The sequence below is a fragment of the Vanessa atalanta genome, chromosome 19 (genome assembly GCF_905147765.1).
Source record: "Vanessa atalanta chromosome 19, ilVanAtal1.2, whole genome shotgun sequence".
NCBI lineage: Eukaryota > Metazoa > Arthropoda > Insecta > Lepidoptera > Nymphalidae > Vanessa > Vanessa atalanta.
The window spans coordinates 5,605,171-5,749,349 of NC_061889.1; the positions used below are offsets into that span (position 1 = coordinate 5,605,171).

Sequence of the window (144,179 nt, forward strand, 5' to 3'; positions counted from 1 at the left end):
ACATATTATGAATGCTGTGTCGACCCCCCGAGCTAACGGGCAGGTTGAGAGATACAACCGCACTATAACAGAATCATTAGCAGTTGAAAATAACAATTGTCCTGAAAATCGTTGGGATGATCATGTAACTAAAATTCAGTGGTCTTTAAATAATACATTCAACACAGGAATTGGACGTACACCGGCTGAAGTACTGTTTGGTTTTAAAATGGTTAGCATGTCAGATAGTCGTATTAACGGTACAATCAATGATGATCTAGAGCGCGTAGTAGGAAGCAGAGATTCTATCCGCAACGAAGTAATAAATCATATATCTAAAAACCAAAAATATCAAAAAGAACAATTTGATAAACACAGAAAGCCACCACGTACATATCAAATTGGCGATCTCGTTCGTATTTCACGTAATCAACCTTCGACGGGTCAAAGTAAAAAGCTCCTATCTAAATTTCAGGGCCCATATAAAATAACAAAAATATTTGACAACGATAGGTATGAAATCGAAGATACACCGATAACAAAAAAAAAAGTAAAGGTAGCTATAAAGCGGTTGCTGCTGTTGATAAAATTCAGCCATGGGTAATGTTCGATCGTCTTTCAGAGGATAGCGATAGCAATGAAAATGATAAGTCAAACGAGTCTAATAGTTCAAGTGACTCTAAATCTGATTGTGATGTTGAATCTAGTTAATAATGAATAACGAATAAATATGTATAAATGTTTATGTAAAAATATAATTAAGGAATTGTATGAAAATTAATGTAAGTTAAGGTTAAGAACTGAATTATATATAAATAATAATTAACTTGTTTATGGTTATGAATTATAAAAAAAGCGAATGTGTAATTTATAATTGATTAAGGATTTAAGATTATATTGAGTCATGTTTATTTAATCAGTAAGTAGATTCGGTGGGCAGATTGCCCTAGTAGTAGGGCAGATTGCCCTAGTAGCCGGGCAGATTGCCCTAGTAGGCGGGCAGATTGCCCTAGTAGCCGGGCAGATTGCCCTAGTAGCCGGGCAGATTGCCCTAGTAGCCGGGCAGATTGCCCTAGTAGCCGGGCAGATTGCCCTAGTAGCCGGGCAGATTGCCCTAGTAGCCGGGCAGATTGCCCTAGAAGCCGGGCAGATTGCCCTAGTAGCCGGGCAGATTGCCCTAGTAGCCGGGCAGATTGCCCTAGAAGCCGGGCAGATTGCCCTAGTAGCCGGGCAGATTGCCCTAGTAGCCGGGCAGATTGCCCTAGTAGCCGGGCAGATTGCCCTAGAAGCCGGGCAGATTGCCCTAGTAGCCGGGCAGATTGCCCTAGTAGCCGGGCAGATTGCCCTAGTAGCCGGGCAGATTGCCCTAGTAGCCGGGCAGATTGCCCTAGTAGCCGGGCAGATTGCCCTAGTAGCCGGGCAGATTGCCCTATATGTATAATAGTTGTAGTAATTATATATTAATAATTTTAGTTATGTATGTTATGTCTTGCTGTTATTTTTTTTTTTTTCTTTTTTTTCTTTTCTTTCTTTTTTGGAAACACGAGGTCGTGTTTCGGTGCAGGACGGCCGAACTGTAAGAAATTTATATGTACCCACAAATTTTTACTAAAATATTGTTATGTTAAGTGTATAAAAAGAGCGGTCAAATCATTGTTAGGCAGTCGGTCGTTATGCTGCTTGTCGTAAGGTTCGATCCGTGATAACCGTATATGTAAAAACGCGAATATAAAGTTGTTAAAAATTGTAGTTGTGAAGCGTAAGAGTGGAAACTATGTCCAATTTGTGAATTGTGTAAAACTACGTATTGTGTAATATTGTGTATTGTGGAAGTTTATTGTATTCAGTGAGTGATAATTTATGGAGAATGATTAAAAAGTGTTAAAGTGCAGTTGGTGTTTTTATTATAACCGCTACCCTTCTGAGATTATTTATCACTATATCCGCCAAATTTCAAGTTTATAGGTGTTATAGTTCCTGAGATTTGGTAATTAATCGGTGAGTGGTATTTATATATATAGATAAAGCCACGAAGTCTAGTTTATGTATTTTTATAATGAATAAAAAACAGCATTGATAAACATCGCAAGTAATTTATCACGTCATATTTTCGGGGAAATATTCGCGCGTTCGCGTAATGGTGCCATTAGTACCCTAGAGCATAACGGATACAATATCGGAGCGAAGACTTAACGACTCCTATTATGATGACCTTTAACATAAAAGTAACAACTTTAGTCTGACGTTCAATTTATGGTATTAAACGCATATACGTTTCGAGCACTTGAGCACTTTAGTGTGTATCGTTCTATTATATTATAGTTATTTAAGTTATTTAAGAAGGTCGAGCCAGGGCCAGCATATGGCTTTTTGGGCTTCAGCCCCGGGCCCTGGATTCAAGGGGGCTCCAGCTAAGTCAAGTCAAAGTCAAAAATAGACGATAGTGCGAAAGAATACATAAATTTATTAAATTAAACAGACCGTATGGTTTACAGTTCTGCGGGTCCTGCAAATCAAGTCTACGTTCACATATGTCGTAGGTGGGCCCCTAAGTAGTGTTAGCCTAAGCCCCCATAAACTTACGGTCCGACCCTGGGTCGAGGCTTAAAATTCGGGCAGGCATTGGCGACACATGATAAATAAGTTGTACATGTACTAATGCGAGTATGTTTACAATTAAATTTGTGCTCGGCGTCGAAAAAAATCATCGTGAGAAAATCTGCTTCAGTCGGATTAAATGTTGCCACATTAATATCTGCCAACGACAGCGATAACGATGCAGCGTGTCGGAATAAGCTCAAATGCTTCTCTTTTTCTAGACATAATTCACGGGTTAAACAGCCTTTACTTTTATTGTTTCAATATAAATTAACATTCGAACTGAAAACAGTTGGTAAAAACCAATTACCACTGTTTTGCGAAACTTCCTCTTCAGAATTACATGGCTCAAAATACGAAAGTACAACAATTTGTCTGCCATACGGTTTTTTAGAATGATTGATGTGGGGTGAATTTTTCAAAGACTCACTGAGGCGTGACTCTTGTTTAGGTGGCGTTACTCAATCTTTGCCATCCCATCAATCATGGTTCATTTAAAAGAAACATTCGAGTTTGGGGTAAAATTATATGTGTATGTCATAAAAAAAAGTTAAATAGGATATTCATCATGTGAGTTTATCCAGTTTAATAAGACTGAATTAATAAATAAGTCTTATTATTAATTTATTTTTTCATTTATCAAAGAGTACTTTTTAGAAAAAAACGCCTGGATTTAGGCTCGGGTTCCATCACAGGATACTAATTATTGTAAAAAAACAGCATTGTAACTCTGTTTATTTGAAAAGAGCAACTATGCGAGTTTCTTGCCGTTTCTTCTCGCTGGAGGCTGCTTTCTGAAACGGTGGAAGTATTTTAATATTGACGATTCAAAAATGCTTCGTTGTGAAGTTTACTTGTATAAGCTCTCAAAATGTGGCCAATTTTTTGATTTTACGAAATAGACAATACAATTCTTAAGTATGTGTGTTTCATATATGTTTAGATTATCTCTATCTCTATGATTCGTTTGATTATTATAAAATCAATAAAAGGTACAACAATGTATGTATCTCATGATTAATTTATAATAAAATATACCTCTTTAAAAACCTTTATAAATAAAACGAACACAATAAAGGCTTAATTTATTTACGTGGATCCAAGTGAACTTCTTATTCTAATAGTTACAATAAATTACGTCTAAGGTACAAAATAAGGCTGTATCGTGAAATGTGAAGACGCTTAGTTTAAGGCAGTTCTTGTTTACCGTGTCGTGTAACCGAGGGCTTATAATGTAACTTATAAATTATAAGTTACAATAAAATACCTCTATTTTTACACTAATTATTATATACACCAATAATTATACTATGAAGCTCCTAAATACCTAATGTCAAATTGGTCAAATTGCACAAGTTAAGGGTAAAGCGATTATTTTTATATGCAAGCGATTTGTTTTTCATTAATCTATATCTTACGTTAGTTCAACTAGTTTCATTTAGTGCATAAAACACTTTTTAATAGTATGTAAGTCCTACTAACTCGTGTCCTATTATAGCTAGTATTAAGTTAATTTATATTGAATAATTAAAAAAATAAAATTCATAAAGTAATACATTAATCATATTATGTACAATCAAATAAAAAAAAAACACAAATTTTCACAAAGCAAATTTAAATAAAGAACTGCATATTTTCTTTTCTAATTTCATTCTTTCTTTTCTAATCAAAAATGTGGCAACACCGATAAAAAAGAAAATTAACTAAATAAATATTCGATGATTAACAGGTAATATCAGTTTATTTTTGCTTATTATGTCAGTTGCCAAATTAACTATTTTTTATATCAGTTGTGCATTCAAGTATTTTTCACATTAAATAAATTGTCCTAAGTGTATTTAATTTAATCTTACTAATAGTATTTTATAATTAGTCTTATAATTTATATATTAATTTTAATTATTATCTGTAAAAATTGACTATACAATGACCGAGTGTCTATTAGTCTTCTTGTCAGGAGCATAAGGTTCTAATTTCGCTGGCTCGGTGTTTAAAGCGCTGTAGTCTACAGGGAATGGGGGCTGTGGCAGGGAATCCTTCGGTGGAACGAGCACCCACTGCCCTGGACCGTTCGGATTCTTCCCCATCAACCAGTTAGTGAAGCAGTGAACGTAGGTACCATAATCGAGGATCAGGTAGCTATTCTGGAAGGACAGTTAAGAATAATTAGAGAATGTAGAAAAAATGGTTTATACACCTCCTGATGGGAAGTGGTCATCACCGCGCAACCATTATTACTAACAGATATTAATTGTCCCGAACAACCTATGAGCAATCTTAAGATTTCAAATCTTATGTCCCTTGTACCTATAATTTTACTAGCTCACTATATCTTCAAAACAGAACGCAACAATACCCTACTAAGTATTGCTGATTGGCGGTAGAATACAGATAAGTGGGTGGTATCTACTCACAGGGGCTGACAAAAAACTCTTCCATCAAATAAAGGTAGATAGAGGGTCGAGATAGCCTCGTGGATTGTACTTAAGTTATGTTCAATTCCAAAACCACAACGTGTTTATGGTACAATCCATGTCAATGTTTATAAATAATCTAATAGTCGATGGGAGACGATGGTAGAAGTTGTTATATATTTTATAGTTTTGCTGTGCTTATCTCCTGTGCTTTGGATATCACCTAAATCTATTAATCCTTGCATATGTATTGAAACAGCACCTGTATTAGTACATATAATTGTACACATAAATATTTCCAGGATAGTTTAACAAAAATACAAAATAGATATAAAGTATATTTACACTGGTCATTCTGTCGTAAGCGGTATCAATAATTTCTTCAACCCTGTTAGCTGGCAGTCCGATCACGGAGCGATAAAACGCGGCGAGCGCCGGCTTTGTTATTTCTCCTGCACCTAGTAAGCAAAACGATAATTTAATTTTAACAGTCATTAGTGTTAAGAGTATTATATAAATTTAGCAAAAAAAATGTAAAATTGTCTATGCCTAAATCTCATTATCTTTGATTAGTATTTATAATATTTGAAGGTACGAAGGTACAGTTGCCTATGAAAAGGATCTCTGTCGGAGAACGCTCTAGTAATAATTAATAATATATACGGTTAAATAAAACAAGAAATGAATAGTGAAATTAATAAGAAACATGTCATATACTTTAATAACATCCGCTTTCAAAAAATTGTCTTCCTTACGTATCAATATAATTTCAGATTTTTGAGAATCTAAAGGAATGATTAATTATGTACACAAATATATAAGATATAATAAGATCAGAAAAGGTACTAGGACTAAAATGAAATTAAATTAAAGGAATAATTGATTACGCGCTGTATCCATTTTAATACGTTAAAATTACAAATTAGTATAATATATATACTTATGTTTTAAGTATATTAGGACTTTTTAAATTAGGTTATCAATAGAGCTATTTTAAAACTTTACATTTTATTTTCTATTTACAAGGATAGTTCAATCTTTAAATACTTGAAATTTTCTAGGATAAAACGATTTAAAGAAAGTTAACTACGAGAGTTTCAGAAGTTCCAGTGAATAGTTCCCTCAACAGTTTAAATCTTTTAGAACATAGATAAATAATCTATTAGAGCAAAATTAAAAGCGTTCGTTGTTAATTTTAATTCCCTTACAAATAAGTTTTTTTTTAAATGAAATGTATCAAATTTATGACCTCATTATATAAATGGTCTGCCTCTAATCCTATGTACGAGTATAGCTAATTAGTCAACCATTGAATCAGCTGTATAAATTATACATTGCCAGTTTTACAAACATTTTTTTTCTTTCGCAGCGAGAAAAGTAGGGTACATACTCGTTCGTGTTCAGATGGAATTAGCTTGTTCTATTTATTTCGTTGGAGCCGTCAATTAAAAGGTCTTACTGTTGTATAATGAAATCCGTATATCAAACAAGTTACCAAAGACTTTTCCTTATAATTAGTATTGGGATTTTCTGATGTAGCCGGAATGAGGTTCATAATACATTTTGTGTTCTGATTTTATATTAATTGGATTTGGCCTAAGTTTGTATTGTTTCTACGGTATATTACTATATATGTATTTATTTTAAATCACGTGATATTATGTTAGAAATTAAAGTACTTATTCTATGTACCGTAAATATTTAACCATTTGCTGGTCGACTATACATATATATCTACTTATTTTTATATTGAAATACTCACTTTCTCGATCTACAACGTGAAAAAATATCTTGCAGAGGTATTGTAGGTAAAGCGGCAGATCGACGAAACGACGCATTTCACTGAGATGTAAAGCCCACCGCGCCAACCAACCTTCGAGCGTCGTTCTGCCTGGCATGCCGCCGGCTTCGGGTCCGCAAACTCGTCTGTAGTATGGTAATTCTGCCCACCTGTTAATTAATAAATATACAATATAATTCTCTGTCTTGTCTGTTTTTTTATTTTCTTTATATTTACGTGTTTTGTTGTATAAATATTATTATTTGTTAGTAGCAACAATATACGGCGTAAAATAAAACCATTCGAAATAAATATATACAGTATATGTATAAGAAAATATTATATTTATATATTTAACACATAAAAGTTAATGAGAAATTAAACTAGTAATACAAAAATGTGTCAATTTGAACAAGTCTTAAATAAGAAGTACTATTCTATAATTTTTACAGAATAGCTCTACAGTTGGCAAGGATACCATTGTCGCACTGCATTGCATTGAGAATAAAAGGCAAAAAAATAGTCAGAATTTGGAATTGTACGATTAACGCGTTTTTATTAAGATTTATTTTTGAAATAATATTAATGAAAAAAGCTTTTATTAAAAGTATATTGTAATTTTAATTAATTAAAAGCCTGTAAATTTCCCACTGCTGGGCTAAGGCCTCCTCGCCCTTCGAGGAGAAGGTATGGAGCATATTCCACCACGCTGCTCCAAAGCGGGTTGGTGGAATATGCATTTGGCAGAATTTCGTTGAAATTAGACACATGCAGGTTTTCACGATGTTTTCCTTCACCGCCGAGCACGAGATGAATTATAAACACGAATTAAGCACATGAAAATTCAGTAGTGCTTGCCTGGGCTTGAACCCGAAATCATCGGTTAAGATGCACGTGTTCTAACCACTGGGCCATCTCGGCCTTGGAGTAATAGTGAAAAAAGATTTTATTAAAAATATATAACCACGCCTTATTGCCTCCACCAGTGGACGCTGGCTCATTTTTTGGCCAGAGGATCGCAATTGCGATTCAACAGGGAAATGCTGCTAGCATACTTGCCACCATTTCACGCGGCATTACCGCGTGGATTTCATAAAGTACTATATTTAATTTATGTTTGTATATAATTAAGGTCTTATTATTTAAATAATTTCCTACATTTGATTTTTTTATAAAGTTGGTCTCTTCCAGATACAGTATACATATATTCAAATACAAAATAAAACGATGAGTATTTAATACCGTCACAAGTAAATATCATTTAATTTAGACTTATTCATGTGTCTTTGAAGTACCTCATCTTAATAATTGTCGCATTAGTATAATATTTCAATTTCTGAAAACGAACTCTAATGCCGATAAATTGCGGTAATTCGTTATGGCGCTCCATTTGGTTACCTTTGTGAATAGATCAGTCAACTTACTTGGGGGGCAACGGATTGAGGAAATTCTCGATGAATTCTCTCTTTACTTCCAAGAGTATGTGAAATTCGGACGAGTTTGTCGACCAGTCGGCGAAGTGGGCAAGCTTCTGTAAATACCTCGCCAAATTAATTTAATTGATCCAATTTCTTACTGCAAGTAGTTACAAAACGCTTAGGACTGTTTTAATTCCGTTACTCAGTAATATTTCATATTTTAATTACATTATTCAATTATGAAGTTGCTTTTCACTATTTTACTAATTATTACTAGGTACGTGATAAAATATTTAGTTTTTAACATAACCTTAAAGTATTACCTTGGCAAAATAGATATATTTTCTAACCATTACATGTTCATAGACAGTATATATTTTTCCCTTTTGGGCGTGTATTTACGCTCTATCTATTTATAATATTTATTATTCATAGAAATAATTTATATGTAAATAATTGTATAGGTAAAAAAACATGACATAACCTCGCACAATTCTTTGTGCAAACCAACAAAACGGTAATCGGATGGTTTCCACGGTTTTAACTAATATCTCGGAATCCGATTAGAGCCGTTTCAGAACGAAAGGCTTACTCTTTAAAAATTCAATTTATAAAATGCAAATTCATGACAATTTTTACGGCTTACTTTGAACATTGGATAATTGAAAAAAATAGGGTGTCAAGTTCTTTATGAAAGATCAAATTTACATTGGCAAAGAAATTTGCTTTGTACATTGTGAGACAGAAAATTGTGGGTTAAAATAAGTTTTATTTTAAATATACCTCCTACATATGTTATTAATTAATGATTTTTAAAGTCAATGCTAGACGTCGCAGTTTCGATTCCATTAACTTTTTTTTTTATTTCACCTGGTTTTTGTTAGTAGGTACTTAAATCCATGATTAGATATTTTAGTTTGATATGAATATATATTTTTTTATTAGTGGTTAATATATGCCATAGCTTAATTTTAAAAGGCGAGTTAAGAACGGGATAATTTAATAGTGATAGCGATTTGAATTTTAAATTTTTGCTTATGTTTTACCAGTTCTAGTTGCGTGTTCAATCTGCATGGCCAGATTGGCTGTATATAAATAAAAAAATAACCTAACTGTTATGAAAGTTATCATGAACTACTCAACTATTGCTTACCTCAAAAAAGTTATCGAAATCCTGATCACATATGACGTCATCGCGGTCGTGGTCTAGGAGCTCGGTGAAAAAAAGAGTCATTTTGTCAGTTTGCACAGAACTTAGTTGAGCCAAAGGTTGTTCTTCTTCTAGGTCTAAGCATTCCAGATCTTCACTGCATCGGTTTACCCAGGTCGCTAGTAAACCAATAAATCACAGATATAAAATTTCTTATTCGATCCATAAATATTTTAATTAAAATGTAAATGAGAACAGAATATAGAAGTTTTAGTTGTAAATATTATATATCCTGGAACCTAATTTATTAGACGTTTTGGTACCAATGATTTGAAACATTTAAATTTACAATGACTTAACATTTCCAAGGGTTTCAGGATTTCACACAAAACTCTTCAAAAAAATCTGCGATTCCACTCTGAGTATCTAAAGAATTTACGCTTAATGTTCTAAAATGATGTGAATTTAGAACACAAACAGTTGCTCCCTTTCAACCATTTCAAAGAGTAGGGTCGCAGAAATTGCTTCTATATCGTTCCCGTGAAGGTTGCTTTCCTTAATAAAGATGGGATGACGGCTTACGAAAATGAAATAGCACATTTCCGCAAATGGAATGGTTCACACGTACCTATGTACAAAAGTTTTTAATTTTTATTATTAAAAAATGTTGCCAAATATAAATTTGATTCAGAATCATGAATTCGTGTACAGAAGATATTGTCCTATAATTATCGTTGGAATGTAAGAGCTCTACTTAGGTTGTGGCAGTAGATACAGCACCGCACTGCGCAAACCATTGTGTGAAAGTTAAATTGGACATGTGTTTATTTGTAAACATAGTATGTGTGGGACAAGAGGAAAAATGAAGTCAATAACATTACAGTTTTATTAACCCATATTTATTATGAAATATACTTTGTCAGTGTTTTCATATTTATTTCCTGGAGGTAATCATTTTCCCAGTTCATTTTAGATTTGTGCGACATAAGTTGTTATATATTTATGAATAAATCTGCGAAAAATGTTGGTTTTAGCGATAACAAATAGTAATGAAAGCGTTATCTTTTCACATGCCTGTATTGCCAGTATAAAAAAGACAATGTATAAAAAAAATCACTTATTCTCTGCTGGAAACACGGGAATATTACAAAATTCAAAAAATTAGATCGTAATTATGGACTGAGAAACAATTCAAAACTATTATTCTAACTGAAAAGGTAGTACAGAAAAACAAACCGTAGATTTAAATATTCTATGCGCTTGTCTATAATTATGCTATTATTGGTATTAGAAACAGTTATTGATTAATATATCCTTATTTATAATACAACACTATTTCACTTATCTATTTACATTTAGTTTACTGGCTTTTAAATTTCCGTTAACAACTTGGCGGACAGTTAAAATGTTATATCTTTTCTAATTCATAATAAAAACCATAGACTACCGAGATGTCTGCCAATGATATCGTGGCAATTGAATGTCGAAGTTAGTTATTTCAAGCTATACCTCAAAATCTTATTTGTTTCAATGAGCAATTTGCAAATTTTACAAGGAAAATTGTAATTATTGTTTATTATAATTTGGTTATAATTTATTGTCCTGTACACAGTAACATTATCTTATGCGACTGTACACGTATTATGTATGTCATTGGTAATTAGCGTCACACTCACAATATTTACGTAAATTATATTCCTAACGTTTGTGGTTAAGCTATGGGTGTATTTCATATATATTTGTTATAATTATTTAGACATTGCACATGTGTGTGCAATTAATAAAACTATTTAGGTACTAATTTTTCACAAATGATGATCAAAATTCTGATATATGATAATCACATATTCCCGATAGATATTAATAATTATGTTTAAAATACTTTTCTTTCTTTCTGAGTACCCATTATTAGGTCGTATATAGGATTAATATCGATAAACATACTACAGAAGTTTTTCTAAAACGTATAGGTAACATCATATTACTACTACTAGGGATAGGTGAGCTGGTTAATTTTCCACCTGCTTATTTAATTTGCGATTCAATTGGTAAACCCTGCTAACATTTCATCTACTTTTCCAAACGATCATTTGTACAGTAACTATTTTCAATATCGATTCGTATAATCTTATTTAAATTTTTAATGTAAATAATTCCTATGTAAATAATATAAAATTTAATACTCAATGAATGTAAATGTTTTATGTAGAAATATCACCTGTAGACCTTAACAGAAACAAAATCAATTGTTATTATAATACATAGTACAGTAGTTTTACGGAATATATGTCAAATCATATTGTTCGAGACAATTATTTTATATAGATAAGTACTTGAACAGGGTTTATACGTTACATATGAAGCTTGATGAAGAAAGAAAATACACGCTTATAACTAAATGATCAGTAGGTACTACAAGTTTTTTTAGTTGTCGCATGAATTTTCAGATAGCATTAACTTAGCAAAAACTAAATTGGATAGAACAAAGTTAGAAAAGACATGGTTTGATTTTAAAATATATTTTATTATTGATGAATCTGCACACATTATCTTTCCTTATTAAAAGTATACACTATAGGCACCTCGTCTTAAGCCCAACACGTGTCCAGGTGCAAGCAGTGTACGTGCAATCTCCACTACCCAGATGTAAGAGATTTTTAAGAGACCTTCTGGGAGCCTCTCCTTTTATCCAAGACTTGACCGTCATCAGCGAGGCGTATCCCAATTCTTACCGTCCGAGATTTTTGCACATCCTGCACCAGAGATTAAGACGGGCCTGGTTATAGTCACTTATTTAATATCAATAACGGTTACACGTTCCGGCACAATAAAGATAGATTTATCGCAGACACATGTATCTGGTACAATTTCACCAAATTTAACGTTATAGGGAATCAATACTTTAAGTTCATTATACGCTTTGTACCATACTGCTTCACGAATATTCAAAATCTTGGGTAATATCCTGATATCAACAAAATCATCTGTTTTTTCGTCTTGGCGAATGACCGTGTAAAGTACTCTGTTCTTTATCCTCACTTGGATATTCATATCGTCCATTTCGTTTATTGAATAATTAATCACGTAACCATATTTTTCATAAACTTCTGAGGTTGAAACAAAATTTTCCAAGCATATTACTTTTAACAGTTTTTCGGCAGAGTAGACTAAATCGACAATTCTATCAAAATATTCGTCTTGTGTTATGTACCTTAATCTTCTGATAGGTGAAGTTGATAATAATCGGCTACTTCTGTGGCTGTACGCAAAATGATATAGTTCGAAAATAATAACATAAAAAGCCAACAATTTCATAGTTACGATGGGTCTGTTTAAATCCTGGCACTAATTCACAACGTGTTTCCCGTTCCAAATCAACTTATTAAATGCTAAACATTCGTTTCAACACGGTTTTAAAAATGGAATTATTCATTAAATAATTATTATTGCTGCTTCTATATATACTTATCGTTATCGACATATATTTATATTATAGTTCAGGAGTTGATGGGACAAAAATCACAATAACACAGTTTGGATTACGAGCATATGGAATACCTGATGGTAAGGGATCATTACTGTCCATAGATATTCAGGTCTTCGTTACATCACTGATGTGTAGTGACATGGTATGACATGGTATGGTATTCAAATACTTAACACTCATGTACAGTGGTACATGAGTGTTAAGTATTTGAATTTATCGCGTTCAGAAAATTTGACGCGACAGCGTACTTTATTTTATAGTCTTACATATTATAAACTTTACGAGTGTATCGTCAGTGTTATCATCGTCAATTAAATTATTATTTATACAATATTCATAGATATTTGAAAACATTAGGTGATTTTGAACTATTCTTTTGTTTTGTAAACATTATAGTAAGATAATAATAAAATTAGTCTCTATTTTTTTTTAAATAATGACATGTAAGCGAGCTAAGAAACTCCTGTCATCTACTTTACTCGTCGATAAATATAAAGATATTGTTAGTTTATCTAAAACCAAACTGTATAGGCTTTAATGAAGATGATGGTGGTGATATTGATTTCCAATCGATTCAATCCATCGATTCGATCCAAGGTTCGATTTTTATTAAATCCACTCTCATTAAACATGAATAGGTATATAGGTATATGGATTTCAGGATTTCGTAGGTTTTTCATATTTATATATTTTTTTTGTTCTTTTTTTTTTTAAATATTTTCTAATAAAAGCTTTAATACCTCATAGTATGTTCTTTGTAAATTGTTAAAATTAAATAATACGTGTAGGTCTTATTACGATGTAATTTATGTGTATATTAATAAACATACAATACATACATACATATTTAATATGTATATTATATTTCATTTATATTTTAGTTATGTTTTTTTTTTATATTAAGGGTAGGCGGACCGGCAAATGGGGCACCTGATGTTAAGTGGTCACCACTCCCCTACGACGTTGTCGCTGTTAGAAATATTAATCATTCCTCACTTCGCCATTGCGCCACCAACCTTGGGAACTAAGATGAATACCAAGTATTGATGCTTGGCGCAAAATATCTGAGTCTGAGTGGATGGTTCTTACCCAGACGGGTTTGAACAAAGTTCTACCACCAAGTAAATCTAATTAGGAGGATTAATAGTTTTTCAGTCCTAATGTCTATCGGCGGTGATGACCACTGTCAGATGGCCCATTTGACTATCTGTCTAGCTATTTTAAATAAAAACATTTAGCGTATAACTTAAATAATGTTTAAAATTAATTTAAAATAATACTTGTTTTCTTAAATGTTGTCAGTAAATTTTTATTAAATATAAATTATTATATGACGACCTCCGTGGTCGAGTGGTATGTACACCGGTTTTCATGGGTACGCCAATCCGAGGTCCCGGGTTCGATTCCCGGTCGAGTCGATGTAGAAAAAGTTCATTAGTTTTCTATGTTGTCTTGGGTCTGAGTGTATTTGGTACCGTCGTTACTTCAGATTTTCCATAACACAAGTGCTTTAGCTACTTACATTGGGATCAGAGTAATGTATGTGATGTTGTCCAATATTTATTTATTATTTTCAATATTGGTTGTTGCAAAGTATCAGAGCTGTTCCAGAGTTACATACTAATACAGACAGTATTATTACGGATTATCGCTAACTCCATGCCTTTGTATGCCTTGTCGCGAACGTGCGTGAGCGTGCACGGCGTCATCGTTGACTGTAACACGAACTTTATGTATGAAGAAAGAAAATTTATTACGGGAACATAACAGTGATTAAAAGTAGTAATAATAAGAGGAGGAAAAATTGATTGTTCCTCGGGATATGATATGACGAATGTCAAATTTGACGTATAGGGCTGAGGTGCCCGTCGACTCTATCAGAAGATGCGTTCTCCTCACGTCCATTGATTAGATGTGACCGAGGGGATATCACCTTGAACTGTAAAAATTCGAAATGAAAATTAAATTAAAATAATATGGCTATTACACCGGATGACCATGACAATGTAGTTTTAACAGGGATCGGCGTGCGATATAATTGAGGAATAACAAGGGTACTTCAATTTTTTTTTATCTTTTAGGTCTTTCAAAAACCCTTACATAATTTGAATTTTAAACGGGTTCTACATAGCCTTAGCCATATTTGACTGTTATGGTTGCGCTACTGAAACTGTATGTACCATAGCGTGGAGTTATATAACCTATTTTGTTTCAAAATAAACGGGTATATCTACCGATTTTTGGCATTTTATTTTTTAAATATAAATATCAGATAAAATATATAGTAGGAACTGGGAACAATTAGTCAAAAATAAAATAAAATAAAGAAGTTTCTTCTCTACAACGCATCTTTCCTAGTAGACATGATGAAAATGATGATGTCGTCTTGACCGATTTTTCGACGTTCGAATTTGTCGACGCAGGACATATTATAGTGGACAAGTCTGTGCGCAAACACAGGTGCAGTCTCATAATCCGAAAGGTCGGCAAATCTGAGACGACCCTAACTAGTTTAGGGGTAAAACCACTTGGCTTGGCTTGACGTGCTTTCTGAAGCACGTACTGTACATACTTCCAAATATTTTGTTTTCTTGTGGACGAGAGAGACAATGGCGTTATAAGAAATATTAACCATTCCTCACACTGCCAATGCGTCACCAACCTTGGGAACTAAGATGTTATGTCCCTTGTGCCTGTAGTTACACTGGCTCACTTGCCCTTCAAACCGGAATACAACAATACTAGATATTGCCCTTTAGCGGTAGAATATCTGATGAGTGGGTGGTACCTACCCACACGACCAAAACTTTTGACGACCAGAAAAACCCAATTACTTTTTAACGTCCCTTCCTGGGGTTTGAACACACGACCTCGGGGTCTGAGCCTTATATCAAACCACTAGACGAACAAAGGAGACACCATTTTCATAATTAAGAGTAGACTTAATTCTGTCTCGAAAGCAAAAATAATTTGATGGCTAACAATGAAAACTAAGTTTGCGTGCTACGGACATTTATGTATGGAGACATGAACCAAATTAATTACATTAGCATAACATTGCAAAAACAAGTCCCATATAAAGTAATCCCGTTATAGTAATAACTGACTACCTCGTTGGTCTAGTGGCTAGTTTAAAGGCAGAACGCAAGGTCATAGGATCCAAACCCTTGTCGGGTCATTAAAAAATAGTTTCCTCTCGAGAATTCTCAGTAGCAACACAATTTCTGAAAATTACACTTTCATTTTGTACGATAGCACGTAAAGCCTTTGGTCCTGAGCCTGATCTCTTTCCAGTGGTATTGGATTTGCCATCCCGTTAGAAACTTTAATTGAATCTAGGTAATGTTGATATGAAGTCTACTTTTAGTGAATGATGAGAACGTCCGTCTAAACTAGGCCGAGCCAGTATTTTAGACGTCTCCTCCAACGACATACATACCAAACAATTTATTTTATAATACGTGTCAATGTTGTAATGTTTTACATTTCGTACAATTAATATAATTACTTAATACATACTTAAATCTGTCAACTTATTAGACAAATAGGTCTTGGGTACATCGATGTATACGTGGCAGAATGCCTCAATACCAATTAAACGCATAAAAACGAATTCGCGTTTGTCTGAGCTTGAAGACGAAATTTTCTGTAATGATTCATACGCTTCAACCATTAGGCCATCACGGCTCCTCATAATTTATTATATTCAAATAATATTACAACGGAAAACTCAGATAAATCTTGAAAGGTAATTTCCTACAAATAAATAATAGAGCTTGGAAGATCACTTATCACGCATAACGCTTTGCATCCTCTTTTATAATATAGAGAGATATACTGTGTTATATATCTGTATTAAAAGTCGATAATCTAGTTTTTTTTAACTAGTCTTTTTATTTTTGGGATCGGTATCTATTGTTATTCTTTCTATAGTCTAAGGTTGAAAAGAATTAGCAAATTTTTAAGCGTCAATAGCACAATGGTTTAAGGGCCGACTAGCGATGCAAAAGTCGCAGGATCGACTCGACTCCTTGGGCTATTGTCATCCCCACTCCTAACACAAGTTTTAAGCTTAAATGGAGAGGTAAATAGGAATATTAGTAATTCCTGATACCGGGACTTTACTACAACTATTTAAAAAATGCTAAATTGGTTTTGTTTACCGATTAGTTAGGATATATTTGTTAACATATTTTAGTATGTAGTAGTACGGCCAGACATGGCCGAATTTAGACTTCGGTGTTTCTAAAAAAGAAACAGTAATAAGCCACTGTTCATAGTCATCTGTCAAATAATGTCAAATCCATTAATCTTATTATAGATACTATATCAATATATTTTTTTGTAAATATGGTAGTTTGAATTTGATTATATTTATGTCACGTTAAAGTCTGCATCTAGCCGCTAACTTTATTTAGTTCATGAGAAAAATGTGATGTATATTTTGGGGCAGCTATTATTCGAGGCCATTAAACGAATACCCCATAAATTCGGCCATATGGACAGGGGTTTTCAATAAAGTTTCCCACGAGTACTTTTAAATCGTATTTGATGTACGCTTCGTCGTCATAAATTAAGGAACGTAAGCATCGAATGGTTTATTATATTTATGATTTAGCATATATTTAAAAAAAATATTTTTTTAAAATACTAAATCTATTTTTTTAGACAATTTATGTTCTTGCTTAACAAATTCCAAATCTGAAATAAATCCTTCAATTGTTTTTCCTAAATCACTAAAAGACGGATTTAAAAAAGAATCATTTATACGATGCATTTGTAAGATAAATATTTCACGACTAAAGACAAATCAAACGTTACATCCATTCGAATATTTCTTTATTCACTGTGACTCGAGAAAGTACAAAGAATAAAACACGGCTCCTGTATAAACTGCAGTCGCTGAATTGTGTCATATTTCACAAAAGCATTATCCAAATGTATTTGCACATTCCGTTGCAAAACATTCCTCATTTTACAACAATTTTGCTCGTATTATAAATGATTTTCAATTGCACAAGCAATTACTAATTAGACAAGCAAGTATATTGCGATAATTTAGGAAAAAACTATTTTTCTAGTGTTAAAAAAAAAGAAGTAATGTTCTGTCTGAAGTTCCTTTTAATCGCCCATTCGAGGAAGGATTTATTTCTCTATCCGGCGATACCATAATGAACTGTTCATTCTTTGATTTTTATAGAGATAATCATAATTCTTTAGTATAATGAAGGTTGATTAAATGATCAATGCTTGATTTGTTTTTTTCCTTTGCCTGTTTTCTTTCGTTTAATAACTATTTTTCTGCTTTCGGTTATCTGGGATTTGACGTTCCTAGTCATCATGTTTTTAAAAGTATAGTAGCCCATTTCTTTTAAATTACTTTTTCTGGTATTTATTTTTATATTCTCGCGACTTTTCAATTCTTTCTTTACCTTGGGATCATTTGGTTGATTTTTCTCAACGGCTTCCTTTTGTTTTGTTTCGTTGTTCATTTTCTCAGATTGTCTATTTTGAATGAAGAAAATGATTGAAAAATCTTTGAAAATTTTCATTATATTAAGCCAACTGGATTTTGCTAAAATGCATTTGTCAATGTCAGCAATGTCAACATAAAATACACTTTTATCTTTTTAAAGTTTTTAATGTATGGATCTAATTGACTTTGTTATTTTGAATGCACCTATCGATGTTCTTTTTGTATTATGCCTACGTTAGTACATTATTTTTTAATGTATCATCCTTCATTATAATGGTGGAAATACATATAAGCCTCTTGGTACTATTAAAATAGCACAGCTATAAAAAATAAGGTCTTTTATCACATTGTAAATTTTGAAATACGGGTCGGGTCGGGAAGTCTATTAAGTACCTATGTAAAAAGAGTTTTTGAAATTATAATAAATGTTATTTTACCCGAGCGCTTCACTGGTCATTAAATAAAAAAAAGAAAAACGGATCAACGGAGTTACAAAAACGAAAATAATGGCCTATAACAATTCCGAGTGGATTGATCGCTACATACAACATACAACCTCGCTCATATCGATACGTTTGGAAGTTTTCCATGATTACGCACAAAGAAAAAAGGTAGGCTTTGTGCAAGCTTGTCTGGGTACCCACAAATCATATATTCTATCGACAAACAGTAATACTTAATGCTCCGGTTTGAAGAGTAAGTGAGGCAGTTAAACTACACGTACAAGAAACATAACATCGTAGTTCCCAAGTTTAGTGGCACATTGGTAATATGAGGAATGATTGATATTTCTCACAGTACCAATCTACGAGTATTGGTCACCACTTACCATCACATGGCCCATTTGCCATTCCGCCTATCAATATGACATTAAAAATATATCGACAATATTTTATATGAACATAAATAGTTCAATTTGGTATTTTTGTTTTGTTTCTATTACAGTAAAAAGTAATGCCTATTTAAAAATATATATATAAATAGCCAATGCGTGTTATTCTCTACTTGATTTATAACAAATAACCTTGAGATAGTAAATCGTATGACAAAAAATATTCGTTCATTCTCATGCAGGTTTAAATTTAATTGTAAACAGTAGTACTTGTACATAGTGCTATCTTGTGAAGATTCAAAACTTCATTTTGATCTGATTTCATTTATAGTATCTAATATTATAAAGTTAATTCGTTTGTTTGTTTAAACGCGCTAATCTCAAGACCAAGTACATATAGCATCATCCCACGAAATTTGAAATCCTAGGCGTTATTAAATAGTAAACTATAAGATTCGAATAGAAAAAGTAAATTCATACAAACAAGCGGCTTAGATATTATAAAGAAGACAAACGCTTTAATAACTTTAAACAATAATAATGAACTTACTCCAGACGTGTACACTCCACCCATGATGTTTCTCTTCTTCACTATGCCCTGCCGCCTGCATTTGGTCCTCCACTCCCTCAGCCTCGGGCAAAGTCCTCCACCGTTTCAGCAATTCCTTGGTTTTATCTTTTGTTTTATCGCATGCTTGTTTCCAGTTAGTGAAGTATTTTCGTGATACTTTTGGACTAAGAGATGATGATTTTGAATCTTGTCTGTGGAAAAGGACTGTTGTGAATAACATATAAATAAAATTTTGTGCTCTATATAATGACAGTACAAAGGAAAAAAAAATAGTTGTTAATACTGTAGCATTAATACAGCGTAAGTTTATAAATAAATATGTTTTCATTAAAAGAAGAAAATCGTGTAGAAGCGAGAAAAGTAGTACACGCAACGCGTTTGCGTAAGCACGCGAACTTTCTCGAGTGTCCGCGCGCAGACTCGAGCATGAATTTGCCTAAAGCGCGAGACTTGCGCAAGCACACTAAGCTGTTCTTGGCACGTAAACTTAATATAAATAAAATAACCTTGAATTTATAGGTGTAAAGTATACTGGATTATTTTTTACTTTCAATTAATATTATCACTTAAAAAGAATAATAATAAAACAACTTGACTTCTATTCTATGTACGAGTAAATATAGTCTATATAAATATACACTATATTTATATATACTACACATATAACATTATGCCTATACACTATATAACATTATAAATCAAACCACTGGAGGTTACACATAATGTTTAAAACGACGAAGAATGTTTGTATATAATAAAATAGTGGAAGCCGTGTAACTTGAAGCCATTTGAAAAAAATACTGTAAAGTGCTCGTTTACGCGGCAAGCTTCCTTTTCTTGTAGGAATATAAAAGTAGATTGCTTTTATCTTTTAAATTTATATCTTGTAATATTCGCTCACTATTAGACATTATTTTGCTAGCTTTCTATTTCATAATATCACATAAGCTCGTTTTAGTTTCAAACTAATAATAACGTTTGTAAAAAAATATATTGATTTGATGATATCCGAACAGGACAATCAATTAAAAATTTTGTTTAAAAATATTTCGAAAAACAGGTATATTAATTATTATGAGACAAATATATTGACTTTTGTATGCCGTATGAAATATTTTTTAAAAGATATTAATATAAATTTATTTAGGCTTTAGTTGTTCCTCGATACAAAAGCTTGGGAGCCGATATGGAATGCGCTTCCAGTAAAAACTTTATTAAATAAAAAAACTAAATGTGTCTAATGGAAAAATATGCATATAAATTGGTCTTGCATATTCTCGACGGTAAAAACATTAACAGAATGTGAAAAAAATGTACTCAGCATATCTGAGTGTTATTTTACGACCTCTACAATAATTTCAGAGGCAATGTTTTCAAAAGAGCGTCAGCGTTTCTCATTTTAGTTTAATCTAGTCTTCGGCTTGCATGACGTTAATTAAGCTGCCTGCGTTATCTTCTGTCGTATATAGGCGTCTCTAAAATCTAAATTTAGTGAATATTAAATTAATATATCTAAGACTATTAATTTTACGACAGCTTAAACTATTATATAAGGTCGATATGATTGTTTTTTTTTTATAAGTCTGGCCTTGTAAACTAACTAAGTAAGTAACTATTTAAGGACTTCATGTTAATTATTCTTATGTTATTATTATTATATTACAATTTTAAGATTAATATTAAGGAACCGGAATGAACGACCACGAAGAACAGACAAAAAGTTCAACAGTTCTTTTCCAACAATCAAATTCCATTGTTTTATTAATTTACATTTCAATTGTATTGTTATTATATACAATTACATTCATATATATATTGTATTAAAATCAACTAATACTATATATTCATAAATTACATATATTTATACTAATATTATAAATGCAAAGTAATTCTGCCTGTTACTTTTTATTACCAAAACACTAAAACGAATTTGATGAATTTTGGTATCAATCAAGCTTCACCAAATGAAAGCTATAGGCTACTTTACACCTTAAACCTACAATCGTATTTCCTAATACACGGGATAACTCGCGGGGTAAACTGGTCTCTTATAATAGCTAAAATACATATGTTTAACAATAATCTTTGGGATTTTATTATAGAATGCAATACCATTAACAGATGTATTGACTTTGCAAAGACGGAAACTTTGTGTTATAAGTTTGTCTTTACTACTCGTGTCTTACAATCTATATTATTGTATACATAATATTGTTGTAAAAATATCGTCAAGCTTGGTATACTTACTTTGATAAAAACTACGCATTATATTATCTGTAGCGTTCATCCAATATATATATAAGACACAATGCTAATAATAATATTAATATGACCAAATTATGTTTATCGCTAATTTACTTGGTGGTAGGGCATTGTGCCAGAACGTCTGGGTAGGTACCACCCACTCATCAGATATTCAACCGCCATCTATATATGAACATACAATTTCCGGCTGTTTATATTCTCGCAGAATTATAATAAAAATGAAAGAGAGGTGAATATTTTTGTCTATAAATAAAGAGCATTGGCAAAATATTTTTAAAAAATTTCGTACAGCTAAAAAGTAGGCATTTTGAGTGAAATGCTTCATAATATTTTTAACCAAGTCATTGCTTTTGAGATTAACGACACATTTGTAATTTGTATCTCATCGATCATTCGCCGGCTTGGAATTAAAACATGTTCGCTGCCTCGTTACCGTAATTACTCGATTTAACAGTTTTCTAAAGACCTAAAGAATTTTATGCCTTTATTCAAATAGAGGAAAATGTTAATTCATCTTTACTAATATAATAAATGCGAAAGTAATTCCTTCTGTTACCTCTTCGTGCTTAAACGGCTGAACTGATTTAGATGAAATTTGCTATGGAGATAGTTTGAGTTTTGAAGGAGGACATAGGTTAGTTTTTATCACAAAATCATCCCTTAAGGGTGCCAAAAGAGATGTTGGAATTTTGTACGAGGAATCAATCATTTCTTAAGTAAAAAATAAAAAACTCATTATTATTTAACTTATCTTCAACTTCATAATGTTTTGCATTGATAATGAATCAGATTAATTAGAAGATTCCTTTTTTAAGGTATTTTGTATAGGATGTATGGTAAAATGGGAGATGAAGGTTTGTGTCCTATACAACTATCAATATATTGAATTCACCCTGTTTTAGTCCAGCAGCTAAATATCTATGACTAACTGCTTTTATTTTTACTTTTAAATACAAATTTCTGAAAGTTTCTGAATATTATTAAATAGAAATAAAGTATAAACTATTTTATGGTTTTTTTTTTCAACATTAAGATAAGAGAGCAGTTTTTTATTGAATATAATTTTTAAATTTGATGGTATATTCCAGAATCGTGGAACAATTATGTATGTAAGTTAAATATATATGTACCTTAAACCAAATCATATATCCACTATAAATAAAATATTTAATAGATTATAGAAAACATATGAATATGTTTAATGGTGATATTTGAATGACTTAACACACGAATTTAATTTTGCGAGAGGAAAATTAAACATGTTCCATATAGAAAAAATAAATTGCTCACAGCATTTAACAATTAATTTATATATTAAATACACAAACATCAAACTTTAAACTTTTTAATTTACTTTAATCATGTTTTGTTACAATCTTTTACTCGTACGAACTGTGCTAGTAACGAAAAAGTTTCCGTAAATTTTAACTCGAATGAAGTAAATATGGAATTTAATTGATGCTTTGTCTTAAGTATTCAAAATAAAAATAATTCATTTCTATTTAATATATCTATGGTTACAATAATTTATATTAGTACAAATACATTTATATATAATATCTATAATAATAAAATATGCGGATTTATTTTTAATACCTTAAAGTTATTTTCGTCATATAACGAGCATTAATTAAACCTAAATAAAAATGTACCTTACTATTAGAAAAATAAAATAGAAAAACTTGTGCAATTAAAATGTGCTTTTTATTTAGAACTATTTCTATGAGAGTATTCATTTTTAATTGTGGCCGTTGCAAGCCTCAACTGTTTCCATTGAAGAGTGTACAAGCACCTACCTCTTCGTAACTTTACTGTGATTGGTTAATATTTGTACGTTATATAATGTATTAGTCAGTTATTATTACGTTTCGATAAATATAAGATATAAACCAAAGATATAATAATATAAGATATATGGACTTAAGCTTATATATTTCAAAACTCTTTTTACGTCGATTTTAATATTTTTTAAACATCATTTATATCTGGCCATACTTATTTTAAAGCGATGGGCAACGACAACTGAATTTTGATGTGTTTGAATCGTTATTACTTTTCTCCTGATCGTAGTGAAGAAAAACGTTTGTCTATCAGATGAAGTTATACCACGTGTGGCACTCGTACTGGAGCAGCTGGGTTTACACAGTACAGTACAGTAAACCTCTAGTAATAATTAGTAGTCTAGTAGTAGTAGTATGTAAGAACAAAATCGAAATTTTTAAGGCAAATTTTATTTTATTTATAATTTTAATTGAATTTTGTAAAATAGTGATTCAAAAATCAGCTTTCCTAGTAAAAGCCTAATTGAATACTGTATATTTTGATTTGATTTGTTTTAGTTTACATTAGAATAAAGTGGTATACCTATCAAGCGTGTCTCTCGAACATTCACTAGCTCTGGACAGTCGCCGCTCTCTCTTCAAACCATCATCACTAGGTGATTTGTCAGCTTTGATCTCCTTTTCGGTCCTGCTACTAGATCTTGACGTCTTGCCTACCTCGTCTTTCTTGACAGCCGGGTTAACGGGCGACAAGCTGCCCGGCTTATCATGCCGTTTCATCTCCATATTTCAACGCGGAAGGTCATCGTCGCTGTTCGCCTGTGGAAGAGAATTTATATATTCGATTAAAGATTAAAATTATTTCGAAAAATTCTTAAGTTTTTTTTTCGGAAATTATTTACAATAACTTAAAAACTATTTGTCTTTGTTTATTTATGTGAAGTTAACACACGAGTATAAATTATTTCATAGATTTGCAAAATTTTATTTATATGTATAAGTCAATTATATTTAATTTAAATACGATTCGATTAATGTTAGTATGCAAAGCCATGCCCCTCGCGTGACTTTGCATACTTGCATTAATCGAACGGTCATTACAAACCTGTGTACAAGATCGTGATATATAAAATTCGATCAGAATAAAATTCGAAGAGATTGAAATTGACAAAATGAAAAAGTATAATATATAACTTCAATAATATAATATTTTAAAGCTATCAGATAATATTGTATAACAAAAAATAGTCAAACGGAAATGTGAGTAAATAAAATCTTGAAGAAAACCAATACAATTCTTTTAAATATTGACACGTGTCTGAATAATTTAGCTTACGAAAGAATTCTACGTTATTCTTGCATTTCATGATAACGACGGACGCAGTCGCGGGCTGAGCATCTCGTGCCTATTATATATTAAAAAAAATGAACAGAAAAAAAACAAAGTTATGCTAACACAGCTGTAACTCTCGTGCTATGATATGAATTTTTCATTTCAACTGTCGCTCGCTTGGGTTTTTAGAAAATGCCCGCCTCTAGTCTGTGTTATTCTCAATGGATTTATAAAAGTGACTTCTGTTTTATTTTATTATTTATATAGTTGCTTGTGTAGTGGTACTTAATAAATGTCGAATCTATATGTAAATGCCGACTTATGTATTAAAGAGACTCGTGTGAAGTTAGTATATTTTGTTTGTTAGCACTGTAAGCACGCATCTCACAAACAAACTCTAGTTCTAGTGGCATCCAGCATAGTTCTACAGTTCTTGATAAGTTTTAACAACAGTTCTGTCGATTAAACTTTCGATTTCTTTCAGGATCTAATACTCGTTCCATTCGTGTGTGTATTTGCCGTTCTAGTTCATAGTGTCTTCTGTCAAAGTTTACCCGTTTACTTACGTAGACGACAGACCGTTTAACTAAGTGAACGGATAAGCTTTGACATCTAAACTCTCTCAATGTATTTTGGAAAAAAAATAACCGATGTAATATCATTTAATATAGATAAACTTGTAATTATATATTATTTTATGAGTTCCCACATATGTGACGACAATTTATTTTAAATAAGTATTTTTATTTTTTGTTATTATATACGACGTATGAACTCGTCTTTTTAAAAATAAAACTATGTAAACCTATTTAAAACATTATCTGTGTATATCAGTTGTTCGTTGTCAATATATATTATTCGTTTTTCATTTTATAGTACTGGATTATATCCCGTATAACTTCTTATTTATTTTGCCATAACTGATTCCAACATGGCATGGCATGACAAAAATATTGAAGATTTGGATAGGAGACAAAGCAACATGTTTTTTTTTGTAAATTAAAATAATATTTAATTCTGTCCGTTGATCAATTTATCATGAAAATAAGACACAGCTTTGTAATGATACCAATTCTAGTTTTAACAATGTGCTATTATAGGAGACTTATTTTGTAATTGCTTGCTTGCGGTGCTTAATTTATACTATTTAATCACGAATACTATCTTCAAACCAGCTTCCAAACCAACAAGTTTTAATTTTTTCATTGTATAGGTAGGCAAATACCTGATGAAAAGTGGTCACCACTGCCAATTGATATTGGCGCTGTAAGATATATTAATCAATCCTTACATAGCCAGCGCGCCACCAATTAGAAAGTTAAGATACTATGAACCTTGTGCCGGTAGTTACACTGGCTAATTCACCCTTCAAACCGGTACAGAATTATTACTGATAGAATATCATACAAATTTATTGAATGTTTAGTGATAGAATATCATACAAATTATCTCGTACAAAGCTCTACCACCAAGAACATTTCTCAAGGTTTATTGTAGATTTTGATAAGAACAAAACTGTTGTTTCTACCATTGAAACACCCACGATGGGTCAAGGATTTGCCGTTTCATCGGATGATGAGAATGATAGCACCTGTGCTTATAATTTTTAGGACATTTTAATATGCTCTTTTTTCAACAAAACAAAACCTAAACCATAATAAGCGTTAATTGATTAAACGATATTGAACTTGGTTTATGGGTATGAGTTAGTAACATTCCATAAAAGTTCGTAACAGTGCCAATAACTATAATTAATATTGGAATATGCAATCCATTTGGTATTTTATTCACAATCGTATCTTGTTTTGGGCATTCAACGTATACACGCCAATCATTTTAATTTATTTGAAATTCACCAATTTTACCAATTCGTTTTTTTTCACTCCCGTGTTAGTAAACTACACGCGTTGAGCTTATATCCACTTCGTCGTTAGTGTCAAATTCATAAATATAACGTACAATCGCCATTACAATTTATTACAAATTATTAATCAGAATGTATGAGCAGTTTTTATAGTAAGCAGCAATCCTTGTCTTTGTATATGACATATGATGATAAAGAGGAACTATTGGATTCTTATTGCTTTTTGCTCGTTAGAGTGTCCGTTCCAAGCTGACAGTTGAACTTAAATTAAATAAGGGCCTATTTGAAAAAAAAGTTGTCAATTATTGATTATATTCATCCTAAAACTATAATCTATCAAAATAATTAGAACAATCATACGATTATTTATTATATTATATTATTTGGTAATACAGACGAGAGAGAGTTTAAAACAAAAACAGAGGTTGTCTTTAGAAATGGCAGCCTACGTTTGTAAATATTGTCTTTTCATTAAAAAAGGACCATTGCAAATTTTGCCGTTTGGCTTGCGAATAATAAAATGAGACGTCCATTGCGTTAATGGAACTCGAATATTACAAAGTAAATTAATAATAAGCTCCATTGGAATGAAAGCCATATTTGAATCCACAAATTGTCATTTCTACAACGCTAAATATTAGGTACAGTTTTATCATAATTGTATTTTACTAGTGTCTATTGATTAATCTAATCAAAGGAATATTTCTCTACTTTAAAAACGTGATCATAAATTTAAAAAACGTTGTGACTTGAATTTACCAATAAATCAATGAATGGAAAAAGAGCTCCTTTCCTGTTAAAAATAATTATAATATTCTTCATTGTACTCCACAACGATATAAATTTTACAATACCAATAAAGTAAAAATATCTAAGATATACAATAAAGAGGTCTTGAGTCTCGAGAAGCAACCTCCTTCGAGCAATTTTAGGGTTGTAGATGATTTATAGCATATTCCATCACGTGTACATGTGGCAGAACTTAATCAGACATGTCAGGCTTCAGGCCCGTAACCTCCGATATGAACCTTTTGATGATGATGATGATTTTCAGTTAAGATCCTTCCTATCCTTAACACCTAGCTATGTCTACTCAATTATTCGGACTAAATAAACGAAATTAAAGGTGACACTTGCATTGGTATAAAAGTTCATAACATTTTAACAAGAGTTCACGAAGCCTCTCGAAACTTCTCGAACGAGGTCGTGTGCCGGAGGCTGCAGACTGACACGCTAGCAGCTCCGTTTACATAATGAGATGTCTTTGAAACAAACGAGATTATTGTTATAATATCTATGCGAGTCATACTTACTTACAATGCCTGCTAAAATTTTTTCTGTAAGGAAATAAATAAAAAAAATATAGTTTAATTCAAATTACTTATTGTCTACCGTTGAACAAAAGTAGATTATATTTGTAAATTAATTCATTTTAATGAGGTTCACATTTTTGTATAATGTGCAGACCAAAAAACATCGAAGTTGATGGTTATTCAAATGATACATAATTAAATAAAACCAATTCCAGCATTCTTCAGCCACCATACAGTAATAATTTTTAATTTTAATTTGTATAATTAAGGCTTTGATGTAAATAATTCTTCAGTTATTAAAAATATCATCTGAAGTAGTTACTATATAAATAAAACCAGAGTATATTGTTTTCTTATTATTAAAGACATATTTATAGCAACGAAATGTGTATATATTGCCCACGCCACGCCACACACAAAAGAGTAGAGAGTACAGGTGGACGGTAGAAAGAGAGGATCTTGCCGTTTGCCGTCACGGCACGACACGAGTCAGTCTTACCCCTCAATTTCACCAGTAGATATTTTACACCAACAGTATTTGTTAAGTTGAAAAATGTATTAAATATTATACACTAATCTACAATTACGACCACCAATATTTTTGTAAAACTTAATTGCTAAGAGTAATTTGATTCTCTTTTAAACTATTCGTTGTTAGTCTGTTTTCCAGGATTGCCTAATTTTTATTTTATATTAAGCGTACTAAGTATCCAGATACGGTTAAGCTATTGGTGTAAGAGGTACCTAAGTTTATTTAAAAATCGTATAAAAATTGCAATCCAGTACAACTTGATCCTAGAGTTTGGTGTTATCGAGATATATAGCAGGAATCAATGTTGCACTTGGCCAGTTTTTATTATTAGTGTTGCCAGACAGTAGAAAAAACTTCCCCATTTACTCTCTAAATATTTTGTTGACCACTTCTAAAACATTTAATAACATACAGTATAAGCAAATATATGGTTAATATAATGGTAATGTATATCCTTGTATATCAACGTTTTTTCCTTTTTTCGTTTTGTTTTTTAATATAGTTTATTAAATATGGAAACTAAGGCGTGTGTCCTTAAGAATTTAGTTATAAATCTTTTGTGTTCGTGCAGTTTATAATCACAACAAAAAAAAAATCATTTTAAAATGTTTGCGGCCGATTCCAAACAGAGGAGTAACGGCAAATAAGTATCTTTGACATTTAATTGACGTGATCTCATTGGTCGAGATCTTGGAGAATCTAGGGTGGAAGAATGGTACTTACTATGGTAAATTGAAACATTATTATAAATGATCAGCATCCAGCATACTTTGAACGTGGTAATTGAATGAAAATATTTCTTTAAATCTTAAATCAATTTGTGTTTTTTTTTAAATAGTAATGTAAATTTAATGCCAATATAAAGTAACAGCTTCGTACAACGTTAACCCAATTGCTGTAGCGCTACGAAGGTAATCAATTTACCCGTCACTTCAATATCGTTTGTTTGTTCTACCTGTCGCCTGCACATTGCTCTGACACACACCTACTGGAACCTAATTGCATTTAAAAGCGACATGCAGTACAGAGCCGGCATGTCCTTTGTGTACTTTTAATTAGGTTATTATGGACCTGGTGTAATAGTGGAAATGATTTCCTAGAAACATAACATGTTGTTTTATTGACTGTAGGAGACAGGAAGGTTCATTTTAAATGGGAACTACTGAAACCATTACTACCACCATTCGACGAAATCATGCTATATAGTATTTATTTTTAATTTTTAACCGAATTCAAATAAAGGAAATGGTTATGAGAATTCATAAAACCTAATTGTTGTATTTTTTCTTACGCTTGTTATCTCAGCAACCCGTCATTTATGAGCTGATTTGGAACATTTTTTTCGGATAATTCCGTTTGGTCCCATATAAATTTGAAGTATAATTTGAAGTCGGTTATTTAGTTGTTTAAATTGTATATTATGATTACTATATACTTAAACTACTATTGACTAATTGTAAATAAGTCTTATGTGAAAACATGAATTACAAATAAGTATTAATAAATTGTAAATAAATGCTGATATTGTGTGATAGTTTTTACAAGACTTTCTCAACAATTCCAATCTGATTGACCTGGAACTTTCACATTACGATTTATTAAAACTTTAAGAAAGAATTAATTAAGTCCTACATTGCATATTTGTTGTACAGAAAGGTAGGTATGCCATCGCCGTTTACATCGTACTTGAATAGAAATTTGTCGGGCAGGCTTTTCAAGCGAACGGTTCCAAAAAAACCGTAGGGTTGATGCATACGGAACGCGTGGTATATGATGTATTAAGCTGGTTTTTCATTAATAATGTAATAAACGTATAAGTTTACTCGTGTAGTTTTACGATTTAAACGTTATATAGCGTTCACTCTAAGAGATAGGTAGAGTTTATTTTTGTTTAGGTTCAGAGTTATGATATCTAGGCAAAGTAATTATAAGGAGTGCTTAGATACAATACTGGGCCTCATTTAATTAAATTTAGACCAGCATAGAATTTACTGTTTCTATAGTTGTACGAATGTATTACATTTTTTTTAAATCAACTTTGTATTGATAACAAAAGATACTTACTATAGGTACATACTTTTAGTATTATTTTTTGATGGAATATGTATTTAAATGACATTTCCTTGAATTATATCTATCGTCTATAATATTTCAACTCTTTTATACGTGATTGGCAGAATATATTGCAATTTGCGCTCAACTAGTGTTACATACACGCCAGAAAAGAAAAAAAAAAACACTCATAATTACAAACAGTGATTTTCATACAAATTGATTTTAACATATTCAAGTAGTAGCAGTAGATTAATGTTTTCATAGCTAACAGGAAAATAGTATTAAACTTTAAATAAATACATTAAACATTTGAAATTAATGTATAAAATGTTTATTATTGAATTGGTAATCAATTATAGCGTAAAGGGTAAATATAACATTTTCGTATTGTTTTGTCGTTGTTATACGGCAGTATATATTGCTAACAATACGCAGATTATCCATATAAGTACATTAATTGTATTTATAGGTGGGCAGAGTTTATTTATGTTACACGCACGTAGACATTGGAACTGTCTATTAACCACCCTTGTGCCTGTAGTTATACTGATTCAATCGTCTTTCAAACCGAAACGCTGTATACTGTGGACAATCGGAAGACTATGTTTTTTTTTATGGCATTGGTTGGCGGACGAGCATATGGGCCACCTGATGGTAAGTGGTCACCACCGCCCATAGACAAAGGCGCTGTAAGAAATATTAACTATTCCTTACATCACCTATGCACCACTAACCTCAGGAACTAAGATGTTATGTCCCTTGTGACTGTGATTACACTGGCTCACTCACCCTTCTAGCCGGAACACAACAATACAAAGTACTTTTATTTGGCGGTAGAATATCTGATGAGTGGGTAGTACCTACCCAGACGGGCTTGCACAAAGCCCTACCACCAAGTAAAACTATGTGGGCGTGAAATGGAGATATTTTCAAATTAAAACGTATTTAATATCGTCTAATCACTGTATTAATTCATTCAAGAATCGTACACAACAGAAATATCAAAGGATTACAATAATTAATCTCGATTAAGAGCAAATGGGTTTTCAAGCAACCATCGCATTCGAGTCGCTTGTCAAAACATAACGGCTCGCGTTGCCATGACACTTACAACTCCATTCGGGATGACCCGCTCTTAAAAGTAAATCAGCTATCAAATATTATTGGCAAATACACTTCATTGGCAAATAATAATTTCATTAATTATTAAATAAATAAACAAATTAAGCGCGTGCCTTTATATATAATATAACAACTATAATATTAATAAAATATTGCAATGCCATCATTAGTTTTGCCGCAGTCAGATAAGCTGCAGCGAAGTAAAACTTAGCTTGGTATAATTTCAATACCTCTTGGGATCGACATTTTCTGCGGCCACAACTCACGAACTCAGCTTGTAAAATAACACATTTATCACACCTAATATGTTCTTCTATTATTTCATGAAATGCTTGTATTAAGGAGCTTATTATTTGAGCTAGTATTGTTGATTTATTTATTTTTAATTCTAAATTTTACAAAATTATGTTGAATATATCCCAGTCATTTAAAATGGCGGACATATTATATGAAATCGGTAAGGAATACTACTGTTTGCTTTAATATATTTGTACTGAATCACGCTAAAATTATTGAATGCTGAACACAAGATAGTTTTGATATTTTTAATACAATTTTTTTTTTCAAATCCGTCTAGTAACTCCTGAAATTAGTGCATCCAAATACAAGAAACAACCTCTTTACCTTAATATGTCAGTGTTGATTTAACGTTCTAAATTTAGTCGGCTTTTAATAACTTACTAACTTTTATTACTAAGAGTTTATAGTGAAAATACATATTGTATTGGCTTTAGGTCTCTTATGCAATGTCGAGAAAATAGTAGCCGATCAAAATTTAACGGAATTTCGTCCCCAACGGTAACTTGGACAAACTTTGCTACTTAATGAAACTTCAATTCTAAGTTTATGTTATTGATTGCTCCCTTCAAATTGTTGGGGAAGTGTTGAGTAACTTGTGGAATTTATATGGTTCTGCAAGTGGAATGAGAACATTGACCTCTTAAGTAGTGAAATTAACGCTTGTAAAAAAAAAAAAAAACAATTATAAAACGAAATAAAAATCAAAATATTCTTTATAAAAGTCAAAAGTGACACGTTGAATCCTCACGTTAAAGTTTTGAATTTAGAATAAAGTTACAAAAAAATCATATACCTATATCTACTGCGAAGATCTGACAAGAAAATCAGTAGTAACGCCTTTCCACAATTTCAGTTATAGCGTGCATGTCGGTCAATCGAAGCCGAAATAGTCTCCGAAGCATGAACTCGTCGATCGTGAAAAAAAACCATAATCTTTTCATCTTCTGCTATAATAATAAAGTATGCATGACATAAATATTTTACGAAGGTAAGGGCTTTATGGTATGTTATCTTTATCCATGAACTATCAATAGGCTACCGACCACTGAATATAGATATTTATTCCTTGTGCCTGTACTGTAATTGCTCAATCTCACTTACTGAAAACAGAAATATAAAGTATTTATGACTAGCGGTTGAATAATTGATGAATGGGTGATACCCAAACCTTCCACCAGTAATCTCATATGTAATACGTTATTTATATTTAAAACGAATGGGAATTGTTCCACGTCTATTGGTAATTATATTAGGTACAAAAACCACTGTTTCAATCTAGGACAACAGAAACTAATTTAAAATAATGTTTCAGCTACATATGCCGTATAATATTGTTCAGAATTATTAAGCCGCAAGGAAAAATTCAAGCACGGCAACACGCTACCATAACATTCTTATAACCGCTACTTTTTAGTAATTGTTAATAAGACCCTCCCTTACATTTGCAGTCTATTCGTGACCTGAATTACTTTCACCTTAAATATAACTGCAATGAGTAAGTAAAATTATTTGGTGATTTTTAATCGGTTCTGTACACTTTTACTATTTGTTATTTTATTTGTTCAGAGACAGACGGAGTATGTGACTATTCTGAATGAAATATTTACTTTGAATAATTGTGAAGTATCTTATATCCGATTCTTATATTTAACGAATCGTTATTGTTTATCAGTAACCTCTTGTTTTAGAGTAACGACCTTTTAAGTTATCCCAATATGTTTCTACCTCAAATAAGACTTAAATTTATGATACGTTTTGATTGTTATGATTTTAAATTACGCCCGGTAGACAATTCTCTTAGATATTACCAAAACGAATGGCTTATTGAATATACCAGCCTCTAATGGACGAAATATAGCGCAAAAATGATATTGAATATCAATTTATACCAATAGTACAATAAAAACAAATAAATAAAAGGTTCAGTATTTTATCCTCCGCATTTGCCGAAGCCGAACACCATTTGTCGTACAGTGTAACCCCTGCCTTATAAGCCCTGAAATACTTCCGTCACGACAAAAAATCGATCGACAATAATATAATATGCAAAGGTTGTGGCTTCGTGTTTATAGGTCAGGTGTTGAGCGAACGATTTGTTTTTTCGATAGCACGAAACATATCTATAGAAATGCCTGTTACCGCAGTTATTTTTTTTAAAAGTTAATAACTTTTCGGACTCGTTTAGCGTACAGCTATTAAAAACGAATAACAAAACTGAGCTAGGTTTTTATTTTGTTTTGAACTTTAAGGAAATAAAATATTTATTTACAAAAAACAAAAAAAAACCATGTAACACAAAAAAATTGATAAGAATTACATTAACAGTTTAACTACAAGTAGGTACTAATAAATAATTATTGTTTTAGATAATATCGTGTATTTTTTCCAGGTTTACTCTTTTTCAATTTCTGTCAAGGGTACTTGATAATGCAGAATTTAAGACGTGCAAGCTTAACAAAGAAACCAATAAGCATACTTATTTTCGCATGTAAGTATTTATTTTATAAGATCACCTTGTTCCGAGAGATAATCATCTTCCATTAGCTCACACCGATATCAATAATTAAAATAGTTTAATTTAAATAAACATTTTCAAGAACTTTTGTACATTAAAAATTTTTTTTAAAGTATTTTTACTTGGTGGTACGGCTTTGTGCAAGCCCGTCTGGGTGGGTACTGATGAATGGGTATTCATCAGATATTCTACCGCCAAACAGCAGTACTCAGTATTCTAGTATTCAGTATTCAGTGGTCTGAAGGATGAGTAAGCCAGTGTAACCAACTGTGATGGACAAGTGATGTAACATCTTAGTTCCCAAGGTTGGTGGTGCATTGGCGATGTAAGGAATGGTTAATAATTCTTACAGCGCCAATCTCTATTGGTGGTGGTAATTTATACGAAGTATTTCTTTCCAAGAGTCAATTGTGTACCCAATCCCAGTAGTTTTATCTATCGGTAGTATAAACTGCACACTTTCCTTGGTATATCGTTATCGTGTATCGTGAGAGAACAAAACAGTACGTACGGAGTCACGAACCACGTGAGTAAAATGAGAATGCTTTTACCATTGCAATGAAAGTAGTCGAATTTCGAAACGCTATTTGGTTTTTGTGTGTTCATTTTCAACAATTTTTAGTGTTTGTGTATTTTCTAATATGTGTCAATGTAATAATGTTATTTAATCTATACATATAATAAAATCGGAGTGTCTGTTTGTAATATTAAAATAACCACTTTTTGCCAAATGCATATGTATGTATGTATGTATGCCGACGTAGCGAAGCGAGTCAGCGAGCTTAAGTGGCAATGGGCAGGGCTCAAAGGACTGATAGCCGATGGAGCAAAAAAGGGTTCGAGTGGAGACCACGTACTGGCAAGCGCTGCGTAGGGCTTTCCCCCGCGAGATGGACGGACGATCTGGTCAAGTACGCGGGGTATCGCTGGATGCAGGCAGTCATCGGTCAAGGTGGAAGTCATTGGGAGAGGCCTATGTTCAGAAGTGGACGTCTTACGGCTGACATGATGATGATTATGATAATGATATGTACGTATACGGTACATATACAAAAATAACAAGTTTTACAATTTATGCCTGTCCGTGTGTTTGCTTCGGCTGATCTATGGACCGGCTGGACCGATTTTAACGGGACATTCACTGGCAGATAGCTGATGTAACTTAGGCTACTTAATAAAGTCACGCTGCAATATCCAAATACTGTCCAGTACCGCGTGCAGCCCTCGCGCATGCCTCCACTCCGTCGTCACGTCGGGTGCCTTCTACCAACGATTTAATATCACAAAAGTTGCCTAATACAGAATTAATAAGCTATAATAAAATCTGCGAGCTTAACAATAACTATTTTGGGAAATTGAAACGCGCACGAAGTCGCGTGCATAGCTAGTTGGTTATATGAATAAATAATTTTAGGACGAAATAGTGTTATGTAATTGGTATTCCTACTAAATTTATTTCAAGTGCACCGGATGTATACTTCATCCATTACGAGCTTTCGTTTTTTTAACAAAGAATATTAGAAATTTAAGGAATTGCTAATACATATTCGTATTATCACACCAATTAAGCTTTGGGCTTGTGCTAGGGAGTGGGTATGGCAATAGCCCACGGGGTCAGGATCGAACCTGCGACTATTAAACCTTGTATTGACGCTTCTTTACAATAGTACTTATGTGATTGCCAAATATATATACTAACACCGCACATGGACATCTGCAACACTGGGGGGCTTACAGGAGCGGTGCCGTCTGCTGTTGTTATATTATATATAAATCTAGGTCTTATAATTATTATTTATTAAAGATACATACACAAAAGTTATCATTTATTTTATTAATATTCATTCGCATTACTCTTTTTCAATAGCACTTAAGATTATTAGAAACGAAGCTCACCGCAGCCCTTGGGGATATCCTTCAAAGGTACTCGTTACCAACCCAAACTATATCATTACTAATTTACGTTTATTTTGACCTCCATTGAAATCAACTATTCGTGTAAGTTATATTTTGGTATCTTTTCGATTTATAGAAATAATAAATACATACATGTGATTATGGCTTTAACTAGAAATGTTTTTAAAGATATTATTAGTTAAACAATGAGTCTTTTTCTTTTGAATGTCAAATCAATACGAATTATAAATTAAGTATGACGAATTATCCGTATTTATGTCACAAGTTTTTGACAAAATTTTGAATATAATATTTCGACGTAAACATACATTTTTTTGGTAATTTAATGACCTCCGACTAATTACATATAACAAAAGGCATTTGTATATCTGTTTGAGATTGAATAGAAAGCAAAGAAACACTATTTGACCATCCACCCTGAAAGTTAGAACATATTGTATGTTTTCATGGATAATATTTTCATTTTGTCCAGTTCGTAGTAATTAGCCGCTAGATGGCGCTGCATCTAAACCGTTCACCCAATCGTCACGAGTATACCAATACCATACCACATATATACCAATATGGTAGACAGAATAACAGCTGCCGGATTTTGTTATTAAAATATATGTAACAGTATGGAAAAAATGTTAGCACGTTAAAATTTTATAATGACCAGCTTTACAGCTTTACAGCAGCTATAAGCTTATGTCGACGATAGATAAATCTGAAATATGATAGTTGAAGTCCGTATTTATAATAATAAGAACAACTTTTTTGGTTGAATATTTTTTTTTTCCTAGCGACGTAATATGCGTAATTCATGCCTTGTTCCTTGAATGCGAACGGTAACAAACTCATTTTAATGTTTATTTAATGTTACCATCATTTTTGTTCACGATTTTTGAATTATGATTCTATTTTTCAATTACTATTTGTTATCAGAATAAAAGATTGTATTTAGAAATGTTTTTATTTTACTCTTGGTAGAGTTTTAAGTGACTAATTATCGGTCCCCTGAGATATAAATTTGTGACTACGATTTGTTTTTTCGAATTAAGAACGGCAATTCCAATTGCCGCTTCTCTTCTGTCATTTTTAAGCTTGTGTGCGTGCATAATCACAACTACTATAGTCAAGCTAATCAATATAAAGCAGTGATTCTATTGCTTTATTTTTTCTGTATTTATTTTCTAATTCAATTGTATATAATCCAACTTTTGTATGATACGTAAACTTTTTAAAATTTACCAGTGGTAGTCTCATTATAAATGGCAACTAAATTCTGAGTTGAAAAAAAAAAATTAATAAATTAAATCTTATTTTTAAATCGGTTCAAATGTATTGAAACCAGGAAAAAATTTATAATGAAAATATATTATATAAGTTAAAATAAATACTTGTAAATACTTCAGATCAAAACGTCTTAGCCGCGCTATATCTGTACCGAGAGACAGTTTAAAAAGTAGCTATGTGTATGCGAGTGTGGCACGCGACCTTCCTTTGTGAGCGCTCGGCGTGGTATGCCAATTTGAGCGTTGTATTTCAATGTTGGTAGGTAATTTTGAGAAAATAGATGAATTATAATTAATTGTTTAAATGAATTATAATTAATTGTTTTAAATTTTTTTTTTCAATAATCAAAGACTTCAACTTTATAATTGTATAAATAGTTATTCGGTTATTTTTTTGTATCAATACATTCTAAGGAAGGCTGCTTGTATATGAAGTGTTTGTGTTCTAATCCGGAATAAAAGCTCTTAATATTCCCGATCAAAAGAAAAATTCCTATAACGTTTTGTACTGTAAGATTCAAGTATGGCCATTATCTCCATGGCGTATTGTCATATTTACGTTATGGAAATTTAGATAATCCCATAGAAGATATTTTATTATACTTCTATGGTTGTTAATGTATCGTGCTTATTCATAACAGGTTTAAAATGTACTCGATTATTTATGAATCATAATTGATTTAAGTCCTTATTTATAAAAACATGAAGTTTTTGTGATGCATGATTTAAATTAAAAACTTTAACGCTCATATTAAACGTAAACATGTTTTTACGCTCTCTAATTATGTTGTCACGGGATATGTATTCATTATGATTTAATTACTCACATTGCTAACAATACAGTATCACTTTTCCGAAAACATACCAAAAACAATTCAGCTACAAATGATGGATTCATAAATAAATTAATAAATCAAACATAGCGACTTTGTAAAACTAACAAAGTGACTTAATTTTTTTAAGAAGCCTTTAATTTCCTACTGCTGACCTACGAAGCCATTGCGTTTTGAAGCGAACGTTTGGAGCATATTCCGCTACGTTGCTCTAATACACGTGGAAGACTTTTGATGTTTTCCTTCACCGACGAGCTTGATAAATTGTATAAACACATCAATTCAGTCATCTTTGGTTTGCGTTCTTAATACTTCTTATACTTGGTAAGTAAAGTGTTATCCCGTACGTGCGCTACGACTGGTGTTTCTTAATAATTCACTGAATTAAAAACTTGATTTATATATTTTTTTGTTTTGTTATATACAAGTTTCGATATCATATTTATTGTTATTTTAATGCTTAACTGCAAATGATTATCTCGTTGGTGAAGTGGCTAGCTTCTAATACTCCAGATTCTGAGATAGATAGTTATTTAGTTTTTCGGGTGAGAGCCTGAATTGAGCAGTGTTTACATTCCAGTGACTATAAGGATTGAAGGTAAACCGCTTTAACTCTTTCCGGTCGTGTTTAATTTGCTTACCCATCAGAATATCACAATAAAGAATTAGAGAGTCCGTTGAGAGTTGTCCCCAGAACCAAAATATCATAAAAGATTATTACACGGCAAATTAATTTTTTATGTTCTTAACTTGCCAGAGATGTTGCCTTTACAGTCGAAGGAATTGAATTCAGCCAATTTTAGCTACTAGTCAGATCGATCGGTTACAAGTTTCTATTATGAAGATGGCTATAAAAGGTTTCCATCCAGGTCAGACTATCTTTTAATAGATTGATTGAAATTCGTCCCAATTGGTGAACACTCCGAGCGCTTGGCGGATGAATTTTTAATTGACCAGTTCCATAAATTGAATCACTGATTGGTCCACTTTGAATTACTTTGAAGCATATAAATATAGTTGTAATTAAGTTTTAAATAATACTAAGAATTAAAAAAGTTACTGTATAAATCTATAGTTCAAAATTTACATTAATACGAATATATTTATAAACTATCAGCTCCCGCGACTTCGTTCGCGTTTGAATTTAACGAAAAACGAGTTAATGTTGTAACTTAAATTACTCCGTATAACATCTTCTATCTGCCAGTGAAATCAAATGTCAAAATCAGTACAACCATTCCAGAGATTAGCTGGAACAACCAGACAAAGACAGACAATCAAAAATTATAAAAATAAGTGATATTGGTATATGACCCATGTATACATTACACACATATTCATTTAGTAAAAAACGGTTATTTTAATATTACAAACAGACACTCCGATTTTATTATATGTGTAGATTAGGCAGTTTAAATATAAATACAATAAAAAAAAGAAATTTTCGTCACCAAGTGGTTGTTTGAAAAAAATACTAGTAAGCGTTAATAGTGGCGATGTCTATGGGCGATGGTGACCACTTATGTTGACCCATATGAGTTTCCGTTAATATATATTAAATTTGAGAAAAAATGTCTTGAAAAATGGTGAAACCAGGACTATCAAAGTGTAGGATACTTCACACGACGACACAATGTAATTTCCTCTAGGGCACCAACGACCCGTTTCGAACCGTTGCATTTCGATAACGACCTTATCACAGAGGACGGAAAATGTGAAATTCTTTTTAAAATAAATCTGTGAAACTTTTGTACGATTGAATAAAAAACAGTATTCTATAAATATTGATATTTAAAATGTATTTTAATTAGCTAAAAAAAACAAGAGTTTTTTATCTTCATTTTTATCAAGTCAAACGATTGGCAAATAATCACACATATCATCTCCATAGAGCCTACTCATAAAAGGCGACGTCAATACTATTGAAGTAAAGCCTTAACTATAAGATACGATGATGATGATGTACTCTTGAATTTAGCTACAGGAAATACTCAAGGAATAAATTGTAAAAGTAAATTGTATAGTAATATTATAGTGGGGCACCTACGAGCAATCTCTTTTATCCCTCACTCTTGAATTCAGTTGGAATTCATACGCTTTTGAATCCGATTGTCCGATACGACCGGAGAGAGTTCAGATGCAAAATGGAAGTCTTTAAGTATTTAGAGAGGCAAACTGTTAATGAGTTATCACTGACAGTAAAAATCCAACAACATTAATGGCTCCATCTATGGCCATCAACATACCTAGATGACCGGAATCTGCAACCTTGGAAAGTACGAAAACAGAGCAACGGCATATTATAATACAAAGAGTCATGTAGTTTGGAAGAGATTTCGTTCCGTAATGCAGACGACTTTTTAACTGAGGATGTTGCACTCAATCTTCAAATAACCCAATCGACTCGTTCAAAGTAGTTTCTTATAGAACACAAATAAAAAATTAGTAAATATTACTTTTTTGGGAGTTGACAATCCGGTCTCGTTAAAAAAGTATGATAACTTATATTGTAGAACAAGGGCTCATGAAGTACAGATTGTTGTAGAAATATATTGTTTAGTTAAAACATTCATGTTTTTTTTTTATTTTGTGATTCCTACTAATTGGCTTTCAAATTTTTATATCAGGATAATAAACACGCGAAATTAATCCCCACTAATAGTGTGTTGGCTTTTTTCACGTAGCAACGGATTGACGGGTTCCTGGAAAATGTAATAGATATACTTTCATATATTTCGAAGTAATTACTTTTATTAAAGGTTAAAACTAGAAACAAAACGCCAAATCACGTGATGATGACTTAGAAATATTATATTTAAGAACATCTGCAGACCCCATTTCCTGATTATTACTGTTGATTGGAATTGTAACAAGTAGAGTTGCCTATCAATCATGTTGGTGTGAACTAAATTTGCATGATAATGCTGGCGAGGAGTATCTGCCGACAACTGAGTTCATTGAACCCGGTTTACAAAAAGTATTGCATTTAATGATTCCAAGCCATAACCGTTATCCTAACTAACCTTATAAATGCAAAAGTGAGTTTATTATGCTCTCATTGCTTAACTATTCAAACGAATTATAAAATTTTTCATTTGATTTGCATACAGCACAGAAAATGTATATCTCTAACTTGTATAATGTAAAAAAATCGTTGATATATTTAGTTTTTTTTTCTGTCAGACGACTTTGCACAACCGCCCACAATAACCAACGTTACGACCTAATCAGATAAACGAAGCGTGAACTTATGAGTTGAATACGAATAAAAACAAACATTCATTATTAATGATTATAAGATGAGTCAAGGTGGTCAATAGACTAAGAGGATCTCAAGCAAGGGAACCTAATAGACCACGAGAATCGTAACCAAAGAACCCACCATCATGCTTACTGAGATTACGTATTTAATTTGTATTTATATTTATAAAGTTTACAGTATATACAATTATACATATATATTAATATATTGACTGAGCCTAGGTATCTATATAGCGTTACCTGCATTTCGTGTATCGCTGAGTGGTCAGGCATGAAATTGATTGCAATCAAGTACAAATCTAATTGATTTGCGGTTGATGCGCTTCATCGATTCTTGTTTAATTAATAATCTCATCATATATGTTGCATATCATGTATTTACGATCCAATAAGTGTTACCTTTAAAAATTGAGTATTAAAAATAAACTTTTTGATACAAATAATAAACATTAAATTTAACCTAGACATGTAATATATCCATTTAAAAAAAAGTAGCCCTAAAAATACCCTGTGGAACACCATGCGTTGTAGATAACTCTTTTCCGATATAACTATCTATTAATAACACTTAAGACGTTTTTGTTTACAATTATCAGCAAATAATTGCTAAGCTGATGTTCTTATGCAATTTTGTCAATAAGATCAGAAAAGAAAAATCTAAAAACACACCCACTAACAATATCAGTAAGACGGACGAAATTTTTCGTAATTGTAGACTGCGTAATTGCCAGCATAGCCCTTGATTCCTGCATTTAATGCTTTAGTAGTGTCCAATTGCTGATATAAAGCCTCCTTTTCTTTCAATAGAAAGCTCGCAGCTGAGCAGGTTGATGGTTACATGTGGCAAATTTTCATCCGAATGATGCAGATTTTTTTCATCGAAGAGATGAATAATTACCACAAGCACATGAAAATTCAGTTGTGTTTGTTCAGCTTAACCCGCAAACTTCGCTTAAGATTCGCATATTCTGTAAATGTGATGCATCTCGGTTCTTAAATCGTAAATACTTGTATGTATATACCACTTCCAATTTATTTTACGAAACTGAGCTGAATGCACTGTATCAAATACAATCAGTGTAGTTGAATTCCGATTCAAAGCAATTAGTACAAGTTTGTATCCGCTCGTCTGTTCTGGCGTCAAATCGAATAGCACTAAAGTAAATCTAAATTGTCTTCAATTGATCTATTAGGACACGTTAATGTATTGGGAAACAGATGGACTATAATTAATTAATTATATCTATGAATTATAATGCTATTCGTGTTAATTAGGTAATCGTTGTTTATGTCCGTCTATAATAATAACTAATAAATGCTTATTTATGTCTCAATACATTAGTAATCTTACACCAAATTCTAATATGTTTCGGGATCTCTACGAGTTATACCAAATTAACTAACGACGTTTTGTGTCTTTTTTATTGAGTTCATTCAATTTAGTATGTGAACACGTGAACCATCTTATGGTCCCGAAAATCTATCAGTAAAAGTATTCTCAAGTTGTTTAGGTTTTAGATAAGACAAACAAATGATTCTGATGACAAACTTCAACATCAACTTCAACATTAACATAATTTATTCATTTTTTATTTTTATTTAATAAGTACACTAACAATATACATATTAATTGATGGTTTACACAACATCCAAAAAAAGAAAATCAACTTCTGATATGTACATCGATTACAAGTGTACATAACATTCACAGTGTATGGTGTCAACATGTAAAATAAAGTTTAAATTAAGTTGAAACTAAAATATGTTATACAATTTTAAAAAAGATTATTGGCCTATGCTATCGTCGTTTACAAACACAATAACTACTTATTATAAAAGAAAAACAAAAAAAAACAAAAAACAAGGAATTTAACGCACTATTTAGCTGACAAGAAGTAATCCATGAGCTTTTTTTTAAAAGTAATGAAGCTATCATGAAAGATGTCAATGCCATGTATAACTTTTGTGAATTCATTATGTTTAGCACATATGCGCACTATCGGATTCATCAGAATTATGTTCCTTAATTGTTATTGATTTCTTCAAAATTACCGAAGTCAAGTAACAAATATGACCAACACACCAGACTAAATTGTAAACGTGTTAAAAATACTGTATTGATTATCATTATATTCATTATCAATATACAAATACTTTTTGACTTAGTCGATTTCGGTGCTTAAAATCATTAGTCTGTTATATAATAATCGTTATAACTCTTTATTAATAACTGAGTAGATGTCTCTTGTGTTCCACGAGCTGGAAAACTTCTTAACCTATAAAACTTAAAACTTGTGCCAAAGATGCCGCGCATTTTAGAGAAATACAAGTACAAGTAAATAATATTTGGTAGAAAACGTCTGCCGACAGTTTTGCTTCTTATCAGGACTCTGAGACACAATAAAATTGAACTAAAGCTATTATTTGGATCTCATTCAGTTTAGATAAGTTTTGTATATTTTTTTTAAATTTTGGTAGCATTTGCATTTAACGTGCCTAGCCTGAGACCTCGTCCATAAATATTCTTACTCTTTTATGTTATGGTTCTATAAAGTGTGATATAATACAGTCTGTACTTTTTATTATTATGTACATATTGATTTGGTACTAAGCTATTCCAATTCATAGACTACACTGAGCATCCATTAAATATGGGTTAGGAATTAATGGGCATTGATTGTTCCTAACCACAATTTAATTGATCCAAATTGCGTTAATACCAGAGCTTCCGAATATTCAAACTATAATAATACCGTGCACCATTAAAAATGATATTGTGTAACTCTATATAATATTAATAATACATAATCCTACCAGTGTTCCAAACTAATTCGTCTATTTCTGACGTCGAAGATTCAATATCTTAAAAAATATTGACGTCATTGTTATTTAAATAGAAAATATAAAAAACTCAAAATTGAAGGGAGTAGATTTCATTATCATAAAATAAGTAGAAACAAATTAAATGAAACTCAATACATGGTATACGAAATGATCAATTAATCATCCATTACGCAACGAGCTATGACTTTTTAACGAGTATGGGCGAACGAATCAATTTGTCGATTGTTTGTTGCGGGATATTATTTCGGCTTTCCTGTAAAACCATCATTATGAGCTGATGTGTGTATGACGTACATATATTGTACGATAGGATTCATTATAGGTTTAGTTCGTTTTCATATAATCTCAAAAAATAGCGTAAATTGAAGCTGATTTATAGTACAAAGGACGATCTTATCGCAAAAGAGCGATCACTTCCAGGCCATCTTGTGTTAGGGGAAATTCTCTAGTGACGATATACATGTTACATATGATTTGATACGTCCAAGATAAATATTATGGACGATAGATATCATTCTGCGTATAATATTTAAGACTTGAATTTATCAAAAAACTCCGTTTAATATCAGCGTATAGAACAATGAGTGGATAAAGACTAAAATACTTCCAGCATCCTCTTAATAAGAGGAATTTTATACACATATAAAATATTACATTGATTATACTTGATTCTAGTATATATTTTCTATTTAAACTATATGAAATAGAGATAGCTGAAAAACATTTCAAATTATTAGAATTTACTTACCCATTGCCATATTGTTGACGAGTAGTTGAGAGAGATTTAGATAATACAGGACTATTTAATAAATACGAATTTAATTTTATGTTGAGGTTGATATTTATGTTCATTATTAGGCTCCTTAGAGTCGTTGCGTGAAGCTACAGAAAGCCGCAGCCTGTTATAAACATATAAATACATATAACCTTCTGCAATAAAACGGCTAATTTCAGGAGATTAAAAGTCTTCAAATTTCAAGCTTTCAAATTAAAAATAAATATACCTGATGGAGATTTTAGCGATCTACTCTGTAGAATATAACCTATTATTTCTTAAACAATTCAAATAAAGGTTTAACTGCTTTAAATGGATTTTACAACTTTCCAATAAAAACTTTTTAGAGTACGACAACGGGAAACGACAACGAGTCTACGAGGGTGCCTACCTCATCTTTAAATCAAGGCATGTTCAACAGTTATGCAAAAGTATATGTATTATGTGTATCAAAGCTTTTATTAGGATACGGCTTTTTGAAACTGAATTACTAATCAATGATAACATGTAGTCAGAAAAACAATTGGGTATAAAATAGATGATGCTATTTATGTTAAGCAGCTACTCTATAGAAAGTCAGATAGCCAAAAACTAACTAAATTCCTCTACTTAACTGGTAATACTACGTCATAATTATTTATCATGCATTGCACTAAGGAAACTATCTTTGCCGGTGCTTTCCGGTAGAATCTACATTGAGATCTGTGAAAGCTTTACATTTAATATAAACCTGAAAATTACCATTCCAAAGGGCATGTTCTTCTTGAGTAAACTATATTTTGATTTTAGTACCATTTAATGCAATCATTCTCATCAAGAAGTATTTTATTATTAAAATGAAAACAATAGTAGTAACTGAATATCATTGACGTAACGGTATTGATACATTCTCAACTTCAAAATAATCAAAATGTCCTATCATAACAGCAGGAACGGATTATATGAAAACATTTTTTATATTATCTAACTGAAAAAAACTATTAAACCAATGTAGAACCAGAACATACAGCGTGTTTCGTGGTCAAGGAAAACAACGTGTGCCGACGATTTACAATTAAATTATTTAACTTAATTATTTTAATTATTAAAAAAATCTATATAAATGAATACAAATTAATTATTGTTTTATTACATTAAATTTAAATTGTATAGCAGGTTGGAAATATGTATGCTAGTGACCCAAGCCGAGGCTTCCTATCCTTTAGGGAGGTGGTAGGCTTTGTCCAAGCCTGCTAGGTACCAACCAGTCATCACATATTCTACCACCAAGAAGTAATATAATTGGTATTGATATATCCCGGTTTAAAGGGTTAGTGGCGCATTGGTGATGTAAGATATGGTTAAAAAATTTACGGCGCCAATGTCTATGAGTAGCGGTGACCAATTACCATTGACCATTTACTAGGCGGCCGATTAGCCCGTACGCCTACCTATACTAGAAAAAAAAAATTCTCATATTGTTTGTAGTTCGTATCTAACAAAATATACATTTCAAAATTGTTTGCACCTTACATGACTTATATATTTAAGTGCCAGTTATTTACAGAGAGTCAGAAGATTCAGAAGTTTACTATTTGAACACATTTATATTATTTTTTTAGACAACAAAAGTACATTCGTCAAGAAAAATAATAACTATGAACTCCTTTAAAGTTTCAACTCTCCTCGACGCAACTTATCCTACACTTAAAACTGGGTTAACTCCTCCTCCTCCAGAAATAAGAAGTATTTTAGTAAGAAAATTATTACATCCACATTTCCCTATTATTTTTCATATGTATACAGTTGTTAAGTATATAGTTTATTAAAGGTAAAATATTTTAGCCAAGTGCTTCAACTTGAAACAGTCGATAACACTTAAAACTTAAGCTAAGCAACGAAGTGAAATTAACGATAAATAAGTTTTGCAGGGTTCATTTTACACCTGTGACTGGTGACTTAATCGATATTCTAAGTTTTCCGAAGAATAACCATTTATTTATACTAGATATTGTGATCCTGAATATTCGAATGTGATGCTGATTGGAAATAAAATCTCATGCAAAACTTATTGAACCACTAAACATATTCAAAACCAAAGACAAAAAGTCTTGTATGCAATAATGTTAAGCAATAAAACAAAGGCTAGTATCAGTTTTCAGAATTTACTTCAAAGTATTAATTATTTCAATAAAATCTAGAATAAGAAGTCTGTTTTAATTATGCAAATTATAAGCACTCTTAGATATATAAATCATTCCTCACGTGACCATCGCGCCACTCACCTCTAAAACAAATATTTATCCAAATTTACATTGGAATTATTATATAAACGCAACGCAAAACGAGTAATTTAAACTATTTCGATTAAAGGGACATTAGGTTATGTTATTTTAACTAACAAAGGTTCCCTTTTACTCGTAATTTCTGTAGTTGTTACCAAAATAAACAGAACGAACAATTATCATCACAACCGACCTAATTTATTTATATACAATTGGGTACATTTCATTACAAAGACAAGCATCTCTAAGTACCTCACAGGACCTTATCTTAGTGTAAGTTATTTCGCGGAGTTAAGTTTTAACGTAAATTTTGTCTCCATATTGAGTCCTCAATTATTATCTTCTCAATGTCTTTCTGGATTTGAAAACCCTCTAGTAATATCAAGTACCCTACAGATAGCGCAAGAGTGCCCTACGTGGGAGTTCTTAGCTTTTGTCCAGCAGTGGGCGTATATCGGTGGTAATAATAATGATGACATATATTTTCTTAGGCGGGAATGTAAAAACTGTTCGTATTATTGTACCTTCAGATAGTGCAGCTACTAAGGGTTAAATTCTCGAAAGTGAGATCATACTTAAACTTTCGAAACGATGCTCATTGTTTTGAATACATAAATAATAATATTTTACATTTTCCAATTAAAAGATTAATATTATTTTCTACATTAAAAACAAAACAAACGACGTTAAATGAGTAATAACAAAAAGTGTTGAGTTCGTTTATTTTCATGAAAACATATTAATTGAATTGAATATGTTGAATCGGTTGTCTTTTTTTAACATTTAACATTTCCACAGCTTTTGGAATAATTTCAGGCAATACAACAGTCGATATTTCAGTATAGTATTTTAGCTGTCTCTGTGCGGTTTTTTTTTTGTTTTTTTTTTTTTGTCTTTATTATTGTGCGCAAGTTGTCTTTCTTGGGTTATTGACGTTGGTCTGATTGTGGATTTCAGCTTTTCTTGGATGGCGTTCAGCCATGCCCTCCAGCCAGCCTGTTCATGATAGCATTTTCATTTTCTTTTATGGATAGCCATTATAAAATCTTCTTGGTAGTCGCGGTCTGCAGCAATGTCGTCACAATCGTCGGTGTAATATACGAAGATCTTCATGTGACGCGTTATTACAAATATTACATGGGAACCTGTTATATGTATATATTGTAATTGTATTATATTTCTATTGTAAGTACATGTGTGTGAATGATGAATAATATACTTACTAGAAAAAAAATATTGATGTAATTCACAAATTAACTGTTTTAGTAACAACCAATCCGGTTTCCATGAATAAGACAACGATTCGAACTCCTTGCCCCGCAACTTATGTATATAATTCAAATTTAAATATACAAAATAGTCTTCAATTTCAGCCTAATTATAGCTTCACGTATAAAAGACAATAAATTATTAAATATAGTAGAATAAGTGGTCACCACATCCATAGGAATATTAACCAACCCTTGCATCGCCAATGCGCCACCATCCAAGTAAGACGAATCATTTGTACCCGTAAGTAATACTGGCTCACTAACATTTCTAACTAGAACGCAGCAATACGAAGTATAGTAAGTAAGTATAGTAAGTGGTAACCCCGGCGGATTTGCACAAAGGCCTACCCCAAAGTAAAAATTATATAAGTTAAATTAAATTAATAAATCATTCTCGGCGCAAGGTATCCGCTTTTATAATAAAATTCCGCATACATTTTTAACTTTGCCGTTTAATAGATTCAAGTCAATTGTAAAAAATACATTGGTAAAGAGGGCATATTATTCGATACAAGATTATATTGATGATAAAAAAGCGTGGAGTTAATGCTTGTTGACTTCCAGGCGGGAGACATAACATACATATATGTATAGTTGTATTTAACTAACATGACTGTATTTTTAGACGTTGAAAAAGAGTAACTACTGAGTTTCTTGCCGGTTCTTCTCGGTAGAATCTACATTCCGAACCGGTGGTAGCTTTACTTCAAATAGTTTGTTAAATGACGATTCAAAAGTGCTTGTAAAAGCCTACTTGAATAAAGTTTATTTTGATTTTTGATTAAAAACTCTATTAATCATAATGTTGGTTATAATTTTCACAGCTTGTAAACATATACATTCGCTATGTTTGGACCGTCAAATTAGGAAGGGAAACGTGCAAGTTGTTTCACAGTACATTACCCAGGATAATAATGAGATACTGAAATTTATCTTCCGCAAAGGGTTGAGAAACCTTTAGAAACATTTCTCTTTTCAAGGGACTTAACCGCACCATAAATGTTGAAGACATGACCGACTACTTTAAGACTTTCACGTTATTAAACTTGAAACTTTCAAGTTCCTCTCACTTTAACGTAAAAAGTACTTACACCTTGATCTTGATGAATATAAAATTATTTTTTATTTTATAAAATCCTTCATTCTAAATATGTATCATACTATTTATCTACTATGTACTTACTAATCCATAAAAAAATTAGCTACATACTATATGTAGTAATATTTTAAAGGCGAAATTAACTGAAAACCACTGAACCTATTTTGATGAAATTTTGATATGGTATGGAATTTTGTATGCCTAACAGCTAACGACCAACTCCTAAAGCGCGAGTGAGTCCACAGGCAACAACTAGTTATTTAATTATTTTTTTGTTTTTGTGTAGTGGCTTATCATCAGGTGGGTGGCAGGTAAGAGTACGACTGTCTATTATAAAAAAAACACAAAATGAAATGGCAATATTGAAAAGAGAAGAAACAAAAAAAGAACGCCCTTATCAATATCGACTTTATAATTATTAAAGCAAAAATAAAGTAACCATTAAATTTTAAAAATGTATATCTTGAAAAAATATCGAACTTTTAATAAATTATATTTTGTTCTGAATAGGGTTAATTAAAAACCATACACTAGTAACAAAAAACTTAAGTATACATCATCAAAACACAGAATAGATAGAATTGATTCACTTAAGCGTAAATAAATTGTATTTACAATTAGCTATAATTTATACATACAAATTTTAAATCCAACTTAGAAACATTATGGCAATATATAGGTCAGACACTCGACCCCGTGCTTCATTCAACATTTATATTCATTGTTATAACTTCACCTCGGCGCCCTTACTTAAAGAATTATAAACCACATATGTTATGAAGTACAAGCTATTCAAAACAAACGTATGTACTAATTAGTAGTTTCAACTTTGTTACATGTTTGTCGGATTTAATAAATTTTAAATGTTATATGTGTCTTTTGTTTAAAATAATTAAAGTTGTTTGATGTATTCATAAGATTATACTTATGACGTATTAGTTAAGTAGTCTCAGTAGACGTTATCATTCCTATTTATGGATAATAATAGTTGCAAAGATCCTTCGAAAGTACGTATATAGTTATTGAGCTATAGTTCCATCTAAAGAGAAATAAATCTCAATTTAAAATATTACGTGTATCGTGCCACGTTCAATATCTAGTAATTCGTGAAACTGTCTCAAAGTACATTAATCTAAAACAGTTTACAATATACCAACATCAAAGTTTATATGCACTGTAAAGTATTTTTCTGATTATAAATATTTGCAAACTGGAATGTTATTTTCTTGAAGCTATTCGATTTGATATCACTCTTGCAGGGAAATGAAGTCTGGAATCAAGAAAGAAATCTTGATTATGTTTGAAGAGTAAAATTACGTACGTCGTATTTATTTTTGTAGTTTGGTTAGTAAATTAATTTAATTTAAGATTTATACATTAAATCTATTACAATATTTCAAATAAGCAATCAAACCTTGAATTTTTCGTAGAAATATCTATTTGACATGAAAAAATACTTAAATGAAGTATAATTATTTATTTTTCATTATAAAAATATCAAGTTCTCATTTTATTAAGCGAACAAAACATTATTTAATCTTCTGTTTTCTTCTTCTCTTTTATGTTGCTGTTTTTTATGAAACTATTTTTCATAAATTTATGATAAAAATCTTAAAATAAATATAAAATTAAGTATTATCTCTTATAATTAAATAAACTAAAACGTATACGAGAATTCTATATAACAAAGTGCTGTACTTAATAATAAAATGCAAATAGTCGTATAAGTGAATTTACTTCATGCAAATTCCGCCTTATGTTAGTATATAAGGGTTATATTAATTTGCATTCCATGTATGCAAAACAGAATAGAATAGTAGGGCTATTCAGACATGCTTTGTATGCATTTATTAGAACGATCGAACGAACAATCCGTGCAAGAGACTGTAATCGGTTTTGTCCTACGGTGGGTAAGAATCCCACGTAACCCAGATCCTGGAACCCAGGGATCTGATAATTACTATGACGAGAAAAAAATTGATGTAACCTATATACTTATAGACCTTTCGATTTTTGACTTTGTTAAAAATATGTATTGCGTATTATGACAGAAAGTGCGTCAAGTCGTTGATATTTTGGCTGATTTATTTAATAGGAAGAAATCCTCTGTTTAACCTTTGTTCAAGACATGGACAAAGTGACTTTCGTAGAGCAGTATCTATGTATTACAGTAGACATTTATGTGCCCCAGCAGAAATCAACTGTCCGATGGTCTGAGAGGTTCTACACTAGAACACAGGATTGTTCTAACACGTTTATAAATAAAATTATACAGTTGCAGTATTCGATATGTAATGTGACATGGGGGTAGTTTAACCATATCTGGGGTTATGTTTAATGCTCGGCATCAAAGCACAGCTTGGCGCAGCGCCAAATACATGAAATACCCTAAATACTAATAACGGTTACAATACCAGTTAGTGAATTTTGCAAAATTTTCTTTTGTCTTCTGTTTGATAATAAGATAGTGACAAAAACGCAAAGAAAAACAAATGTCGCTTAGGTATGGATTTTTTATATTAATGGCTTATGGCCATTTATGCCTATAACAAGCTGTGCTGCCCATAGTTTCAGCGTTCTTAAGCATCATGATGTCGTCCTGATCGATTTCAGCAGCTATTCTTAAGGGAGACTAGCCAACTGTATAAGACTCATTGTAGTGAACATGTACAAACATGTGCAGTCTCTATTCCCTCACTCTCATAATCCGATGGAACGGCAAATCTAATCCAACCAAATCAAATTGTTTGGTTGCAGGACGGGGCACGGGAGTGTGGCTACGTGCATTGAGAATTTATCGATAGAAAATCCCAATAACTTTTTATCGGCCCGACCTGAGGTTTGAACCTAGGACCACGGAATCTGCGGCATTATATCTAGTCACTAAATCAATAAGACATTCAGATAGACATACGACATGTTCGTAAATTAATTTATAGTTCACATGGTTACATCAAGATTGAGGTTTCTGCTTTCTTAAACGCCACATTTGATCATAGTTTAAGTTATACAGCCTAGAATCTCCATTATGAAACGACAATGTAATACTAAAATTATTCAAATTGGATTGGTAGTTCCTGAGATGCGCATTCAAACATATAAGATTTACAACACAAATCAAATGTTTTCATAATAAATAATAGATCGCCAGTAACCGTTAAAAGAGGGACTTACGTTAGGGAGGTACTTCTATATTATCCTTGTATTATATTATTTATACATAATATATTTTTATTTTGAATTGTTAATAACTTTTGTTTAAATAACCAGATAGAAAAAAAATACGACGATTTCAATTCGATTGACTCGTGTTATTTTAAAATGATTACTTGACAAGGGAGAAAATCATAAAAAATGTTAATAACTTACTACTTAAAAGTAATAAAACCTCCTTACACATTTTATAACGTTTAAGAAAAAATACATTGCCTCTCTTTTTCACAAGGCGCTAACTTATTGTAACTGAATAGCTATCATTTATTTATTATTCTAGTATATGTATATTGTGTGTGTGTGTGTGTGTGTGTGTGTGTGTGTGTGTGTGTGTATGAGAGAGAGAGTATGTGTGTGGGTTGTGATGTTTTTAATTGCGTTTTAGTTAAGAAAACGAGGTTCAGACTAGCATAGTGTTTGTTATAAGATCGTGCCAATCGTTGAAATATAGAATTATGAGCGTAGTGTGCGTATCTTGGTATGTGCAGAAGGCGATTGAGACGTTTTCGCGAATATTATTGAGAACACTCATCGAGAAGATTGACAATAAGCTAAGGCAATCTATTTTTCCATTTAAGATTGCTTGTAGAAATAGCATGGGACTCGAATCCCTTCATTCTTCGAGGGTGTCTATTCCAAACTGAATAGACGCTTTGTACCCTAGGTATTTCAATGGATATTTTTTGAGCTGCTGCTTTAATTTAATATGTTTTTTATTTGTTTATTTTAACTGTTATTTTATAATTTTATGATATGACAGGATAATTTGTCGTTTAGAGAAACACCGACACACGTTGCTTAGAGTCAGTAAGAACAAATACGAAACTCAACGGAGACCGTGATGTTGAAATGTCGAAAAGTGATATATCACATGTTACATAAATGTCATATGCGATAATAACAATAACAATTATAGCATTTGAAGAATATGCGAATCAAAGTCGCGTAGACCCTTAGAATATTTATATATCTGAAGTGCCGCACTACAATAAAATTAAAACGAACCAGCCAACTTTATTATCTTGGTGTGCGTTACAGCTACGCTTGACACTCGCCCAACGTCATATTACTTTACTAGTGTGCGTGTATTTAGTAAGTAAAATTTTAGTCTACGCACTTGACAGTATTTTTAGACATGTAAATAATCAAAGCGTGTACCGTAAGTTGGTTTTAAACATTTCCCAAGTTAGTTACGAAGAGAGTTCCAGTTCATACAGAATGGTACCGCTTAGAACTATTTCAATGACGTAAAAACATTGAGTTCTACCGGCTTTTTATAGTAGTTTCTGAGCACTGTACACTAAAATTATGACATCATAACTAATATTATAAATGAAAAAGTGAGTTTGTTTATTTGTTACTTACATCTCTTAATTACGCAACAGATCACCTTGTAACATTACAGGTTGTCAGGGATAAAGAAAAGGCCTCAGGAACTAGGATACTTAGTACATATCACGCTCCACCGCGGTTAGTCGCGAGCATGTATAAAAAAATGCCGTTATTTATCTACATTACAAAAACGCCCAAATATCAAATTATTGTTACACAACGTATGACGTTGTTACGAGCTGACAGTGGTCTTCTATCATGACACGTTAAGAATAAACTTGCCTTAAGTCATATGGTTACACTAAAAATTTGAAATTTTAGCACGATTTTCCTGAGGGATTTTCAAAGTTTGTTTTATAATCAGCGTCGTTTGACTGAACGATCGTCTCGTTAAAACTTAGTATTTTCAACAAAGTTTATAAGTGGCGATTAATGGTTTAGATTATTATGAATATTATTTTTGTACTTATTTAACAAAGATTACAATACCAATGTTTCATTAAGTTGGTTTTTCAAAGTATACATCAAAACAGAAATGTGACAAGATTAACTTGGCCATCTTTTGTTATCAGAACGGAATAGATGTTATATTATTTTATAGAAGACTTTTACATTCTTCGGAAAAAGGTTCAAGATATTAAGATATTTTAATTTCATTTTTTTGTCACGGATATTTGTTTTATAAAAGCAGGAAATTATATATTTTTTTGAAAGACAGGGTTGTAGCTTACTTGTAATTGGGACGCTCCCGTATGTAATGTTCTCGTCACGCTATTCACACAGCCTTAGCAACAGTTACAGTGTTCTACGTGGTTAATAAGATCGGATCCTTTCGTTGGGCTTATTTCAGAAAATTGTGTAAATATACTTTGTTTTTTCGGGTCACGCCTCTGTGAATAGAAAACGTAATATAGCGGGTACCTATTAATATAAATATGGGCCTCCTTTTTTATCTTGATCGAATAATGGCAGGTATACTCGCAATTGTCGGTATTTTTGAATTGGTCACATGGGTGTTGATAGAGATAATTTTATTTGGCTTTTTATTTACATATTTTATTTACATATTTATATATTACAGCGCTTTGTGCTAGCCCATCTGAATCGATATATAAGTTATAAAAAATTACCACCAAACAATAATACTTAGTGTTGTCGTGTTCCAGTTTAATATGTAAGTGATTCAGCATAATTGACACAAGGTACAAGTTCCCAAGGTTGGTGGCACGTTGGCGTTGAAAGGTATGGTTATTATTCATTGAAATGTCAATATAGACCGGCGGTGGTGACCACTTATTTATTTATTATTATAAATGAAATTAATAAATAAATCATATATTTATTATTTAAATTATGCAAAGGTTTAATTCATGTTAAAGGGCTTTCTCTTCCAGTTAACCCTTAAAGAAACATATACTATATGGTGCAAATAATACAAAGTAAGACAAAAATATTAGTACTAACAACAATAAAAACTACGCAGACAATATACAAACCAAAATAAAAAGGTGAACCCACATATTAGTTATAACCAAGAAAAAAACACACAAAAAAGTATATAGACTTAACTCAAGGGGAAACCTAAATGACGTTAGAAATTACATACATACACAGGTGTTATTATGTAATTTGGAGCGAAATATAAAGTCTTTTAACATAATGTTTATGACTTATTATCAGGTGGCCTACTTGCCAGTCTGCCTAGCTATTACGATAAAAAAACACATATAATCGCTGCTATAAAGTAAAAGTAATTGCACTTAGCAAACTCCAGAATCGCGGCTTGGAATTTTGTATAAGGTAATTTTAAAAGCAAGCCAAAATAAAATATGGAATAAATAAAACACCCTACGGTTGGTGCGAACATGTGCCAAATTTCCTTGTTTCCTTACAATGTTTTCCTTAACCGCTAAGAAAATTCAGTGTTGTTTGTCTTAGTTTGAACCAGCGATGTTCTGATAATTTTAGACGTTTGCAATTAAAAAAAAAATTAAGTAGGTATAATTGAAGGTATAATATTACCTAAAAAAACAAATAATTATTTTTATTATATTCTCCAATAAAACCTATAAAAATACTAAGTATTGCTGTTGGGCAGTGGAATCTCGGATGAATGCATAAAACCAACCAGGGATGTTATGGAGCTCCGTAACCATATTACGGTTAAACCGAAACCGATAGAAATAATAATTGTTATAATTACATTACACCATTTTGTTTTTGTGTACCTTAAGAGAGTAGCTAATTGTATTTTAAAGCTATGTGTTTGAAAATATAATATAACCTTAAAAACAAATAATTATTTTTATTAAATCCTCGAATAAAACGTATAATAGCTTAAGTGGAATCCTCTGGGAATATTGAGATCAGATGAAATAGTAAAAAGATTCACCCGAAGCGAATCCGCTTTTAACTTGACTGCAGCTAATCAATTTGATGCGCTCATCCACGAGGTGCTCTCGCTAATTACTCTCTATTGAACTTCCTATCACAGTTTGTAGTCGTTTGTGCTATATTCAAACTACGGTATATGTTACTAGTAGGTAAATAGCATTTGGTTTGTTTTTTTAAGTAAATATTCCACTGCCAGTCCAATGAGAGGAGGCTTCCTTCGATGTATTCCTTCACTGAGCACGAGATGATTGATAAACACATATTAAGCACATATAAACATAACAATTATATATTATATACATATTATTAAACTAAATTATTAGTTCATATAAAGATCGTCATATTTAGTCACGTATTCCAGCTACTAGACTATCTCAGCATTGTGAATATTTTTTATAAGAGGTTAACTTTTTTTTCAAGGCCTTTATTGATTTTTCTATTTTATATTAAAGCCAGCCTCCTCTTGGTACTGTTGCTATTTTATCGTCATTTTCTCAAGCACATAAACAATGGCATCTCGGAAGACCAGCGCTAAGTCCCAAAAGAAAAATCATATGTCAAGGTAGTAAAATGATCTTCATTTTAAGGATGACATTTCAAATAGTCTTTAAGTTATTTAAAGCAATTACCAAGAATATAGTTACTTTATTTTGATTGTTAATAATTCGTTGTCGTTATTGTAATTTTCTCCTTTTAAGGCTTTATAAGATTGATTTACAAATCCGACTAAAATATAATTTTTAAATAGTAGCTGGCTGTGACGTCGTCTTCGCCGCGCGCCAATTTATATATTTCATTTTCCCGTGCTCCGCAATGTGTGTCACTCGAGATGACAGGTGCACAGATAATATATATTCATAGGAAATATTAATCTAATACTAATTAATATGTTATCGTTCATTTCTGTTTTTCTGTATTTATTTTACTCTTTTTATATTTTGTATAAGGAATTAACAGCACCATGCTCCTTTTGGTATGTTTCAAAGTAATTGTGTTAAAGTAGAAGTAAGTAAGAGTTGGGAAAGATCTTTTTACTTATCATGGCTTAATTATCTGTATATCGGTTTGAAGGACGAGTAGGCAAGTTTAAATATAGCCATAGACATTGCAACGTAATTTAAAAAGTGTCCAAATGTAATGTGTAAGACTTTTGGCAGTACGTATCGTACTAGTTATTTATTTAATCAGAGACGTCGCCGGTTAGATCAATAAATTCTTTGACCTCGAAAATTACTGTTGCTTACAAAATCAATACATCTACGATTAGAGTTGGTGGAAAAGGCGATCAATATTCACTTAATGTGGTTTATTTTAAAAAAAATATCAAATGAAAGAGTGCTTTTGAAACTAGAACACAATTTATATTTATTTCGAATAGAAAGCGTTCACCACCCAAGAAAAGGGAACTGGTAGAAATATTAACAAACCCGAAATACATGTACAAGTTTTTCGTCAATGTTGCTCCAACCATGGAAACTAGGATATTATGTCCTTCGCGCTGAAAGCTAAACTCAATCATTATCCAAACCAGAACAACAAACTGCTAAGTATTGCTGTTTGACAGTAAAATGTTGAAGAGTTTCTAGTGGACGAAGTTTCATTTGAAGTTCTGATGTCATTTAGTGAATAACATACCGACACGCAATTACAAAACTATACAATTAGTAAGATAATGAATATTCGATTTAACTAAATGGCATTGCTTTTACGAAGTTGCCATTCTAATAGTAGACATATTACCAAATAACTTTAAACTTTAAGGCTGTATTAATTAAACAATAAGGGATCATTAATGTTGGGACCTAACAGATGGATACTTGACATCTGGTGGCCTACGACAAACAAATTTTGCGTTATATTCACCAATGTAAAGTTTCAGATAGTTCGATTTGAAACATTTGTATGGCCTTGATGAAAATAATGTGTTCATATTGATTCAAAATTCATATATTATGTTATCAAGCAATTTCTTTTGTTGTATTATGCTTAAAGAATTTTACAATAAAACGTTCAAGGGAGATTTGTGTCATGAGATGACATTGCAACGACATTTCTTATTAGTAACAAGAGTATTTTGTTGGCTTCAGAAGGTACAAAAGGTTAGAAAATCGTGCACCCAAGTGCAATATAAGCATATCAAGTTCCTTTTTCGTTCGTTACTTTAAATACGGCTTCTACAGTCATATATCTAGAAATAAGATTGTCAGTTTGTGTGGCTCAAATCTTGCAACTGAATTTAAAATTCGTCCTAACCAACAAATTCAGCTGAAGTTTTGCACTTCAGTTCTGGTTTTGTTTATATTTACAATAAAATGTCGAATAAGTCGATTAGAGGTGATTTAATAACTTTAATTTATTTATTACTATTTATATTTAAGAATACATTTTATAAGAAATCATTCATAAACGTATTTAAATAAAATATGTTAACAATCATAGAAACGGATACTCCTTTTTGCTTGTTATTTTTTGTATATTTTTATTTCTGTTACTTACCATAATGTATTAAATAAATGAATAAATTTTATTGATGAATAAACAAAAAGAATAATAAAAACAAACCATAAACATACATTTTTTTCTTTTTATTACTTGTTGAACTTTAAACGCAATATTTCATTTTAATTTCCTGTTATTCGTTTTTATATTTTTTTATGGTACAATAATTTCGGACTGCCATAAGAAATTTATTAAAAGAGGCTCGTTATTTCTTGCAGAATACAATGAATATGGTCTAGTAGTATTGAGTTCGAAGCTTAAATTCTCATTCTTCAATTAACAATGTTGTTCACAAAAATATAAATAGAGAAAGTGCGCTATCTTTGTATTTGTGTTTGTAAATAAATGTATTATAGTAACTGAAAATTTGCACAAAATTTATACAAAATGTATTTTATTAATATTAAACTTGTGTAACTAACTGATAGCTTTATTTATATGAAACAAGAACATGATATTCACGCTTTTTAACTCTAGTCTGAGTTTAAAGCGGGTGAGATCGTGAAGTGATTTATATAATAATATTTTACGAACGCGCTGCGTCTTCTGGTATGAGATTTATGTACCTCGGTTTAATCGTTTTTTCAGTTAAGCATTACAAAACAGTCTTTTTATTTACTAGTATATGTACTAGAATAATAATTTATTTGTTATTTCTATAATAAATTAACCTTGCAGGTGAAATCTTTATTGTTATACAAAGCTGAACAGTTTGTTCCCGCACGCTAACCTCAAAATTTATTATATCGATTTGTAACAGTGTTTTTGCCTTAGTAAGTTTATTGAGAAAAAAGTTTTAGACTAAATAAGATATGTAGGGTCCATGAGACAGCAAAGTTTTTAGCGAATATTACCGCGTGTAGCTAGAGCAATATTTTTTTAATATATGTATGTATATACGTGCATATGAAGTAGGTACCGGGCCAAATGATACTGTAAGAAATACTAACGATTTCTGTCTTAGATAATGCACCACCAACCTTTTTAACAATAAAATTATGTATCTTATACCAGTAGTTACTGGCTCACTCGCTCTTCAAACCGGAACACAAAAATACTAAGAATTGATGTTGGGCGGTGGAATGTCAGATGAAAGCATAAAACCAACCAGGGATGTTATGGAGCTCCGTAACCTTATTACGGTTAAACCGAAACCGATAATAATAATATTTATTATCATTACATTATATCAATTTGTTTTTGTGTACCGAAAGAGAGTAGTAGCTAATTGTATTTTAAAGCTATTTGTGTTTTTTTTTATTATTATACCTAATACCAAATGATAGCCTACAAATAAAGTCAAATTGATACCTTTTTATGTTATAGGTGGAAAACGAGCAGGAGGCTCACCTGATGGAAAGTGACTACCACCGCCCATGGACATCTGCAACACCGGGGGGCTTGTAGGTGCGTTGCCGGCCTTTCAGGAAGACTTTATTTATTTCTTTACAATTTCTTACTAATCTAATTAATCTATTCTAAACTGAAACTATCTGAAACAATGGGATAATATGAAATAATTTCGTATTCGTAACTGTATCTGAAACCGGTAAAATATTATTTATATATCCGTGTCCTTTCCAGATCCGAAATTACGTATCCGTAGTATCCCTGGAACCTAATAAGACGGGCTTGAACAAAGGTCTATTACCAAGTAAAGGATACTACCAACTAGTGATATAGGAGTATAATGGCATAACTGTAAGTATAGTTTAGTAAGTATAGGTATGCTTACTTTCATAGGTTTAGAGTTCAAAGTTAAAAAGTTGGCAGTTTCATTCCGGTTCCTCGGAAATCACGTAAAGCTGTTAGTCCTACACTTGATCTCCCTGCGCGTGTCAAAACACAGAGGATATAAAAATATTATTTATATCATGACAACCTTAATTAAAGATTGCGGTTTCAAAATTAGGAAAGCCTTACTGACTTTTTGTGTCACTATTTTGTGTTTAATAATTCATCTCGTGCTTGGCGGTAAGGAAAACATCTTAAGTAAACATGCAACTTTCGAGTAGAAGTCAGCGACATATGTGTCAAACGCTCATTGAAGCGACGGCGTGAAACGTTCTTCAAAAACTTAGTTTTCAAAAGATAAGATATCCTTAGCTTATTTTTTATGTGATTATTCATTTTTTTTAACTAGGTACAGAGTTCAAGCGGCATAATTTACAGCTTCTAGAAGTGCGCTAGACATTTAAGTAAGGCATTAAAATTTCAACTCACTCGACACTCAAAACTAGGTTAAATTCTCGAAGGAACGAGAAAAACCTAGCAACTGACACATTCAAAAACAATATTACATTTTTAGTCTGTGGACGAAATCCTTGGTTCTCAGATTTCGTTACTTAATATTTTAATTCAGCACTTCAAAATTAGAACATATTTTTATACTTACGTTTAATTGTTTATCTATGCTAAAGTAAATCTTTTAGCGTTTGATTATTCTTAATTCAAATCAAATCCAAAACTATTTGTTATCTTTTCAGGCGTTCAAAAAAAATATTGTCTTCTAGCAAATTAAATTAAGCTCTGGTGAAAAACTTGAACTGTCTACTGTAAATAGATGTTTTGTAGATAAGTGATGAATAATATCGATTAAAAAATGTTACAATACAATGCTAATGTTAGTAGATCACGATATTCAGCATAATATGTATGATTATGAATGCTAGACTTACAGTCAGAACGTACATACATAAAGCTTTTAAATTCACATGATTTATTTGTTTTCCTATGTTGCGTAATTTTTGTGGTATTTGTACTTTTTTTAGAGTTGACATATTTTTTTTCTTGTAACTGGCCAGTCGTTTGCATTATTTACGGTCATGTCAACGCCTTAAAACAACAAAATGCAGTGTTGTCAGCATCCCAACTATTCATGTTAGGAGATAAATTTAGCTCGTTATTATGCTGCGTAATGGTTTGTGAAATGCAGGATTGTCGACCTTCTGAATGAATTATGAAAACGGACCAAAAATAAAATGTGTTGCCCGTTAAAATAATTTCGTTATAATTTAAATAAATTGCATAATATAAAAAAAATACATTGCATTCTTAAAATTAAATTAATTTATTCATAAGCAAAATTAAAATTAACCAAAATATTATAATATTTTCAAGTATGCTGTTATAAGCACAGGGGAATTGACATGTTAAGCTACCACTTCCGAATTTGGATTTCGAACGTAGTTTTATCCCAGAATAGGAATTCACAATAGTTAGTATTTTACTCCAATGCATTACAATAGTCAATTAAAAAATTTAATTTATGTGCTCTATTTGGAAATACGGGCTCCAGGCGCTTTTTATCCTCTGTAGATTCTTATATAAGCTTTATTAATTAATGTTTTTACCATTATTGCAAACATATCATAGCTTAGTTTTAATATTGTAATGTACTCGTATAATATGTTAGAAAATATTTTTACGTGGATAAAATTAATTAATATGAAAAAGAGGCACATTAAAATTTAAATCAGCTTCATGATGTTTGGTCCCCTGTCAACCCGTTTTGAAAAGGGCTCTTTTAGCAATATATGTGATTCTGAAGGACATATCATTAAACACAAGCCATGCTCCTGGAAAAAGAAACTGGTAAAATAATTAGTATACATTACTTAGTATTAAACTGTTAAACATTAATTTCTATTAGTATTTGTAATTAAACTAAAAAAAAGGTTTTGGAGTTTTTTTTTGGTTGAGGATTCCCAAACAAATTTGAACGAAGTTCGTTACGTTGTATGTAATATATTTATTTGATTTTCAATATGGCCTAGGATTTGGAAAAATGTGGATTTTAAACGAAGAGTTGAAATTCAGATAAGCAACACTAATATTGCACTTGGTTAATGTGTGTATATCTTCACGCTTGGAGCCGAGAAAAACATTCCAGCAATTGCTCAAATTTGTAAGGGGCATAAGGTAAAAGTCGCAAGTTTGTGGTAGGTTAGATTAGGTTACATCATATTCGTAAAAAGTTGTAAAATTGTCAATGTCCAAATATTTGAATTGATAGTACGTATAATATTGTTGCTAGTGGTTTGATTTAAAGCCACAGATCCTGAGGTTCTGGGTTCAAATCCTAGGTCAGACCGAATAAAATTTATTGGATTTTTCTATCAAAGAATTATCAGTAACAGCCTGAATTCTACATGTGTTGTGCACACACTTTTACACTATAATATGTCCTGCGTAGTTGGTTGATATCCTAACTCTCTCCTAAATCTCCTAACCGCCGTGACCGAAATCGGCTGGATTATTAATATTTGATAGTATACCAGAAGGTCATGGTAGAGTAGGGTTTATGTTGGAGATCTTCGTAGATATAATCAAAATAAGTGTAAATAGTAACTAAACTAGACAGAGAACTTATATATAATTATATAATATTAATAATTATACAGTTTGATTCTGATATAAGCTCTACACATAACTGAAGATACAAAAACGAATATTAGTAATTATTTAAAAAAAAGCGTATGCTATTGTTTTTTTTAATTCTGCCTGATCTAACCAACCCACTGTTGCATTGTTAATTTTATGTGCGACTAGTTGTCGCCTGTGGCTTCGCTCGCGTTTTAGGGGTTGGTCGTCGGGTAGGATAAAAAAGTAAGCCTATGACCCTTGGAGTTCAAGCTTGTAAACCAAATTGTGTCAAATTCAGTGCAGTGATTTGGTCGTTTAAAAGCAACAGACAGATAGACAGAGTTACTTTCGCACTAATAACATTAATGTAGATGATGGTTGATTCTCTAAGAAATATTTATGATACCCATTGTACGATGAATTGTGTTTAGGAAAATTACCTTGACAAAATCAAACGTTTCTTTTTTTAAAAAGCAGTCTTATGTATATGTACTAAAACATACTAATAATTATATTATTTCATGATCCTCATCACCTCCACGCAGGGAACTGTCTAACAAGCGGCTAAGTTGCGTAAGTTTAATGTGTAATCGGCTGATTAAATATAGAACTTGTATAACTTCTGACGTTGTTGTTCGAATTCTCATTACGGTATGCTTTTATGTTAGTAACAAAAGTATTGTTATTATTTCCATAATTATTCTCGGGGGCAAGCAGATGGACCAAAACTTTGATGTTTATGGATTTAAAGAAACCAGCGTCATATACCTAATCCTGATAAAGGAGAAGCCGTATGTGTTTTGTGTCCTATAGTTGAAAAAGCTACTAAATGTAAATGTTATATCATCATTATCCTCCTGCCCTTATCCCAATTTACTTGGGGTCGGCGCAGCATGTCTTCTTCTTCCATACTTCTCTGTCGTATCATTTCACAAGTAATATTCTTTCTAACCATATCATCTTTCACGCAATCCATCCATCGTTTTTTTTTTTGGTCGTCCCCTACCTTTATATCCATGCACATCCATTCTCAAAACCTTTCTCACGACATGCTCCTCATTCCTCCGCAAAACATGCTCATACCAGATACCAGGTTTCCAGATAGCTTCTCGGTTACCGGTGCCACTTTCAAACTTAAGTTAAATGTAACATATTGTTAATATATATTAAAGTTACGTTTGTATAAAAATTTCGTATATTAATAGTTAGTTATTATAGTTAATATTAGTATAATAATATTATATAAATATTATTATACTATTTAATTTCTATTAAGTTAGTTTGTATCCCGGCAAAGAAAAAGGTTTTTTTTTTTAATTTACCCCTCTTTAATAAGCGAGGTGATGGTTTGTGATCTATAGTTATAATTTTACATTTAGTTACATTTATATTTTCCGCGGGTAAAGCCACAGATTGATTAAAAAATATTTTATTGCTAACACAACCGAGCACATACCGAAAAAACAAGTGAGAGACTTGTCATAAAAAAATAGATAGCTGTGGATCATTATTCGAGACCCAATTATTATTAAGCATTTACACGGTAAGGTAGAATGGGGCATTTTGTGAGACCTATTAAATATGTATTTTACCTTATGACGTTGCGTTTATAAATACAATTTAAATATAATTATATTTAAGGTTGTATGTAAAATATATTCTACTTGTCTAACTTTCGATAAATTTGGAATATATAATAGAGTTGATTACGCTGCATTGATTGGAAAAAAGAAAAAGGGACTTAGCTGATGACTTGAAAGAATTTCTGTTGAATGTTATTTAGACCGGAAGTTGACGAAATCGAACTAAAATGATAAAAAAGTATATATATCGTAGTCAATGCACGGCAAAAAAAAGAATTTTCAGAAACTTCATACATTTTTTCATTTTTTCACGAACCATTGTTGCCGATGTCGTTACGGAGATATTCGTGATTATTTACTCGGGACAGAAATAAAATTATTTGATTGGCTTAATTTGTACTCGGTTATTAAATTTGCGTATTAATTTGATTAAAAATCGTAAAATATTAATCAAAATGACATAATTTTTTTTCATTATAAATTATAAAATGCGAACAGAAATGATTGGGCATTGACATTTCTACATGAAAATTAACCTTAAAAAATAAATAGATGTTCTGTGGATTTGACCTTACATACATCTTTAAAATGTCTAATCTTAGCACACAAAAATGAACTGTTTTAATAATGTCATAACGTAAACGATGTAAAATAAACAAGCACTATCTAGGTCGGACACTTGATCCCTAATTACATTAACTATTTACACTCGTTCCCTCGGCTTTGCTCAACTACACTTTGCTTATTATAATTTCATACGTATTTTGAAGGTTTAATTATAACATTTGTTGTGGTATATGTAGAATGTTCTAATTTTTTATGTTCAACAACTACCTACTAAATAATGAGTCAAGATTGCTCTGAGGTTAGAAAACGTGTATCGAAGCCTCAAATTGCTTATTCAACCCCAAATAGCTCCATTTTATGTTCTTGAGCATTATTTATGTATATATTCGAAGAAGATCGTGAAGAAACCAATTCCCATTGGAGCAACATGGTGACAAAACCTTTTTCTCTAAAGTAGAAGAGATAACAGTTTACAAGCTGGTAATTTAGCTTGTATGCCCGCAAAGTTGGGTTAACCGTCTCGGCATCACTGTTGCATGCGCAAGCGATCCTGTGATTTCCCCCTAAGAGACCGAAAGGGTGAGTGGTTTATGTAGGAACAAACACGGCTTACTACACGATGCTAATATAGTGAAGTATTTTTAGCCGTCTGAGTAGTTACCACCCTCATCAATTGTTCAACCGGTAAACACTGAATTTTATTACGGCACAAAGTGTCGATGTAATTAAAGGGCTTAAGGGACATAAATCTGTAATATAGTTGCGGCGCATTGTCAGTGAAAAGCTTAAGATATGGTTTGCAGTTTTTACAGCAAAAATGTCTTTTAGAGGCGAGACAGTTTACTATTAGGTGATCCACTTGCCCGCAAAAATAAAAATCCTTATACGCATTGTAATAAAATTATCGAAATATTTGGACACAGATATTTAGGGGTTATTTATCGCTTTAAAAAAAATCTGTAAATATTTCTTAAAATTAAAAAAAGACAATAGAATTATTAACATTACGTCCTTAAATATAAATATGAATTAAAAATGTTTTCTGTATAAATCTTGACAGCGTAGAATGGTGGCAAGAATGCTAGCAGCATTTCCTCGTTGAATCGCAAAATTGATTCGTTTTCGTTGTTTCAAGGTTTTCGTTAAACTTTGTAACAATAAATATTTATGTTTACATTTGAGAGAGAGATTCAAAAAGAGCCATAATATAATATTAATTGTACTTTTTTTTCATAAAATAATGTTTTAAAAACAACGACAAATGTTAATTGATAAACATCTAGATTATTCTCCAAATTAACGACGTAAATTCTATCTACCATTTCAAGCGCGATGACGGGGGAACACGAGAAAGGGTTAGGATACGTTATATTATTTGATGTATTGCTCAGTATAAATATCCCGAGCAAAGTTATACATACCTGATATTTTGCCATCTGGTCATTTTGATTGGTGCAGCGAGAATTCAGATCGGTTTTTATTATTCTAATAGGACAAGGTCTGCATTAGATACCGGATATTTAATGTCTTTTTACTCTTATTTTATAGATGGATTATATATTACTTAGTACTATTGGTTCGGTTCGTTATAAGTAAGTACGTTTCTGAAAAATATATTTAATTCCCTTTTAATAAAGTTTAATTTAAAAGACCAAAACTGCGTAAACCCAGACTCTTTCTTAAAACAGCGTGGTGCTTATTAATTTAAAAACTTGGTTCTCATTCGATCGTTTCTTCTTTTACAATGAAATTCATTTTCAGATACAGAAATGCATAGAGGTAGTGGTGTATAGGCGTATGTAACCTTCGTTGTGAAATCTTCAAGAGCGTGTCGCTGTTCAGCTTAGCATGTGACCTTATTTCGGTATTTCGAGTACAGCGAGATATAACTTGCAATATATTTGAAAACTTTTGTTAAAGTTCGTTTGTTCTATTACCTCTAAATCTTGTAAAATATTAGAGATATGAATATACTTGCATTGAATATTTTGTTCGTGTTAAATAATATTTTAATGTAGTTAATTTTTCAAAATTAGTAAAATATAAGAAGAATTATTTTAAAGTTCACCAGCGCTTAAGGAGGGTAGATAGGGCAGATGTTAGGCACCTCTTTAATTTCATGGTAATCGCTTGAGAAAACGCGTCAAACGCGTCAAACGCGTCAAAACACGTCAAAGCCTCACAAACAAACAAATGAAAAACACACTTTCATTCATATTATTCATCGTATAATATTAAATAGGATAATTTAATATTATTATTTTTATAGTCGGAATGTTATTTATTTATATTTGTTTCATTTTTTGTTTTCAATTGGCTAGCTTTATAAGTCTGAAGATCCCGCAGTACTGGATTCAAATTTTATATGGAACTTCTAAACTGTTTGATGGATTTTGATGCGATTTCGAACTGATATTGAAAAAAATTGAATATAAACTAATTATGTTATTCGATTTGAATCGATTCTATTTCAACTGTAAGCCTTATAGACTTACAGTTGAAATTAATCTCTCTGTAGATCAGATAGATAGCTAAAAATACTGCAAATTAAAATGGCCTGACTTCAAACTCCGGTTTGGGTAAGTAAATGTCATTGGGTTTGTCCGTAAATAAATTCTCAGTAGCAGTCCGAAGCCAGGAAGTTGGCAGACATGGAAATAGGAAGTTTAACACATCCTATTGGCGTTGTTTTGCACACAAGAAACTTGGTATGCGGATGCTTTATATCCCGAAGCGAAAATGAATTATAGAAATAAAAGATAAGGGATATACTTGTTAAGTAACAGTGTAATCAATTTTTTGTCGTTAAAATGATTAAGTCTTTCAATATATATTTTTGTTTTAACATAGTGCCACTTAAGAGCAAACGAGTTGTAACAATGGTTAGCGTATACGACTGGCAGGGTATATAAGAAAGAGATTAGATTACACATCTTACAAATACTAGAACTACGTATCTCATAGCATTGAGTGGTTCTCACGTATTTCTCACTTATGGATAAAATAATAACTTATTATTATAGCACTTGAAACCGAAGGCTGCGAGTTCAAATAAGGATAAGCAGGTTAGACTGCGTTAGCGGTTTAACGAGCTTAGTTCGTGTTTTACAACATTTAGAAGGAGAACTTCTGTATTAGTCTCATTGAGCTCCTCTCCAAAAAAGGTCATAGTTCAGATGTGAGACATTACCAGACAATTGCTTTACTTATTTCAGTTTATTTATTATAAATATCAGCTTGTTTCTAGCATATTCTAGTAATATGTACGGACTGTTATTACAAAACTACTATTGCCCACCGTGCCTTCATTTTTTATCAGGAATATTCCGTAGTTTACGTGCCTATAACATGGGATCTGGAATAAAACATGGGCTCTATCTTAAATAATGAAATAGGCGACATAATTATAAAATTTTAAAACGATCGGTTTGGCGATAGGTAGATGAGGTAACAGACAGACACAGTTGCTTTTGCATTTATTTTGTTCGGGTTGATTTTATTAACTAAATTTAATTTTGTTTTTAGTGGTAGGGCGTTGTGAAAACCCGTCTGGGTACCATCTAGGTACCACTTACTCACCACACCGTCAAGCAGCGATATTTTGTTGTTTTCTTGTTTCAAAGGTGCGTGTCAGTCAATCATAATAACTTTGGTTTCAAGGTTGATGGCGCATTGGATAAGGAATGGTTAAAACTTACGGAACCATGTCTATTTACGGCGGTGACTAATAATCAGGTGGCCCATATGCCTGCCTACTGATTTCATGAAAAAAAGGTTAGCACAATATAATTCTGCAGTTATCTAAAATAACATAGCTTTTGTATTTTCTAAAATTAAATCAGATCATTGATACAGTTCGCCATTTCCAAGACTCGACTCGTGACCTGAATTATTTGGAGGCTCAAAATAATACAGTCGCAAGGAGGGAAAATTATTAGGTGCGGGCTCTACGTGCTTGAAGAGGCCGGTAATATATTGTGGTAGAAAAATTCGGGAACATTTTTACATATTTAATGTGCGCTTGGATATTTCAGTCAAAGGATGTTTTATGTTATATACATTTAATTAATATGACTTATTTTTCTATTTATACGTATGAGCTTGACAATATCTCACTGGAGATTAGTTCACCACGTTGTTACAATGTACGTTGGTGACCACGTGTAGTAGATTTTTCTGCCACCACATCCATGTTTGAAACCGCGAACTTGGGTAAATATTCACGTGCTCTAACAACTATACCATTGACATAGTCCCAAAAATTTAATTCGTATTATACCTAAATATGTTAACAAAATATAAATCATTATTTACTTTTGTTACAATACATGTGTGAAAATAATAAAATTTCAACAGTAGTTGCAGCGAAATGCGAGTAAAGTTCGTTCGTTCGAAATTGTAAAAACATTTCGAATACTGAAACTAGATATATTCAATCCCGCGAACCTCTGAACCGGCGTTTTTTTGGGGCGGTAACATATGACTGTACATTGTGCCAACTCGAAACATGGACGACAGCCAGAAAAGCCTTTCCAAAACGTTTTGAATAAAAGAACTCAATATATAAACTTGAAATACCGCTATCTTCGGAGACATTATTTTAAATTGCTTTCTGTATTTGTATTTTTTTTTTTATAATATAACTCTTTTATCAATGTCACAAATTTTATTATTTATTTGCCGAGTGGAGTTAATATTTAATATATTGGCATATGGTATACTTTACCAATATTTTTGTCTAATATTTATGAATAAATCGGTTTGAACGTCATAATCATCAACGAGCTATTGAATTATATATATGTATATTATTATTATATACGTAGGCGTATAAGCATATGAGTTACCTGATGGTAAGTGGTCACCACGGCCCATAGACAATGGTGCTGTAAGAAACATTAACCATTATTTACATCGTCATTGTACCACCAACCTTGGGAACAAAGATGTTATGTCCCTTGTGCCTGTAGTTACACTGGCTCACTCACCCTTCAAACCGGACCACAAAAATACTGGGTACTGCTGTTTGGCGGTAGAATATCTGATGAGTGGTGGCTAACCAGACGCGCTAGAACAAAGCCCTACCACCAAGTAAACTATTAATGCATAAGTCTAAAATGTTTTAAGTGCTAAAGAGTGTTATCAATGAATTTAGGTCAGCTTATTCAATCACTGCTGAGTCTAAACTTAAAGTCCGTCTAAAACCTATTTACTGAAGTCATATTGGTTCTAGATCTAATAAAATAGGCTCTCGAATGTGATGAAACTTATCCACTACAGTTAAGTAACGAGATGACTGAATTTAATACTGCCTACATCCTCGTGTACTTGCTTTGCGCTTTGAACGTAATAAAGTCTGGTATTACCTAATTACGTTATAAGCTTATATTTCACAATCGTGCCTCAAACGCTGTTTGTTTGGTTTAATCTTTAAAAATGTATGTGTTATGGCCTGATTTTTAGTTGTGTAAATATTTTTTATTAAATTAGATTCCGCCCACAGCTTCGCCTACGTATAAGGCTGGGACTGGGGAAGATACAGTCAGCATCATATATAAAGACACAGTTGAGATTACCGAAAACAAAGACACGTCTAAAGTGATTTATTAATCATACAAATACAGTCGTCTTAATATTTGAAACATACATTTTGCCCAAATGTATCGGAGTATAAACATCATCAAATATATGAGTTCATTCAAATTATCTTTAAAGTCAAGCAGAGCGCTGAAAAAGTATATGCAATATTTAGGAATGATCGTCGGGATACCTTCTTAAATTTTATTGTACCTAAAAAATTTGCTACGACTTGACCTAGGGGATAGTACAATACCAGAAAACTTCAGGTTGAGAATAGTGTCAATAAGAATTGAACAAAGTTTCAACTTAATCGGATTAACGGTACAGGAAAACATATGGGACCACTAAACAAACTTTGATTTTTATATTATATTATAAAGCTATCTGCCTCGGCTTCACAAGGGTATAATAGGGGTTTGCAGAGAACGTTTGTATTGAAGGATAAACAAATAAAGAAAAAAATCTAGGCCTAATTTAGGCCAGGAGCCTTCAAAACTGACGCAGGGCAACTGAGAAAAGTTACATCACAATTGGTTGAAGAGTTTAGTAGAGTATACAAACACAGTACACAGAGTAGGCAGTACAGTACACAGAATAGACACAAACTAACGTTTATGTTTAAAGAACAAAACACTTTTTTTTATATAGATTACGTATTGTTGAATGATGAAATTTTATGTACATTTTTATCTGATACAATATATAATTATTTTGGGTCCGATAAAATCTGTGAAAATTGTTTTTCACACTCCTTAAATAAAATCTTTATTTAGCTATATTTCAAACATACTTTTCGTTTTCGTATTTTATTCATTTGAAAATTATATCAACATGATATCTATTTTTCATTATGTAAAAACGATATTAATATTTTAATGATTAACATTTTTGTGTTTTTTTTTTCTTATTTTAATAATCTCATGTCCTTTTATTATTGATACATTTTTTAGAGCTCGGCTCTATGGCTTAATTGAGGTACGATTTTAATAGAAATATAATATCCTAACTATGTTGCATATTAAATATTTCTCAACGCTTTTTAACAGAGAAAAATGACAGCAATTTTAATATTCTAGTGCCCTTTTTCCTTAAATAAACGCGAAACTAAGTTCATTCACCCTTTTGTTATTGCTACGCGTGACATCTTAATCCCAGAACAGATTAATACAGATTTAAATAAAATGTTCCTGTGATATAATTTAATAGGAACGTTTTTTGTTTCTTTTTAAATTATAATTTAAAATTGTGAACCTGTTAAGTGAAGCTAAAGTATGAATATAAAAATACAAAGTAAAAGCTTATAAGTAGAGTTTATTCCATTACGCTTATTTGATACGAGTTGGTGGATATGCTGGGCTTAGTCCTTAACTTACTTTGAAGACTAGTTGGATTCATATGTGGCAGGTGCCACTTCTGATACATACAGTTTATCTTAATATATATTCTTACACTGCCCAGTTCAAAACGAACTATAATCACAAATTCAGTAGTGCTTTTTCAAGGTTGAATCGGTGATCTTCGATGAAGTTCCACGTTGTTATCTGGGCTGTCTCGTTTCATTGGATCGAATAATATCTAAAAATGTAGTTTTTTCTATCTTGTCATAAAATATTACTTCCAATAGTTACGACTTTTCCCCGTTGACCCATCTGAAAATATCATCCGGTGTACGTCAACATTAAACTTTATATTTCCCGAAATCAGTTCCAACTTTACGGCGAGCGTTCTCCATCAAAACACCAGTACGCTACATGACTGTCGCATAACTTCTGAAGACAGCACATTTATTGTGGAAACTCGGTTATTGACATACATATGAGAAATAAAACCGAACTGTGAGTGTACTCTATCTATAAAGTTTTTACTATTGTAGAGCAATTCCGTAAAAACTCGCCGCAGAACAAGATCGTGAAATGTCGCGTGACAGCTTGCATTTATAATTTATCACGTGGTCGCGAGAATATTTGCATGTTACGAAAATTTTACACTGGAATTGGTTGAAAGAGAAGATCTTTGCCTAGCTGTGAATGATGTTTGTAAAACGTTTATTTTTAATTTTTAAAAGTGTATTAAGATTATGAAGAGATATTTTACATTTTTTTGTTTGCATTTTATAAATATAAATTATTTTTATTTGTTATGAAACCGATTTGCTTTAAATATATTAGTAATGTATTAGCAAATTAATGGTAAATAATAACGAAAACATCTGATGGTAAGTGATCACCTTCGTCCGTATTATATTGGGAACGACGGTATTGAAAAATCAACAAATATAAACAACTACTTACAACAATACTCAGCCAACGAACGACTTTGCAAAAAGCGAAGCTATTTATCAAAATTTATTTTCGTAACATAAAATTCTTTGTTCAAATATTTTTCATTTAAATATTTCATCTGCAGCTTTCGTAGTTCACAACGAAAATTATACGACACGATGTCAGCTTTCGTTACTGGCTCCATATATCAAATGAAGCCTTTTAAAACTACTTCACGTTTCAAAGGGTACAAAAATGGAATTCGAGCCAAAAAGTATGCGGGCTTTAATCTTGTTGGAAGCGTAGTATTTGAAACGGATGGGATTCATACCTGCCTAAAGGAAAAACAACTGGATATTGAAAAACCTTCTGGATTTATTTATTTTTTCTATTTTTAGGCCATTCTCTCGTATGGTAGTATACGAGAGAAATAAGCTAACTGAACTTAAAGGTTCCTCGGCTGCCAACACACCGAAGGAACAAGACTGCCTTGTTGTTTTTGTAGCTAGCTGGCATCTGGGTTCAAACATCTGGGCTCAATATAAAAAATATTGATTTTCCAGTCTAGATATTCTCAGTAACAGCCAAGACAAGGCAAGTTGCAGAGTTTATTGTGTTTCGGAGAGTACATACGAATCGGACTATGACAGTAAGAGGATATAGAGTGATCTTATTTGTGCACGCTTTTGTGCACAATAATATACCTCACGCATTGGCTTGTCTCTTTTGAAAATGACCACTGTGTGTGAAAATAAGTCGGGAGAACATTATTACACATTCAGGTCACATCATTGAAGAGTGATGAGCTAAAAGACCACTCCTTAAATTAAAATAAATTTCAAAAATTAAATTTCCATTAAATAAAACGAAGAGGTTATTTTAAAGCAAAGCTTCTTTGGGTGCGAAAAGAAAAAAATACTGTGACAATAACCTTTTACACTAAAATATAAGAAAAACGTAACATTGGAACATTTACAAGGAAACTGAGGCTTAAATTATTTGATTACCAATTACAGAATAACTTTTTGGTCAGATTTTCTGAAATTAGGGATTTGGGTGTTTTCTTAGATCGTAAGTTAACTTTTGCTTGCCGTATTAATTACAAAAGCTTATCAAATGCTAAGATTTATTACAAGATTGACTAAGGAGTTTAAAATTAGCTTCACTTTTATTCAAAATTATTATGCTTGTTAGGTCTTTCTTGGAATATTGCTCTAGAGTTTGGAACTCTCATTACAAAACCTATATAAATAAATGCCAAAATAAAACAGTTTAAAGTTTTGAAACATATGCGATTTTAGAGATGGCTCTTCCGAGAATTCTGGCAATAAAGATATCTCGTCGTATCATCCCGTTAAACGTGCGTTGAAGTTAAAGGGACCAATTATTTTTATATAAAATTGTCCTTAACCTTATTGACTCTAAGAGTATCTTAAGTAATATATACTTTAAATGCCGTCGCTTCAACGCGTGAAATCAATCATTTTTTTTGTATCACTCTATAAGTATGTTAGTGAATTCAAAAATAGTTTACGTAGTATATTTCTACTCTTCAACTGTTATACTAGCTTTGTATACCTTCTGTTTTTATTTTTGTTTTAAATTGTCATTTATTTGTATATATTTAAGGGGAAACTTGAACGATTTATGGGATTCTTATATTTTTTATATAGTTTTTTTTTTGTTATAATTGTGTTATTCCCCGTCGTGACCTGAGATAGCCCAGTGGCTAGAAAGCGTGCATCTTAACCGTTGATTTCGGGTTCAAACCCAGGCAGGCACCACTGAATTTTCATGTGCTTAATTTTGTGTCTATAATTCATCTCGTGCTGGGCGGTGAAGGAAAACATCGTGAGGAAACCTGCATGTGTCTAATTTCAACGAAATTCTGCCACGTGTGTATTCCGCCAACCCGCATTGGAGCAGCGTGGTGGAATATGCTCCAAAACCTTCTCCTCAAAGGGAGAGGAGGCCTTTAGCCCAGTAGTGGGGAAATTTACAGGCTACTAATGTATTATTCCCAAATTATTAAAAAAATTTGAAATATAATTAATTTTTAATGTTCCTTGCTTCATTTTTCAATAACAAGTCTTTTTTCGAAATTTGAATAATATACCATTAGTTACCATATTTAAAAAATATAACAAAGCTTTCACGTAGGCAATAATTTAAATAGCCAGTTTAAACAATATTTTTTTGTAAACTATTTATTTATTAAATTTATTTATAATATTAAATAAAATTATTTTATAATGATACGTAATTAGAAATACACATGAAATTAATAACAATGACGAATAAATGTAAATGATAGTCGATGTATTATTAAATATTGAATCGTTTCAACTGCACAGCTCGATTCTACTTTAAATGGAAAACTTTAATGAAGCCGCCATTGGCTGGCTTAATAAATTGGCGAAATGACTTAGCTCAGCAATATTTGCGGTGAAAATATAAGGCTGTAACAGATGTGAATAGCATATAAAGAATACTGCTCAATAATATCGTCACTTTTATATATTAATATCAGATATAATGCCTCAACATTAACAAAGGAACAAAATCATTACATAGTATAAAACAAAGTCGCTTACCGTTGTCTGTGTATGAAGCTAAAATTACAGAACGGTGCGGTTTTTTTAATAGATAGATTGTTTTGAGAAACACTGATAATTTAAAAGGATTCTAAAGTTATGTCGTAAGTAAACACTTTTTTATCTTACATTGCAAACTCTGGCTGAACTGAACGAGATAGATCAAAATAATGTACCACACTATTGTACACCTTAAAAAGGTCTTCAAAGCGATAGTTTATGTCTATCTCTTAGGGATAATTCAATACAGCATATAATCTTTATCCAATTAAGTACATAAAATACATTGTGAATTTAATTTAAATTAATATTTTCGAAGGTATTACAGATTTAAAACGCAGGGATATAGCGGCTTGTATTGTCTAATGACTGAAAAACTGTGAACGTTGTAAGACATTCTGTAGTATATTTAGTATCAGCATTGCATTCGTGCGAAGCCGGGGCGGGTCGCTTGTAAATTATATAATAATAATAATATAAATGGTGTGTACCTGTCTGAGGTTTAGTTCTTATTATATTCAATTATGTATTTGAGTTCGTATATGAGTCTACGGCACCATTAGGTTTCAGTAGATTGTTTCGTAGCGGTTGTAGATAGAGCTACGCTTCCCTAGTGCGTCAGAGATTAAGTGCATGTACTCGTAAGTTGATCTGATCCCACTAAGCATATGAGGTGATTGGCAATGTAGCACTGGTCGCGGAGCAATCTCTACATCATTCAACAGATTATAGGGGATAATAATTGCTCTTTCCTGCTCTACTGCTTAAACTTAGCTCTAAGCGTATTAAGAAGTAATAACTTTTAAAGGATGATATATTTTAATGGATTATTATTTCAATTTGTAATATGTCATTTTAAATAAAAACATTACACTTTATTAATTTGAATATGTTACAAATAATTATATTTTAATTGGATAATTGAATAACGATAATAATTCAATATTATTACTATTCTGTAATCTACTTCAACAGAAATACTCACGTTCGAAAACATTTATTTTCACAAACTAAAACAACAAATTACTCTCGAATTAATCTAAAAGCTTTTATATTTTGGCAACTTCTGTTGCACTTTCAGTGAGAATGTTTTTGACTTGTTTTTTATATACATAAAATAATTAAAACATGTGTGTTAGTAAGAAGATAACATGTTTGAGATTTTTAGACTTGGTCACCGTTGCGTTGTTAGCACATTTAATATATACATACTTATATATATATATATATATATACATACTTATATATATATATATATATATATATATACAATGTATTTTCATGTCCAAGGTTTTTATTCTATCAACCTTTTTATTGCTAGATGGCGCTTCCGATATCTATATCGCGTTTATACCGTTCAACCGATAGTTATGACAATTTTATTATTATACATTTGAGCATGAAGATAATTTAATTTTAGCGCGAGTGGTATCAGCTGATACTTCATGTGAAAATTTAAATACGTTTTGCATTGTAAGGCATCATGAGAATTAGCATACTGTTATATAAATAAGCGTAAATTAGGCGTACAAGTTAAGGCAACAGTTTCGCGTTAACTAATTTCGAGTAATAGAAATGATTATGAGAAACATTGAAAACATTGACTAACAACAATTTAGGTAAAATAGATGTCAGAATATTTAATGATGATTTCATTTTTTATTATAAATACACATTATTTATATTGGGTGTCACAAGCCGTACAAATACCTATATATGTTCCCTAACTGAAAAACACTAAAACAATATGCATAAAACTTTTACCAGAACATGTAGCGCGTTCCGAAAAAGGTTTTAGTGTTATACATGGCGTACACAAAGCTTAAATGTTTGTACTGCACTGTACTGTATATAGACCATAAGCGGTTTATATTTTTGGCATATATCACCATTGCGGACGCTAAATTAAATTTGTTAAAGCTATTTTCGTTTAAAGTATATTTTTTTCATTTTTTATTTTATTCTTATTTTGTTTTCAAGTTTAGATTTATTTTTTGTTTACTATGTGTTATGTATAGGTAAAGTCAATTATTTAATTGAGTTTTTTTTTGTGACTGCGTTTGTTGCTAATACTAAATCATTGGTCAATTAGGAAGATAATCATTTTAGTCTCAAGTTTTTTTATCAAGTTCTTCTTGGATATATATTTAATCTAATGAATGACTTTTTTTGTGATATAATTTTATAATAGAAAAGGTTTTTAGTAAATCATATTATGATATAAGTATCGATTGCTTCGCGGTATCCCGCTCTTAATTTAGATTAAGTATGTGACAATCGTGAATTTCATAATCTCGTATGGACATATGTGTATGATTTCAATTAATAAAGTTATAACAAGTATGTGTTGTTATCAAGTAGGTATTGTTTGTTTTAAAAAGGTATTACTCAATATATTATTTTAAAGAAACTTCCACAAACTTAAAGGCTCACGTTTACCAATGTAGAGAATTACTGAAGTGGAACAAAAGTCTGAAACAATCTCCGAGATTGGAAGATTCCGACCATTGTGAGAGTAATACCTCTCGTTTCGCAGATTTTTCTTGACATATCACATCAATAAATCAAAGCTTTGTGGGAAAATAGATGATTTATCGCTCGGAGCCGAGAATATTGTAGAAGTGGAAGCGATACACTTAGTATTTAGTTCAAAATATATATATTTTTTAATTTCAACTTTGAATTTTAACAGACGGATATAATATAATGCTTTGTGACAACTCAGTGTTGATACCTTCGTTACCGTCTGTACTATAATGACACGCGTGACACGCACCCGTGGCCCCCATTCTCAAGGGGTGCCCGAAAGACTTTATTTATTTATTAGTTAAACAGTAAAATAAGAAACAAAATAGGAAGCCATCACATATATAACATTTCTTAACAATATAAATACCGATGGTAGAGTCGATAGTTAGGTTTATGATGTATATTTTTTTTGATAATATTAGCATCTGTGCGGTACACTAGAGGGCCTTGTGAGGAAAACAAACACATTACTATAAAAATAAGGAAAATAGCATCGTAGTTATCGTGAATAGCGACGAATTTACGTTGTAAGAAGTTTATATCAGTAACAGTAGAATTGTCCATGGGCGTACGCGACCAATTACCCTCAGTTCCACTTTTCCATAGCAAATTAAAAAAAAAAACATCCTGCTAAACTGTATTTAAAATCTACCGTCTTTATTAGTATCCTGAATGCTCATTATTCGCATATTTTTTTCTAATGATAAAAGTCAAATATATTTATGACGTATAATATAATAATATAATATACTTTATGTCATTTCCAATCTTTATTCTGATACAAATCGTTGGCCTTTACGTCATCTACAACTTTGTTTCGTTATACTTTCTTTCGGTAAATTAATGTCGGGTATTCCGATACGAAAATGGAAAAATGTTCATATGTATTGTGTTTTGAAGAAATCTTACGCTATTTATGTAATGTTCAACAATAATCGTATATAGGTATGTATGTGTGTGTATCAATTTACTTAAATATAGGTACGTATAATAATCTCTGATGATAATAGATAATCGAACAACGAATCTTTCAAGCCCTTTGCGTTTGACATTTTCATTAAAAAAGTCATAAATATATTTAATATAATTTCAGTAATGATATTATAATTGTAGCAAATTGTCGATTCGTTCGTAATTTTTTTTTTTTTTAGACTGTTTAAGTACCATACACTTAGGAATACATATATAAATAATAAATAAATATTGGACAACATCACATACATTACTCTGATCCCAATGTAAGTAGCTAAAAGCACTTGTGGTATGAAAAATCAGAAGTAACGATGGTACCACAAATACCCAGACCCAAGACAACATCGAAAATTAATGAACTTTTTCTACATCAACTCGGCCAGGAATCGAACCCAGGACATCAGAGTAGTACCCATGAAAACCAGTGTACACACTACTCGACCACGAAGGTCTTCAATTTTAAAACAAATTCCATGGGCTAATGTCACTCGTAACTGGAAACCTTCAGAAAAGTACCCCGGCTTCTGAGGTTGGGAGACCGAATTATGTGGCATTCCTACCCCACTAAAATCCCTACGATATCCTTTATCTACACTGATCGGAGAGGCTATAACGTATCGAACTCCCCCCTTGAGCTCCCCTTAGCTCTTGTGCAATTAAAAGTCAATACAGGAACAATTTAATGTTATATTCGTATCTTGAATCTACCGTAACGATCACATTAGCTCGCCTTTTGTACACGTAAAAAATAAATTCGTGCAACAGTAAAAGATGGGAACAAACAGCCAGTAAATCTTGAGCCAAAAAATTGGTTTAGTAGTTCGCCACGTAATCGTTCTCGTGATATAATATAAGGTAATAAAAAAGTAACAAGCTGTAAATGATCCATTGCTAGTGAATAATTGCATTTGTAAAGCTGGGTTTGAACCCATCATCGTCCTTATCGTAAGGACTCACGCGTGCCCTGGGACGCCGAAAGGCTTATACTGTTGTTTTTTATAATGTTTTTGATGGTGTGGCGCTTATTGGGAGCTCCGAGAAGTTTGTATGTTGTCCTAAAGGGCAACATCATTGTCGTGAAAAAAAAAAAACTTTGTCCACCATATATCTCCCACGTGTTCTTGAAACCGTTTTTGGTCAAAATTGACGTGATCTAATTATTGGGCCTTTAAGGTATAGTAGTGAAGAAGCAATTGTTTCATAATAAAAAAATGAGTTTTATATGTATTTGTATTTTAGTTTTAATATGCCTAGAGCCAAAGTTAGCACAAGCGAAGTGCGTTATTTCATTCAAATCAACTATTTGTTGTAGGGCTTTGTGCAAACCCGACTGGGTTTACCCACACGCTCAATCGCCACATAATCTTTCGTCAAACCGAAAAACTTACTATTTTTGTGTTTTGATTTTAAAGGATCACTTCTATGATCCAATGTAACTACAGGCACAAGATACATAATTATGCTAGTTTCGAAGGTTATCGGCGCATTGCCATCAGATGGCCTGTTTACTCGTCAACCTATTGTATATAAAAAAAAAACAAACAAATTCTCAAATTCATAAGTCTACTATATTGTGTATTCAATACGAGTGTCATAGTTACTGTCAATGGTACTCTGGTATGAGGGATTTTCAATTTCTGTTTTATGTTAAGTATTCAGTGAGCCCTCATTGGTCCTGCGAACAAATGACAGGTCATACCAATATATAATTCTCAGTAGCAACTAGTAAAAGAGACTGGAAGTTGGTAATGGTTACATTACCTTGACTCGGAAAGGAAGTTAAGCCGCGGTTGGTCTAATGCATTAATAGTGACCGTTTTGATTTTGCTCATCGAATTATGAGAGCTAAGGAATGGAATGTGCATTTCGTTTGCCTTGATTTGTATGTCAGTTGTTTTAGTTTATATTTGGAAAGGACGCATTGGTCAAAATGAGACGGAAGGCCATCAGAATTATTTAGTTCAGAAGTTTTAATTTTTGTCAACAATTCAGAAGATATAGATTGATTTGTTTAAAGTAATAAGATATATCTGCATTAATTATTAAGTCAGAAATATATACTTATCTATTCGCTAATCAAAAATCTAAATGATATTATACAGAACTGAACTTTTCAATTATGAGGAAGCGTAATTTGTTTTAATCTGATAACCATAAAGAATCCTTATAAAAATTATTTGGGAAGAAAATTTCAATTAAAATGCAAATTCTGGCTCTTAGCTCCTATGAATTTTGGGCAGAAAATTCAATTTACTTTGAATTCTTATAATTAAGCGAGTTTTATACGTTCATTTTCATATTCATTCGTTTCATTATTAAATAGTTATTGTTTTTCATCTGAATTTGAAGATTAAAAGACTCGACGACCTCCGTGGTTTTCGTCCCGGTTTTCATGGATACGCCACTCTGAAGTCCCGGTTCGATTCCTGGCCGAGTCGATGCAGAAAAGTTCATTAGTTTTCTATGTTGTCTAGGGTCTGGGTGCTTGTGGTACCGTTGTTACTTCTGATTTTCAATAACACAAGTGCTTTAGCTACTTACATTGGGATCAGTTTAATGCATGTGATGTTGTCAAAAAAAAGGAAATTTGTATATATAATATGATAGTATCAATATTTCGTACGTACTGCTTACGGAATACTTGATAATTTCTTTTAAATATGAGCAACAAACAGAAAAAATATTATTAGGTATAATGTTAAACAGAAAGATACGCGATCTCCGATAAAATAATCGTTCGGCGACGCTTATAGGAACACCAGAGGAGATTTAGGTGCTGTCTGCGTTTTTACATATCTAACGGCACTAAATTGTGAGATTGGATGACCACTCACCACCAAAAATTTTTTTTGCTTTATAAATTGACTATAGGAACAGTAATGAATGTTTTGCAATATAAACAGTTCACTTGTAAATAATAGCTAACCGCTCAACCACATCGGCTCGTGCCAAAAGTCTGTAACAAATTTCAGCTTTCAAGGCCCCCGGAAGCGTTTGGAGTGCACTAAGAAATTCAGCTCAATGTGCAGTAACCCCAGTAGCTTGTACGGGCACCCAATATGTAATTTTTAATACGTTACTGTTGTTAATTATTATTTATCAAATAAAGTATGTTTTTATTCAAGTTTTTTTTTTAATAAATATTTTTTAAAAGCTACTTTATAAGTCTTACTTACTTGATGGTAGGGCTTTGTGTAAGCCCCTCTGGGTAGGTACCACTCACTCATCAGATATTCTACCGCCAAATAACAGTACTCTGTATTGTTGTGTTCCGGTTGGGATGGTGAGTGAGCCAGTGTAATCACAGGCACAAGGGACATAACATCTCAGTTCCCAAGGTTGGTTAGGTTAAGCCCATATGCTCGTCCGTCAGCCAATGCCATAAAAAAAACTGCTGCCACCGCTCGATACGCGAATTTTACCTCTAAGAATTAAATGAGCCCTTATCATTTTTATATTTAGAACAGTAAATTTATTATGGTTTTCAACAGGAATAACGTACAAGTTTTTATGTACTCTGATATTTCTATTATCGTCATCATCTTCATTTGATTTGTGTTATACGGTTTATTATTTTTTGGTGAGTAGGTTTTCTACCGAAGAGTTTATTGTGGTTCTAAGCACTAATCGTGTTAAGTACCCGTCTACACAGGATATTACTGCAGTCGACTTATATAGGACCTATTAGTTTAACTTGCCATTCCATTTAGTTTAATTCCTTTAAATAAAATAAAATGTGTAAAAGTGAGTAGGCAGGACAACTGAATAAATAAGGTATGATGTAAAAGTGCGCTGTTATACATAAAGTTCGTAATGTCAAGAGGGTTGTAAAGCCAGTTAGTTCATACGTCCTTCGGGACCTGACATCTTCGCAAGCTACCTTTTTTTAGTAGTTTATATTTTTCGTATTATATTTATTGTAAACACACTACTCATATTCCTTATTATATTTGATTTAGCTGAATAGAATTTTTTATGCCTTACTAATGTTAAAAATATACAAATATTTTAGGCGTGATTATTTTTCTTTTACGTGAGAAAGACAGATCATGGAATGGCCCTAGAAATGAGAGAGCAGAAGAGTAAATTGTATCTTATGGTGATGAGTAGTCAGTGCCGTTACTTATGAGATCTAAAATCTATGAACTAGCTTATTAATTATTAAACCAAAGCGAAATTGACTCTAAAATAAATGATACATGATACGGCTCTACCACGAACACCCTAACAATATTTCATTCGGGTAGAATGGCGAGCCGATGACAAGTGGTCATCGCCTCAATATACATTTTAATTGATGAGTGGATACCACCGGAGATTGGTACTGACCTCTTTGATTAAGAATATTATTGGAACGAAGTTCTTTTACGTGGTTTACGGTAGAGTGAACTGGCAGAAATCATTATGCCCCATACGATCTTTCCCTCTTTTTCTTTTTATCTCTGTCTTTCTATTTTAATTCACACGACATTTTTAATAACAATTTAGACACTGACTGTGACTCTTTGTTCTTCAATAAATAATATATAACGAAAGCAACTTCATTCCAACCGGATGTCCCACGACACTTATAACTTTTTTTTCTTATTTCGCACAGTATAAGACCTGGTTATAGTTTCCATTTCTCGACATTCAATGAAAGGAACTCATTTCAAAGTAATAAACTGAATAAGTTAAAAATAAAAAATGAAAGCGCTTGAGATTTATTAGAAAAGGGGGATTTAAATCACCACGAACCGAATCGATTTTTAAATTGAAATGCATTCATTGAAAACTTGCCAGAAAGTATAAGATTTTATGAGCAATACGTCGGCGGTTTTTTGCAGACTTAGACGAGAAATGCGTTTAATCAAATTCGAAAAGAAATAATAAGATTCTTGCTATAAAATCAGGGAAATTATACATTACTAACGATATATTTACATCGTATTTATTCACCATAATATAATGATAATAGTATCTTATTTTATTTTAATATAAACAACAATTAACATGTATACGTTAAAATATATACTAAGTTCGTTTTTAATAAACCATAATAGTAAGTATTATAGGTGTGGGTATAAATTCGGTAATACCATCACATTAATAATTATTAAGATTATTTCTACAATTTCAGCTTACATACACAAAAGCGTACATCTACATAAACTTACTGGGTGTTATTTATATGCCTGTATTCCCTTCCGTTTTACTCCTGAAACATGATAATGGCTCGGATAACCGAAAACGCCTTTTTTACCTTCCGACCTTTCCCTACAGATAGCATTATGTTATTTATTTTAATAACAAAACACCCCTATTTTCGGTCAAAGTTTTGCTCTGTAATAATTTTATATGGAAATTATATAAAGGGACTCTTAAAGGATTTTAATTTAATTCTTTTTACTTAAATGTTTTTATACGAAAGCACAGTCATTCACTGTTAATAATTTGTAATATTACTCACAGTATGTAATGGGTGATAATGATAAATTTACTAGGCAATAGGACTGTTTACAAACCCTTTTAGGTAGGTAACACGCATTTATCAAATATTATACCACTAATCAACAATATCTTGTATTGCTAGGTTTGGTTTGAAGGGTCAGTGAACCCGTGTAACTATAGGCACAAGGGACATAAAACTTTAGTTCCCTTGATTCTTAGTAGTTCTTAGGTTGGTGGCGCATCGGCGTTGTAAAGGGTTGGTGAGTGTTCTTTATAATCCACTGAACGTAGTAAAAATATATAAACGCTATAATTTAAAAAAGACAAAAATATAAATATGTTAAAACCATAAACATACTAGTGTAAAAGTTTACGACCCGAACAGAAGCAATAAAGCTCTGGATCCGTTGTCATATCTTGGAATTTGTTTTAAAATTTTAATGGATGCTACCCGCAGTCTCTTTTAATATTTATTCAACTTTAAAACAAGGGATCATGTGATGTTTTAGCGTGAAATTTTAGACGATGCGAACATCAAACGAGTGTGTTAACTCAAATAACTTAGAGTATAACGATCATGTTAACTATTTAAGGAATTTGATCAACATTTTATACTATTTAAAAATTCGTACGCTATTAAACAAATCGTGCTAGCTATTTAGTTTCACCTGTTTACTAATTCTTTGGGAGGAACATGGAAATTTAATATATTGTTTTGTATTCTGCTAAGTCATTTCGTAAGAATAAACTCGTAGCTTACCGTAGAACACGATGGTAAGATGTCGACAAAAATAACTACAATATTTAAAGGACACTCATTAAAATAGCGAAACACTCAATGATCGATACCATTGCGTGATTACCACTCTTTACATATTCTACTGTTAAACAGCCAGTGAGCCAGTTTAATTTCAGGCACAATGGACATAACATATTAGTTCCCAGGGTTAGTTACGCAATGACGATGTTAGGGATAACTAGTATTTCTTACGGTGCGATATACACCATCAGTTTGTCAATTAGTCTGCCAGTGTCTCAATTAGTCTGTCCTGCCTCCAAACATACATATATCATGATCAAAAAATCTTTATTAAATAAATAAATATAAATATTGGACAACATCACAAACATTACTCTGATCCTAATGTAAGTAGCTAAAGTACTTGTATTATGGAACATCAGAAGTAACGACGGTACCACAGACACCCAGACCCAAATTAAGATAGAAAAATGAAATTTTTCTACATCGACCCGGCCGGGAATCGAACCCGGGACCTCGGAGTGGCGTACCCATGAAAACCGCTGTACACACTACTCGACCACGGAGCGACGCACGAAAAATCTTTGATATCAATTTGTAATTTATGAAATAGTTTACGCCACGTAAATTAGCTTAATTAATAAGCGTGGTGTGTATGTAGTTGAATAGTTTAATGTCGTCTTCTTCTTTCGACCGTTAAATGAATGATGCCAGAAAGAGAGGGTTGTCTATGTAAATATTCTCACACGTTACAATTAAAATCGTAAGGGCCGTAAGGATGGATTTATTTAATTATTATGTAAGTTGAAATTGTTTCGTGCTGTTCTTTGGTAACTTATAATAAGTTTATAAATACAAAAATAATGTTGTTGTCTTTAATTTATATATATAAAATATGATTGGTACCGCTTAAAATAAAGTTCGTGTATAGTTATTTTATACTTTAAACATAAAAGTTTCAAGTTGATTGCGAAAAAAAATTTAAAAGTAAAGTAAAACAAACAGCGAGCCTCAATTTCAGTTAACCAAAACACAGATGCTGCATGACATTAAATTTAAACAAGATCATGTCGCATGTCTAAAGCTTCATACGGACCTCTACGGGCGTTTGTGTAGCGCCGGCATGAAATTTTAAACTATGTATCAAACAATTCAACTAGGTTATGTAACAGGTATGTCTACACGCGACATAGTATGGTTGATTGAATTTATCGCAGCTAAAATAACTGCTAAATCTACCACAAGGTAGAAAAAAACACCCTGACCTGTGAGTCATTGGCGGAAGAAAATTAGTGAGATTTTATTTAGTCTCATTGTTGCATTTAATTTGTTTTGTTACTGTAAATGACTTTGAGGTTAGATGCACCCCCTTTATAATAAATTGTAAGTAAAACGGCCGGTACTTATTTGATAATTATCCTTTGAACTATTCCGCTTTCCAGAGAAATTCCAGCGGTTTCAGTGCATGCAGAGCCAAATAAGATTACAAGATAATCTCATATTTTTTCCAGACAGAGATACGGGGCGAATAGTCCAGTATTATAAATTTAAATTTAACGTAACGAAATCTGCAAAAGTGTTATAAAACCTGCTAAGGACGACGACGAAATGACGATCCTTTTTTCTTCCTACACATCCATATGTTTCGTTAAAGCAATTATGAGTAAACATTAGAAGTGTTCGAAATTGAAAAAGATAATAGAAAAAATATTAAGTTTAATGAAAAATATAAAAATCCAAAAACGGAACATGATGTGTTCTGTTATTGAACCGATATTATTTTGATTTTTTTGTAGTGGTGTAGAATCGCCATTTTAAAGATTCAACTAAATATAAGTTTACGCTAAATTAATAATTCTGTGATTACATGTTCTATGGGAATGAGACCGGCTAGGAATTCAGAAATTTTATATATCAAATAGTGAACCAGCGGATGGCCAAAAAATGGTAAGCTACCGTCCTCAAATATTGGCTCTAAGAATAGTTAAGCAGTGATTTCAACGCCGATGCATCATCAACATTGGTAATGAAGACAACATGTCCTTGTACATTAGGCCACTCATCATTCAAATCGGACAACTCAACAATACAAAGCCAGCAATGTACAGCAAACTGTTGGAAGGTATAATAATGTAATGAGCGGGTGGTAACTACCCAGGCCCTTAAAAAGCCCCACAACCAAGTGTTATTAATTAAATTAAACATGAAAAAAAAAAAATGTCATTGTAACATAAATGACGCAAATCTGTCTAGTTTCACTAACTCAGTGCATATCGTTAAAATTTACATTTAACCGTGCTTATTCGGGGACATGTATTTATCACGTGGTGTCAAAGCGGCGTTTGGCTTACCGCCAGAACTTCAAACGAGTGGCGTTATGTTAATGTAGCCAAAAATTGTGACCGCCATAATTCAGTTTAGCTTTACTTCGCGAATTATGGCATAAGCTAAACTGTGAATCAAACTGGTAGGAAAAAGTTTGGATACACATGTGACAGAATTTAATCTGATATATTTGCAGGTTTCCTTACGACGTTTTCGTTCAGTCGAGCTTGAGATTAATTGAAAACACAAATTAAGCACATATTATGCTCAGATGTTCTCGTTTGGTTGATTTCATATTCGTCTAAGACCCTGGCGTTGTATTCACAGGGATTCCCCCTTTTGTTTTTAAAGCTTTATTATCTATATAAAATGTCGTTATTGTTTTTTATTTACATAATGTACGGTTTTATATTAATTATTATATATAAAGGATCATTTAAATAATTCAATCTATAATCATAATGTAGCTTCTTTAGGATAGTGCATACATTGAATCGTTGAGAATTGTATGATTTTGACGTATGACGTACTTCCGTTCTAGTGTAGGCCGCGGCAATGTGTGTATCGTTAGTGCGCTACACTTAAAAGTAAGTTAGTGTAATTTTTTATCATTCTCCTACAAATAATATCACCCATCCCTTGGCTCGTGTTCTTCAAGCGTATGAAGACCAAGTGAGCACTCCCAAGAAGAACGTGTCTTCATGAGTAAGCACCCGAATTTCGAGGTTAGAACTTCCTTTTTTATCTTCATATATTCTATTTATCTCTCGCGAGTACGAATGATTTTTAAGAAATGGTTTCTACAAGACAAGTTTATATTTATTCATAGTAGTTAAACTGACTTAATACTAAATTTCTTACCACAAGTATTGTTTCAGAAAAATGGTATAACTAGATTGTTGGGCTGTATTTACTCGATATAGATGCCATTTAAACCATTTATTTTTGCTACACATACACATAAATTACAATTATTATACACAAGAAAATAATTAAATTCAAGGAATACAGTGTAGGTAGCAAGGGGTTCATCTTAGTATACTGATTTTCAGGTGGCCCCTGACTATTGAGTGAACATAAACACACACATGCCATGGATTTAATCTCCGGGTCGGCCTAATAACGAGTTATTTGGTCTTTCTATTAAGAATATATTTAGTGGTAGGGCTTTCACTCATTAGATATTCTACCGCCAACAGCAGTACTCAGCATTGTTTCCCGGTTTGAAGGGTGAGTGAGCCAGTGTAACTACAGACAGAAGGGACGTAACATCTTAGTTCCCAAGGTTGGTGACGCATTGGTGATGTAAGGATTGGCTAATATTTCTTACAACGCCATTGTCTACGGGCGGTGGTGACCCCTTACCATCAGGTGGCCCATTTGCTTGTCCGCCTACCGATATCATAAAAAGTGCCCCAGTAACTGACCGAAGTTTATAAGTTGGTTGTATAATAGGTTGTATATGCTCTGGCGTCTCGAGTCGTTTTGACTGTACACTTTCGAACCCTGTCGGATTTCTATATTATTGGATCAACAGAGTGAACTAACAGAGAGTTCGCCTGAGTCACCATAACATCTCCTGCGCATTTGTCAATTCTTTGTTCATAATCGCCGCTGTAACTGAAATCGATCCGTTGGCATAATGTTTATTCTTTTATATTGATAAATACAATCATAAAACATATCGTTAAATGCATTAGTAAGTTACGATAACCTGCTATTTAGATAAAAACTAATTAATTATTAACATCGAGAAAAAAACTTCGGCAAATAATTTACGTCCCTAACCTAGATTTAATTTTGCATGTTTTTTTAGCCTAACATTTAAAAGACGTTGGTATAATTCATTTGTTCAAAACTTATCTCTATGTTAGAATTATCTCTATGTTATTTTTTTAATTCTTACATGCACTTGTAACGTTTTTTTAGGATAAGATTAGATTTTTGACGTATGACGTAGTCGCCTTAACGTGTGGGCCGCGGCGACGTGAGAATCGTGTGTGCCGAGTTTAAAAGTCGACTATCGTAACAAGCTATTATTCTTCCACTTATCCCCGAAGATTATTACTTATCCCTTAGCTTAAAGTGTCTGAAGACCAATATAGACTTTGAATACAAGTATAATAAAAAAGGGTTTTATTTAATCGGGGTGGTTAGATAAGTAGCAACTTTTAAATGAAAACAAATTACTTTATAGCCGAGATGGCTTGTGGTTAGACCAGGCAACCACTGAATTTCCATGTCCTTAATTTGGTTATATAATTCATTCATGCTCAGCGGCGTAAGGAAAACATCGTGAGGAAACCTGGATGTGTCTATTTTTAATGAAATGCTGCCACGCGTGTATTCACTAACCCGCATTGGAGCAGCGTGGTGGAATAAGCTTCAAACTTTCTCTCCCTTTGAGGGAGATACCTCTTGTCTTACCTCAGCAGTCAGACATTTACAGGCGGTAACTTTATTTTTTTTACTATTATAATTTACCAGCTACTAGTTCTAACTTCGTATTGGTAAAAAGAGAACTTAATTATGTGCGATATTTAGTTTCTTATTTTTAAGTTTGTTTTTGTGAATTGATATTATTTTTTAAGTATTTAAAAATAACGCAACATAACAACCTACGACATAGCCTGTATACATTCGGAAACTACAAGCTAAAATAAATCGATCAATATCAGACACAAACAAGACTTACCTCTGTAGTATTAGTATGATGTTGTATAAATTTATTATTATTTCTTATTTCTGTTATTGGATAAAAATCTTGAAAACTCGACAAACATAATATCAAAGCCGCACAACAATATTAATTTGAAGTGAAACAGTGTATGCTAAATTGAGCTCTATGTTGTAAGCGGTAAAAATAGTTATTCTATGATATTACGAAGATTTCGAAGGGATGTTATCGATTGTGCATTCAAGTCAGCTGAAAACATTTTCTAGTGCAGCGTGATAGGAAAATTGAGTTTGATTTTTACCATCGAATATTTTTGACGTCGACATTAAATTCGTAAGTAAAAAAATAGACAGTATAAACAGATTTTCTATTACATATGGAATAAGGTCTACTATAGTAGTATAATTTTTGTTGTTATGTCTATTTGCATAAAATGCGTATTTATATGAATTTTAGGGTAATTCATTCTTTAACGAATACGAATAGAGTGCTGTGATATCGACACAATCACCAAAGTGACATCCCAATAAGAATTCCAAGTAAACAAGTTATGATTAGATAATATATGTATCAGTATATCCTAGAGAATTGTTTTCAAGCCTAAACAATGTAATTTATAGTAGATATATACTGCTAATACCATAGTAGCCATTGCGGTTGATTTGCTGATATTTATTGAAGAGTTTAGTTCTATTTGACTCACCTTACAACGTTAAGAATGTTTTGTTTTGTTTGCCTTTGTCCAGCAGTGAACTAATTTTGTCGTAGTGATGAAAATGATATAAATTTATATGGCATTAAGCTGATTCTTATTATTTTAATTGTTTGTATTTGAAACGTTGAAGAATATCGTCTTGGGTTAATCAAGAACTCAACGCCAATTAGAATGTTTCAGTTGTTAAAAGTTTCTTCAAAATGTTGAAGAGAACTTTACGACGAGAGAAAAATTTTCTCTTCAGCGATAATTTAAATTTTTATTTCTTTTATTCTCTACAGTTTTAAATATATTCAAATAAAAATAAATAGGACGGTTTTTTTTTAAATGAATATTTGAATTACATTGATTATTTTGCAATGTTGCAAGATATGTATGTCTTTGTCGTAGTTATATGTCCATTTTGGTGAATGGACAATTAGGCCACCTGATGGTAAGTGGTCACCACTGCCCGCTAATGTTAGGGCAGTAAGAAATTTGAAGCATTCCTTCTTTGACTTATATATAGTAGTATACGTATAAGTCAATGCATTCCTTACATCGCCAATGCGCCACAAACATTTGGAACTACGATGCTATTTCTCTTGTGTCTGTTTTACACTGGCTCACTCACTTTTCAAGACAAGCCAGAATACCAAAATACTAAATATTACTGCTTGGCGGTAGAATATATGGTAAGTGGGTGGACCCACCCAAAGGGACTTGCAGAAAGCCTTACTACGAAGTAAACACACACCAGTTAAGAACCACCTGAGAAATGAACTCTTCAACGACCTTCTATTCCTTACCTTTAAACGTAGTTGTTTTTGCACATTTAAAAAAACAGTTACAATAATAATATGATAAAATATTATTTAATAATTATTTTGTCTATAGAAATAATTATAAAAAAAAATAAAAAAATAAACATATTATATATTATGTATGCTTGTAATAACGTAGAATTAAATATTAATGTTAGTGTTAATTTATTTCTGTTATTGCATTACACAATTGACCACAGAGTGGGGTTTTGATTTCCACGATAATAATTATATATAAGTTTTATTCAAATATAATTAGCTTATTAAAGTGGACTAATCATGCATGCAAGTTCTTCAACGATTTTTATAATAAAAATAAAAGTTGATATTTAAATAATTCGTAGCAGATCGAAGTTTGGTATTTAACAGAGTTTATACTAACATGCTTAGGAAAACACGTAAAGGTCATGTACCTGAACTAATTCCAGTGGCTTCGGGTTTTCCGCCCCATAGTATTAAAAGTTAGGGGATTAAAGTGTGAATGTACTTCTGTACTATCATATGCTCTACGAAGTTTGGTAGTCTCCTTCGAGAAAGGTCGAAATCACTCAGGAGTACATCAAGTTTAGCAGATTAAAATAAATCTGAAAGCAGGGCTTTGCGCAAGCTCTCATGATTATGTATGTTGCTAAGATCTGATTTTAAATTGAGACCGGCTCAGGCACAAGGGACATAGCGTCTAAGTTTCCAAGGTTGGGGTGCATTAGTGTAGTAAGACATGATTAATATTTCTTACAGTGCTAATGTCTATGGATGATGGTGACCACTTACCTAGGTGGCCTCTTTGCCCGTCTGACTACCTATATAATAAAAAAATGGCTTATGGTCTTCTATGGTTAGCATATTGATCTTGTAAACAAAGTCTTATATTTTATAGCGTCAAAGGGGTGGATGTGCCCATTGCCATTTATTTATCCAAATATTCATTTACGTTTCTATTATAAATCAAAACTTATTATAGTAAGAAGCCATGATTAATTAATCATAAATTTAGTTGGCGCTTAGTTTAAGCGAAAAATCGCGTGTTCCTTGCAATATACGTTCGTGTTCCCTTTACTGAGTAAATAAATTAGTGATTATTAACGTTAGAAATATGTACCTTTTATATCACATCATAAAGCATGTCTAATATACCTTATCTTTTAAATGATTTCCGTTATCTACATCATTGTATAAAAAGTGTATTCCAATGGCAGGACGAGTAAAAATAAACCTTATATTTACATCGTATATGTGTGTCATTTATTTTTATTCTATATTTTTTACTACAAACAGTTCTTTTTACCACCATTTTTTTTTCACATAACTACTTTTACGATAATTTTAATTTTTAAATTCCGATATTCTAAACGTCACAATGAATACCACAGATTATATTAGCTCGATCAATTATGTCATGTCAATTCACGGTCAAATTTGTTTATTAATCTTTTCTACTCCTGCCGTTGAAATTGACTATAGTACAGTTTATTTTTATATTATTGTACTTTCAAGAGCCAATATAAGCTTTGTAGAATTGGAATCACTTTTGCATGGGTTATGCAAACAGTTCTGATCGAAAACTATTGTTATGATATTGATAATACATTGTGTTGATGAAATGACAGTTATACCACTATTGATTTAAAAATAGGTGTATAAAGTTGGCGAACTTTAGATTTAGCGAAGGTTTTGATAAAAAAAAAAAATAGAATGACTTATGTATTGATTATATTTTGAATAATAATATCACAAAGATATTATTGAGCACTTACTACCCACCCAGAAGCTAGGGTTGAAAGGTGCATTAAATATTTACCGAAATTCATTAAAATGTTGTATTGATTTGTTTCGATTTGAAAACAATAACAAATTGCTTTGTAACAAATTATTAACTTTGCTTATTCTTTTCATCATCATTGCGCCGCCCACCATAGGATCAAAGATCAGGACATAGGATATTTGTACCTGTGTGTGCCTGTAATTATCGTAGATCGATATATATATATATATAGATAGATAGGTGATAGTTTTTTTTTATGATATAGGGGGCAAACGAGCAGGAGGCTCACCTGATGGAAAGTGATTACCACCGCCCATGGACATCTGCAACACCAGGGGGGTTACAGGTGCGTTGCCGGCCTTTGATAGAATATACGACGAGTTGATGGTTACTGTCCTCGAGCTTGCAGAGAGCCCTACCACCAAGCAACCAAGTTTTTGAATGTTAAGTAATATTACGTATTTAATTAAGAGAACTATGCAACATCATCGGTAAATATTACAGGATAGGTCTGCCTTCTTTAATATTTTCTCTGTCTACGAATCTGGGATATAGCTAACGTTATGATTACAGTGTGTGGTTAGGTTATGAGTCCAGAGTCATGTTGATTGGATCCATGTTTAATCCCTATATTAATATATATTCTTCTTGCGTATTTAGTTGGCAAAAATTATATAAAAAATGTGGGGCGATCCAAAATCGTCTGGATATCAGTGATAGTATTGCTTTAACTTTTTATAGATGTCACCACTGCATATTACATGGTAACATTAACATTTCAGGGTACTTTCATATGGACATAGGTCTCAATACTCTTATGTTTCCGTAAATAAGTTTGTAAGTAGGCGAGTGGTTATGGGTACACGACGACCTACGAGGTCGAGTAGTGTGTACACCGGTTTTCATGGATACGCCGCTCTGAGGTCCCGGGTTTGATTCCCGGCTGAGTCGATGAAGAAAAAGTTCATTAGTTTAATATGTTCTTTTGAGTGTTTGTGATACCGTCGTTACTTCTGTTTTTCCATAACACAAGTGAATTAGCTACTTACATTGGGATCACGGTAATGTATGTAATGTTGTCCGATATTTATTTATTTATGTATGGGTAACAACAATAATATAGTTGTCAGGTCATTGACCTTATAACTTGGCTTATGTATATTATTAGCTCAATATATAAACTAGTGATCGAAGCGAAGAGATCGTTTCTAGTATGTCTTCTTCGTTGGTAGTTAAGATTCTACTTATATTATCTTATGTGTTTAAAATCATAAGACAAGGGTTGTTAAGAATTTACGACAAAAGTTACTCGTTTCATTATTGAAACTTTAAATGTAAATAAAAGTTTTTTCAAAATACGGTGTTGTTTTGAAACCTTAAGTTCACTTTCAAATATAAATTTAAAATAATGTATTGAACTAATTGACTATAATCGACGTCAAGCTTGATCTGTATGGAAAGCGATTAGAAATTTGAAACAACTCTCGTTTCGAGCTTCTGATCGAGACGGCTCAGTGGTTAGAGAACGTCGATACAAACAGAAGATTGTTTGTTCAAACCCACCAAGCAACACCGAGTTTTCGTGTACTTAATTTGCGGAAAACTTCATGAGAAACATAAACTCGTTGTGTGATATTCCGTCCTATGTATGTTTGTACTCCTCATCGGAACGCGCGTTGAAGAAACTCCAACGTTTCCAAGAAACCAGTTCCAATAAACCTTTTTTTATATTTTATAATGATAATTATCAAGGTATAATTGGCAAGGCATGCCATTTACCATCATCTTACCAAACCTACTTTTATACTTATCCCGACCTTAAATATAATCAATCAACACGAAACCAAATAAATAAAGTCATAATCATTTTTAAAAATGATATTACAGTCAAGAGACTATTTGACACCCTGAAAATATTTTTTTGTAGTTTAAGGTGGGATTTTGAGCCTATAAATAATATTTATAACAATATTATACAGTATTATATTATTGGTATATAAGTCTAGTATTCTAAGCATTTTATAATAATGCAGCTTTGTAACTAACAAGAGGGAATTAGTCGACCTTGTATTGTAATTTTGTTTATTATTATACCCTATGAGGTATGGGGGCTAAACGATCAATATTATGCTTGTAGGGCTAGTGACCGAGTGATGGGCGGTCGATATAGGCATTTTACTCAGCAACGCTCCCAACTGAAAGAAAGTTGAGAAGTAGAAAATATTTTTGATCGTTGATTTTGTTTTGTACACAACTATATCCAATTGAAGGTAATCTGTATTCCAATTACGACTTGTTCACATTTTAAAATTGGAATGTAAATTACTTCCGAATAATTTAAACTTTTTGAATACATTCATTCATTACTGGAATCGTGATATTGTCGTTTATTACGTTTAAATTAGTTTTGGTTAATTTAACGGAGGAACGATTTCATTCAACCAATATAAAAGCAAAAAATATTGTTTTCGTTACATAATTTCGTGTCTAATTTGTGTAAAAGTTATAATACATATAAATTGGAATTAGATATAGCTGTGAAATATTGGAAATGTGACTTGTTCTTATTTTAAATATTTGTTTAAATAGATCATTTATAAAAATCATCGTAAACTTATTCTTACAATGAGGCAATAGAATTGTGTGAACCATATTCTTTGGCTACACCTGTACCTAAATAGGTTGGAAACGTTATAATTTATTAAAGCTGATGCAAAGTACAAGATAAATTGTAAATTGTGCGCGTTTAACAAACTTAAGTAAAGCTATTCAGATGCAACTTACTCAACACTGAAACTAGGTTAATTCCTCGAGGGCCACATTCAAGGTATCTTCACACAGGTCATTTTTAAATTGAAATTATTATAATAAAAAACGAACACACAATACTAAAATTGTTTCTTGTAACACATTATTTATTTAACCTTAAAATGTTTTCAAACATTATTATAAACGGATTAATTAGTTCATGTTTAAATAAAGAATCATTTTAATACGACATTCGTTATTATAAAGTTAGGAATAACGCGTGTAGCGTCACAATTCAGAACACGTGCGTTCTGTGCCGCGTTCTGGCGATAACTGTCGTTAGTAACTATTTCTCTGCTGAAAATTGAAAGAGGCTGGCAAGGCATGAACGCCTGCAAACGGCTTTGTGGTTATTATTGCAGTGTTTCTACTTCCGAACGAGAATGTGTCGTTGAATATTGCGTATCATTGTACTGTTGCCTGGAGCTAACTATCAACGGATACTTTTTGGTGTTTCGTTTTTAAGCACGTAATATTACAGTTCGAGCAAAGTTTCAGATGTAGATAATATATATGTTTGTTAAAAGTTTTCATATAAACGCTTTAAAGTTACTTAACAAGAACAAAAAATTCATGATTGTTATGTTAATAATAGTTTAAATATTAAAGCTAGTGAAGATGCAAAATTCAGCTCCTAATAGAATTATATTATATACTAAAATCTATTTTGTAGCGCGCTGCATCTTCTGGTATTAAAAAAACCGGCGAGTCAGACTCGCGTACGAAGGTTTCCATACAATTATATATAAAAACGGCAAATATATCATGTCTAACTATCACGGTTCATGAGATACAGTCTAGTGACAGATGGACAGACGGACGGACGGACAGCGGAGTTCTAAGTAATTAGGTCCCGTTTTACCCTCTGAGTACGGAACTCTAAAAACAGTCTCATTTATAAGTATAGATTATGATAAAAATATATTTTTTTTTTTAGCATTTAAAAAAAAAAAATGCTAAAAAAATATATTTGCAATTATATGCAATGTTCTCATAATATGTAATAGATATATTCATTTATATACGCAAAAAAGTTTATCTGAATTCATGATAATAAACTTGGTTAACACTTAAAATATTTAATATTTATTTATCGTTATTTCACAATAAATTTAAGAGAACATTTCAAAGAACTCCTTTGTCTTTTTAAGAACATAAGTCGTCTTGACGTAGGAGGGGTCAAGTGAAAGATCACGTGTTCAGAAAGCATCCTTTGTCCTTAAACTATACCGTCACATACATACAACCAGATACTAATTTATGCCCGGATTTCATAATAACGATGGTTTATCTGTGTGTGCATTCATAATAATATGATGAATTACAAAAACTAATGTAAGTTTTTCTTTGTGTTCCTCGCCACACCAAACCTTAAAACATGGTAACATTTGACATGGATTAACCCTGGAACCTGAAGGAGATATAAGAGTAAAGTTCAAGCCTGTTGAATTCCCATTATAAGGCTGAGGACGCACTTATTGCACGCAGCTTCAATGCAGGTTGGTGGGTTCACACGTGTCAGAATATTGTCATTCAGGTGGACGGGAAAATGGATCATCTGATATATGGTCACCACCGCTGACACTTAATAGACACTTAGACATTCACGCTGTAGTAAATATTAAGCATTCTTGACATAGCCAATGCGCCACCAAGTTTGAGAGATAAGATGTTATGTCCTTTATGTCTGTAGCAATAATGGCCCATTAAACTTTCAAACGAAAACGCAACAATACCAAACATTGCTGATTGGCGGTAGAATATCTGATGAGTGGGTGGCACCTACCCAGAAGAATAGCTATACCATTAAATAAAATCATTCATGCTTTCCATGACCACTGAGCACGAGACGAATGATAAAAATAAAATGAACCCTGAATCATAAGTTAAAAGTCACATATTTTGCCACTGAGCCATCTTGGCTCACGTCAATAGTAAACAAAAGAACAAATATGCCACTAGAACAACAAATAAATATGTCCGTAATTGAAATTGCGACTTGAGGTCAAATTGTTCAGTCGACTAGCCTGTGAGTTATTGTAAATCTGCGAAGCATATACTAAATCTAATAATATACCAAAATCCTTAAGTCTTACTATGTAAGTTCATATTGACATTTCCCTTGCTCATTTTATAAAATAAATAGTTGGTTAACGCAGTATCGGGGCGACCGATCAATAATGTTTTTTTCTTAACTATAACATAATTAAAAAAGATCACTGATTATTGTACCACAGAGTATAGACATATTATATTATATGAATATTACTAGTGATCGGCACTGGCTTCGCTCGGGAGCTATTTATTAATTAAGAAAACGGTATAATATAAATATAATTTATACCAATAGCAAACAGAAATAGTTTAGCTTTCTACCAGTGATTTTTATTGTTTACAAATAGGATCCTTAGTTCCGGAAGTTTTATTTTTATAATATCAGTAATTTTGGCGTGAAAGCGAGTCAGACAGAGAGACAGACAGAGATATTTTCGCATTTATAATATTAGTACGGATAGTATGGATATGGATAATGAGAACACGTAGATTAAAAAAAATATATTTAGTGAGTTTTATGCCTTCTAACATTCTGACTAGAAGTCATATTTCTTCATTATTTTCTTCTGTTTTTTTAATGTTATACGTTGGCGTACAGGCCAAAGGGCTGCCTGACCGTAAGTTGTCATTAACGTCCATTTAAATTGGCGTTGTAAGAAAAAATGACCATTATTTACATCGACAGTGTGTGACCAATCTTGGAAACTAACATATTGTGTCTCTTGTGCCAGTAATTACACTAGCTCACTCACCTTTCAAACTGGAACTCAGCAATAAGTATTGCTTTTTGGAGGAACAATACCTGATGAGTTGATGGTACCTACCAAGATAGAGCTGCACAAAGCCGAACACCAAGTAACATTACTACATTACGAATTAGTGGTAGGTTTTAATCAAATTTATATTGTATAATAACGATTCGAAACTATATAATATCACGACCCACGAGACTAGAACAGTAACGCTTGACGTGATTCAAATCACGTGAAGCGTGGAATAAAGTATATGTTTTATTTTGATTTTCTGCGGACGGCGTATGGTCTATACGTTTTCTGTCGAAGAAAGCCCAAAAATAAAAGCTTGTACTATAAAACAAGTAATCAGCATGGAACAAAGATAATTGAACTCGTAAAATTTACCTAAAAAATAAGTATTCCAAGTAATAAAAGATCTAACATGAAATGCAAATAGAGCCTTAAGGCTTCACTCTTGTAGATTAACCGAGTTTTTTGTATCTTATTACAAAAATCTTTCTTCGTAAATAAAAAAACTGACTTAAGAAAGATTTTATTCGATTTAAATATTATCGGATGAATGTTTGTTAAACTTCTTTTTAAGAATAGCTTAAAGGAATGAGTTTGCATGCGGTATGTATTTTAGTACATCTTCCCTAACTGTATTTTTCACCCAAAGATGATTCACTACTTCAAGAGCTCAACGGTTAACGGGCCCTACCGACTCTTCATTACACTTGCGATTCGAGGAAAATATAAATATCTTCTGCAGTAGACTCTTTTGTTGTGTAGTTTATACATTTTGAATACAGTATGTACAAAAATATGGCTTCTACATATAGATATATAATATAACTTTTATACAAATGCTTTATACCTTTATTATGGCTAGGTTATTATTGTCATACTCGTACAATATATCACCTTAATTATGATCGATTATAATTATCTAATCGGAATTGCGATTCAAATTCGAATTGCTGCTAGCATTCTTGCCACCATTCCACCATTTTTAATTAATATTTGGTTGTATTAAATGACTTATATCATTAATTCTTATGTAAACAAAGATTTTAATTACTCTTCTTCGACCGATTCTTGATAAGGCCGCCATGTTATTTTGATTTAAAAACTATTAATTAAGTAAACTTGGCAGACATGTTCGAATTTCGTAAATATTTATTAAAAACTTATAAATCTTAAATTAAATTAAATCTTAATCTAAAATTATATAAACCTCAAGGAGTTGTTTTAATTTAGGAGTGTGATTTTTAAGAAGACTTTCTCACTCGGGTGAGAGTACTCGTAAAATTAATTTCCTTTTGTCATTTATCCTTCTACTTACTTTTTTTAGAGTCTATTTCTGTTGAAGCCGCGACAATTGAATATTCTGACCTTATTTATTAAGTCATATTTAGATCGGTAGCTCTTTATAGAAACACATTGATGAGAGAGAAAAAAATAGCAATACATATAAACATATACAATTATACGTATACATAAATTCTACGTCTGTTAAATTTGAAACTTATTAATTAAAAAATAAATAAAATAAAGATAATTATTATATTACATAAAGGTTAGTTAACAATAATCTATGTATACTTCATGTATTTAAAGCTGATTTTCGCGTGATTCCCGTTATGTGTTCATTTGGTTCGAGTCCTTAGAGCCTTAGAGTTTCTATCTTGATCGGAAAGCATGATAAGCCATTGAATTTGTGTTGTTATTAGAATCTATAACAATCGTTAACTAGAAGATTATTATTGTTATTTATTGTGTCCTTTGTCCGCCCGTAGGGATGCAGAATTAAGACAGCTTTTGTTTGCTATAACAAGTGACAGTGTAAAATATGTAGGTAGATAATTGAGCCATCTGATGATAAGTGGCACTCTAAGAAGTATTAACGATCCGCTATATCGTGAATGCCTTGGAAACTAAGATGTTATGTCCGTTGTACCTGTAGTTACATTAGTTTACTTCCGTCAAAACGGAAAACAATAAAACTAAGTGGTGCCGTTTGGCGGTAGTAGTGCTTATTTATGTATAATTCACCTTAGGGCTGGTTAGTTTTTGTCCAGAGGAACGGAATTCCGGTTCAACGGGGAAATTCTGCTAGCATTCCTGCCACCATTCCACGCGGTCAAGATACAGTAACTATTTTTAATTCATATTAATATAAATTTAGAGACTTAATATTTATAACTCATTTTACAAATAAATTAAGAACTTATGTTTAAAAAAAATGTAAAGTTTAATTTGTGAATAAGACTTGGGATCTCTTAACCGAATTATGGACCATCGTAGTATCTTATTAGTTAAAAAGGCATTCGAATCGCTGAGAAATTAGACAACATTTTATAGAACGGATGAATTGCCCGTATTTTTATTTAAGGGAAGTTCGTATAAATCTGTATACTTGGGGCATCTTTTCATTTCATTCGTTTTTATTTAGGTTAGATGAAATTGTACTTCAACCAACTCATGATTATTTCATACATTTGCTTTCGGTCGTGCATTTGTTTTGCTTTTTTTTTCATACAACTTCGGTGTCAAAATGAAATTTTAAATATTATGAATCTACAAAATATTCAGTGTACAATTTTCATGGCATCTAACTAAGACAATGATTAACGTTCGAAATTCGAATTTCTTATTTTTTTAATAGTACGATTTTTTAATTGCCATACCTTTTATTAGAAGAATAAAATTGTCGTTTTGTCAAAGCACCTTATTATGTTTTTATTAAACATCATAGTTTGACCTCAAATTTTTGGAACGCTTATCAAAATGTAAGTAGCTAAGCTATAATCTGAATGATCATTGGTCAGTGTAAATCGGTGACGTAATAAACAATCAATTATATTTTTTTCTAGCTTTTATTTGTGACATGAGCATAGATTATTTCGCCAATGTCACGTGCGATGGATAAGACACTGTAGAGATTGAACGGCATGGAAAAATATTAATGAAAATTTAGATTAAAATTAAATTAATCAAACTGACTTTAACCAGTATTGCAGAAAGTGGAGATTACTTTAAAATTAAATTTGAACATCACTACTTGTTTTAATGGAATTCTTTTGCTTATTAATAAGAAATTCTAGATTGTCAATAGCGTGCATTCCACAGAAGCACATAACACAGCACTGCATTCCTATTATATGAACCTACTTACTATATATAAAATACATACATTTGTGAGCAGTAATTCCGACTTCCTTCGTGACTACTTCGTATAAAGAGACACGCGGTTTTAACGATCTTGTGGAAGTTGAAGAGTCAATTTCTAGGTAAAAGTATCTTTTAAAAGTCGTCGTTAAAATGAATTTTATTTTGTAGAAAGTTTAGTCTAAATAATTCTACTAAAATATTGCGTTTACGAATTTTTTATCAAATGTTATGATAATTGCTTTTTATTTTTACTAAAATAAAATTTTAAATTTAAAAAACAGTAATCTAAAATAACACTTATAGGTTCTAAGTTTTCTTTCTTGTATATTTTTTTTGTTTGGAATATAATGATTAGATCATATAGATGATGATGACGATGAACATGTCTTTCTGATCGATTTTGGCCACGTCGCCCATTCTTAAAGTAGATTAACCGCAAAAATACTGTAACGTCCCAGTCTTTGCGCAAAAACAGCTCATTCAATCATTCATCATCATTCGTTTTTTCAATCTATCTGCCAATTGCTGAATAGCCGAAGTAGCCCAGAGATTCATCTATCATATATGCTTAAAATTCTTGTCGTGCTCAGTAGTGATTGAAATTATGGTAAAGAAGCTACCGTATATCGTATCGCATGTTCACCATGCCCACCATCCCCAACTGAGGTACTGTGGTGAAATAAGCCAAACTTTAAGAAAAGGGCTTTAATCAAGGGGGAGTAGGACATATTATTTGACATGATCCTGTTACTTTTGTTAAAATAGTACTTTACTTACTAATAAAAACGGAAAACATATCTTACACTAGTGATTTTAGTTAAAAGTTTCAAATCAAATCCAAATATTCTTTTTTGTATACCAATAAACACAAACATAAATCACATTCAAGAAAGATGCATATCAGGCGACCTTATTCCTGACACAGCGATCTCATTCAAACAATATTAAGGTGGAAAAAGAGGTAAGAAAAAAAGGTACAGAGGTAAAAAAAAAATTAAATTTCGTTGATTTAAAATCAACGAAATTTCATTTTTTTTTATTGGAGTGATCGCTGAAATTTTATGCGGAATATGGATTTGTAACTATTTGGAAAAATAAACCCGAAACCAATAATTTTTAAAACCTTTTCTTAATTTATCTATACAAATTCAGTAATAATACAGTAAACGTTGTAATAAATTCTAAAGATATTCAATGGCAATGTTTGTGAATCGATAACTGAGTGCCATTCAAAGATAGCTAAGTTTATAACAAGAGTTAAAGGTGAGCCGAACCCTTCTTATCTCGCAAAAGGTTTTAATGTAAGGTTGGACAGGATACAGTAAGCCTATTTATTTCAGTATAGCCTATTGGAAATGACATAATACTATATATTTTGGGGAGTAAATTGTTTATTTGATGTAAATAAAATATATTACGATCCCGAGGACGTAAATAATAATGAAACGCCTGCTTAAATTAACAAAGCAATAATATTGTCGTTTGTGTTTGCTATAATTTTTTGAGAAAAGTTGTTTTGACTATACAATTATTTAAAATACTGGTTTTTGGCCACGGCTACGCCCGTGTTTTACTCGCACTACTCCGCCGGCTGGACTGTCGTAGGTTTTAGATATAAAATGTAGCTGATGTCCTTCCAATAGATAAATTTTTAAACTAAAGTCGAGCATATTTATTAAAATGTACTTTCATTTAAAAATCAATATAGAAAGTGTCAACTTAAAAGAGGAATCTCGTTTTTTTTGCTTATTATCTTTATGACACATCGGATATTAAATTGTCACCCTCTAGATTACTTAAACCAAGATTTTGGCATCGGATGAAATATTTATCATCCTTTCCCATCGCCAATGCGCCACCAACCATGGGAACTAAGACGTTATGTCCATTCTGCCTGTAATTTATCTGGATCACTCATCCTTCAAACGAGACAAGGCCGTATTAGTGAGTAATTATATTTAAAAAAATAAGTACGCTTGTTAAAGATATAATGTGTACTTTCTCAAAATGAAACGGTTGGTGGTACCTGTTCATACTCGTAAGGGTTCCACTTAGATGATACTATCTTAGTTATTCGATCGAACACCAGTTTATATCATAGTGTTTAAGTTTGAAAGGCAAATCAACAATTATTTAATTAACAGGTTGGCGGAGCATTGATGGCGTAAGTGGTGGTACAGTGTACAGGCCAAAGGTGGCTACTTACAACAGGTCATTTGCTCCTATATAGAATAAATAAATAAATTTCTTTATCAACATTGAAGCAATAAAATACTTGCAATTTAATATAAAGCAGTTATCACGGAAAGCAAGTTTGATTTATGTCCTTGCGGGTTAAGTGAACCGTGTGACGATAGGATTAATATATATTTTACTAGCTGTCTCCAGCGGCTTTACTGGCGTTTTAGGGGCTGTGTAACCAGCTTTCCCCGGCGGGTTTTCCGAACCGATACGACTTGGGAACCTTCTAAAATAGAGCGTACTCCTTCCTAAAAGGCCGGCAACGCACCTGCAACCCCCCCTGGTGTTGCAGATGCCCATGGGCGATGGTAATCACTTTCCATCAGGTGAGCCTCCTGCTCGCTTCCTTGGAGCTTGTATCATACCAAATTACTACCAATTTGGTTTTGGTACAGTAGTTTGGTAGTTAAAGAGCGACAGACAGACAGAGTTACTTTCGCATGTATAATATTAGTATAGTAATATAGATTAGTTTTAAAGTGTAAGTTTAAATAATAATTGACATTTATATTAAATGAAAGAGTTGAGTAACAACATGTTTTGTGTAGTAGAAAAAACATCAAAAAATAAAATGAAAAGGGTGCCTGTGGGATTCGAATTCGAATTTAATTTACCAAAGGCAACAAAACAAGCCGCTTATAAAAGGATAGGATAGTATTTTTTTAGCACAATGTCTTTTATTTTATTTGCTAAAATTTTGACGCAGTGTAAAGTTATTTTAAATATATTGAGTGATACTGCGGCCTCCTCTCTTTTTGTGGAGGAGAGTTAGAGCTACTTCCAACACGCTGCTTTAATAACATATTTGCATAAGATAATTTATAAAGACAAAATAAATACTTGAAAATTCAGCTGTTCAGAAAATCTTCGGTTAACATAACATGTTCGAACTGCTGGAACATCTCGGTTCTTCATAATGAAGGAAATTAATGTTTCCTAGATCTTGTAAAGATTATCAACAGATAAATAATTTATAAAATTATATTTTTATAATTAAACGTTTAATAAAAGTGTTTGTTCGGTTGAATGGAAATTTCGAGCGCATTGATTGACGATTTAAAAGCACTTTAATAAATCTATTTGACCAAATTATCAATTTGATTCTAATGACAATTTTCTCATCACTATTTTATTTAACTGATTTTTATTTAAGAAAATATATAAATTGATTATTGTTATTACTTTTTAAAATTAATTACTACGATTAAACAAAAAATAAATAATTTGCTTCGTTCTTTTCTACTTGAAACGAGCAATTATGGTTAACAATAGTAAATTATTTTTTGCTGCAGACACCGACTCGCTACGTTCTCTAAGTGAACGGACAAAATAACGGTTCCTCACGCAACAGTTTTTGCTGCTCAAGTGCATTGACTGGAACCAAATTCACTTGATGACCAATCATGAAGCAGGTTCTAGATCGCGGTATGAACATTTTTAAATAAATAAGTATATAAGTTATTTAGCGAAACAGTATCTCGGGGAGTCCGATGCTGTCGGGAAGACCGGCCTTGGCGAGGGGCCGGACCTTATCCTCGCCATTTCACAAATTCAAAAACAGTAGAGCGGCCTCTGCTTCGTGTATTCGCTTGTTAATGTTAATCTCTTGTAGTTAAGTTAACCGTATGTATGCGTTAAGATTAGGGTCCCTCTTCTTCACCGTAATCGGTCGACAGCATGTTTGACTTCCTTTTTGGTCAATTGAGACACTACAATCATTTGCAAAGAAGACACAAGGGGCATAACTAGTGCAAAACGATTTAAAGTTGGATTTTAAATATATATTCTTTATTTAAATCATGGAATAATATAAAATTATTTTAATTACTAAGTTATAAAAGTATATTGTGCTTAAAATAGCGTCTTTTTATTATATTATTTTTAATAACAAAGGCGAGACAAAATTTAATAGTTCGAGCGCATTGCATTACATAGAATAAGAAATTCTGCCTTATGTGTATCCACCAACCCGCATTGGAGCATCGTGGTGGAATAAACTCCAAACATTCTTTTCAAAGGGAGAGGAGGCCTTAGCTCAGAGGGGGAAAATTTACAGGATCTTACTGTTAAATTAGAAAAACATATTAAGTATTAATGGAGTTTTAACCTAGAATCTTCGACTAAGTATATTTCGGTATAGTATTCTAGCTCGAAATATGAACCAAATCTCTTTTCATCAGTAGAGGTATTAAGACGGCATTATCTTTTAAAAAGGTGTGAGAACTATTACTCCAACGTCCAAGTGCTTAAGCTGGGAGTGACACAAATATATAATTTGGAATTAGGGGGGAATTATATGCTATATTGTTAGATAATGTTCGTTTGAAAAGCGCCTGGACTAACAATGTTAACCTTACCTATATATATACCTATATCAAAAATATATGCTATATAGACATAAAATATAGTCTTTGTACGTTGCGAAAATACGAATTAAAATTATATTAAAGTACTGTATCAATCGCTAGTTTAAAAAAATATATTTATAGTGCATAGTGCGTAATCATTGGTATTACTTTAACCTTGAATATGGGTTTGAAACATATCTAGATTCATTCATAAATTCAAATCATTTGTAATAAATACATTAATAAAAAAAGCTTATTATTAAATACATGATTATATAGATGATAAAAAAGCGTGGAGCTAATGCTTGTTGACTTCCAGGTAGGATATATAATATCCTTATATAATTGTACGTAATGTATTAAATGTTGAAAAAGAGAGACTGAGTTTCTTGCCGGTTCTTTTCGGTAGAGCCTACATTTCGAACCGGTGGCCTCTGCCGCCTTAATTAGACTCATTTAATATAGTTTGAAAAATGACAATTCAAAAGTGCTTGTAAAAGCCTAAAGTATATTTTGAGTAGGTGAACGTAGTCAATACGCCGTCGAGCGTAATACTAGAACTATGTTGCTATTAACAAGAGCTTCTAATTGCACTTACCCTCTCATTGTTTTTATATCGGAATAGAACAAAACGGTTGCTTTTTAGTATTGTAGCCTTTAATGTTATACCTTTTTATTACTTTATTTTCTTTTATGTATTTAAAAATGTATTATAATCAACCTGATTGGTTTCATCAATTGTTGATTATGCCAGTCACGGACCAGCGTAATAATAGGATCGCTAATGGTGTAGACTTAATCGTTATTACATAACTTGATTTTATATTTTTTATAACAGTATGTGTAGCCGTGTCATTATTCTAGTGTATAATAAATATGAAAAAATAAAGTACAAAGGAGCGTCCCGTGAATGACTCTACCTTTTAGAAGTAGGAGTCGTTTCATGATGATACAGCTGATGCACTGTGGGTCGGATGAAATCAATCAAAGTAAGCTTAATTCCAGTTTTATACATCTGAATAATATTTTATTGATAAATATTCGTTAATAAGTTATTAATAATGATTTTAACATACAATTTAAATTGATTACTTGGCAAAGGTATGATAGTTATATCACTTTTTTTTTTGGAAAATGCACACAAAGTAATAATGCACTGTATTCAAGACGACTATTACGGTGAACTTTGAACCTTCATTTTGGTAGGTATATAAGGTGAACAAGCACGTCATTTTCGACGTTAAATTTTATCACTGGAGCTCTATGAATTATACGCAGGTACGTAAATTAAGTCTTGGAAAACTTTGTGCTTATTCATACATGATTAAAATTTACCACATCTGGAATTTATCCGAATTATGAGCCGAGATGGCTCAGTGGCTAGAACGCGTGCATCTTAACCGATGATTTCGGGTTCAAACCCAGGAAGGCACCACTGAAATTTCATGTGCTTAATTTGTGTTTATAATTCATGTCGTGCTCGGCGGTGAAGGAAAACATCGTGAGGAAACCTGCATGTGTCTAATTTCAACGAAATTCTGCCACATGTGTATTCCGCCAACCCGCATTGGAGCAGCGTGGTGGAATATGCTCCAAACCTTCTCCTCAAAGGGAGAGGAGGCCTTTATCCCAGCAGTGGGACATTTACGGGCTGCTAATGCTAATGCTAATGCTGGAATTTATCTGAACTCTTTTGTAATTTGTACTATATGGACATATAATCGATAGTGTTCACTTGTACCCATAGACGGTGATGGATTTTGTAACATAAATACAATATCATTCCTTATTCTAATCGATGGTGTCTGTTAATAAATAAAAACACGCGAGTAAAATAACTTAAATTAAACAAACGAAAGATACAACACTAAGTTAGCTAAGATAAATCATTCCTTACACGTCAATAATCCATTAATGATAAGATTTAATATCTTATTAACCTTATTAACCATTCAAATTATAATACATCAACAGAACATATTGACCTTTATCAATATGTTCTGAAAACAAAGTTGCTGCGAAAATATTTGCAAAAACCTTCAGTAATTATCAAAATAAAACACCCTTTATCATTGCTTTATAATAATTTAAAACGTAATTTTAATTTGTCTGTTTGGTATAAAGTTATAAATTAATTATTTTAATCTCGAAACGTTCAAATTATAAATAAAGTTTAGCCTGGCAAGCGACCGTTTTATATAGAACATTGAACAGTTGCAATTGGACCTCCCTAAATCCAACCAGCCACTAGCACTAACTATTATTGTGTACTTTGCAGACAGCTGGACTAGATAGCATAAGGCTCAGTTCACACTCACTTCGATGATTTATACGCTTAATTAATATGACAAATAAATTATACCACATACAAGATTAAATGTAAAGCTAAAATTATATAGATGATAAAAAAGCGTGGAATGTTTGTTGACTTCCAGGCAGGAGATATAACATGCATATATAATTGTATTTAACTAGCATGACTGTATATTTAGATATTGAAAAAGTGTAACTACTGAGTTTCTTGGTAGAATCTACATTTGTTGACCCAGTTGTTAGAACGCGCGCATCTTAACCGATGATTTCGGGTTCAAGCCCAGGCAAGCACCACGGAATTTTTATGTGCTTAATTTGTGTTTATAATTCATCTCGTGCTAGGCAGTGAAGGAAAACATCGTGAAAAAACCTGCATGTGTCTAATTTCAACGAAATTCTGCCATATGTGTATTCCACCAACCCGCATTGGAGAAGCGTGGTGGAATATGCTCCAAACCTTTTTCTCAAAGGGAGAGGATGCCTTAGCCCAGCAGTGGGAAATTTACAGGCTGCTAATGTTATCCTTTAAATATCGGTATAAACCAAAAGTTAGCGTGATTCATTTGTTTTTTTATAGACTCTGTTGAGGATACGGAACCGAAAAGAAATTCTTTTCAGCCATCCGTTGGATCGTTACGTTTGGATGCGCAAGCGATCCCGTGACGTTCAACGAAGACAAGAGGTGGATAACGCTAAACGAGTAAGACAAGACGATTCGAAAGTGCTTATAAAGTCCTACCCGATTAAAGAGTATCTTGACTTTGATTTTGCAATATAAATTTCATATATTTGGTATGTAAGTCGACGACCAATTAAACATGCAATTATTTTATTTACATTTATTTTTATTACATATATTTGTTAAAGGATATGGACTACCCACACATCGTATATTCTACCGCCAAACAGTATACTAGTTACAGTATAATACTTTAGTAGTAAAAAAAGATAGTTTAACTACAGGCACAAGGGATATAACATCTTAGTTCCCAAGGTCGGTGGCGCATTAGCGATGTTAGGAATGGTTAAGTTTTTTTACGACAGCAACGTATATGGGCAGAGGTGACCACTTATCATTAGGCCTATTTGCCGTAAGCTTATACCATAAAAAAAAAAACGTTCGACCTAATTTAATTTTTCCGTATCGTAGCAAGAAATGTACATCTCGGCAAATCTAGACTGATATTTCAGAATATTACGTATTTGCATTTCATTTCGGTCTGTGAATGCATCTGCATGTATCGGAAGGAAGTCTGATGCAGTGCTTCAATATATTTGCCAATATTCATTGAAAGAAATTGACAGCATTCGAAATCTTCGAGAGCGAAATGTGAGACGGAGACAAAAGAATATCTTTTGAAATATTTTGAATTTAGAATTAAAGAAAATTTATAGATGTCGTATTGTCGGTCTATAAATATATACAACTTTTAGAGTTAATTCATTAAATAAAATTAAAATAAATAATTGTATTTATTTTAATTTAAAAAAATATAATATTTTATCGATTTTATCTTAAAATATAAGCAATTATTTCAAATTATACGTTTTGAAAATCGGACCGGACCGGAACATCTAGACGTATCTAAGTAATTTTGTAAGACTTAGATGATTTTTTCGTTTTCTTTATACTGTTTTCATGCTTGGTGAAAAAACCTTTATTGTTATTATTATATGAATTTCATCATCGGATATCGCGTGAGAATTCGTAATTGTATTTACATCACCACGATGTCCGAAAATCCGCAACTGTGCGATTTTTAAGGCATTTGATGCCTCGCACAACCACTCCGTGGAAGCAAATTTTATTGGCGATTTATCCGAACCGAAATGACCTAGAAATCGGCCCATTCAATCCTTAAAGGTCGGCAACGCACCTGCTAATCCCACGGTTTTGCAGATTTCCGGTGGTACACAAAATAAATGTATATACATTAAACGAAACGGCTCCAACTATTAGGCTCAAATAATGTATCTAGAACGGTCTTGCAAGTATATTTCTAGATTATATAGAAATATACTATTTTAAAATTAAGATAAAATCTATTTTGTTTTGAATAAATATTGTGTAGTTTTTATATATCGCATAAAACTAACTGCTGTTAGTTTTTCTATAAATAAACAAATAAATAAAATAACAAGTCTATGACAGAATGTGTATTAGGCACTTTCACACTATTTACAGCATGTTTCCATGCTAATCTCGCTGTTTATATTCTGCAGTTGCGTTCCAGTTTCTAATTGCTAGATTTGTGGGTTCCTAACTAGTCTCCAGATGTGCTCACGTGGCTAAGTTTCGTAATTAGTTCGTTTGATAAAAGAACATTATTTTGTTAAATTCATCAAAGTATGTACTTTGTTCTAGTAGTTTTTACAATAGCTATTCGAATCGACTTTGCTTGGGACACCACGGTAATGTTAAATATATAATGATTTTTTTCTGCACGAAATAACTGTGCAGTTTATTTTTAATAGTGAGTGTCGAGACTCCGCTCATAGAATCAGTGGCAATCATTGAAAAACTTGTAACACTAAATTGCCGTCTCTGCAAAGTCAATTCATCCTTTCTTGGGCAAGATAAAAGTCAGCTTCAATTACATTAATCAAATCTGCTAAAGTATTATAAACCTTATATATTAATAAATACGGCGTATAATTTGTTCTAAAATATAAATACTTATATCCGATACCTAACATCGAGATCACGTTTATACGTATTTTCTCATCTCGAACATGCATAAACAAAGACTGTTATTTTCTTAGAAATTACTTTGTATTTCATTCGTGAAGTTATTAACTGTCGCATATCACTTTCTGGTGTCGATTATATTTCGTTTGTTCTTTCACCACAGCTCTACTGTCCTTTAACGGAGTAGAGCTATTCAAAAGGTCTTCTGGAACAATCGATTGGAACGAAGTTTATTTTTGTTATATATTATGTATTAAATAAAAGACAGTGAAATAAATCTGTGTCAATTAAGATACTAAAAAAATCCTTTAAATAATTCTATATAAAACCGTTTATAACAGAAAGAAGCAGAGTTAAAGAGAAAGAGAAGAAAGGTTTGCCTGGAGGGCGCATAACGGCGCATTTCTTTACGTGACGATTCTTGCTAGTTCACTCTACCGTAAACCGCGGAAAAGAATTTCGTTCCGACGACGACGAGACGATGTACCGAGACGACGAAACTCGAGAAAATCTCGGCAATCAATTATTAGTTATAACTGATACTATCGATACAATACTAAATATAAATAAAATGTGAGATTCATACATAATGACGACATATATTTTTATAAATAAGCATCCCAGGAAAATCGATACGTTTAATGTAAAGGAAATCCTAAAACTGTTACGAATTTTAATAAGAACAGATTAAATATACTAAGGTATCGTACGTAAGAGAGTTTCTCTACAAAAGGATATCCTCTATACATAGGTAGAAACCTGTAAATACCAATTCCAGTACTTAACGTATACAAATAATTAATTTAACGCACTAAAAGACTACGAACCGTAACTGGCGACCCAATTTCCCTGTTACGTATGAAGTGTTACGTGTAATCACGTAATACACGCAACAAATTTATTACGATTATACTTGGCCTTTTATAAACAAATATTTAACTCTTATTGTAATTAACATATGGTACAGAATTGCATAATATTATAAATTTATAAGTGTAAATAATTGTTGTGAGCACTTCATACATTTATATGGTTTTTATCGTAATTTACCGAGACACTATCGACTTTAATTCCGGGCTTAAACATTGTGATTAAAAAATAACTTTTTATAATCAATTGCCGTTTAATTACAGGATATATATAATACAGTATATTTTTTATAGTAGCAGTATTCTCAAAACAAAACACAACTTCATTAGCAAAATCTAAATATTTATTTACACTTAAGCCGGTAATATTTAATATTTCCTCTTATATTACATTTATATTATCAGCCTGTAAATTCCTTACTGATGGGCTAAGACCTCCTTTTGAAAAGAAGATTTTGGAGCATATTCCACCACGCTGTTCCAATGCGGGTTGGTGGAATACACGTGTGATAGAATTTCGTTGAAATTAGACACATGCAGGTTTGTTCGCGATGTTTTAATTCACCGCCGAACACGAGATGAATTATAAACACAAATTTAGCACATGAAAATCCAGTGGTGCCTGTCTGGGTTTAAACCCGAAATTATCGGCTAAGATGCACACGTTCTAACCACTGGGCCATCTCGGTTCAACAAAAGATTATGTCAAACCAGTTAATTCATAGCAAAACTTTTTGTTTATTGGTTAATTAAGTTTCGAGACGTGAATCTATGTTTTTCTTTTTTTGTGTTGTAAACCTAAATAATTAATGATGTTTTTTATCTTTAATCATTTACGTTATGAAAATGACATTGTTAAAGTGCAATCAATTACACTGATTTTTATCATTTACATTTAAAAACAACATCATAAATAAGTTCATATAAGAATTTAATATATTTCCTTTCAAATATTAAAGTTGCTACCTTTAACGTCGCAAATCGGTAAGAAATTGTGGCTTTTATAAACCATTAATGTTCAGAATGTCCATTGGAGCTGTTTCACAAACATTCTGAGACACGAAATGGTTGATTTGGTTCGACTATAAGTTTCGTAACGGCTTAATAATATTCTGTGGCTCTGAACCGACACACAAGCTTTGACGCTTTAATAGAGTGACAGTGTGAAGCGGCTTTAATTCTTTTTTTTTTTTAATATTTAAAACTGAAAATGGAAATAAAATTCGTGTTTTTACTAGTGAATTGTTTTTGTCAATTAACATTGCAAGGTGAGTTATGTCATGCACAGATTATGTAAAATAAATTGTTATCTGCTATTTTTAATCTACAATCATTTTAGTTTTTATGTTTTCGTTTCAATAATTTTTTCAAATTTCAGATTTAATTAAACCGTTAATATTCTTATTATAAATAATGAAATGTATTATTGGTCTATTTAAAAATAAGACAAATTTTGATATCATTTTTAAATTATGTATAAAATATAATTATATAATATTCTGGGCTATTACCGGATGGAAAATTAGAGCGAATAATTCATCGGCCCTGTGGCGCAACGGATAACGCGTCTGACTACGGATCAGAAGATTCCAGGTTCGAATCCTGGCAGGGTCGCGTGAAATCTATTTTTACTATTATATATTTCTTAATATTATTTTAGGCACGACTTTTTTTAAACTTTTAAAATATAATTTTTAAAAACGGTCGTTATGTTTTTATTATTATAATAAAGGAAGTCTAGTAAGGTTTCACTTGTTCTTCTTATATTCTACTACCAAACATCAATACTTTGTATTGTTGTGTTCTTGTTTGGGTAGGGTAGGGTTGGTTAACTAAAGGAACAATACACATAACATCCTAGTTCCCAAAGTTGCTGGAATACAGGTGATATGAACGATGATTAATATTTCTTATGCGGTGACCACTTGCCGCAAGATGGCCCATTTGCTAGACCGCCTGTTTAAAATGACACGAAAAAAACTTATTATTGAAACAAAATGAATTATATTATATTGTTGATTTATAGATACAGCAATTACAAGAAATTATAAAAACTCGATTTTGTTTTTTGAACAAATATTAAGATGTATATATATATATATATTAATTTTTTTTTATTACGTTCTTTGGGGTCACTTTGTCATAATCTTCCTTAATACGAATAGCCTAAAATTTTCAGCGTTTTTATTTTAAAATTCCTGTTTTCTCGCGATTACAGAATCCTTAACTTTTAAGCTTAAAATGTCGGTTCCGTCGACTTAACATTTATTTTACTACACAGACTGAAACGAATTAAAATTAGCATAGTTTGTTTTATAAATAACATTCCTTTGTTCCTGTTGGGAGAAAATCTTGTTGAAATTAGTTTTTATTTTTAAATTATAATAAGTAAAATAACTAAATTATTTTACTCAAAAAGATTAAGAAATTAAAATAAAAAAAAATGACAGCAGCGCAATCTTTATTACTGCATGGTTAGGGAGATTATATCAGTTAATTCTTCACAAAATTCAAAAACGTGGTTCAAAAATTGCATTTTAAATGTTTTTTGTTATTTTGTTCAAAAAATGTGAAAATAATTAACTATTTAAGTAACTTTATAGTTAATTCGTCATATTACGTATGACATAAATGTATGTTTTTGGAACGATTGAAATTTTTGATATATATTACTGCCAATCAACTTATATACCAACATAACATTATTATTGTTATCGATAAAAGATCACGAACTCTAAGCGTATACATACGAGTACGTCGTGCATAACTTATCATCAGAAACATTTTTATTAAAAACATAAATGCGTTTTCTATGATTAAATTTTCGTTCATTAAAAAAATATTCATATATAACCTCTTTTAATGTATTTTTTCAACGAAGTCTTTTGTTTCAATGTAAATCTATACGAAAATAAAATGTATGTTTTTTCTCTTAGTTAAGTTGGAAATAGCTGCATTCTTAACCTTGTCAAGTTGTAGGCTAGCCTTTACTTTCGGTTTTTAGATTACAAAGGCTGTGCGGTTTACTTTAACGTGAGGTTTTTGAAACATGTAGTATCAGTAATATATTTTCTCAAAATTAATCAAGGTATTTAATAATTTTCTTTGTAACTTATTATATTTACAGAAACGTAATTCATAATTTTTTTTACTATTATTTTATTTTTTGTTATTTAATTATTAAAAAATATATCTTATTTACATTAGAATTATTAAAATTTAGGCTTTAACTATTTTTAGCATTAGCAGCCTGTAAATTTCCCACTGCTGGGCTAAAGGCCTCCTCTCCCTTGAGGAGAAGGTTTGGAGCATATTCCACCACGCTGCTCCAATGCGGGTTGGGGGAATACACATGTGGCAGAATTTCGATGAAATTAGACACATGCAGGTTACTTCACTATGTTTTCCTTCACCACCGAGCACGAGATGAATTATAAACACAAATTAAGCACATGACAATTCAGTAGTGCGTGCCTGGGTTTGAACCCGAAATCATCGGTTAAGATGCACGCGTTCTAACCACTAGGCCGTCTCGGTTAACTATATACAAATAAAAATTAAAAATAGTGACCATACAAATCTTATTGCGTGGAAAGGTGGCAATAATGCTAGCAGCATTTCCCCGTTGAATCGCGATTGCAATCCTCTAGGAAAAAATGTACCAGCCTCCTGTCACCAGTGGAGGCTATAAATCTTTAACAAAAGGTTTTTACACTATTATTTAATTTTGTTAATTTTGTTTATTAATGAAATAGTTAATTAAAAACTATATCATTAAGATAAATTAAATAGCATGGAAACGTTTGTATAAAGCATCACAATAATCTGTATTTCTAGGAATTTTTGTCTCGATTTTCAATTAAACATAGTAATTATTATTTGAATTCATTGAAAAACAAAAATAATACGGACGTACTTCCTATAACATGTGTTCCTTAGTTTAAAATCCAACGCTTTAATATTTATGAACAAGCTTGACAAAAATGTATTAGATAGTGTACTTTAGATGAAATTATATATTTTAGTTATTAAAATATTGTAAAAGTTATGATATCTTTAAAGATAAGAAAAACAAATAATCTTTATTCTAATTGGTTCGAAAAGCAATTATAAATTAGAACTTTACGAGATTAATTAAACGTAAAACGTATGAACATTTCTGAAAGTAGATACTATTGAGAAGAACCGTAAATAATTACAATAATTACTAAGTATAAAATGTAAAGTAATTTAAATTATTATAATGAATACATTAAGCAATTATTTACAATGAAATAAAATGTGTGTAGGGTGTATTTTATTTAATTAAGAAAGAATAAAATTAGCAAGAATATCACTTCAGACCTCTTCAAAACGAATACGAGGCTTCAGCCCAGCTATCGACATTTACATGTTACCCGTTTATCTTAAATATAAAGGAACAAATATTTTTTTCATCCTCCTGCCCTTATCCCAATTTTACTTGGAGTCGGCGCAGCATGTCCTCTTCTTCCATACTTCTCTGTCGGACGTCATCTCACAAGTAACATTATTTCTAACCATATCGTCTCTCACACAATCCATCCATCGTTTCTTCGGTCGTCCCCTACCTCTATATCCATCCACATCCATTTCCATATATATCCATCCACAACAACAACAAATATTGTTTTGTTTAGTCAATTATTTAAAGTGAGACTTATACAAATAGTTTAATGATACGAAAAAAAATACATAAATAATGAATTATTGTTTTGCAATTTTGACGTGTTCATCCGAAATTAGACTCGTCGTTTTCTACAAAGCCTCAAAGATGCGTATCTCTAAGAGGACGGTAATTCCATTGTCTTGCAGGGAATCAAAGGCATTTGCCTCCGCATGGCCTCAATTTATGAAATAGCCTTTCTTAATCAAGCTTGCAAACATTTTGCAAGGCAACACGTTTAGTAGCGTAAAGCGATTTTAAACTGTATTAATTAAAAAAATATAAATTTCTGTTTTATATTAAAACGGGAAAAATTACATTTGCTGGTAAATTAATGCTTGCCGTATTTAGTAGATCATGGTTATCATGGTTTAAATTACGTTACAAATATAAAAAAAAATATGTGTAGAATTATTTCATGTTTCAATGGTCTAGGTTATTAGTAAGTTTATACACCCGAGATCTCGAAGTCTTGGGTTCAAGCACCTGGTCAAGTTAATTAAATGTTATTGAGTTTATATATCTACAAATTCTCAGTAACGGCATAAAATTTTGAAAATTGTAGTGATAGCATTATCGTGCCTTCAAAAGTTGACCCGAGGCTTCAACGCTCTTTGGTTGTGTCTGATTGCCATTTCGTCGGATTATAAGCGTGAGATTATAGAGAGTGCCAGGAGCACTGTTTGTGCACATATGTACATACATGTTCACTATGATATCACTTGCGTAGTAATAGTATAGTTCTATTTGAGAATGGCTGCTATAAAAAAAATTGCGAGTATCGAGTAAAGAGTGATTCTATCCAGTTCCTATTTAAAAGTATATAAAAAATAATATTTCGATATTCAAATTAGATATACTTGCAATGTTTTGAAGTTTGTTGATATTTTGATTTGTTTAGGTAGTATCAATTATAATATAATATAAAAGTATCAATGATACTTTTCTAAGTGAGTAAGTATTTTTAATTAATAATAATTTTAGTTCTGCTCCTGTTTCAATGAGATGAAATGTAAACATCAATTTGATACTCGAAATCCTCGCTTGCTTTGATTTGAATTTGTAGCATTCAATTCCGATACAGACGGTCTGTGGCGAGCGATGACGGTGAAATATCAATATATTGCCTAGGGTTATATTGTTAATGTAACCAGTGCACTTTTAAATGTATAAATGAATTTATGATAAAAACTCGTTATGGCTAAGTTAAAACGTAATAGCTATGTTCCTTGTCAATTTTATACAAATTAATCTTATCATATTAAAACGTTTATGAAATTGAGCTAGCGGGATCTATTAATTTAAATACTGATTTAAAGTTGGACAATGTTTATACGAACCTCCTTAAACAGTTACATCATATTAATTTATATGCCTCACCTTATCGTGACACTATATTGAAGAGTATTTAAAAATAATGGATGGTGGAGACAAAATAGTGGGGTAGTGACAGTTGCACACGAGTGCAGTAATCTCGATGTCTCTCACATAGAATAACGTTTATAGGTAGTACTTAAAACGCGTTCAGAACTTATTCATAAAATTGACACATTACATTAGTGAGACAACCAATACTATAGTGGTGAATATAAGTAAATATTGCATGAATTTATTGATTTAATAACTTCCGATAAGACCAATGTATCGTTGTTTCAAGGACCACAGAATAATTTTGTGACGTAAATTATATATTAAGAACTTTCAACCTGTAATTCATATGCAAGGTTGTATCAAGTAAGAAAATTAGTTCATATATCTCAGATCAGTAAGTAATCAGCGCTCTACGTGCGGCTATCGAAATTCGAAACATTCCGGATTAAAATCAAATATTAAAACATCGACTTGTGTCATAGCGTATTGTATTTTAAAAATTCATGGAATGTTCTAGCATTGTTACTTAATCGTTGCCCCAACTCCTGATGACTAAAACAGGTAGCAAATTATCGATACGGTGATTTAGTTATGCGTAGTTAAATGATTACAACACCTACCCCAACTAAGCTGTGTTAGACACGGTCAGTCATAATTGAATATCATACTAAGGTCGTCGTGTATTAGAAACGGATTAGACGTAGCGAATTATTTACCCTCGGATCGTACGTTTTACGTGACCTCGTACCTGCTCTGCTCTGCTCTGAAGAAGTGACAAGTTCTTAAGAAGTGACTTGTTTTATAAAGTGTTTTTATATATTAAGAAATGGAGTTAATGAAGATTGTATATATTTGGACTGTATTGTCGTTTGTTTTGCTGCAAAGTGCGATGGTGGGAACTGAACAGAGTGCATTCGAATTGCCGGTCCAGTTGGTGGGGTTCCCTTTCATAATATTAGCGGTTAGGATCACCAATTTCATCAAGAAGCTTTCGTACGCCTTGAACCCAGGTATAGTAATATATTTTTTATTGATTTCACAAACAAACATTAATATTATTTATATAATTTAGTAAGTATTTAGAGTATAAATACCGAGAGTTAATTTATAAGTTATAAGTAATAAAAAGGTAAAGAATACTGATGTCTCGCTAATTTTTTTTTTATCGGATATTCCGATTAACTTTCTTTAAATAATGTAATATTTTATTGAGTTTTGGTATTCTTCGTACTCTATGTATCATTGTAAAAGGAGAGCAATATTGAGTTGGTAAAACAAGTAATTTTTTTACATAATCTTTTTTATATTTCTTTAAATTATTTGTAAAATATGTTTACATGTGAATATTTCTATATAAAATTCTTAACATGGTCATTCGGCCTTGAGCGACTTACGATACATTGAGTAAGTCGAAGTTTCGTTTCGCAGTTTCTGATACATATTAAATTGTCACGATTAAGAAACTTTGGGATTAAAGTACGTTTATAAAATCATTAAATATTTTGACACAAACATAGATTTATTTATCTAAATCGGTGATGAATTTATAATGTACAGCTAGTTTTCACCTGCGTCTTCACTTGTGTTTCAGGGAATAAAAAGTAAAAGTATACCCATGTACTATTCCAGATTATAATCTATCCCTCTGCCAAATTATACTCAGCTACGTTCAGCCGTTCTGGCGTGATCGAGTAACAAAATCTATCCAAAGATTTGTATATTTATCATAGTAAGATATGACGTCCTAATAGAATACGGATTTAATTATATTCGCGGTTTATTGTGTGACTATATCTGACGTCATTGATTTCACATTCGAAATAAGAAGATGCAGCATTGCTGAACCCCCTTAGAAACATTTACAAGTAGAGTTTTAAAACTGCCATCTGTTGCTTTTGCCGAGTGGTTCTGGATAGGTGAAGTAGAGCTAACTTAACTAGTAATTCTGTTTACTAAGTGTATCATGTTAAGATATGTACGAATTGAGTACATAGTAGCCTTAACATATAAAGGTGGTGAAATAACCCGACAGCAAAATACTTTACTATGCCAAAAAATAAAAATAAAAACCTAAATAATAATTTGGGCGACTTAAATGAACTTCCTTGTATTGAATATTAAAATTATTAGTGTATTATAGTAATATATAATATTTACATATGTGTTAAGTATATGTTAATGGCTGCACCGCCTATATATTACGTTTTTAATAAATCTCTTTCAGATTAGGTTGTCTGGAAGTGTTGAATTAGCCCTAAGTGTTGTACAAATCATCAAACATTTTTTAAGTTCTTATATTTTTGTATATTAAATTAAATTTAACATAAAGGCAAAGGAAAATTATGACCATGATGACAAACTAAAACTTTTTAATTTAATATTAAACATATTTTTAATTGCTTATAGAATTACTTAAATACATTTTTTATTATCAATTCTGAGAACTAATTATGCTAACTAATATAATGAGCTGAGCCTCGATAGCTCAGTGGTTTATTGGCGGATTGGTCATGTAAAGGTCGCAGGTCGCAGTTCGATTTGTTTATCTTGCACTATAAAGCCCTTTTAGTACAAGTTTAATAATATAAGCTTAATATCGGATTATACGAAACTTTTGTTCTACCATCCAATCACTTTAAAGACGAAATTTTACAAGATTTACTTAAATGTTGATTTTAATGAGCAGAAACGGTAAGAATCAAATATGAGGTATAATTAATTAAAGTACATCAAACTGTCTTAATATATTGTGCATATGAGTAAATATCAAGTACTAAGTAGAAGTAAGACACAATTTTATCAATAACATTTTTTTTTATGTATTGGTAACTATAAAAAGGCAATAATTAAATATCTTTATGGTAATTTTTACAAAAACTTGCTTAAATCTTTACTGAATTATAATTAACCTTTTTAAATGTTGTTTACTGTTTAACAGTATAATGTATTATTTATTTAACGTAAACGTAAAGCTTACTTCATAGAATTGTGTACAAGACAACCTACTTGCAAGTGACCGCTATGACATAACATCAACCAAGTGTATTGACTAACGAAGTGAACCTGAGAACGAAGCTTCGTGACGTCCAGTCTAAACACAGCCTTACGCTCACGTACACTGTACTTACAGTACTCGCGAAATTAATTCTATATATTTAAAATTTGTTTTGAATATTATGAAACTTTTGTAGTGGGTAAAATATACATATTTAAAGAGGTTTTCGAATATAAAATCCATTGTCGTTGTATTTAGTTTTAAAACAATGGAGTTGTGTAAGGTTTTCGTGTTCGTATTTATGTTATTCGTTACGCTTGTCAATGGACAAGAAATGTACTTTGAGTTGCCAGTACAATTAGTCGGATTCCCTTTTATTATCGGAAGTGTGAGATTGACTAACTTTCTGAAAAAACTTTCCTATTCACTCAGCCCTGGTAAGTGATCATATTTTTTCATGATCATAGTTCACGTTGAACATTATGTTTGCAGTGATAATAATTTATATGATTATGTCTTCCTGAATAATGACGGTGATATTAATAGACATGTTTGTGTACAAACACAAGCGCTCTCTTAGTCTTAACTCTGTTACTCCCAATACTCTAAATCCCATCGAAGAGAGTTTACGGGCAGGACACATGGCATTACGCGCTTTCTGAGCCATGGCTTCTAAGGTATTAAACTACGGGCTGCTATATACTGACTGCAGAGCCCTTGTTCCATATATTATTTATTTATATTAGGGCAATATATAATGATAATAATTGTGAATATACGTTAATTTAATAATACTATATTTTAAAAATATAGTTCATGTTGTGATATTAGCTGGTGTTTTTATTCCGGACTGTAATCTCAAACATCGATCTATCCAAAATTTGCATTTATAATATTAATAAAAGTGGTAAATAACGTAAAATTATTATTGTATATTATAATAAAATTTGAATGCTACGGCTTATTAAATTAAAATATTTTTTGTGTATGACATTACAGCAGCTAGTCATTTGATATTTATATACTGAAGTATATACTGAAATGGATTTTTAGATATTGTCAATACGGCAAGATTGTATTTTTTGGAGATTAATTAGCATATGAGACGTATTAACACGTAACTAAAAGAATAAAGGGAGGGAGAAAAAGATGACAATCTAAGAAGACAAAGATGGGGTGTGTTTATTGAGGGATATGAGAGAGATGGATGTGAACGATAACATAATAGAGGAGAATGGAAGGAAAAGACATGTTGCCCCCCCCCCCAATAGATTGGGACACGGGCAGGAAAAAGAAAGAATAAGCGTACGAGAAAATCGGCATCTCTTTTCACCTTTGGATACATTTTAGGACATTAGTCAGATTTCAATTTTACGTGTTACCATCAGGCCTATTTGCCACCTATATGATAAATAATTACAGAAACGAGGGACTTTTTATTTCAAATTTGGTGGTGCATTGGCGATAAAACGCACATTTCTTACAGCACCGATTTATATGGGTGCTGATGAACACTTACCACCAGGTAGTCCATTCGCCAGTCCGACATTATATATAACATAAAAAATACAAACATAAAGATCAAAATACGAATGCATACTTTCTATTTGGAACGGTGGCAGGAATACTGTGCAGCATTATTCCGATTCTAGATAGTTCCAGATTCTAATACACAAAAATGAGCCATCATTATTGTTACCATTATTGATTTTATATTGGGTTATCTTTTGACTACTACTTACTACTTTAACAAAGTCCAATCAATCAATTAAGATACTATAATAAACCAAGTGTAAAGTTACATTATACGATACCTTGATTATCTTATTATATATTGTGTTATGTAATATATACGTAATATTGAAAATATTATGAAGAGAACTAGACGTTTTAGTTACTGGTACTTAATTACTGTAACAACATTAAATTTTACAGTTAGATGGTTCTTAATATGAAGCGATATACCTATACGTAATAATTTAAATACACTGAGACCATCAAAATTGATTTTTTTTAATTTCGAAAACTGTTACTCCTGGGTTATCATATACGGTAACATTTATGCTAAAAATCCGTTTCTCGTTAAACATAATTGAATCATAGCCGATACAGCTCGAAGTCATAAAAATTTATTACATAATCTAGTATTACTACTTAACGTAACGTAACTCTAAATATATCATAACAATTTCAATTAATAAATATGTTTGTCTGTCACATTAGTATGCATTCAGTAGCAAGTTATACAGGTTCAGTTTCGTAATAGGTATTGAAATGTTTGCACTTGATTCATCGCATATTAGATATGCCGGAAAAAACTGGATTAAACTAGTTCAATTGAATTAATTTATTAGTTCTTACATGCATTTCTTATATAGTCATGAATTTAGGGAAATATAAACAAATAAACTTCATTGTTATTATTAAGCATTCCGGTTTTATTAACGTTATTTATCGGGGAACTTTTGCTGTTTCGAAAAATAAGTATTTAAATTAAAGAACTAGAGATACTTTTTTAGGGTTATCAATTTTGACAATTTTACTTTTAAACGAAATACTTTTCATTGTTATTGAAGTGGAGATGGCCTAGTAAATGGAATACGTAAGTCCTATCCGATGATCGCGGGTTAAAATATCGTTAAATTGTGTTTGTAATTCATTTAATATTAAATCAATATATCGTGAGAATACCTTACATATATTAGATAGATTTTTCCATATTTATCCTTTAAATACACGAGTAATATGAAGGATTTAGTCAGTGGTATGTTTGCAGACTGGTATTAACTTGTCGTTATTTTGATTTTTACAGCGACATACCGATCCAGAAATCGTCGGGAGTTGACATTTGCAAGCGAGACTTCCGATCCATTTGATGCGCAAGAGGTGGAGAAATATATCACGGCTGAATTCGGCGCACGATCTTGCGTATTTGAGCGCGTCTGTTCGCATTATGCGACGCGGGCCCGCACACAGCCGAGACCGCAAATGGATTGGCCTGATGTATTTAGGTAAGAAGTTTGAGTGTACTATAATTATAATTAGGTGAACAAAAGAAAAACAATAAAAAGTTTTAGCACTTCAACCAAAGTTGAGCAATAAGCGAAGAAATAGATAATTACGTAAATTTTCTTAGGGGTTTTTCTTCATAAAATATTCTTAACGAAGACAATAAAGGTCGTCGACCTTACATTCACATTCATAAAAAAAACCTTGACCCGACAACCCATCCGAATCCATAGGTTCTTGCGTTTCGACACTAATTTAAATACATTTTTCAAGGACACTCGATTCGGGTCAAGTAATAGCTAGAAAGAATTCGCCAAGACTTATAAGTGGGACAGTGATGTAACGACTACGCAACGGACGGCCGCGTGGTCTCGTCACGTACGCCTGACCATCCAGTGTGTTAAAATACTACTGTTTATTATACTAGGAAAACCCGGCAGAAACGTTCCTGTCTATATAATAGATATTAACTTTAATTTCTCAATTTGTGAATTAACCGTAACATAGTAGATTAGGGTAGATAAAGATATATACGAGTAGATAATCTGGCAGACTTTTATACTGATGTTTTAAGCTTTACAACTTTTCATATCATATGAATGCAATATATGGAAAAGTTGTCCAAAGTAAGTCTTTTCCTGTTAAGGCAGTCTTCATTCATACATTACCAAATTGATATTCACGAACAAGCCTTTAATTTTAACAGGATAATATATAGACTATGTCTACCTTGAAGGTTCATTAATATTGGTAAAAGCTGTTATAAAAATCGGATGATCGCTTTGGACATTACCTCCTACATCAAAACTTATATTCGTTTACCTCTTTTTAATACAGATAGATGTAGGGTTGCTTTTAGAATTTGTACCTTTATTATCTAATAAGAAGAAAACATTAAAACTTTAATGAGTATTTAATTGAAAAACATTATTTACAAATCAAGAAATCGTTAAGAATACGTAACGTTTACGAATACAATATATTGTAGTTTAATTAATATAAAGTAATAAAATTGTGTTAACAAATTGGTTATTGGAAGGGAAAGTGAGGTAGTAAACCTATTTCAATTATTTGCATTTCCAGTCTAGTGTATAATGGGGTTTAGTTGGTCTAGGCTCAACTGAGGTGAGCCGGTATTATGCAAGACCACAGAGAGACTTTCACTGATAGTGTTATTATATTGTGACGATTGATTTTGAACTCTATTCACTAAATAATTAGCTCTATATTATGAGTTCATTTTAAAATTGAAGATCATATTAGATAGTTCAAATTTATTCCTTATTATGATATAAAAGAATTTAGTTTTCAATGTACGTGTGTAGTGATGTTGTCGCCGTAGTTTTGTGGTTACGATTATAAACAACGGTGATGGTTCCGTATAAAGAAGATTATGCTTTTCATGGTATTTTATTGTGACGCAATATTTATGGCAATTTATTGAAAGTAGGAAAGCGAATGATACTATCCGTAGTTACATTTGATACTATCCGTAACAATTATGTAGGTACATAATATATCTCAACTGATTCTGGCTTGAGCTGAGATGGCCCAGTGGTTAGAACGTGTGCATCTTAACCGATGACTTTGGGTTCAAACCCAGGCAAGCACCACTGAATTTTCTTGTGCTTAATTTGTGTTTATAATTCATCTCGTCCTCGGCGGTGAAGGAAAACATCGTGAGGAAACCTGCATGTGTCTCATTTCAACGAAATTCTGCCACATGTTTATTCCACCAAACCGCATTTGAGCAGCGTGATGGAATATGCTCCAAAACCTTCTCCTCAAAGGGAGAGGAGGCCTTAGCCCAATAGTGGGAAATTAACAGGCTGTTGATGATTCTAGCTTGAGGTTCAAATCGATTTACTAAATATTAAAATATTAGATTAAAGAAGGAGAAACTGTGTGTCAAAAAGGATAAAAGGCTTAACCTAGTAATGCGATATTTGTAGTGTGTTATTTTATAAATAACAATTTAATATTTTGCCTTTTCACAGCCAATACAAGCGTTCGCCAGATCAAGCCAAGGAGCTGTATTTATTGAGCGTATTTCTCGGAGACATCGTGGGATCTCCGCAACTTTGTCACCAACTCGGAAAGAGAAGAGGTTGTGATGAAAATCTTCTAGGAAACACTAAGTTATAACAATTTAATTTATAGTTTAATAAGAGTTTAATTGTTGAAATTTAACCGTAAGTATATTACTTACCGTGGAATTCGAGTTTTTCTTTGTTATTAATTTTAAGCCATTTTTTTATTCAACGATACAATGCCCCATTGTGTTCAAAAATTTAAAGTTTATTTTAATTTTAATGGAACTATGTATTTGTTATTAATCTAATACTGAATATATAATTTTCATACTTACTTAATTTTATAAATGCAAAAGTACGCCGGACATGCGGATTGACGGATTGACGGAATGCGTAGACTGTACATTTTAAAAGAAAAGTATATATTAGTAAAGCTACGTTTAAAAACAAGAGAAGACAATAAAAAACTAATTAATAAATATAATATCAAGTAAGATTTGAATTACTGTTAATATTATAATTAGGCATTTTAATTCAATACGTTATACATAACTACTAATTACTGTTTTAAAACACAAAATGAATAGAGGCGAAGAATCGTAGAATAAAAAATAACCGCATTATAAAGCGGGTTGATAGTTACCACATCAATCAACGTGATGTCATATATTTTAAGTATAGGATATAATTAATGAAGTGTTACCACAATTATTGTTAAGCTAATATGTAAGAGCAGACTTTGTTTTGCGTGAAATTGATATCGCTACTGTTATTGCAAAAGGTCGTAAGTTAAAATTATGTTTAAATTTAGAACCTTAAGTCGTCGTATCTCCTTGTGACTTTTTATTTATTAAAGTACGACTTTATCTATAAATCTTTATCAATGTTTGATTTAATAATATGTCTTTTCTATTGAATATAAAATCAATGGAAGTTCTATGAAAAGAGAGACATTGTTTAAAACTAAATATTTACTAAACAAACTTTATAAGTAATACTGTTAATGATTAGAAGTTAATCTTTTTGTTACAGGAATAAATGTTATAAATATTTTACTATAACACATAATGTAATAATCAATTTTTATTTTCTATTTTTAATTATAGTGTTACATGTGACCTTTTACAATAACATGCTGTTTTATAAAGAATAAAATTACTTTTTAATCTATAAGAGGAATCAAGATCTAGATTATTTGGTAAGACGCTTAGATTGCAACATCTTTAAAGTCATAAATAGTCAAGCAGTGATATTTCGCTTGCATGCATGCATAAATTATCATCCATTAAAATGCCTCTATATATTTTTATATAATTATGTTTTTAGAACAATTCGTAAAATTTTATGTTATGTGTATGTTCATTGGGCGAAGCGTAAATTTTGATCTTTAGTGTTGGTACAAAAATTGTAATGTCTGTGTCAGACGATACGAAAGAAAGAATCCAATGATTTGATAGATTTTTTTTTTATTCTTTGTATAGTAAGGTTATAAGATAATTAAATGAAAACTAGTCTAGTGATTGTTTTTAAGTACTTAGGTAGGATTAATTTGAACTTATTAGGAAAGTTCAATAGGTTTTGTTCAACTTGTCTGATTCATGAAAACTTCATTTTACTAATAAATACTCTACTGAATCCTTCCACTTCTTTGGAGGTGAATCATGTATGTTTTCAACATATTCATAACTATATGCTATAGGCATTTCAACAATGAAGCATACATATATTTTTTTAATTAAAATAATACGAAACATTAACTTGTAATAATTACATAACATTGTAAATAAGTAAACTGCGCGCGTTAATTGTTGTCTATGTACCTTCTAATAGATTATCAGGAGCTATGTTATAAGAACAAACGTATTTAAGTGATATTGGACATTGACTATAATACTAATAACATTTGTTTCCAACACGTATGAAAATAGCCTATCATCGTATGACGACTTACGACGTTTTACCAATGACATACGAAGTTGTTTCTTACAGAAGCACTGAAGATGATCTTGATTAGTTCAAAACAATGAGAATGATATGAAGTATTGGTAAAACATTTAATTATAAATTTGTGGTATTTGTGACTATAATATGGTATGGTACTTAAACTTAGCCGGTATTTGGGCTTATCGTAGTAAAAAATTGTATGTAGGGTTTTAATAAAAATGGACGTGTGAAAAAAGTAATTAAGTACTATTAAAGGAATGGGATGTTAATGCAATAATTTTGAAGTTTAATCTCATAAGAGAATATTATAAAAAATAATAATATTCATGTATTATAATTTAGTTGGCGTTATTTCTAAGTTCGATATATATTTTTTAAATTAATTGTTTAAAGGAGTATTTAATCTTGTCTTCTTACTTTTTTAGGTCATCATTTTAATTTTTTATTTTCTATATTTTATTTTTAATATTATATGTTTTTTGTTTTTTTTTTTTAACAAATTGATACCGTGAATTTTTCCTATAAGTTGCCACTATATTTGTCTTAGGATCTAAATTTCTACGTGTGGAATTTCTTATAAGTTATGTTGTAATAAAAACAATTCTCACTGTCTTATATAATTAATAAATAATTCAATACCTATTAAATTGTTTTCTTTTGTTTTACCTACATATATATTTTTGATCACCAAGCTATTTAAATTGATCGAAACTTTTTATTTTCAGTTTAATTGAGGTACATTTTTAAAGGTTGGCCTGATTAAAAGTATTAATATTAATTTTGCGTATATAAAATAAAATATTTAATATTACATTCATTTAATAACAAAATGTTTTGAAACATATTATAAAGGTAACGGAAAGGATCTGAAGGTTTCCGTTAACCCATGGCTGAAAGCTATATCTACTGTTAAATTTATTTTAATTAATGTTTTACCATGACTCACTTTAAATCAAAACATTTTCGTACAACGTACTTATTCGATTTTTATTTGTTAAATTCCCAATTAAATGTATTTCCATTGCATAAAAATTTACCTACATATAGTTACCAAAAAAATATATTATATAGTTAGTAGTTTGGTAGGTATATATGTATGTAGGTATTATGTGGATAACATTTGAGAAAATAATATTTTACAATCGCTAGGTATCTGAAGCTGAATCGTATATTATTAATGCCTGTATAATTTATATAATATTAAAAATACGAAAGTTTTTAGGTAGAGTTAAATTACTGCTTGGAAAATAAATAAGTTTATTCATTATAAAGGATAACTATGTTTTATTATTTTTAGCGCCATCTAGTTGCGTATCACAGTACTATTAGGTTTGTCGTTGACAGACGTGGTGTGTGCAAGTAGATACACTTTTATAAAAGTCGTACTTTCTATTTTCTCTAGGTCCACCGGCAAATACTTCTTGTAATGTTGGTAAAGTAAACTAGATGGCGTTCTATATTTAAACGAAGATATATTTATTTTATTTACTATATTTATTTTATTTATTATAAACATTATCCACAGCACAAAAATTATCATCCCTCAATTTACTACCACGAGAGGTGGATTAATAAAGCAGCCTATGTCCGTTACCGGATAAACTGTCTCCATAACAAATGTCATCTAAATTGGTTCAGCGGTTTAAGCATGAAGAAGTAACAGACAGAGTTACTTTCTCATAGATTAGTATTCGCAATATTAGTATAGATAACTAAAAAATATCATAATTTAATTAAATAAATATTTGGTGAAATATTGGTGAAAAGTCATAAATTATTGGTGAAAAGTCATTTTTTTGTAACGATAAGGCATTTTATGTTATACTAACTGTGCACGCGACTTCGTGCGCAAATGACTTTGAATGCAACAAAAAAGTTTTTTTTGTAACCTAAGTTACTCCTCGTTACATCAGCTATCTGCCAGTGAAGGTCCCGCCAAAGTCGGTCTAGCCGCTCCAGAGATTAGCCGGAGCAAACAGACAGAAAGACAAAAATTGAAAAAAATGCATACGTGTATACATATGCATTTAGTAAAAAACGGTTATTTTAATATTACAAACAGCCATTTTATTATATGTTTAAATTAACAATTGTTTAAAAAAACGAGACAGTTTTGGTGTTTTGTTAATACAACTTCCTATTCAATTTATACTTCACTTTTTATTTGATCTAAAATCTGACCCAAAGAAACCTTACAAAATAATAATTCTTTTATTAATTTGGCAATTAGTAAGAGATTTAGAGAGAGAATTTCGCGTATCATATTAAAAATGATTAACAAAACTACCGTCTTCCAAATACTACGCCACTGAGACCCGACCCGACTCCTACCAGGTATTAGAAACCGGGGCTTCGCATCTGTACTCGTATAAGCTATCGAACAGAGGACAAGAAGAGCGATACAATTTCAATATTGTAATAAAAGTCTTTATTCAATATAGAAGCATTGATACACTTCCTTATTGAACGACAAAAATCTACCATCGTTTCGGAAATAAGCACCTCAGACCTGAGAAAAACCGGCGAGAGAACTCAACTGGATTTTATATATTATCTTCTTACAATAATAAAATTCATTTTTTTAATAGTCTATCTCTTTCTGTCATCAATGATTTGACATTCGAAAGAAGAAGCCAAAACATTTTTCAACCCCTTTAACAATGTTTGACTATAACTAAAGATGTAAGTTTATATAACGACGTAAGCAAAATACTACTACTTAATTATACTGCCAGACATAAAAAAAATATGTTGATAGATTATAGAAATAAAGAAAATTTGATACGCATTATTCATGGTTATAAGAAAAATACGCGTCACAGATCTTTTTTTGTCGTAGACGAAGACGCTAAATCATATGATAATTGTAAGTTTGTCTATTTGTACAAAGTATTTTCTAAATTTAGGGTACACGTTTGTCGTATCAAAGTTTAAATAAGAAGATTAACGTGTCATTATTTGGGTTATCTCAAACAATAAATAAAAGGGGCCTGTACATACATTACCATACTTCAAGCTTTAATAGGCTTTGCAGCGTCATGGATGTCTGTTTGCTGACGATTTAACATGCGTAGGTGATATATACATAAGTGCTCCGCCAGTAGTCAAGTATTTATATTTTGACCTACGGTTCTCCATCCTTGTAACTTAGTCTCCTGAATTCGAATTTTGGATCAGCTAAAAAAATAGGGTTGTCTGTAAAATTATTCTTCCGTTTCTCGGAAAGCACCAATTATAAAGTCAAATGAAACTATACCTAAAGATCGTTTTACTTTCGAGAGATATTTCATTAATTTTATTATTGGAATAATTATTATCATCATACGAACAAAGTAAAAATCTCTCTTATTATTAAAAAAATCATTAAAACAGTATTATTTTCAATATTCACTGTAAAGTAAGTAGATTTAAGATGGGACATCAGGGTTGCCTTAACGGTTACAAAGATAAAGGAAAATGGTCTTAAGGGACTTTCCATGAATTTTTAAGACCTCTAAGGTATCAACTAAGGTTACTACTAGAAATTACTATTAGAAAATATGGTTCATTGCACAGTATACAAACTAAATACGCTTTTGGAAAACAAATTGCCTCGAATATTTTATGCGATTGACATGTCGAATTTAAGTATATTTTTTTTTAGACAACATCACATATATTACTCTGATCCCAATGTAAGTAGCTAAAGCACTTGTGTAATGGAAAATCAGAAGTAACGACGGTATCACATACACCCAGACCCAAGACAACATAGAAACTTAATGAACTTTTTCTACATCGACTCGGCCGGGAATCGAACCCGGGACCTCGGAGTGGCGCACCCATGAAAACCGGTGTACTCACTACTTGACCACGGAGGTCGTCAATTTTGATATTGGTTTCTTATTTTGATTTTGGTTTCTTATTTTATTAATATAAAAGTTAATCTTATTTTGTAAATGTTATTTGAATATAGGAAAAAAAGTTCAGGTTGTATATTATTTATAGGTATGAGCAGGCTTGTCTTGTCCAAGTTGCAGTGGCTGCAAAATAACTTAAGCGCTACATTGGAAGTCAAAGCGTATTAAGATGTCTAAGCTAATTATAGTAGAATTAATATAAGATAGATATATACATAGGAGAGTGCATGACATGAATTATTTTTAGCAAATCCTAAAACACAACAGCGTAAATAATGTATTTGCCAATTAAAAAAGGTCGTTGCTAAAAAGATTAATAAAATATTAATCGAACTGTAGATATTAATCGAAAATAAAAAAAAAAATATGCGTAACAGATGCGTATTATTGGTACTTGTTTGGTTTTTATTAGAAATTATGATTGGATTTTAAATTATATTTGACTTTTTTCTTCGTTTGATTTATTCTTTATGATTGAATTGTATAATAATAAATATCTGTCGCAGCCATACTTGTATTATTTGAATTCGTATTTAAGGGCATTTAAACGAACAAAGTAACGAACGAACGAGCAGATATTTGATTACGAGCACGATTTCTACTTTTATAAAAGCATAAAATTTGAACGGGGGCTTCGTTTTGAAACGTAACGGCGCTATAGGATTGTAATATTTCAAGGGAAAAATTTGCACCTGCACCTGCAGTCAATCCTTCAAAGTATCAACCGCATTAAACACCAGTTACGTTGAAAACAAACGAATATCAATTTAACATTCCGCGAGCGAATCTTGTAGCGTTGCGTTTATTATTTTTATAAAGAGACCTCTAATATTATTGAAACGCGGAACTACGCGTATGACATAATGACAATCGTTTGAAATTTCTTCAACTTCCATTGTTAATGAGCCTCTTCTAATCGTGAGCACTTCACTCTAGCTCTTGACGTGACTTTCAAGATTATTCACGTACACGGTTGAGCAATCATATTATTTCTTTAAAAATGTATCAAGACCGACATTCCCTTTTTTGTATCGCTGTGTATCATCATCTTGAAATATTTCTACGTGTTTGTAACGTTACATCATAACTCTCCTATGTCTGGTTGTTTGAGTTAAGTGGAGTTTGTCCTGTTTTAGTCAATAAATGCTAACCAATTTCGAATCACGGCAGGCTGCAGGAAGGCGTATTGTCTTATTTTTCAAATCTCATAGACTGATCAGATTGCAATCCGACAAAATTCAAAAGGAACCAGCCGCAATGACATTGTGACGGGATGTGAGTTTATAATCTGATGATTTCAATAACGGCACTGCCGTTATTGAAAATGCCTTCCTTGAAAAATGTATTAAAATTTTTGACTTCAACTTAGCACTATGAGGCAACATCATATAGTTATAAAGTTGTCAACATCATTATTTATATATATAAATATTCTTATCACTTGAACGAGGGAAATATTTATGACTTCTCCTTATTTATGTAAAGAAATAGTTGTAAATACAGATTTTTTGAAAAATCGAGGTGAGAGATGCTTTCTTGGTCAACTGATTCATTCGCATCTTCGAATATACGAGGGTATATAATATATTATAATAATTGATATACCTAACACTAATTTCATCAATCTATTAACATCAAGCGTAAAAATTCGATTATAAAAAAAAATAAATATCAATCTAACGCCCACGTGTTTGGACCTCGATGCGCGTTTCTAAAAGTTTCGCAAATAATAGTCTCGATTTTATTTTCACGTTCACGATGTAACCGTTTCAAAAAAAGTAGGGTATGGTGTTATTCATAGCGTCCATTAAAGATTATCATAGATTTATTGTAACTTTCCTTGTTGTTTATGTATGTAATTAGAAACAAGTTCCCGTAGTCTTTGGACCAAAACGCAGATAAAAAGTTATTGACTTTTCAGTCGACAAAACTCAGTAGCAGCCCAGAGTCTAGAAGTTGGATATGAATAATCACGTGTCTCGATAATCACGTAAAAAAATTGGTCCTGCATCGAATTCAATCAGATTACGAGACAGAGAGGGAATAGAGAGTGAACCTGTGTTTGCACACTTGTGCACTATGTTATGACCTGCGCAGATGGCTAGTCTCTTTGAGATTAGCCATTTTTCACGAACTTGGTCCGGACGACATTAACTAAGTTATACATGCAATCTTGTTTTTAGTAGATGCTCGAAAAATAGTGCCAGAAGAACATTAAATTCACTCAATTTGCGAGGTATAGATAAATATGTACACAATTTATCATTTTTTTAAATTCATAAAAATATTCATATATGTGATTAATATTTTGTATCTAATTTATATTTTATTTTAATCGTTATAACTTTATTGTATCATAATATGTGTATATGTCGGTATCAAGATTAGACCAGCAATAATTATATTTCATATTATTTATGAACATAAAGTGCAAGTTGTTAAATAAAATATAAGACTAAAAACTGTTAAAAAATTAAAAATAAATGAAATAAAATTAGAAACTGCTCCGTTTTAATAATATGTAAGTAATATTATATATACGTACTATTTATTGTTAATGAAACCAACATTAAAATGCAAGTATTTCGCAAACGCTATCACTGAGACCGAACCCTGTTTACTAAAATAAAATAACTAGCTATTAAATATCGTAACAAGTCTACTATTCCCAAGGTACATACATTCTAATGAGGCCACCCTCGCATACCTAGACTCTGATTGCTTCCTTAATTACATCTACGTTTTGTAATATCTTAAATGATCCAAAATTGGGCAACCTCTTGTGTCTGATACAACTATTCATTTGTAAAGTTAATTATCCCTATCGATCTTATTGTATACCTTTGTGTGTTATATGTGTGACTTTGGTTTCTTCTTCTCTAACGATGTGGAGTTAGTTCGTGCTATGTACAGGAGAACCTGTACCTACGTACGATCATCTGCCGGCAACACCGACCAATTTCAGTGTGACTGTAGGCTTACACCAAGGATCGGCTCTAAGTCCTTATCTCTTCCTTCTCATTGTGGACGCCCTGACGGTGGAGATATAGGAGGAGGCAAAAAGCACCAGGGGTGCATGCTTTTTGTCGACATTGTTCTGGTTGGTCAGGATGGACCTGAGATCCAGAGCAGATTGGAGGACTGGCAACAGAAACTGGAGAATGTTGGCTTAAAAATCAGCAGAACGAAGATTGAATACATGTTCTGCGATTTTGGTCCTCCGATCCTGAAAGCCATAGTGCTTGATGGCGCGGCCCCTCCAGATTACGGGATAAGGACAGGAGGATGATGTTCCCGTTTACTTGAAGCTGGATCTTCAATACTATGTATTTTACTTTGTGGATGGACTTTATGCAAGCCCACCTGTGTACAGGTAGATTCATTGTACATTCATCATATATTCTATTGCCTTACAGGAGTATTTAGTATAGTTGTGTTCTGGTGTTCTGTGTTCTGTATCAGGCACATCTTAGTTCCCGAGGTTGGTGGCACATTGGTGATATGATTGGTGACCAATTCTGCCTTTCCATGTATCTATGTTAAATATACCAGACTATATATATATACTATATATATATGTATATACAATATATATATATATATATATATCCGAGTGTACAAAGTATTAAGTAAATATTTAGATTCATGAGTTTTTGTTGCTATATCACCATCACAAGTATTGCATTACGGATACCATTCATCAAATTATGTACTATACTTGTATCTTGTAGCTTATGACACTTGCGACGCTATGAATCTATCAAAATCTTCGCTTATGAAATGGTATAATACATACAAAATGGTTTCGCAATCACGGTACTTTAAAAATATGGAAATGACATTTGATACAATTTTCTGACATCGAAAAATAAACGACGTTTTAGAGCGTCATTGAAATTATTGACACTAAATAGCGGTAATAGTTAAACAGTATTCGTCCTGTAAGAGTCGGTTCTATTCTATACTGGAATAAGAGAAATTCCTTGAAAATAAAAAAATATTATTATAAATAATAATTTCGTAATCAAATTAAAAGTGGGTATGAATACAATTATATATTAAGCAAGTGTTATCATCTTTTAATAAATGAAATAATAACGAAAACTAATTATATGAAATGTATACGTTATTAGTTGCAAAACAGCTTAAATTAATTTAGTAACATTTATACGTAGTTCATTATTGTTCTAATTAAGGAAGTCAAAATTAAAATATTTTTTCTAAAAAAAATAAATGTTTTAATTTAATTAAATATAATATTAAAATTCCGAGTAAAGTTAATATAAATGTTACTAATTATCTCATGAACCTTGACGTCAATAAAAAAAAAACAAAATGCTTGATTAAGTAGAAGTAACAGCTTGTAAATTTCAAGCTTCTTTAAGGAGGCTGCTTTCTTCTTAAAACGAAAGAATGTTAAGATAAGATTTTGTATAATTTAATGATTGTGGGTTGAAACCCAGTCATGCACCACTGACTTTTTAGGAGCATAATTTGTGTTTGTAACTCATCTCACGTTTGGCGGTGAAAGAAAACATCGTGAGGATACCTACATGTGTCTAATGAATTTCTGCCACATGTGTATGCCACATGTGAATAAGCTGCAAAATGCCTCAAAAGGAAGAGGAGGACTTAGCCCAACAGTGGGACATTTACAGTCTGTTAGATTATGGTCATATTTTTTCTTCACTGAAAAAGTGAGACACTTAACATTTTTATTTATGTTTTCTTTTTTATTGTACGAAATATATTTTATAGTATTAATGCACTATTATACATATAGCATAAATTATTTTTATAACTTGATTAACCAATAATTCTATAAATAAAAACCAAATGGATTTTTAATCAAGCGAGTTAAGAGTTAAAATTTAATTCGAAGTAGCGGGTAGTTCGACTTCTTCGACTACGCGGCGGCTGGTACTCGCAGTATGTACACTATACTGCCAAACTTCAATGTCCACTTAAATTTTCACGATTGTTTGTTAATAGTCGCCGTAATAGAGACATATGCAAGTTTGCGGTTGACATTAACTGATCGTTCTTGAACTATACGTCGCTCGAGACTTAGTAAGTAAGTAGTAAACGAACAGAAAAAATACGCTGTAGTCTTGCCGCTGTGAAATTAGCGTATCAGTTATCTACCTAACGATCTACCTAAGCACAAAAAATACAAACACCTACAGTGATAGAAAAGGAACAGCCTATGAAACGTTTTGTCACTCAATAAAATTCTATATAAATCGTATTCAAAATCGAAACGATTACAAATAAGTGATTAACTTAGGAATGTGAAGTACTATTCATTGTAAAACTCATAAAACTAAATAACTCAATCAATAATAAATACGTTATGAAATGTATCACTTAAAATAAATTCGTAAGTTATGCGTAATGTAAACCTTAACAAAATGAGCCCAGGAAACTTTAAGAAAAAATAATTGTAAGGTTCAAAACATAAAAATCATAAATAACAACTTTGTCTAAGGTAATAGATAGATCTGAGATGATTCAAAAATTAATAAATAATCATTATTTCAGTTGAAAAAATCTCGCTCAGCTTATTTAGCTAATCCTTTTCATGTCTAAGCCGTTTTATTCTGAATCAATTATAGATTTTTGACAACACAATCATAAGAAAATGTTGATTATAGTTTGATTGAAGTTTTTGAATTTAAATTTGTAGAAAACAACAAATATTATAAATAAATTCATACAAAATTTCATTGTTATTTAAAAACTAATACTAACTACAGACTCTACCAGAAAAAAAAACAAAGCCGTTTCGGGTCGCTACGTAAACATATTCATTACAAAACTTCTCGGCACCAACAACTGGCTCCCCATATAATTTAATATCGCTTAATGCCTCTGTAGTCACATTTGATACATCGACAATCTCCATGCAACCTTGAGATAGGAAAGGGAATTCAGTTCATTCTTCATATAAAGAACGAATTTAGTGTGGAAACGCTTAATTACTAGACAATTGTCGTTGGTATTTACTAAGATGCTATGATTGTAGGCTTTCACAAATAACTAAATGTACCAGAAAGGTATTGACGATCGTTTTTCAGTTGTGAGAAGATCTAACTTCGATATATTTTTAAAAACAATAACATAGATAAGTACTAGTAACTTAACAATCCGAAATCGTAAGATAAATCAATATAAATTAAAAACGGAAGGTGTCATTTTAAGGATCTCATTAAGGTAGACCTACTATCGATTTGGTATTTTCATAATTTTATGGAAAATGTTTAAATATAAATAAACGCCGACATGTAAGACCATCTAATACAAGAAGTATAGCCTCTCAAATGTCTATAATTATTAAAACAACTTACGAAAAAATCTTCCAATTGGAAAATTAAAAAACAAAATTTAAAACAACTAAGGAAAAATAATGTCGCATACTTAAAGGTCGTCCACCTCAAAGAGAGCAAGTTATCAAAGTAGTTTCACTACAAGAATTAATCATAAATGCAATGATACTTAATAGAGTTTACCTTATACTATCACATAGTTCGATAAAGTTTAATTTAATTTTTGTTTATATTAAACAAACTATAAGCTTAAGAAAGATTTCAAAGGAAATTGCTCAACCATAAAACGCAAACAGTATACCGTATGTTCGTAGTGTTAGAACGCGTTTAAAGTCTCGGAATCGACGTTACTATACATATACAATAGTCTACAAATAAAACGTAATTTTTTACAACTTACTCCACCTTACCAGTAAAGACTAAAGTAAATTTACTGGGCTCTTAGGTCCTATAAATGTCACATAAAAGTCGTTGCGAACATAAAGAAGTCGAGAAATACTTACCTTTCCCCCATTTACTGGTACCAGTAATTTTTAAGACGTATTTATTTATGAATACAAAAAAAAATCGTATAAATTTTTTTTTTAATTCTTAATGCTATTTATATGAGAAGGCTTTAGTTATTTGTTCTAAGGAACTTGGAATTGGAGTACGTATATTTTATAATATTTCTAAAATACCACAAAAGGCCTTTTTTTTTTAATTAAGAAAACGACGGTGAAAATATGATATTACTTAGATTAAAGTATTTGGTAAGCTTGTTCATGTGTAAGAATATTGTACGTTCTTGAATAAAATTAAGCTTACACTTTGCAAATCTAGGTCTCGTGAACATTTTCGCCAGCTGCATGTCTGTCGCCTGCGTTACATAACATTACATTATAATTATATATGCCATTATTTTTTGTTTTTTTAATGTGGTAAGAACTTCTGCTTACAACAATCAAACTTATTAAAATAGATGTTGCGAGAGTTAGTTATTTTCAAATATACCTCAATTTTTTGTTTGTGTTTTGGTTTAAATGATGATGTCGTCCTAACCGATCACAGTAATGGCGGCCTTTTAAAGGGGAGAGTAGCATGCATAGGAAAGAGTTCAGAAGCATGACCAACGGTTTACTTTTCATGGCAAGGAAGTATTAATACTGCCAACTTCTAAACTTCAGGTTACTATTTATAATTTCTTAACAGAAAAAACCCAGTAGCTTTCTATTAATAATAAACATGAGTTTGTTGAACCCAGAACCTTAAGATCTGTTATTTATATACTAAGTAGACAATTAAGGCTGCTACTATCTGTCTCACGCGTTTTGGTCGATGTCAAATTTGAAAATGTCAAATACTTGTCACTTTTTTACATTTGTTCACAACTACAAGCAAATAAACTAAGAATGGATTGAATTATATTTGTTGATGTTTATGCGTATTAATCTACCCCCTAAGGTCAAAATGGGGAGTTAAATATATATTCCTCAGACATTAAATATAAGACAAATATTTTAATAAATTTGACATTTTGAAATATTGTTATAATTTCCGGTCTTTCTTTACATGTACTAAACTCATTCGCTCATTTAAAATCTTTAAAGATAAGCTTTAGCGAGTGTTTGTCCTTTACAATATATCGCTAGGACATCCGATTCTATGTAAATTCGAAGCCTCAGAGAAAACAAGATCTAAATATTAAACGGAACAAAGCACTCGTATCAATGGGTATTTTGTTGTTAATGTTCATACATTACAGTAAATCTCGCTAAGAAACGTGGAGAGAATACTTGAATTGATACTCTTCGAATAATGACCAGAGATAGTGAACTTGGGATTTCCTCTTCCTCTTATTGATTGTAATCAGATAATTTGTCCCATTGTTTGCGTTCTAGTTATCTTATAAAACTGTATGTATGTTCATAGTTACATATATGTATATATACGTACATATATAGAGAAGTGTTCAAAACTATATGGACAAGTTTACATTTTATTTTATCTAGATATCATGTATTTTTTCGGTAAATACAAATTATAACTAAGAATGAATGTTGTTAAGTAAACTTGTTCGTTTACTTCACAAGAATTCTAATAAACGTGTTCAAACATGCTCTAAAAAGTATTTCGTTAATTAATCAATTCTCATTTGGCTCCACTCTACGTAAAGTATATTCTAGTGATTAAAAAGAACATGATAACATCCTTATAACGTGGAACGCAGTCAGAAGTTGCAATTTTAAGTCTTACCAGCTTGTAAGTACGTGGAATTAGACTCATATTAAAGGCAAGACCAAAAAACAAGCGAGTTGGTCGGTCGAAACTGAAAAGATATTTTTTTTATGATATCGGTAGGCTGACGAGTAAATAGGTCACCTGATGGTCAGTGGTCACTACCGCCCATAGACAATGGCGCTCTAAGAAACATTAACCATTCTCTACATCGCCAATACGCCACCAACCTTGGGAACCAAGATGTTATGTCCCTTGTGCCTATAGTTATACTGGTTCTCACTCACGCTTCAAATCGGAACACAACAATACTGAGTATTGTCGTTTGGCGGCAGAATATCTGATGTTTGGGTGGTACTACCCAGACGGGCTTGCACAAAGCCCTACCACCAAATAAATATTATATAAATTAAGGTGTTGATATGAAAATCAAATGCTACGGAATACTCAATATAATATACCTGGGAACTCCAGCAACATACTAATTTAGGCATATATAGATGGCTTCATGAAACGTATAAAAATAAAACTTCGGGATAGACCAAATCAATTTAACGATTTCAATATTATAGAGCTTTACATAGCTCGTTTTGTTTCGAAGGAGCTGAATTAACACATGAAATCCATTCAAATGAGGCTGTTTTATACAAAGTATTAAGCATAGAATGGAGCTAAATCCCATATGGACCATATTCAGGAGTTAGTTGACCGAATGCTTGTGAGGCTGTCATAAACGCCAATCTATATGCAATGAAATACTAATTAATTAGTGCTGAATCAGCTTTTACGATGATTATTTTCAGTACCAATTGATTAAAAAAATTGACATTTGTAATTATAAAATTGGCATTTTATAACATGTCATTGTTCTAATTTGTTAAATATATGGTTACTGTGAATGAATAATTTGATTAATTTCATTATTGGTTTGATTTTGTTGTATAAACGTATTTTATAAATTAATTACTTGGTGGTATGGCTTTGTGCAAGCTCGTCTTGGTGGGAACCACCCACTCATCAGATATTCTACCGACACTGTTGGGTATTGGCGATGTAAGGAATGGTTAATATTTTTTACAGTGACATTGTCTATCTGCAGTGGTGACCACTTACCACCCGGTTGGCCCGTTTGATCTTCCGCCAACGTGTATCATAAAAAATTATAATATAAGCTAATAAAGTACTCATACTACTATAGTTCTATATGTTTACCCCTTCTTTAAATATTCCTAGTTCAAAATAAACATCACTGAGATTTTCTAAACTTATTTAATTAATTTATTTTATTTTAAAGAAAGCGAGATGATGAAGATGCGCCAAGATATATAAAATAATTTTAATATAAATTTTATTTCGGAACAAAAATTGCCACATGTTCGTCATATTTTGTTAGGTAATTTTGTTCAATCTTAATAATAAGTAAGCTGCGTTCATATAGAATGTCTCGCCAAGTAATAGCTCATCAGAAGTGTTTAGTATGTTTCTTACATTCATTTCAGTCATTTGCAAATTTATTACATAAGTTAATAGCTTTCAATCTAAATTACTTTATAATTTTGTCATTAATGGCTTTAACAGTTCTTTCAAAGTTTATTAACATTTGTCTACAATATTTAAGGGCTAATTAATAAATTATTTTGTTTTTCTTTTATTGTCTAGTATAATTATTAATAAATTAAAAACATAATAAATACTGTAATCTAAAATACCTACATTTGATTCTTCACTGTCATGCATGAATATTTGCGCTCAAAAATTGATGCGAAAATTGTTAAAAAATATTATT

General features: G+C 31.7%; 2 protein-coding genes and 1 non-coding gene across 3 annotated transcripts; 2 read left to right on the forward strand and 1 right to left on the reverse strand.

The window, feature by feature from the left end:
* Positions 1-4,455: 4,455 nt before the first annotated feature.
* Positions 4,456-97,547, reverse strand: LOC125071308. The gene is made up of 8 exons (XM_047681501.1): positions 97,469-97,547; positions 24,335-24,570; positions 19,685-19,896; positions 9,343-9,518; positions 8,196-8,302; positions 6,754-6,941; positions 5,337-5,449; positions 4,456-4,721 (listed from the first exon to the last, which is right to left on the reverse strand). Exons 2-8 carry the CDS (start codon positions 24,535-24,537, stop codon positions 4,497-4,499), a joined length of 1,224 nt encoding a protein of 407 aa, XP_047537457.1. The 5' UTR covers positions 24,538-24,570; positions 97,469-97,547; the 3' UTR covers positions 4,456-4,496.
* A 17,909-nt stretch (positions 97,548-115,456) lies between these two features.
* Trnar-acg lies at positions 115,457-115,529 on the forward strand. Its single transcript has one exon. It is a non-coding gene; the product is annotated as a tRNA-Arg (tRNA).
* A 5,267-nt stretch (positions 115,530-120,796) lies between these two features.
* LOC125071578 lies at positions 120,797-128,119 on the forward strand. The gene is made up of 3 exons (XM_047681899.1): positions 120,797-120,980; positions 125,778-125,976; positions 127,972-128,119. Exons 1-3 carry the CDS (start codon positions 120,797-120,799, stop codon positions 128,117-128,119), a joined length of 531 nt encoding a protein of 176 aa, XP_047537855.1.
* The last annotated feature ends 16,060 nt before the right edge of the window (positions 128,120-144,179 follow it).

What these genes read in the sequence shown, in the direction of transcription:
- LOC125071578 (XM_047681899.1), top strand. Translation starts at nt 120,797, where the DNA reads ATGGAGTTAATGAAGATTGTATATATTTGGACTGTATTGTCGTTTGTT. An exon ending in TTCGTACGCCTTGAACCCAG is followed by an intron (nt 120,981 to 125,777) that starts GTATAGTAATAT and finishes TGATTTTTACAG; the next exon opens with CGACATACCGATCCAGAAAT. An exon ending in GATTGGCCTGATGTATTTAG is followed by an intron (nt 125,977 to 127,971) that starts GTAAGAAGTTTG and finishes GCCTTTTCACAG; the next exon opens with CCAATACAAGCGTTCGCCAG.
- LOC125071308 (XM_047681501.1), bottom strand. Translation starts at nt 24,537, where the DNA reads ATGGAGATGAAACGGCATGATAAGCCGGGCAGCTTGTCGCCCGTTAAC. An exon ending in CTCAATCCGTTGCCCCCCAA is followed by an intron (nt 6,942 to 8,195) that starts GTAAGTTGACTG and finishes ATTAATTAACAG; the next exon opens with GTGGGCAGAATTACCATACT. An exon ending in TCACGTTGTAGATCGAGAAA is followed by an intron (nt 5,450 to 6,753) that starts GTGAGTATTTCA and finishes TTTGCTTACTAG; the next exon opens with GTGCAGGAGAAATAACAAAG.